We start from the raw sequence: 141,274 nt of genomic DNA, 5'->3' as shown, positions 1-141,274 counted from the left end.
GTATAGTGCCTTATCAACCTATGTATCTATTATATAGTACATTTCATATCTATCTGTCTGTTTATCTATTATATAGTGCCTTATCAACCTATCTATATATCTATACTAATAAAAGGCAAAGCCCTCACTCACTCACTCACTCATCACTAATTCTCCAACTTCCCGTGTAGGTAGAAGGCTGAAATTTGGCAGGCTCATTCGTTACAGCCTACTTACAAAAGTTGGGCAGGTTTCATTTCGAAATTCTACGCGTAAAGGTCATAACATTGTAATGGATTTGAGCTCGATGGCCGTGGGAGGCGGAGTTTCGTGTGACATCATCACGCCTCCCACGTAATCACGTGAACTGACTGTCAACGCAGTACGTAGAAAACAAGGAAGAGCTCCAAAAAGCGCTGAAGAAAACATGCATTATACAATTGAGAAGGCAGCGAAACAATAAGCGTCCAAGTGCGCTTCTGCCTTAAGTCAAAGTGAGCACTTTTAATTTTTTTCATCCTCCCCCTGCGCTATAGCCCAGACAAGTGCAAACACGGGACCCCTTTTCTACACCATGGCAAAATAATATTAAGGCGATTCACACTTTCTTTTGCACGTATACGATTATGAGGTCCTCAGCTCAGATTATGAAGACACGCACACGAGTGGAGGACTGACAGTGCCATCACAGCCGATTAATGGCGGGGACGTCTCACCAGTCTACACAAGACCCACCGCGACTGTCCCCAAAAGGCGTTCATATCGTCAGCGAAGACATCTCTACATATACTACATAAAAGAAAAAGGCAACTTTCCTTTCTTTACACCTATTTTCCTTTTATCCCAAACCAAAGCCTTTCTCTCTTAACAGTGCAGAGGACACAAAACTAGTTTTCTTTAATTGCCGGTAAGGCACATTACCAGAGGCACAAATTTGGACGTTCACATAGAAAATGTAATTTCTATACCACAGCCGTCGTGTAGCGTCTTTCAAAAGGGATCAACTACCGACAGATGATCCATATACATTTTAGCTGCTGTTAGTTACTTACCTGTTGTGTTACACCGTCTTTAAAATGTAATTTACCCGCAACCACTCCAGTAGTGCTCAATGTACCTGTACTTCTTAAAACGTTAATGTTTTACTGTTTAATAACTTGTAGACTACATTTTATTCTTTTTCCCTTGCACTCAGTGACCAAAGCTATACACACACATATAGACACATACTGTACATATATATATATACACATATATATACCTGTTTGTATGTTTGTACATATGTGTATATATATATATATATATATATATATATATATATATATATATATATATATATATATATATATATATATATATATATATATAAGGTGTGTGTGTGTGTATATAATATATATATATATATATATATATATATATATATATATATATATATATATATATATATATATATATATATATATATATATATATATATACACACACACATATATATGTAGACTCAAACCGATTATGACAGCAGCAATCCAAGCTGTGAGAAAACAGTAAAAAGGATGCGTGTCAGACGTCGTGGTACATTTTCTGATGCAGCTAGACGAAAATAACTTTGTGACGCTGCCGCCAAATACACAAAACAATTACTTTGACAATCATGTTACGTTATTTTTAAAATGTTTCCTTTTCTTTTCATAACTTCTTTAACACACGACTTTGCTGCGAAGCGCGGGTATTTTGCTATATATACAGTATATATATATATATATATATCTATATCTATCAGCAACACTCATAACAGTGACAAAACAATTACATTGACAATCATGTTACGTTATTTTCAAAATGTTTCCTTTTCTTTTTCTTTACTTCTTTAACACACTACTTCTCCGCTGCCAAGCGCAGGTATTTTGCAAGTCTATCATATGGTATCTATCTATCTATCTATCTATCTATCTATCTATCTATCTATCTATCTATCTATCTATCTATCTATCTATCTATCTATCTATCTATCTATCTATCTATCTATCTATCTATCTATCTATCTATCTATCTATCTATCTATCTATCTATCTATCTATCTATCTATCTATCTATCTATCTATCTATCTATCTATCTCCCTCCACCCTGCCATAAACAGGACTGCTCCCACCTTGCACGCTATGTTTGCTCCGATAGGCACCAGCCCAGCTTCTGAGCTATCTCCGGATTTACTGGGCTTTGAAAGCAGTATGTTGTGTTCGTGGAGGAAGTTCATAGAGGTTCTTACTGAATGGGACTCAATACTGTTGTTTCTGAATTATTGACAGGATTCTTCACCAATGGATAAAGGGGACTGGCAAATCTTCAAGAATAGTTTATTCAATTCAAAAGCACAGCTTTCCAGAAGAATTCATTAAAAAATGTAAAATTTATTTTTTGCTAAAATATTTAGTGTACAAATGGATAACGGATATGTGAATTATGCAATATAAGAATTTTTTTCTTCAAAAGGACATTTTTCACATTGTTTGCCATGGTACATACAGTGTTAGTCACAATTGGGTTCCATTCTGTTACTGTACTTTCTTCACAAAAACATAAACTTTTTCTCAGCTGGCATTACAAATCACAGGGGATAAATAACATTAGAATATATCATTTTTTGGTGGAGTATTCCTTTAATCCAATGCAAGGGCACATGGGGATGTAGCCTACCCCAGTGGTATCAGGTTTAAAGACAGGAAGTGAACTCCGAGAGGATGCCAGTACCTCACGGGGTGCACACACATGCCCAATGAGCCAGCCAGTTGTAATCTTTGAGAATGTGAGAGGAAGACCCACACAAGTAAAATGCTTGCATGGAGTTTACATAAAAAGTGGCCATGGGCTTTGAACCCAGGACACTGGATCCATAAAGCAGCAGCAGTAACCACTGAGGTAGATTGCCACCCTGCCGTGTAATTGTGTTCCTAAAGACTTTCTCTTGGCACACAGAAGCTTTTATGTTCTTCAGCTGTATAGAACCCTTCAAAAAGTTTGGGACAAAGACACACTTTTCCTTGATCTGCCCCTGTGCTCCACAATTTAAATGTAATTTCATGTGGAAATGTTCAATTATAAAAGTGTGCATTCTCACATATTATTAAAGAGTATTTTGGTTTCACCATGTAGAAATTACAAAACTTTTTATACAGCTCCCCATGTACGCCACCCATCCATCCATTTCAGGAGGCCATAATGTTTGCGAGGTTTGGCTTCACACGTGTTTGTGGTTCCTCAGGTGTGTTTAATTGCTTCATGAGAGCTTTTGATACCTCATCTTGCTTCTAAGCTTCAGAAAGCATTTGATGAGGTGCCACATGAGAAGGTGGACATCAAATTAAAAGAAGTGGGAGTTCAGGGTGTGGTGTGTAGAATTGGCTCAGGCGGAGGAAGCAGAGGGTGATGGTGTGAGGAACCTCATCTGAATTGGCCAATGTTAAGAGTGGTGACCAGCAGGGGTAAGTGCTGGGGCCACTGCTGTTTTTTAATAAATAGAAATGATTTTGATAGGAATATAAGTAACAAGCTGGTTAAGTTTGCAGATGATACCAAGGTAGGTGGACTAGCAGATAATTTGGAATCCATTATATCATCACAGAAGGACTTGGACAGCATACAGGCTTGGGCAGATGAAATATAATGTCAGTCAATGTAAAGAATTACACATAGGAAGTTAAAATGTTAGGTTTGAATACACAATGGGCGATCGGAAAATCGAGAGTCCACCTTATGAGAAGGATTTAGGAGTCATAGTGGACTCTTAAGTTATCGACTTCCAGAGAGTGTTCAGAAGCCATTAAGAAGGCTCACAGAATGTTAGGTTATATAGCGCCTTGATATGTGGAGTACAAGTCACAGGAGGTTCTGTTCAAGCTTTATAACAAACTGGTGAGGCCTCATCTGGAGTCCTGTGTGCAGTTTGGGTCTCCAGGCTACAAAAAGGACATAACAGCACTTGAGAAGGTCCAGATGAGAGCGACTAGGCTGATTCAGGGGATAAGTTAGGAGGAAAGATTAAAAGAGCTGACAGTTTACAGTTTATAAGAGGAGACCTGACTGAAGTGTTTAAAATTATAAAGGGAATTAGTCCAGTGGATTGAGACTATAACTTTAAAATCAGTTCATCAAGAATGCGGGGACACAGTTGGAAACTTGTGAAGGGGAAATTTCACACCAAAATTAGGAAGTTTTTCTTCACACAAAGAACATTAGACACGACCAAGCAGTGTGGTAGACAGTAAGACGTTAGGGGCTTTCAAAACTCGAGTTGATGTTTTTTTGGAAGAAATAAGTGGACAGGACTGGCGAGCTTTGTTGGGCTGAATGGCCTGTTCTCGTCTCCTGATGGGTTCCCTGAATGTTAACAGTGGATCAAAAAGCACATTCTCCGGAATTCAGTCACAAGAATGTCAGTCATCTTAAAAGGAAATCTCATTGACTTTATCCTTGTGGATGTTTTTGTTTTTTGCTTTTTTTTTTTTTTTAAACTGGGGTTAAAACGTGGGTTCTCCACTATGACCCTGAAACTAAACACGAGTCCATTCGGTGGGAGTATAAAGAGTCTCTGACACCAAAGAAATTTTGTGTGCAGCAGTTGGCCGGAAACCTAAGCTTCCACAATGAAGTCATTACAGGAAACATTGTTGGAAACAATCAGCAGGCTTGTCGCTATTTCACAGTGCCACACTGTCCTGCAAATCTCAAAAAATTGATGGCTTCTATTAGAGAATGTGGCTTCTTGGAGCTTTACCACCTACCTACCATATGGTCTGGACCTGACACCTCGTGATTGTTTTTTCTGTAAAAATCGGGAGTGCTCTCGCCTCGTATACTCAGACATAGGGATGGATAGTTGAGGAGTAAACCGCAAGACAATGATTATATTTTCATATTATGCATATTAAATAACCATCAACGACAAATTAATAATATATTGAACAATTATTATAAAAGTAAAGTTGAATAGATCGGACTCTGCAGCTGGTTAGCGGAAATAGCCCAAAAGCTGATAGAAATCTGCATTTTGTACCTGAATACTCGTATGTAAAATTTGGTTGACCTAAGTGAAAGCGAGCTCAAGTTATCGTGTTTACACACACACAATTCCAAAAATGGTATTTTCTGATTCCGAGAGGTCTAAAACATTGAGATTCATCAAAATCTTGAAATGCAATTTTTGGAGGTTTACAATACTTTTCCCACACTTCGTAAACGAGAAGGTCAGGGAAGTCTAAAATGTCAAAATTCATCAAAATCTTGACATTGAGTCTTTGGACGATTCCAGTACTTTCCCTACACTTGGTAAACGAGAAAGTAAAAATCTCAAGAAATTCCTACGTGGACAGAGATCTCCTGTTAATGACCTCAAGGAGGCAGTGCTGAGGTGGCTGGAGCGCAAGACGAATCCTTCTGCTCTGAAGCGAGCAAGAGCGCCGAAGTCGAGGTGGATTACAGTCCAAGGTAATGAGTGGAGTTTGAACCTGAGATCTCTGCATATGAAAGGCAAAGCCCTCACCGACTCGGCACTAATTCTCCTACTTTCCATAGAGGTGGGAAGCTGAAATTTCGCGTGCTCATTCCTTGCAGCGTACTTATAAAAGTTAGGTATGTTTCATGTCCTATTGCAACACCTAAGGGGGAGAAATGGGTGTACCCCCTAAACTGTATATATAGATAGGGGAACCCCCTGCTCACTATTTGTGCGACTTCCAATATACGGTGGAAGCCCACATTTTCCCGTGCTCATCCTTTACACTGTACTGTAATGTTAAGTATGTTTCATTTCGCGTCGTCCCCCGTAACGAACTTTCGAAAATAACGTCGTCTTTTCGGTGGTTCTCACCATTCCGCCGTAAGGAACTTTCGGAACTGACCCCTCCTTTTGGTGGTTTCATTCCTTATTTCCATTAACAGACGATTTATTTCATGGCAGACACGCACTATGGCCGCCCCCGGTCCACCTTCCTTTTTCCGCACGGCCGCTGTCCGCGCACCTACCACGTGGTTGGCTGGCTCCCTGCCTAAAAACGTGCATTTCTCATACACAACATTTCACTATAGTCATAAATGAAACTCTTTACAATCATCAATTTTTCATTTTATTTCGCCTTATACAATTTCTTGTATTAGGAATTTGTTAGTTTTTGTGAATTTCCCCTTGGGATTAATAAAGTATCTATCTATCTACCCCTTGGGTCAGTCATTGTACAGCGAGCGCCCCTGGAGCAATTGAACGTTAAGGGCCTCGCTCAAGGGCCCAGCAGAGTAGGATCTGTTTTGGCAGTGACAGGATTCGGGATTCAAACCGGCAACCTTCGGGATACCAGCGCAGATCCTTAGCCCATTCACATTCACTCACATTACTAAAATAAGCCTACGACAATTACATTGATAATCACGTTACATTATTTATTTTTAAAATGTTTCCTTTTCTTTTTCATAGCTTCTGTAACACACTACTGCTCGGCTGTGTATTTTGCTAATTTTTTTTCTTATATAATACGTTACTGTGGCTGTCCGTTTGTCTGTCCATGATTTTAAATCACCTGTAGCTCGCAAACCGTTTCACCCATTGACCTGAAATTTGGTACACGTGTACTACATGACGTCCACTATCTGCTTTCGAGGTGATGACTGGCCTCCAAGGTTATTCCTCTTTTTATTTTCATTTTATTGTAGAATCAACTCTCGGCAGCGGCCAGCAGGGCAGCCATGTAAACCGTGCGTATGGGCGCCGTTCTCATCCCTATCACCTTCGCCATCACTTCCCCTACCTCTTCATATCTTAAATCATTATTGAGACAGATTGAAGCTTAAGTGAAAAATTAAGAAAAACGTACTAAGTAATGGCAACACAAACACCGACTTAATCAGTTTTAACGTGCAAAGATGTCAATGAAAGAAGAGAAGAAGCGGGCCGCTAGGGTGGAGAAAAGAGCAGCTGCTCAGGAAGCAGTAAACGCATCAACCTTTGAGCAAACAAATGCTAAACGTACAGAGAAAGAGGAGGAAAAGTATAAGTCAAGTGTATAATGTGCAGTGCGCCGTTACTGCTTTCAATAATAATACATTTTATTTTAATGTTTAGGTAGGTAAACTATGGAACATTTGAAAAAGTTCCCGTGAAGAGATGAGACAAAGATGAACAGAGTGATGGCAAGAAACACGACGCTGGGGGGGGGGTTTATGGCTGCCAGAGGTACCGCCTCGCTTATCTTTATTGAAGATGTAACTGCTTATGGTGGTAGAAAATTCTGAAGTGTACAGGAACATCTTCATCTAAATCTACTCGCGTTCAAGCAAATGTCTCCTTACTCATTGGATGCTTCGGTGCCTCGTGGTACAAGAAGATAATGATTCCAAACGTACTGCTTAGATAAACTGTAAAATTCATAAGTCGGTTACCTGTGGCAAAGCGCAACAAATCCAATTGAGCACGTCTTCTGTTTGGTGAAGAGAAAACTTAAAAAGAACAAGATCAGCCGGGGATGGCCACGGTATTCGCCCGGCAGAACGTCCTCTGCGAAGACACGTCACACCTGATGATGTCTATGAATCGCAGACTTCAAGCAGTCATTGCATGTTAGGGATATGCGACAAAAGTCCCAAACATTACTACTTTAATATATTTAATATACACTGCTCAAAAAAATGAAGGGAACACTTAAATCATCCCAGTCTAACACCACAGCGGTGGAGCTGCGGGAATATCATCTGTCTAGTTAGGAAGTGCAAGTGATTGTGAATCAACTTCAGCTGCTTTGGTGCAAATGAAAGTGACAACAGGTGACCTGGAGGGGCAACAGCGAGAGACCACCCCCACCAAAAGGGATGGTGGCCACAGACAATTGCTCTTTCCTTATCCTTTCTGATTCTTGTCTGTTTTTACATTTTTCTGGTGTCCTCGTCACTATTGGTAGCATGAGGTGATACCTGCAGCTGCTTCAGGTTGCACAGGTAGTCCAGCTCCTCCACGATGGCACATCGGCAGAAGGTGTGCTGTGTCTCTCAACATTGTCTCGGGAGCATGGAGGAGATACCAGGCGATGGGCTGTTACATGAGGAGGGCTGCACAGGGCCGTAGAAGGGCATCAGCACAGCAGGAACAAAGAGGAATAGGAGGCGTACTGCCAGAGCCTTACAAAATGACCTCAGGCTGGCTACTGGTGTGCATGTTTGTGATGAAACTGTCACAGACTCCATGAGGGCGGCATGAGGGCCTGACCTCCTCTAGTGGGACCTGTGCTCAGCCCATCACCATGCAGCTTGCACCACTCCTCAAAGAATACCACGATTGGCAGTTCTGCCATTTGCACCCCGTTCTCTTTGCAGATGACAGCAGGTTCACACTGAGCACATGTGACAGATGTGAGAGAGCCTGGAGACGCTGTGATTAACATTATGCAGCCTGCAACATCCAGCAGGGGCCAGCTTGGCAGTGGGTCAGTGATGGACTAAGGAGGGTCGCACAGACCCCCACCTGCTAGGCCACAGTGCGCTGACTGCTGAAGATATTAATGCCACTGACAGACCCGAATCCAGTTGAGAACCGCTGGGACGTTCTGTATTAGTGCACCTAGATAGATAATAATAATAATAATTCATTACATTTATATAGATATTTTATTAATCCCAAGAGGAAATTCACACACTCCAGCAGCAGCATACTGATAAAAAACAATATTAAAGAGTGATAACAATGAAGGTAAAACAGACAATAACTTTGTATAATGTTAACGTTTACCCCTCCGGGTAGAATTAAAGAGTCGCATAGTGTGGGGTCTCCTCAAACTGACGCTGAAGCTGCTCCTCTGTCTGGAGATGATCCTGCTCAGTGGAGTCTCCATGATTGACAGGACTCTGCTCAGCGCCCGTCGCTCTGCCACAGATGTCAAACTGTCCAGCTCCATGCCTACAACAGAGCCTGCCTTTCTCACCAGTTTGTTCAGGCATGAGGCGTCCTTCTTCTTTATGCTGCCTCCACAGCACACCACCGCGTAGAAGAGGGCGCTCACCACAACCATCTGGTAGACATCTTATTGCAGATGTTGAAGGACGCCAGCCTTCTAAGGAAGTACAGTCGGCTCTGTCCTTTCTTACACAGAGCATCAGTATTGGCAGTCCAGTCCAGTTTATCATCCAGCTGCACTCCCAGGTATTTATAGGTCTGCACTAATGCCACAAAGCAGCCCCACAAACTGCCCAGGAGCTCACCGATGCCTTGATGCAGGTCTGGGAGGAGATCCCCCCTGGATACCATTCACCATCTCAGCAGGAGCATGCCCAGACATTGTCAGGAGTGCAATCAGACACGTGGGGGCCGCACACACTACTGAGTCATGCTAGGAGTTGGCGTGATGAAATTCATGCAAGTTGGACCAGCCTGGAATTTCAATTTTTGACTTTGATTTTTGGTGTGATGTTGAATCGGCCCTCGTTGGATTGCCGATTTTGATTTCCATTGACCACTGTTATATAATTTTGTTTTCAGTGAATTACAGTACTATTCAGAAAAGATTTTACACTTGAATACTACATTCATCGAGATCCAATGTTTGATTTGTGTTATCTTTATCATTTTTTTGGACAGCGTACATATATACCAGAACTGTGCCCTAAAATGGTGGGTGGGATCTATGAATAAAATGTGTTGTAATTTCTACAGGGTCAAGCCAAACTAAAATTAATAAAAATGCCCTTAAACAGAATTTGCACTTTAATCACATGGGAGTTGATCAATCACAAGTATGAAACTGTGGAGGCAAATAAAGAAAAACATGTTTTTGTTCCAAGCATGGAGGGTACCGTATACATTATCTACCTATATACAGTGGTACCGCTGGTCACGACCGCAATTCATTCCAAAGCTCTGGATGCAACCCAAACGTAATTTCCCCATAATTAACACGTTCCAGACCATACGAACTGTATGTAAATAGATTTTAAGTACAAAAATAGTTAATTATACCATAGAATACACAGTTTAATAGTAAACTAAATGTAAAAACCGCATAACACTGAGAAACCCTTGAAGAACAGAGAAAACTTAACATTGTAAGAGTTTGTGCTAGACGCTTACGAACCTCTTGCTGTAAACACTTTTTTTCAGCACAGGAAAAAAAATTAAATGCCACTTCTCTTGCGAAACTTTTCAAACCATCCTCTACTGGCTTTAAATACCTCACCTTTGCCACTCGAAGAAGGATTTTTTTTTCAGCAAATCACCATGAATCTTCCTTGCTTTCTCGCATAACATCGCCTCGCTAACCACGCTAGCAACAGTTTTTCCACCTCTTCCAGCACTTGAGGCCTCTGCTTGGTTAACACTGGAACTCCTTTTGCAACATCAGCTGCTTTGTTAGGCCCTGTATACGCAGACAAAAAGAAAATGGAGAATGGGAGATCATTGGCGCTTATGAACGCGCATAGAGAAACTGGCCACCGATGTTTCTGTTCGCCACCAGAATGTGTGGTAGTGAACAGATGCAAAATTTTGGCAAACGTTTTGGTCGTAATCCAATTTGTAGGTGTTCAGAAATGTTCGTGACGAGAGGTCCATCCATTTTCTAACCCGCTGAATCCGAATACAGGGTCACGGGGGTCTGCTGGAGCCAATCCCAGCCAACACAGGGCACAAGGCAGGAACCAATCCTGGGCAGGGTGCCAACCCACCGCAGGACACACACAAACACACCCACACACCAAGCACACACTAGGGCCAATTTAGAACCGCCAATCCACCTAACCTGCATGTCTTTGGATTGTGGGAGGAAACCGGAGCACCCGGAGGAAACCCACGAGGTTTTACTGTATATTTTATTTTAAAGCAGTGCAAAGGTTTTTACTACAGCTCCATGATCATCCGGGGTCCGACTTTATGCTTACTGTCTCACTCACTGTGTTGGTTTTTCTGGCTATTTTGAGCTTCTATATCGACCCTGCATGCCCCCTGGCCAAGGCTGGTGCTTGCCTTGTGCTCCATGATACCAGGACAGGCTCTGGATTAAGTGTGGTTGTGCTACGTCTGGTTAATGAGGTTTTTATTATTTCATAGATTAAACTGGGATGGTGAGATACAAAAACACAAGATTCACGTTTTAATTTTTTTTTAGATTATGACAAAAATAAAAAAAAGTGTCCTAATCAAGGTGTCAACATATATAAGCATAACGATAACTTTGAATGAGCAGTTCAAGTAAATTATGAGCAGTATTTTTAATTTAAAGTAATCCATTTTTTCACATGATACTTGTGTTTTAATTTTTATTTTTGAAAAATGTTTTTTCTCTGGTGATACAAATCCATCACAAAGAAATCTGCTGAAAATGGCATTCCAATAAAATGTCAACTCAAGTTCAAATATGGCTTTGCAAATGAAAATGACAAGACCAACAAAATAAAAACGATTCTGCACTTTTGAACTCCTAGCCATGTTAGAACTTGCATAGTCCACTAAAAAAGAAAAACCAAACAAAATACAAGATAACGGAGAGTCCACTTTGTCCTTATTTGGTCCAGCTGACTTTTGGGATGTCGTAGTGTTCGGTAAGCGTATCCAGATGTCTGTTGAACTCCTAAATAAGATGGAGAGAGACACTTATTAATAATATAAACCAGCTACCAGGGTGATACTTATTTCAAAGCCCAGAAATCTGCAAAAACCCAAAAGGGTAAGACTTGGGAGATGACCAAAACTCCTCATAAATATGGGACTCCCCAGATATTCAGTACCAACTGACCCCTTACAGCAGCCTTTCTCAACCTTATTGCCCTTGCTGAACCCATCCATCCTCTTCCACTTATCCGAGATCAGGTCGAGGGGGCAGCAACTTGAGCAGAGATACCCAGACTTCCCTCTACCAGGCCACTTCTTCTAGCTCTTCCAGGGGAATCCCAGGTCCCTCCAATGTGTCCTGGGTCTTCCCCTGGGCCTCCTCCCGGTTAGACGTGCCCGGAACACCTCACCAGGGAGGCGTCCAGGGGGCATTGTGATCAGATGCCCGAGCCACCTCATTGGACTCCTTTTGATGCGGAGGAGCAGCGGCTCTACTCTGAGTTCCTCCCGGATGACTGAGCTTCTCACCTTAACTTTAAGGGAAAGTCCAGACACCCTGCGGAGGAAACTCATTTGAGCTGCTTGTATTCGCGATCTCGTTCTTTCGGTCACTACCCTTGTGGAACCCTTGAAATAATATTCATGTTCTAGGGAACTCCTACATAATAATCATTATTAGTAGGTTTTATTTATAAATTTAAACATCATAAGGGAAAACATAATATAACAAGTGTTATACTTAATCATCTAGTTGCAATTTGCAAAAGAATAAGATAAATCAAAGTAAAATGTCATATAAACAAATGCAAGTGCCAAAGAAATGTTACTCTTCAAAACATATCCAATTAATAAAATGTACTTTGCTAGTGTGAAACCTGTGCCACATTTTCACGGTTAGAAATTTCTATTAAACAGTAAACAAAAATGAAAAAAGAAGATGATGATAAATAAAACTTTGACTAATAAAACTAAAGACAGGCCGTGTTTTTCAAGTGCACTAGCTGTTCGAACGAAATGTACTCGAACAGAAATTAAGAATACTGTACTCAAACAATGAAATTTAAAAACTGCGTGTGCAGGACATGATGTGCGTCTAACTGCGTCCGACTTGGTCAACATAACCTCAATGTAACAAGATAATTATTAACAGTTTGGTCATTTTTCATACATCAACATAAAAATGACTACTGATTGCTATTGAATAGCTAGAACAATGTCAAAAAAAAATTGCAAAACACCACGGTCGGATAATAAACTTTCGGGGTTATGTTCAGAGAGTAAGGAATTTATCATTTATGTTTCGTATGTGCTCTGGCGGCAGCACCTCGCAATTTGGTGCATGAAAATTGTGTGTGAACGCCTGCTCGAGCACTTTTAAAACGCATGCCGATTAACTCCAACTGTATTTAAAAAAGCCTATTTTTCAGTTGGAATCTTCAAACGGCTGTTCGAGTAATTTAAAAATGCAGCCTAAATAAAAGCAAACAAAACAAATACATTGGAAAATGGAGAGAGAGGGAAAATATTAATGAGTGAATACAAACCTGCACGCTAGAAAACACATAGGATTGATGAGAGATGACTGGACTTCTCACGTTTCTTGCTTGCACTAACCAGCACCAGTTAACTCCTAAGCGTCACTAGTGCTAGGTGCTGTATGAGCTCTATAAATGCAACTTATTATTTTTATTATAATAATGATACGTGAGCCACAGATGGCATTGCATCACATCCTAGTGGCTGTTAATACAACTAACGAGAACTTCGAATTTATTCCTTTTAGAGAATGTTTATTATTTTCTTCCACTGTTCAATTTTATTTATTTGCCACTGCTATTCAGTAACATGTCTCACAGAACCCCATTTGAGAAAAGTTGCCTTAACAGTGTATGAATCAAATCTGTCCCAGTTTTCAGTAAAAGCACCCTAAATTTGAATACACATGGGATGAAACAATGAGTTTTTGTGCCGCTTGTTGATTGGGAAAAAAATTAATTTGTACAGCTTCTAATAATATGTACCTTGTGTCATTTTCGATGCACCATTGACTTTAATTAAGAGAGCCCATTTGCTCACAATGCATAGAAACATCCCGACTCATCTTTTCCGCTCAGAAATATGCAGTCTTTTATTAACGTTGCCCTACTTTAACAAAAGAAAAAGATTCTTTTGGGTCAATTTTCACCCACCATACACTTTAGTGACTTTATCTTACCATATCATGTCATTTCAGGTCTGTTCCTAAGAAAGAGAGATTAGATAATCGTGGATCTCAACATCTCTCAATTTCATCTTGCTATAGTGCAAATTTGCTTCAGGGGGATTAGCTGGCTCCAGAGCACACCACAGTTCAATTGGCTCACTCAGTTCTGGATAGGTTGATCCGGATTATCGTGCAATCACGGCAAAATTTACAAGCCCTTATGAGTCGAGAGTGTTGAGCAGCCTATGAGAAACAGAGGGAACAACCTTCCATGCCACAAGAGCAAAAGGTGCTGATGGTAGTGGATCAGGATAAATCGGCATATTCTCCAAATGCAGGCCAATACGGCAACGAGACACCACAAAGAAAAGAGTGTCGACAGAGTGAATGTGTAGAAGAGTTAATCAGTGAAATGCATGTAAACTTTGTGCGGTAAATTATTGTTCTGAGCAAAATGTACGCTAGACAACAATTACTCTACTAGAAATGTTACATTCATTTCAAGCAACCATTGTATTTAGTTTTTGCACTTTTAATACCAACACAAAAGTGTAAGCCCCATGACAAAGCGTTCAGCATACATGGTTTTTCGGTCGTTACTGTGAGAGATGCTGAACATTAGAGAAGACTCACAGGACCCACTCTTTGAGTGGTTACCTTGTTCAGTCAGGAGAGCCTGGATATTTAGCCTCAACATTTGGACAATAATTATGATGCCACAAGAAAGAATATGAAGACACATTGACATTTGTAATGAGAATATGTTATATACACTTGGGCTTCATTTGTAAAAGCCATCAGCCAAATGAGCTACACTACAAGGCAGAAGAAACACGGCTGCCTTATTCTATTACAGAACCCCAAATCGTAACTGCATGAATAAGCATATTGGGTGTAGGTACCCACTGAAGAGGGCAGTTATCAGAAGCATCGCTTTAAAAAATGAAGGACTCCATAAAGGATTCAAGGTGGGTAGCTTGTTCTAAAATCGAGTCAAAACAAGACCCTCCAGGCACACTTGATCACGTTGTTAGGGATAAAAGAAAAAACACTGTTTGTTCGTGGCCTGGAATAAAAATAGGATTAACTGACAATCATAAAACAGTATTTAAATCAGCTCTTAGTATAATGAAATCTATGTTCTAAAAACAAATGGGACAATACCTCAACTCTTCTTTTGTGAGTTTTAGATGCTTTGTTCAATATTCTCTCCATTTGCTGTAAAATAAAAACACAAAAGATGTCCTTAAGATGTGTACACTCAAAAAATGCATCTGTTCATCTCTGTAATGAATGTGACACATTGATGTTCTTCAAGATATATTTGCAATGTGTGAGGTGGTGCCCAGCCCAGATGACGTTGCCAGAAGCAAGAGCACCACAACGTTGTGGATGTAAGTCTCCAGACACCCTCTGAGATGCAGAGAGGACATCAGCAAAAATTGTCCTAAATATGTCAGTGTGGGCGAGTCAGCCCAACAGATCAATAACATCCAGGAGCCACGATTAAGACTTAGAAATGTGGCAGGAATTATTTGATGTTCATTTCGTACCTGATTTTCTGCCCCTTTTGTGGTTTTGTAGCTTTTGCCTCTTGTGTTCTGTGTGTGTAGGTTTGACACAAGGCATGCACTCCTATCATAAAAGTGTAGAATTATGATATTTGAAACAGGTATTGGTATTGGATGACTGTGAAACTGGCCTGAAGAGACTTACTGGGCCTTGTACCACTATAGGACTGAAACTGAGAAACTGCAACCCTGCTCAAGTTCTCTTTATGTTTTCACTGTGGTATAACCAATCTAAATCTATAACCTATTATGTTTTTACTGTTTTCTACTTGTGCTTTGTATACAAGGGGAGACACAAAAATAACAGAACTGGTAAATATCTATTATATATATATATATATATATATATATATATATATATATATATATATATATATATATATATATATATATATATATATATATATATATATATATATATATATATATATATATAGATGACTTACAGCATTCTAAACATTGTCACCTTTTATATACTCCCCCTCCCGATCTCTACACCGCTCCATATGTATCTTCCATTGATTGAAACAGTGCAGGAAGTCTTCACTTTATCCATTGAAGAAAAATGTGTCCCCTTCAGGTCTCTCTTGATTTTTGGGAACAAGTAAAAATCACAGGGAGCTAAATCGAGCAAATAGGATGATTGAGGACAGGAATGTTTTTGTCAGTCAAATTTGTGAGAAATTTGATGTTGATTCTCTGTTCGATTAATTTCACCCGACATTATAGTGGCAACTCGTGTAGCGATTGTTGTGCAAATACTGACTGGGCTCTTCACAGGATATACCTAGCCACTTGGCGGTTTGTGAAGGCGTGTAAGGTATAGTTCTATGATTCATGTCCGGCCGACCTCCAGGCGGCTTTTCAGGAAAGCCCCAAGCCCAGTCTGGTTATTTTTGTGTCTCACCTCGTAGTCAATTTTCAAGATGATACCCCAAATAAGAATTAATGTTCCAAATGACATAAACAGTCCAGTACAAGTCTCTGGCAGCCTTGGCCATTTGTTACCTGCTTTCAGATGGATCCAAGCCTGACCCTATGAACGTTAGTGGAAAATTCATCCAATTTTGCAACTATGCAAAAAAGAAATGTAGTGTGATAATTGTCTAAGGAGATTCTTTGGACCCTTGGATGCACGGTTTGCTACCAACATGGCTACAGAGTGTCATAATTCACTACTTCTGTTAATGCAGATGGAGACATGAGATAGACAACTTAATTCACACAAATGACTGAAAGGCTGGGCCTCACTCACCCGCTTCTCCTGCATCTTATCATATGCGATCTGTGCCGGAGTCCTTTTACTCATGTAGGTTTTCTTTGTTTCCTCTTCTTTGTTAGGGTTGGTCATAATCTGCTCCAGGTGCTTCTTGCTTTCCTTTTTTTTATTCTTTTTCCTATTAAAAAATAGATATAAACAATGAAAAATCAATCATTTGTGCTGCAAGAATTAACTTTCAAAAATGGGACATGGTTGGCATAACTTATTGTTGGTATCAATCCAGGAATTTCATTACTTAATTACATGACTTAAATGCAAATTTTCTTAGTTTCCTGCCTTGTGCCCAGTGCTACCAGGATAACCACTGGACACCCTGAACCTAATTAAGCAGGTTTCAAAAATGATGCAATATTACTTTCTTATCACCTAAACGTTTAGGATGGGATAACATGTATAGAGGCTGGCATGTGTCAAAAGATTATGGTGAACTGTAGGGAGCGCATGGATGGTGGATGATAAAATTCAGCATGCAAGATGTTTTATGTAATGAAATATTTAAGCAGGACCGGACTGACAACATGTCTTTCACCCATTCACGCGTTTAAAATATTCCAGCTAATGGTCATAAGGTAATCGTTTAGAACATTCTATGCAGGAAAGCAGAAGCTGGCAGCGTTAGTACAAAGTTACTTACCACTCACCCACTGCCTGATCTCAGAGCATGGCATTGCTCACGTTACAGGAATATGCCTCCAATAATTGTTAAGTCTGCTTAATGCCGTTCAGGGTCACATACAGTTGCATGTAAATGTTGATACAGCCCTTGCCAAATTACATTATTTGCAGACATTTTAAGTAAAAAAAATAAAAATGACAACTTCAACAGCAAACAAACTAAAAACAATAAAAATTTTACTCATTTTTTTTTTTTTTATGTACAATTATGTTTTACCTTAATTAAGAAAATAAATAAAACAGCACAAGCCGCCCTAATTTGGCATAATCCATAAGAAATGTAATGGTTTACTTCATGATGTTTAAAGTCTAAATCAGAGGTAGCCAACACAGTGCCCGCCCGCAGGGACCATGTGCGTTGCCCACAGGGCATGTTCTAAAAATAGCACCAGACACCATGGAGCTCTGCCTAAAAATTGTATTTAAATTGTGTTGCTGTTCTTTTTGAATCAATAACAGTTTTGGTTTGGTGGTAGCCTGCGGTCAAAGTTCAATATCAAGCGCAAAACAAACTTCCATCTCACTCTTTGCTGAGACAAGCAAACAGGCGCAGCTACGAATGGGAGTTAAGGCTCAGTTTTTACCTCCTAAAAATTAAAAAAAAAAAACACAAAACATGGCAGAAAAGCTAAGGAAAATTTCCATTACATTAAAGGTGAACTGAGCAACTTTAATTCAGGAAGTTTGTATCAAATAAGTAGCCCTTCGTATTACTCAGTACCCTTGAAGTAGCTTTCAGTTTCAAAAAGGTTGGTGACCCCTGGTCTAAATATTCTCAGTTATAACAGAAATATGTCATTTTTCATCCTATGAAATGCTAAATTCCTAATAAAGGATTAAAAAAAAAAAAAATCAGTAACATCATATTCACAATCGCTGACCTTGAAATAATTTAAAACAATACCCCATGTGCTTATGTTTGAAATTGATCATTTTTAACCTTCTGGAAGTGCCTCTTTGAGGGTTAAGACCACTGGTAAAGAATCAAATATCCAAAAATATGATATTTGTGATGACTCACTTTGAAATAGTATAAAACCTCAGACCTTAATCCCACTGACAACTTGTGGTTAATCCTCAAGAGCTGGGTAGACAAACAAAAATCCACCAATTCTGACAAACTCCAAGCATTGATGAAGCAAGAATGGGCTGCCATCACTAAGGGTTGGCCCAGAAGTTGATGGACAGCCTGCCAGGGTGAATTGCAGAGGTCTTGAAAAAGAAAGAAGGGCCAACACTGCAAATATTGACTCTTTGCATGAACTTAATGTAATTGAACTTATGAAATGCTTGTAATTCTACTTCAGTATACCATAGAAACATCTGACAAAAAGATCTAAAAACACAAAGGCAGCAAACTTTATGAAAACCAATACTTGTATCATTCTCAAAACTTTTGCCCACGACGGTACTAGTATCCACTTGTGTGCTCGTTAGAAAAGAACAGCTTAAATAACAAGAATATTTAAAAGACAGATTCATTCTTACCGATCTAACATCAACTCTTACTTCATTCAATAAATATTTAGCATAACCAGTTTGTAATTTCTGTATTGATTAAAAAAAAAATAAACATACCTAAAAACAAGCTGGTAGTTAACAGCTTGCTAAATTAAAGTACAAGTCCATTTAAAAGCAGAAGCAGACTGGGATGAAAACCTGCACTCCCAGGAAGTCTCACAGGTCTAAACTTGCTGCTCACTGGACAGTTAGCATAACGTAGATTTATAAAGTAAGACCACCACTAGACATTTGAGCTCATTGGTAAAACGTACTGTATATTATGTTAAGAAAACTGACCAGTGCCAAATAACAACAGATCTCCTCCTGCAATGATTGCCAGAACAGTAAGAGGTTGCCCGGGTCAAAGGCACAACAAATTTGGTAAAAGTAACAGAGAAAGTGCATATAAAGTCTCCAAAGGAGAAACAGCTTCAGTCGAGATTACAGGACACGGTCACACATGGTGGGGTTTGAAACATTCCTTTGAGTGTCTGGTCCATGTTGACATGAATGTATCACGCGATTTTTGCAGACCTGTCATCTGCACTTTCATGCTGTGAATCTCCAGTTCTGCTATATCTCAAATGGGATTTGTTGGGTTCAGATCCAGCGACTGGGCAGGTCACTTAAGAACGCTAAACTCACTGTGATGTTCATGAAACCAGTTTGAAATATGGCTGCTTACATCATTATGCACCATTAGAAGACTGGTAAAAAATTGAGGCCATGAAGGGATACACATTTTCACCAACAATACTCAAATAGTATTATTCAAGCAATGACTGATAGATAGCTAGATAGATACTTTATTAACCCCAAGGGGAAATTCACACTGGTATTTACAGGACCAAAGTGTGCCGAGACACATCACTGCACCACCACCACCACTCTGCACTTTTGACATAAAGCTGGTTGGGTACATGGATTCATGATGATGGTATCAAATTCTGACCCTACAATCTGTGTTTCACAGCAGAAATGGTGATTCATCAGACTTGACACTTTTCTGCACCTACCCCTTGCTGTAAGTGTCTGCCCTCATTTTTCTCCCATAGTGATGTTTAGTGTGTACATTACCTGACGCTCCTGACCTGCATCTGAATGATTTTCTGCACCGCTCTGCTGACATTTCATTGGCCGATTAGATCACTGCCTGGGTAAGCAAGCGTATATGACAGGTATATTAGCCAGCCAGACCATTCTGGGAGGCGTTAGTACTAAATCAACTTTTTCATACTTAAAACGTAAGATGTGTCTTTTTGTTAATTTTGCTGCTAATTTAGTGCACCTACTGAACTTCTACATGCCACTGTGGCTACAGAAGTGTGTCGTGTGATGGCGTCTAACGTACCGAACAGGACGAATTCCAGCTTTGTGCCGAGAGATTTCCGTTATTTATGTATTTATTTTAAGGACCGGATTGACTCTGCTCAGTGTTAAGGAAGAATTATTTAAATGCAGACCAATTAAATCCCCTGGATTCAGGAGTAGATGCCCACAATTTTTAAACGCATAGTCACTTAATCCACTTACTCCTCCGATTTTACAAGAATGTTTTGGGAAGTAGTCTAACTCAAAGCTAAACAGACTAACATGAAATAAACATCTCAATAAAACAAATATGAGCTAAATTCTGAAATACCAAAACCATCTTTAAGCAGAGGTTCACTGCCGTACACCAACTTTTCGTTGTCCGAGACGCTGGAACGAAGTCCTGAAGCCACAGCTGCCCATCCCGACTGAACTCCCCCCACTATTCATAACTAAATAAAAAAACATCAAGTTTCCAAAGACAACCCCTGTGTAAAAGCACACTTACTTCTTTCCTAATGATAGGTCACCGGCTCCTTTCAACTTTAACGTGCCCTTCTGCACATTACTGTACTCTGCCATTCTGACGACTCTTTCTCGTTGTAACAATTTAACTTGTAAGCAGCAGCAATGGCAATAATAACAAAAGCACTGTTGCTGTGACCACTTCCTGTTCACTAATTGGTATCAAAATAAAAGTCGCCAATCAAGCAGTATGCGTTCCGGACTGTTATTATCAATTTATTAATCCAAAATCCTTTTGTTGCGCTATTCTTTCAGTAATGTGATGCTTTTAAATGCTCAAACGCCAAATGACTTTCGAGAATATTCTCTGGGTGCCTACCCGAGAGGCCGGAAATGCGTCATTAATACAAAAACCTCGCGGTAACTGGCGGAGGAAATGATGTTCAGTGAAAGGCACGACGGTGGGTGATTTGAAACAAGCTGTCAAAGTTTTTTTTATTTCCATTTATACATTATTTTATAACAATACATATAACATATAATGCAAAATATTCAAAGAATAACGTAATGCCAGGGGACTGTTGTCATATATTTAAATTGTATACGTACATATTAAATACATTTATGTTTGGATAACAAATGTAATGCTTTGCCTTACTATTTTTAATATTTTTGATAGAGTATATAAAAGAATTAAAAGAATTAAGGTCATCAATAAATAAATCGTAGTTTGGAAGTCTGATACTAAATAAAGTGATTTGCAAGTAATATGCAGAGCTTTATTATATAGTTACATTCTTTGTTACTTTGTGTATAACAGAATAGGATATCCCCATTCACCATTCAGCAAATCAAAACTTCTCAAATGTACACAGTTACAGAAAACATGTTCAAAACATTCATTATTTTCACCACAAAAGCTGCATACATTTAACACATCTGGAATAAATTCACATGTAAAACTATTGCATGGAAAATATTTATGAATGATCTTAGCAAGCTGTCAAAGTATCCACTGCAGAGATACATCCTGTGCAGTAGTCTTCTACTTCTTCTTTCGGCTGCCGCCGTTAGGGGTCGCCACAGCGGATCATCTTCTTCCATATCTTTCTGTCCTCGTCATCTTGTTCTGTTATCTCCATCACCTGCATGTCTTCTCTCACCACATCCATAAACCTTCTCTTAGGCCTTCCTCTCTTCCCCTTGCCTGGCAGCTTTATCCTTAGCCTTCTTCTCCCAATATACTCAGCATCTCTCCTCTGCACATGTTCAAACCAACGCAATCTCACCTCTAAGGATATTAAATTCCAGAACAAATCTGTATTAAAAAAGATTTTTTATTTGTGAAACAGCTTATTAACAAAGAAGGGAAACTGTTGAGCCATGAAAAATGTATTAATAAGTACAGTGTTACAATCTCAGTTTATGAGTTTGGTATTATAAGAAGTTGTATTTCGCAAAAGGTTATTCAAATGGTTGGATATTATCAAATCTCAGCTGTAGATATCACAATTTTCAGCCTATCACTTCTGTTAAATGGAACTGATTTTTTTTATTTTCTTTTAAATAATTGAATGCTTAGTATATTCAAAAAATATTTAACGTACATTCTTACATTTGTTTATACACAGAGTAAAGAAAGAAAATAAGAAAATAATCAGTACCAAAAATATTTATTAAATGAAGCTGAAAAGCCTTAACAGATGAAAAGCTTTATTTAACTTTTTGTTTTGTTGACATTACAAGCTTATTAATGTTGATGTATAGACACGATACGTCAGCACGTCCACCATATTGCGAGTGGCAAAAGTGCCATTTAAACTAATACGGGTAGACGTGGAAACTGCCTCTAATTGGCTAACTAATCTCTCACGTCTTCACCACCTAATAGCTAATGTGTGGTGAAGTACTGGTGCAAGAATGGCTGCCATTGCTTCATCCAGGTGGGCACTACACATTTGAGGTGGTTCAAGTGGCTCCCCTCTGTCTAAGCACATTGAGTAGTGAGGTTTTGTTTTACCGATGTGCTCGTCCCCCTTGTCTCTCTGCGGCTAAGCAAGTTTCTCTGTCCTCTGAGGTTTTGTTTTGTCGATGTGCTCACCTCGTTTTTATAGTAGCGGCTAAGCTAGTTTGTCTTTCATCGGCGGTTTCACTTTGGTGACAGAGTTGCTTTCTTTCAGCTTCATGCTGTAGCCTCGTACTTCTCTCTTCTACCAACTCGTTCACTTGGGGCCACCTTGCTGACTCTTTGATTTTCATGATGTAGCCTTGTACTTCCGGGCCAGGCGGACAGACAGACACACACTTCCACATGTAGACGTTTATATATAAGACAATGCTCCGGTGCAAATTAAAACAGATCTACTACTACAACTACATCTTCTACTACCATTACTACTACTACTACTACTACATCTACTCTAAATCAACAGTACCGGGATGTATAATGAATATAAACTGTTAATTTTTATCTGACCCTCACAGAAACCCTGAAACCCATCCATGGACCCTCCTAGGGGTCCACGGACCTCAGGTTAAGAACATGAATATTGCTTGTGTTTATTACTTGTATTATCGTTTTTCATTTTCTCTATATGTCAATGCCTTAGTTATGATTCATGTATTTAGTGGGTGGTAGATAGATAGATAGATAGATAGATAGATAGATAGATAGATAGATATGAAAGGCACTATATAACAGATAGATAGATAGATATGAAAGGCACTATATAATAGCTAGATAGATAGATAGATAGATATGAAAGGCACTATATAATAGATAGATAGATATGAAAGGCACTATATAACAGATAGATAGATATGAAAGGCACTATATAATAGATGGATAGATATGAAAGGCACTATATAATAGATAGATAGATATGAAAGGCACTATATAACAGATAGATAGATATGAAAGGCACTATATAATAGATGGATAGATATGAAAGGCATTATATAACAGATAGATAGATAGATAGATAGATAGATAGATAGATAGATAGATAGATAGATATGAAAGGCACTATATAATAGATAGATAGATAGATAGATATGAAAGGCACTATATAACAGATAGATAGATAGATAGATATGAAAGGCACTATATAATTAATATATAGATAGATAGATAGATATGAAAGGCACTATATAATAGCTAGATAGATAGATAGATAGATAGATAGATAGATAGATAGATAGATAGGCACTATATAATAGATAGACAGATATATAGATAGATAGATAGATATGAAAGGCACTATATAATAGATAGATAGGTAGATAGATATGAAAGGCACTATATAATAGATAGATATGTAAGGCACTATATGATAGATAGATAGATAGATAGATATGAAAGGCACTATATAATTGATAGATAGATAGATATGAAAGCCACTATATAATAGATAGATAGACAGATGATATTTTATTAATCCCAAGGGGAAATTCACATACTCCAGCAGCAACATACTGATAAAAAACAATATTAAATTAAAGAGTAATAAAAATGCAGGTATAACAGACAATAACTTTGTATAATGTTAACATTTACCTTCCCCACCAGGGAGTCGCACAGTGTGGGGTCTCCTCAGTCTGTCAGTGGAGCAGGACGGTGACAGCAGTGTGTCGCTGAAGCTGCTCCTCTGTCTGGAGATGATCCAGAGGGTCTCCCATAGTTCCTGGCAGTTCATTTCAAGTGCGCTAGGGAGTGGAGTGTTTACTCCTGTTTTTCCTCGCTTGGTACCTTTTGTGATTACTGGATTTTTGAATCTGCGCTCTGTTTTTGACTTTTGGATTCTGTTTTGGGACTGCGTCTGCCTTACCTTCTCAGGAAATTCCTTTTTTTGTGCTCCACAGAGCTTCTTCTGCTTGTGATAAGCGTCTGTGGCATTGTGCCGGTTTTAAATAAATAATCATGTCCTGAGAACAGGTGCAGATGTGTGCATGATGGAGCTGCTCCAAGTGTTGCCTGCGGTACTTGGCTGACTGTGTACTCACGTAAAAAGGCAAGAGGATCGGTCAGGTACCACATTCACACCTCGGAGTGGGTCTAGAGGGTCACGTCTGCACCCGATCAGGCCGTGTAAAGAGAGCCTGCATGGCAGTGGGATAGGGGAGAGAGATCAGAAGAAAAAGGCAAAGGAGAGAATGGAAGTTAAAGAAGAAAGAAGGAGTGAGGGGCAGGAGTAGGAGAGCCCGTGTTAAAGAGGGACGGGGGCAGGTGGTCTGACAGAAGAGAAGAGCCAATAGCTGAAGAAGGGGCAGGAGTAGAAGCGGCCTATTATGTAGTGTCTCCCACGGGCACCGAGGGGCTGGCGGTGGGGAGACAGACATGCGGCAGCCCTGACAAAAGTGATCCGAGTCAGGAATTGAAGGTTGACTGCACCTGTCGGCAGGCAGGCAGGTTTTAGAGGGAAGCATTGAGGCTTGTGTTTTCAAAGAAAAAAGGACTGTCTCTGGATTTTTAACTTCATTTTATGGATTATTTACTTGGACTGTTTTAGCCTCTACAGATTACATTGATTTTATGGATTATTTACTGTATTTAGTGCTGAGAATAAAAAGAACTTTGTTGCGATGCACTTTAATTTTTACACTGTTTGGATCTGATTAATAAATGCAATTGACACTTTTCTGCACCTACCCCTTGCTGTAAGTGTCTGCCCTCATTTGCCCGGCTCATCTCAGTCTGTGACTATCAATGGTTTTGGGTTGAAAAGGAGCAACAGCAGGGGCGGCCTTAGGCATGTGCAAACTGTGCACCTGCACAGGGCCGCCAAATCCCAGGGGTCGCCATGCCAATATATATTGAATATAAAACAGAAAGAGAAAATAACGACACAGCTGACAGCTGAAGCGAAGTTAGTGCAAGTGGGCGAGTCGTCTTACAAATTAATGTTTCTCCTAGTTTTAATAAAGAATTAGTGTTAGCACAATAGTCATAGTGAATATCTGGTCGGAACTCGGATAGGGGACACAAGACATTTGCATACCCATTCTAAGCAAAATGAAGAGATTTCGAGTACACGAATCTGGTTATTTGAAACGAAAGAGAAAGGCGGCTCAGGAGGCTTTCATTGTGTCACAGGAAGGAGCAAATCCTGAACTTTATCATAAGTGAAACACTTGTGTCATGAGCATGAGGCGGCTATGCAGTGTTCGCAACGAACGTGACCATCCGCCTTGCTTAAGATACCATATTGACATTGGCGGGCGAAGGGGCCACCAATTTTTTCTCTGCCCAGGGCCGCCCCTGGCAACAAGGGAAGGTGGAGCTGACTCAGACAGTCACATTGCTGCAGACCATTTTTGTTAAAAACAAATCTTTCATTTTATAAGGCTTTTCTGTTTTCCCATTTATCTAGCAAATGTTGGCTGGTATAACCCCCTCTAGTGGCCATTATTAGAAGTGCTTTTGCATCATTTTGAGACTTGGGTGTCTTGAGACTCCTTGACATAAAACGGTGTGCTACAGTTTGCACAGCAGTGCCACCTGCTGGCTCAGAGCGAGTGAAACATCTGAACAGCACACAAAATGACCAGAGCTTAACATTACTTACCCAGACCTGGAGAATGCCACATGCTGCTTTGATCTGCTGCATGAACTTTGAGAATGTTTACCAACATTTAACACATGAGTTTAAAGTACTTCTTTGTTGTTTTCTCCCCAGCATCCAAGTCAAAAAATCACAGACTGTTGATAGCAGCGTTGTCAAAAATCAATATTGTAAGCACCAGGGGGCATTGTAGTTCCCCACACCTCAGGCACAACCTCACAGACACAAGTCCCAATATTAATAAAAAGTTTATCAAGAATAATAGGCTTCAAAAATGGCATAAAGCAAACTACAATTGTTCTTCTCTCTTTTTTCTTCACTGCCACACCTCCCAGGCAAAATTTGCGCGTCCTCCACTCCCAACTCCAGCTTGCCTAGATAAGTGGCTCCTTTTATCTTGGACCCAGGAGTACTTTGGGTGCCAGGGCATAGCCCGATGGAAGTACTTCTGGGTCGATCAGACTTCCTTTAAAGTAGGGAGCGTAACTCCCTGGAGCACCTACTGGTGGCACCCACGGACCCCAGCAGGACTGTCTCACTGCCATCTAGCAGGTCAGGGGAGCATATAGCTTTGTAGAGGAGCCTCCTCTAATCTCTCCGATCCCAGCCAGGATGCCAGTCCATGCATGCTGTCCTTTTCTATATACAGTCAAAGTAAAAAGTATGTGAACCCTTTGGAATGATCTGGTTTACAGCATGAATTGGTCATAAAAAGTGATCTGATCTTCATCTAAGTCACAAGTCCTGATTTACACAATGAGCTTCAGCCAATGACACACAAAAAATTCTACTCTTTCATGTCTTTATTTTACAAACGCATTCAACGTTCACAGTGGTAGTGGAAAAAGTAAGTGAACCTTGGGATTTAAGAACTGGTTGACCCTCCTTTGGCAGCAATGACCTCAACCAGGCACTTCCTGTAACTGCAGATCAGACCTGCACATCGTTCAAGGGAAATATGAGCCCATTCTTCCCTGCAGAACTGCCTTAACTCTTCCATATTCTTTGGTTGTCTTCTGTGTGTGGCTCTCTCTCTTCAAGTCATTCAATAGGATTGAGGTCTGGGCTTTGACTGGCCACTCCAAAAGGCAGAGTTTGTTCTTCTGAAGCCATTGTGCTGTGGATTTGCTGCGATGTTTGGGGTCATTGTCCTGTTGCATCACCCAGCCTCTTCTGAGCTTAAGTTGACAGACAGACACCCTCACATTATCCTGGAGAATTTGTTGATAAACTTGTGAATTCATTTTCCCATCAATGATGGCAAGCTTTCCAGGCTCTGATACAGCAAAACAGGCCCAAATCGTGATGTTCCCTTCACCATACTTTAATGTAGGGATGATGTTTTGATGTTGATATGCAGTGCCCTTTTTACACCAAATGAAGTTCTGCTTGTACCTCCCAAATAGTTCAATTTTGGTTTCATCACTCCACATAACATTTTCCCAGTACTATTGTGGATTGTCCAATTGCTCCTTCGCAAACTTCAGGCATTCAGTGATGTTCTTGTTTGATACCAGTGGCTTCCTACTTGGTGTCCTGCCATGGACTCCTTTCTTGTTCAATGTTTTGCGTATAGTGATCAGAGATGTCAGCCAGTTCTAATGACTTCTTCAAGTCCTTTGCTGTCACTCTAGGTTTCTTCTTTACCTCATTGCTGACTTTGCGTTGTGCTCTTGGGGTCATCTTGGCAGGGCGCCCACTTCTGGGCAGAGTAGCCACAATACCAAATTGTCTCCATTTATAGACAGCTTGCCTAACAGTAGACTGATGAATATCTCAAATCTTTGAGATGACTTTGTAAACCTTTCCAGCCTTAATGTAGATGAACAGTTCTCCATCGTAGCTCTTCAACAACAACAACATTTATTTATATAGCACATTTTCATACAAGAAAAAATGTAGCTCAAAGTGCTTTACAAAATGAAGAATAGAAAAATAGAAGACACAATAAAAAATAAAAATAAGTCAACATTAATTAACATAGAATAAGTAAGGTCCGATGGCCAGGGTGGACAGAAAAAAAAACTCCAGACGGCTGGAGAAAAAAAAAAATAAAATCTGCAGGGATTCCAGACCACGAGACGGCCCAGTCCCCTCTGGGCAATCTACCTAACATAAATCAAACAGTCCTCTTTGTATTTAGGGTTCTCATGGAAGGACTTGATGATGATGGTCACGTAGACTTCTGGCTTTCAGTCCATCAATGTTGGAGCATCATGATGCTATGAGTAGGTGGAGGTGGCGCAGGCCGCCACCGCAAAGAAACCGAAAAACGAAACAGAAGAGAGAGTTGGGGTCAGTACGGATTTTAGAGCCACCATGAATAGTTATTATGATGAATTGAACATACAGAGTATCAGGATTAAGTTAAAGTGAAGTTAGGAGAAGGCCATGTTAAAGTAATGTGTTTTCAGCAGTGTTTTAAAGTGCTCTACTGTATCAGCCTGGTGAATTCCTATTGGCAGGCTATTCAAGATTTTAGGTGCATAACAGCAGAAGGCCGCCCACCTCACCACTTCTTCTAAGTTTTGCTTTTGGAATTCTAAGGAGACACTCATTTGAGGATCTAAGGTTACGATTTGGAATATAAGGTGTCAGACATTCCGATATATAAGATGGAGCGAGATTATTTAAGGCTTTATAAACCATAAGCAGTATTTTAAAGTCAATCCTGAATGACACAGGTAACCAGTGTAGTGACATCAAAACTGGAGAAATGTGTTCGGATTTTCTTATCCTAGTTAGGATTCTAGCAGCTCCATTCTGCACTCGTTGCAAACGATTTATGTCTTTTTTGGGTGGTCCTAAGAGGAGTGCGTTACAGTAATCTAGTCGACTGAAAACAAAAGCGTGAATTCATTTCTCCGCATCTTTCAATGATATAAGAGGTCTAACTTTTGCTATGTTTCTTAAGTGAAAAAATGCTGTCCTAGTGGTCTGATGAATATGCGATTTAAAATTCAGATTACAGTCAACAGTTACCCCTAAGTTTTTTACTTCCGTCTTAGTCTTTACTTCCGTCTTAGTCAGACAGCTCTTTTGTGCGAGGCATGATTCCCATCTTGATATCCTTCTTGTCAAAAGCTCCAACTCAAACTTTATACTGTTTTTGATCAATCAAAGTCATTCAAGGCCACACCTTTGAACTTGGACTCCAGGTGTGCTAAATTCGGACTGCAATGAGCTTTTTAAAAAGTCATTAGCTTAGGGTTCACTTACTTTATCCAACCTTCAGTTTCACAGTTTGAATGATTTATTCAATATGGTCAAAAATTCTCTGAAAATCTGTGTATCTTTAGTTATAGGAGGCTGTGTTTGTTCATTATTGTGACGGACATGAAGATGCAACCATGTTTTATATGGGAATTAGACATAAATAGAGATCATTCCTAGAGGTTCACATACTTTTTACTTTGACTGTGTGTGTATATATATTACATAGTTAACTGTCAAATAATGCGACACATGTTTCACCCTAATTTGGGCTCATCAGGCGTACACCCTCCACTGCACCCCTCACCGGGGATCGAAACTTGGACATCAGCGTTAGCGGCAAAGGCTCTTTACGCTGCACCACGGTGTGTGGTTTGTTTACTTGACAGCCTGGCGATCGGGGTAATTACATACATAGCATTCAAAGTCTGAATCACAATCTGATACCACACGTGTCGCATACTCTTTGCATTATTTGACAGTTAACTATGTAACATTCTATGATCTGCTTCTCACAACTGAGAGGGCACCCGTGGCGGATGGTTGCAGACTGGCAGACCAACCTCACCCGTTACCTGGTAGGTAACTACCCATACAATCAGATTGTGATTCAGACTTCTAATGCTATGAGTCTGACGTAAATGTCATGAAATCAAAGTTCAGAACAAGACAGACAGACGAACATTTAAATGACTCCATAAGAGTCAACCTAAGTGGCTCCACTCCACCATACACCTTAGTGCCAGTCATCTGACTAACTAAAAAACACATCACACATGCAACTGGACGTGTAAATAAAGTGACACAGTGACATGGAACAAAATGACAAATGAAGAAGTCACATCTGTGTATTTGGAATTGCATTGTTTTGTTTTAATTCAATAGTGTGAGATTATTTCCTTTAAGGGGCGATATTGCTCCCTAATTGGAATAAGTTCTTTTATAATTGCGGCATTTTAAGTAACCGAAAAATATAGAGATATGATATTAAAAGGCGATATCCCTCCCATAGTGATATGGCAGTACAAATCACATAAGAGAAAATAACTAAGCTTTCTTTACTAACCATTTACGCGGCATTACAGACGGGAAGCCATAATAGCATGACAATATCAAGGTGGGATCTTGATCTTTACAGTTTGCCATTTTTCGTCGCTGCGCTGGAAGGCTTTTCGGGACAAATGACGATACAGTAATCCCTCGCTACTTTGTGGTTCACTTTTCGCGGATTCACGACTTCGTGAGTTTTTAAATATAGTAGTAGTATTTCTTAGTCTAAGAACAACAAAACAAGTTCGGTGACTAAGTGCATTGTAACACGGGCTGTGATTGGTACATGGGAGGGAGACAACGAATCACAGCTTCCCGCTTTCTAATCGGGCCCGTGATTGGTGCTTTGACTGATGCCCAGATCCCACAGCACCTCCCCTTGTCTCTCTGTCGCAGCCATTTCGCTTCAAGCTTTCTCTCCGAGCGGTTTACTTTACATTGTATTGTGTTGAATTTCGCTTCAATTTTCACCCCCTGCAATGGCTCCCAAATGTGCTCCTTCTTCCAAGCCTGGTGCTGAGCCTAAACGCCAATGAAGAATGATGATGAACGCTGAGAAGGTGAAACTTCTGGATATGCTGAAGGAAGGGAGAACGTTCGCGGCTGTGGTTGCAGACTGACTAAGGATCTGCAAGAGCGGTCACAGGAATGGGATGACGATATGGTTCGATCGGTCCAATTTTGCAACAAGGTCGACGACGTCATGACCGCCTACAAGCTGCTCTTCGACCGGAAAAAGAAGCAGCGGCAGCAGCTGCCGATCACAATGTTTTTGCAGCCTCGCAAAAAAGAGCCAGTCCCTACTACTACTGCGGATACACCTTCGGAAACCGTGAAAGAGATGCCCCAGGAAATGGCACCGCCGTCTGAAGAGACGTAAAATACAGTCATCGGCTGTGCAGTAAAAGTCATCATTACCTTCATCGTCATCATTTTTACTGCACAGCATATTCATCACCATCATCACGTCATATATAGGTACGTGTACTTCGCTATACAGTAACTGTAAACTTATCTACGATTTCATATTGCTTAACAGTTGTCCCTGTTATTAATAGAGTAAAGGGTGGGTTGTAAACAGTACAGGGAGGGTTTAAAAACGTCCAAATACACGTTAACTTATTAAATAAATATGGTGTCCCTACTTCGCGGAAATTCAGTTATTGCGGCCAGCCTTGGAACCTATCTCCCGCGATAAACGAGGGATTACTGTATCACCCATTCATCCGTCCATTGGCTTCAAAGTGTTTGACTGCTTGTCCACATATTTATACTGTCTGCTTTCACGTTAGAAAACATGACTAGCTCTCGGCCATTTTCATTTTGTAAAAGTAGCTCTCGGGGGGGGGAGAAAAGGTTGGAGACCCCTGACTTAGGCTTTGCAGTTTTTGTAAGCATATCATTCCCTTAACCATGGCGTCCCTCCTCACTATGCCAGGTTAGTCAGAGATTTCCTGAACATCAAGTTTCCTGACCGATGGATCGGTCGAAGGGGGTCCCCTTGAATGGGCTCCACACTCCCTTGACCTTACACCTCATGACTTTTTATTTGTGGGGCTGGCTATATCAAAAGCAAGGTGTATGCCACTAAGCCCCGTAACCTGTCACAGCTTGAGGAAAGAATTGACCCGGCCTGCAGCGGGATCAGGGAAGAGATGCTGGAAAACATCAGAGAGGCTTGTGTCCGAAAGTGACTGAAATTTGTCGAAAATGGAGGCGCTCATGTGGAGGTTGTTGTGATGTGAAATTTTGCATACAAGTTGATAAATATTAGTCTTTATTTGTAACTTAGACAAAGCAATGTAATACTAGTGTTACATTATTGATGATAACAGCAATGGTTTGATGTTTAAGGACCCCTTCTCCCTTTTAGGACTGACTCTCTTTGTAATTTTATGACAGGGTTGAGTGAAGTGCCTCAAACAAGTTTGGCTAATATTTCTCTGCTGAAGTCTCCCAGTCAACCCCAACAGTAAAGCCAAGCTGCCTTTCTGCCAAACTTTACCTTAACACATGGTGTGGAGGGCAGGTGTGAAGGTTTTCTGTCGCCCCATTGGTCTGAAGTATGGCTGTTTGGAATTGGCTTGTATCAGAAAGCTTTAAGCACCGTGATGCCCTATTGGCTCTAGGGGTTGGACAGAAAACCTATACATTTTCTTGCTTTACCTCACTCTCTCTCTCTCTGACCAAATGATGAAGGAGCATCTCACCCCATGAACTGAAAAGGACAACACAATGAAGAGCACAGCTCGGCAGCCATATTGAGACAGGCATGCGGCCTGTACTAAAGAAAGCTGACCACAACTGATGCCTTAACTAGAGACATTTTAATTAACTAACAAGTCTGTGTGCCGCCTGAAACTACACATCACAATTTATCAGGTTGTATGGTTGCCAGTATTCACTTGTACTTTGCTTATTGTTATTATTTATGAATATTATCAATAATTTAACCCAGCCACAGGGGATGCAAACCCAGCCGCAGGGGATGCACAAACCAGTGTGTTTCTTCGTGCTGGTCCGAAGCCCGGATAAATGGGGAAGGTTACATCAGGAAGGGCATCTGGTGTAAAATTTTGCCAAATCAATATGCGGAGAACAATACAAATTTCCATACCAGATCGGTCGAACCCCGGGTTAACTACGACCACCACCAGTACTGTTAGCCAACAGGGTGCTGGTGGAAATTGGGCTACTGTTGGCCGAAGAAGGAGAAGAAAAGGGGGGAGACGTGTCTGGAGGCAGGAGGAGAGGAGGAAAGTAAAGAGAGTGGAACTGAGGGTAGGATCTTTGAATGTTGGCAGTATGACTGGTAAGGGGAGAGAGTTAGAAGATATGATGGAGAGAAGGAAGGTGGATATATTGTGCGTGCAAGAGACTAAATGGAAGGGGAGTAAGGGCAGGTGGATCGGAGGTGGATTCAAATTGTTCTATCATGGTGTGGATAGGAGAGAAATGGGTAGGGTTATTCTGAAGGAACAGTATGGACAGAGTGTTTTGGAGGTGAAAAGAGTGTCAGGCAGAGTAATGATTATGAAGATGGAAATTGGAGGTGTGATGATGAATGTTGTTAGTGCATATGCACCGCAAGTTGGGTGTGCAATGGTTGAGAGAAGATTTTTGGAGTGAGTTGGATGAAGTGATGAACAGTGTACCCAAGGGACAGAAAGTGGTGATTGGAGCGGATTTCAATGGGCATGTTGGTGAAGGAAACAGTGGAGACGAGGAGGTGATGGGTAGGTATGGTGTCAAGGAGAGGAATGAAGAAGGTCAGAGGATAGTGGATTTTGCCAAAAGGATGGACATGGCTGTGGTGAATACGTATTTTAAGAAGAGGGAGGAACATAGGGTTACATACAAGAGTGGAGGAAGATGCACACAGGTAGATTACATCCTATGCAGAAGAGTCAATCTGAAGGAGATTGAAGACTGCAAAGTGGTGGCAGGGGAAAGTGTAGTTAAGCAGCATAGGATGGTGGTCTGTAGGATGATGTTGGCGATCAAGAAGAGGAAGAGAGGAGGGCAGAGCCAAGGATCAAATGGTGGAAGTTGAAAAGGAAGACTGCAAGGTTGAGTTTAGGGAGGAGGTGAGACAGGCACTGGGTGGCAGTGAAGAGTTACCAGACAGCTGGGAAACTACAGCAGATGTAGTAAGGGTGACAGCAAGAAGGGTGCTTGGCGTGACATCTGGAAAGAGGAAGGAGGAAAAGGAAACCTGGTGGTGGAATGAAGAAATACAGGAGAGTATACAGAGGAAGAGGATGGCAAAGAAGAAGTGGGATAGTCAGAGAGATGCAGAAAGTAGACAAGAGTACAAGGAGATAAGGCGCAAGGTGAAGAGAGAGGTGGTGAAGGCTAAAGAAAAGGCATATGATGAGTTGTATGAGAGGTTGGACACTGAAGAGGGATAAAAGAACTGATGGGCTACACAGAGGGGCCGAGCTGGGAAAAATGTGCAGCAGGTTAGGGTGATAAAGGATAAAGATGGAAACGTACTCACAAGTGAGGAGAGTGTGTTGAGCAGGTGAAAAGAGTACTTTGAGAGGCTGATGAATGAAGAGAACGAGAAAAGAAGAGGTTGGATGATGTGGAGATAGTGAATCAGGAAGTGCAACGGATTAGCAAGGAGGAAGTAAGGACAGCTATGAAGAGGATGAAAATGGAAAGGCTGTTGGTCCAGATGACATACCTATGGAAGCATGGAGGTGTTTAGAGAGATGGCAGTGGAGTTTCTAACCAGATTGTTTAATGGAGTCTTGGAAAGTGAGAGGATGCCTGAGGAGTGGAGAAGAAGTGTACTGGTGCTGATATTTAAGAATAAGGGGGATGTGCAGGACTGTAGTAACTACAGGGGAATAAAATTGATGAGCCACAGCATGAAGTTATGGGAAAGAGTAGTGGAAGCTAGGTTAAGAAGTGAGGTGATGATTAGTGAGCAGCAGTATGGTTTCATGCCAAGAAAGAGCACCACAGATGTGATGTTTGCTCTGAGGATGTTGATGGAGAAGTTTAGAGAAGGCCAGAAGGAGTTGCATTGAGTCTTTGTGGACCTGGAGAAAGCATATGACAGGGTGCCTCCAGAGGAGCTGTGGTATTGTATGAGGAAGTCGGGAGTGGCAGAGAAGTACATAAGAGTTGTACAGGATATGTACAAGGGAAGTGTGACAGTGGTGAGGTCTGCGGTAGGAGTGACGGGTGCATTCAAGTTGGAGGTGGGATTACATCAGGGATCGGCTCTGAGCCCTTTTTTATTTGCTTGGTGATAGACAGGTTGACAGATGAGATTAGACAGGAGTCCCCGTGGACTGTGATGTTTGCTGATGACATTGTGATCTGTAGCGATAGTAGGGAGCAGGTTGAGGAGACCCTGGAGAGGTGGAGATCTGCTCTAGAGAGGAGAGGAATGAAGGTCAGTAGGAACAAGACAGAATACATGTGTGTAAATGAGAGGGAGGTCAATGGAATGGTGAGGATGCAGGGAACAGAGTTGGCAAAAGTGGAGGAGTTTAAATACTTGGGATCAACAGTACAGAGTAATGGGGAGTGTGGAGGAGAGATGAAGAAGAGAGTGCAGGAAGGGTGGAGTGGGTGGAAGTGTCAGGAGTGATTTGTGACAGACAGGTATCAGCAAGAGTGATAGATAGATAGATAGATAGATAGATAGATAGATAGATAGATAGATAGATAGATAGATAGATAGATAGATAGATAGATAGATAGTGAGGCAAGATTGCATTGGTTTGGACATGTGCAGAGGAGAGATGCTGGGTATATTGGGAGAAGGATGTTAAGAATAGATCTGCCAGGGAAGAGGAAGAGAGGAAGGCCTAAGAGAAGGTTTATGGATGTGGTGAGAGAGGATATGCAGGTGATGGGGGTAACAGATCAAGATGCTGAGGACAGAAAGATATGAAAGAAGATGATCCACTGTGGCGACCCCTAACGGGAGCAGCCAAAAGAAGAAGAAGAAGATCAATAATACATTATTTAAATTGTAACTTGACTCCTGCTTATCTTTTACTACACCTAATTGCCTAAGGTTATAAATGTAGAAGGGAAGGTGGGGAGAAGTTATATGGTACAACACCTGATAAACAGTGGTAAGTCTGTGAGATCTGAGGCATTCTGAAAAAGGCTACATATTAATACAAAAGGGGAAAGTAGAAAATAGTAGAAAATATTTCACTCTACCAAGACAAAACAGAGGTATACAACTAGTCTTCAAGGTGTTGGAACGTGATGGCAAGCCTAGCAAGTAAAACTATAACGACTCCTTTGTTGATTCTAGAAATATTAATAAACTCAGTTTCTTGTGTAATAGTGTAAGTGTATAGTGACTTTTGGGACACCCTGTACACTGACAGTAAGATCTGCCCTTCAAAATGACACAAGGCCTTTGGTTTTCAATAATGGATATGCATGTTATGGACCCTTATTTAAAATGGTAAAACAAAAAGCATAGAAATAAAATGTTTTTTGTACTGCTTCAAAACAGTTAAACTAGACATATTATTTGTAGATATATTATAACATTTTTTATGGGTGTTCCTCACACATTCACTGGCACTTTTAGAGTGCTATGAAGTTGATTCCAGCATGTTTAGAAATGAGAATAACATTCAAATTACATTTTTAGGTAAAAGGTGTCAAAATTCTGAAACACAAATGTCTGACCTTAATTGGTGAATCTTGAGTGAAGCAGGATGAAGTTATGGTCAGTTAAATGAAAGTAACAGAAAACGGACAACAATGGGGCGGAGTTTAAAGGGTTACTACAGGTCGGCCCGCCTTTCCCCCCGAATATAGATTGTCAGATGTTCAAAAACTCAGGGCTTATGTAAATCATAAATCGAATTCCACTCACGAAGTGAACACAAGGGCTGACACAGCGGGACTGAGGGTTGGCTGGGATTGGCTACGCCGCGTCTCAGCAGCACCAGCCCGCGCATATTGTTGTGGCATCCCTAACAGGAGCAGCCAAAAGAAGAAGAAGAATAGATGCCTATATTTTTATTAGATTTTGTTCAGACAAACAAGATGAGCTTAATTGACAATTCCAGTAATCTATCACTTTAGTACATCTGTTTTTAGACGGTTTGCCTAAGGCAACATTTGTGTTGATTATCTTATCACTTGGAAACAGAACTTTGAAAGCCAGTCAATCAATGGTGTAACAGCCCAAATTACAAAGCCATATCATGAAGCTCATGTCACGAAGAACTCCATATCACATGTCACAAAGATGCAGAATTTTAATATACAGGGTGAGTCAAAATTATATTAACATTTGAACAATGGAAATAATTTATTCACAAAACATACTTAATATGTGCAAGGTGATTTAGAGGAATGTCTCAACCTGTTCGCCATCATGTTCGACACACAAAAACCATCGAGCAACACTCCCATTTAAAGCCCGGACACACATTTCGCGGGGAATATATGATACCACAGTCTGTATTCTGTCCTTCAGGTCATCGATATCACAAACTGTCCCGCTATACACACGCTCCTTCACCATACTCCATAACCTTAAATCACAGGGTGTCAAATCAGGGGAGTGTGGAGGCCATGGCAATGGTCCACCATGACCTATCCATCGACCTGGAAAGGTGTGGTCGAGATAAAAATAATCCATTAGTGTTAACATCATTTTGACTCACCCTTTATATACAGTAAATGGCTTGTCCAACAGTCCAAGAAAAAAAAGGAGGGGAGAAGGAAAGGAATCAATAATGTCAAAAAGGCAACATCTGAAGAAGAGACCAAGACGCGTGTCCCCATTTCATCCAAACGTCGGCAGGTGTAACTCATGTATTTTGTCATTTGCTGAATCAAAAAGCCGCCTAGGATATTCATCTTTGACATCTGTAATTGCTTTCAGTACACTTTTTAAGACTATATAGAGTATATCCAGACTTTGCTATCTATATTTTCTTTTATATTTTATTGTACTGGTATTATTGTTCTTTAATAAATATCATGTCACGTTTAAATTTCTTTACTTTGTCTTTGTATCTAGAGTGATTGCAGTATTAAAGTAAATATTAAGAGCAGGTGGAGCAGTCAGAAGCTGCCTTACACTCTGAACTCCGGGGTTTATCAGGCTGAAGTGGGGAACTCCATCCTATACAGTGAACAGTATGTACAGTAAGAGACATCATTGGTTGATAAATGGCCTATAGACAAAGATGTTGGGCCTTTGTATGTTTAAATATATTCTTGGAGACCAAACTAATGCTGTATTTAGGTCACAGATATATCTGTTCCTCTAACAAACGCCTCCTTATCTGCCCTCAGAGCCCTCACAGGCGTCCTTCTCAGTTCCTGGTACAGACTGGAGTTGCCAACAAGCCGTGTGCTGCGACTCCTCTCGATGATATCCAGGGTGCCCTGTGAGATGAAACACTTCCTCCTGGGAACACCCGCAACACCAACACAACCCTCAGCAACCATCAGGCTTTTGTCATAGAATGTCTCCCATGTCACATTAGGACCAGCAGTTGCACCAAAGTCTGCAAGTTCCTCACACAAACTGTATGCAAACTCATTAGAAACAGTCTGACCTTGGAGTCTGGCCTGGTCCTGCCACTTATTCTCCTAGTAGGTGGTAGCCTACTGGACCTAAGCTGGATCTTCAGAGTAGCAACAAGTCTGTGGTGAGAATTCACAAACTGGGCACTTCTGTAGACCCTGCAGTTTTGCAAGAGCCTCCAGCATCTGCCCACGAGGATGTGATCGATCTCCTTCACTGTACCGCCAGTACTGGAGTACCAAGTCCAGCGATGCAGTTTAGGGGGCTGGAACCAGGATACAGCGATCCGCAGCCCCTTTTGTAAAATTAAGGAATGTGGAGCCACTTTCACCACGGTCACCAGACCCATGGGGACCGACACAAATAGCCAGCCCTGTCAGTGCCAGTGTTCATATTGAATTCACCCATGGCCAAAGGAGCATCACCTCGTGAGCACCCATCAACCACCGAGCACAGCTGCAAATAAAATGTCTACCTCATTGAGACATCACTCACCGCGGTCAGTCGCATACACCGAGACAGCAGACGAGGTTCCCAGAGAGTGTCTTAATCCGAGTCTCATAATACGCTTATTGAAAGGAGTGACATCGGACACCATCGGAAGAAGCTGATCCGCTACAGCAACAGCTACTCCCTGAGTATGACACCCATCTGAGCGACCAGACCAATAAAAGGTGTACCCACCAACAGAGGTCTGGCGGGTCCCAGGTCTACGTACCACAGAGAGTGCCGCCACTGTAATGTAGAGTTTACAAAGCTCCTCCGACAGCAGAGGAAGATGATCATCATGCCGGAGAGACAAGACGTTCCATGTGCCTACATGGATGGGCCGCCTCAAATTGGGACCTGAGTGCTGCGGTGCAGCGGGCAACACCTCAGCACCACACCAGTTCCAATCCACAACAGGCCTGACCTCACTGGCTCTCCGGTGCTTTCGACTCTTCCAGGGTTGAGGCTCCTGAGGACTTTCCCCCATCCCCTTCATAATGCGAGCAGCCTTCCTATGAGCAGCTGCAGCAGAGTTACTCCCATGGAGAGCAGAAAGGAGACTGCGCTTTGGAACTGCGCAAAGTTTTTACGGTGACTAGAGAGCCAATCAGGCCACCAACTTCCAGGTTCTCCCCTGCAAGCTAGAAAACGGATGCAGTTTAATGTCATAGAGAGGAACTGAAGCATTATGCACATCTGAATCTGTTCCTCAGAGAGTTGTTGTCAGGGCTGGTGATGGAACGGTCCTTACAGATGACATGGCAGTTGTGACCCGCTGGGCTGGCTACTTTGAGCAGCTGTTTGAAAGTTTACCTGCGTTGTGAGGTAGCATCAGTTACAGCACAACAGGTATGTTGGGGCAATTCCCCAAGGGAGATCCAGCTTGCAGGGTCCTCATCGCTGAGGACCCGAGTGGCTGGACCAGACCAAGGGGATGCCCATGTAACACCTGGCAGCGACAAACAGATAGTCATTTCTGGAGGGTGAGACTGGACCACATGTCTGCCTGGAGGGGTTGCCAACTGGGATTCCAAGCTGTTTTGTCATGTGATGGGTGCGGCAACGCGCTGTACCAGTGCAGGCTCCCCAACCTAACCTAACCTGATATACAGTGGGATGCAAAAGTTTGGGCAACCTTGTTAATAGTCATTATTTTCCTGTATAAATCGTTGGTTGTTACGATAAAAAATGTCAGTTAAATATATCATATAGGAGACACACACAGTGATATTTCAGAAGTGAAATGAAGTTTATTGGATTTATAGAAAGTGTGCAATAATTGTTCAAACAAAATCAGGCAGGTGCATAAATTTGGGCACCACAAAAAATAAATGAAATCAATATTTAGTAGATCCGCCTTTTGCAGAAATTACAGCCTCTAAACGCTTCCTGTAGGTTCCAATGAGAGTCTGGATTGTGGTTGAAGGTATTTTGGACCATTCCTCTTTACAAAACATCTCTAGTTCATTCAGGTTTGATGGCTTCCGAGCATGGACAGCTCTCTTTAACTCACACCACAGATTTTCAATTCTATTCAGGTCTGGGGACTGAGATGGCCATTCCAGAACGTTGTACTTGTTCCTCTGCATGAATGCCTTAGTGGATTTTGAGCAGTGTTTCGGGTTGTTGTCTTGTTGAAAGATCCAGCCCCGGCGCAGCTTCAGCTTTGTCACTGATTCCTGGACATTGGTCTCCAGAATCTGCTGATACTGAGTGGAATCCATGCATCCCTCAACTTTGACAAGATTCCCAGTCCCTGCACTGGCCACACAGCCCACAGCATGATGGAACCACCACCATATTTTACTGTAGGTAGCAGGTGTTTTTCTTGGAATGCTGTGTTCTTTTTCCTCCATGCATAACGCCCTTGTTATGCCCAAATAACTCCATTTTAGTTTCATCAGTCCACAGCACCTTATTCCAAAATGAAGCTGGCTTGTCCAAATGTGCTTGAGCAGACCTCAAGCGGCTCTGTTTGTGCTTCCTCTGCATCACTCTGCATACAGCATCTCCTTGTGTAAAGTGCGCCGAATGGTTGAACGATGCACAGTGACTCCATCTGCTGCAAGATGATGTTGTAGGTCTTTGGTGCTGGTCTGTGGGTTGACTCTGACTGTTCTCACCATTCGTCGCTTCTGTCTATCCGAAATCTTTCTTGGTCTGCCACTTCGAGCCTTAACTTGAACTGAGCCTGTGGTCTTCCATTTCCTCAATATGTTCCTAACTGTGGAAACAGACAGCTTCAATCTCTGGGACAGCTTTCTGTATCCTTCCCCTAAACCATGATGGTGAACAATCTTTGTCTTCAGGTCATTTGAGAGTTGTTTTGTGACCCCCATGTTGCTACTCTTCAGAGAAAATTAAAGGAGGAGGGAAACTTACAATTGACCCCCTTAAATACTCGGATTCACCTGTGTATGTAGGTCAGGGGTCACTGAGCTTACCAAGCCAATTGGAGTTCCAATAATTAGTTCTAAAAGTTTGGGAATCAATAAAATGACAACGGTGCCCAAATTTATGCACCTGCCTGATTTTGTTTGAACAATTATTACACACTTTCTGTAAATCCAATAAACTTCATTTCACTTCTCAAATATCACTGTGTGTGTCTCCTATATGATATATTTAACTGACATTTTTTTATCGTAACAACCAACGATTTACACAGGAAAATAATGACTATTAACAAGGTTGCCCAAACTTTTGCATCCCACTGTATCTAAGACATTGTACATTGTCAAAGTCAAAGTGAACTTTATTGTCATCTCAACCATATACAAGTATACAGATAGACGAAATTGCGAAGCTCAGGGTCCACAGTATAACAACATGACATGCAAATAATTAAAAATAGAATTAAAATTTAAATTTAAAATTAAAACACAAACAAGACATTGTGCAAAGACAGCACAGTAGTTAGCAACATGAACATTGATGCAATGTATGGTATTTGCAATCTAGATACATAAATATAGTCAATAGATCCATCCATTTTCCAACCCGCTGAATCCAAACACAGGGGGTCTGCTGGAGCCAATCCCAGCCAACAAGGCAGGAATCCAATCCCAGACAGGGTGCCAAACCACCGCAGGACACACACAAACACACACCAAGGCCAATTTAGAATCGCCAATCCACCTAACCTGCATGTCTTTGGACTGTGTTAGGAAACCGGAGGAAACCCACACAGACACAGGGAGGACCCGGGAAGCGAACCTGGGTCTCCTAACTGCGAGGCAGCAGCGCTACCCACTGCGCCACCGTGCTGCACTAGTCAATAGATATGTAATATAATAAATAATAGATATAGATAATGCATAAATTATTAGTGTATAATAATAGCTGTTTAAAACGTGTAAACAATGACAGGTCAGAATGTTTCACAGCAGAAGGATATCAAGAATGTCAAAATACTTAAAGGTCAGTATGAGATTTTCAGTTCTTTTCGACATGCACGCCCGTCTTTGCCAATGCCAATGATAGGGAGTGGCGGGCTGTGTATGTGTCATTTATACGGCACTTATGTGGTTAGGGTCTGTGTGTATATTGTGAAGGTTAGGGGGCACCAGAGAGCTCCAAACCCCAAACGCGAAGGCACAATACAGTCTTGGGTTCAAATCAAATGGTGTTTATTATAGAAATACCTCATAAATGAGGCACAGAAACCATAAGCACAAGTTATCTCTCCTTCCCCTCTCTCTTTCTCTTACACCACTACACTGCTCTTCTCCAGTCAAGTGTTGCCTTTCTTCCCCCCAGCTCCGACTCGCCTGGACAAAGCAGTGCAGTCCCTTTAATTAAGGACCCGGGAGTGCTTCCAGTGCCAGGGCTGTTGCCTGTTGGAAACACTTCCGGGTCACATGGAAGTCCCACATAACAGGGAGTACTACTCCCTGCAGCCCCCTCTTGTGGCACCCACAGACCCCAGCAAGGCTGCACTGCCGGACTACAATTCCCTGCTAGTTTCCCAATGGGCGCCGATATCCAGGGCTGCTGCCATCTAGCGAATGGGGGGAATAAACATTCCTCAGATGAACATGCCCCATCCTTTCTTCCTTTTCTTTCTGGCCTGTGAAGGTCCTAGAAATACATCTGGTTGGAACACCTGTGCATCTGCCTGGGGCTTTCTGCCCTGGCAAGGAATCCTTTTTCCTGGTCAGGATGTCAGTTCATCCTCCAGAGAAATCATTTTTGGGTCAAGTTCCTTTCTCTCCTTTTTACCGGGATGTCTGTCTGTTCTCTAGGAACCTCCTGTCCTAGATGCCCGTCCATTCCGTGTGGCACTTACAATGTGTATATCAATGTACGTGTGTGTTAATCTTCAGGTGCAAGAGTAGACCAAACCAGTAACAAACGCGAGTAAGTGGAGGGTAATACCACGATAATACAGAATTGTAAAAAATAATTGTTTGTTGCTCACCATGTGCATCCCTTCATGGCCACAATATACCCAGCTCTTAATGGCTACTTCTAGCATGATAATGTACCATGTCACAAAGCTGGTTTCATGAACATAACAATGATTTCCGCATTCTGCAGTGGCCTCCTCAGTACTGAACATACATTTAGTATGTGGTAGAACGGGATATTCACAGCATAAAGGGAGTGAGGTAATCATGTCAACATGGATCAGAATCTCAATGTCATGTTTCCACATCTTGTGGAATTCACACCATGACGAACTGAGGCTGTTTTGAAAGCAAAAAGGAGAAACTACCCAGTATCAGTATAGCGTAGGCTGACCAGATTGTCATGGTTCCAAAACAGGACACATCTCATGAATCTAGGGAGTGTGCTAGAGGCAAATAAAATTGAAAACCCCAGTGGGGAATTCCCCCATGGAGTACATTAAATTGGGGTCTCTTGGGTCCCCCTCTGCATTTCTGCCACCTAAGAACAGGACAAATTGGAACAAACAGGACATTTAGTTCAATTCCAGGATGCTAGATGTTAAAATGGGACTGTCTGGTCATCCGAAGCGGGACGCATACCCTGACATCAGGACGTCTGGCCAGCCTAGTATAGTGCTGCCGTGGGCCATCGTAACGTATATGGACAAGGGGGCCCAAGGAGCATAGGGGACCACAATGTTTCTGATGCCTATGTACATTACTGTTTTACTATTGAAACAGGGGCCCCAGCGCACTACTTTGCCCAGGGGCCTAGGATGTTGGTGAGATGGCCCTGCAGCGCCCACTGCTGTTAGCAATTTGATCAGTAAGCGATTCCGTAGACGGACGTTTAGACTTTGTTCCATGATTAGATGTAATGCTGGAGAGATTCGTCTGAAACAACAGGCAGGCAGTGTGGGAGGAGGCCTTTGGAAAGATTTAAGATATGAATCAAGAGCTAGTCGTGACATCCGTGGAAGCTTACACAGCTTGAAAACTACCAGGATGTGCGATTCCATTGCTGATTATCCTTCACTGAAATCATCCTCTTTATAGATAACACTGACATTTTTACATTAAATACACTGTTACAGGAAATTTAAGAATTTTAAAATTTGCAGCGTATACACGTAAGCACTTTCTATAATATGTCTGTTCTACGCACCTTCCTATCCAGTCAGCTGAAAAAGAAAAAAAAAGAAAAGACAGAAACCATTACGTAGAATACGAACAAAACTCGCCCCTTTAACTGCTCCCTTTTAGGAGGCGGTAACTTCTTTAAGTACACCCTCAGGTCATTTTCATTCGCCACAATCCCGTTACCTGCTTCGTGATTGGTTTATTTTCCCCATCATTCAAATCAGCTTTCTTGTCTGATAGGCCGTTTATGCTGTCATTTATCTCACGTGCCTTTCTCCTTGTCAGAAGCCCGTTGGTTACCTGCCGGTTAGAAGGCGTACGGCGACAGTGTCTGTATTAGAAAAATTAAAACCAGCTCTATTTATTTGTAATAAAACAATAGAAACATGGGAACTCGGGATGACGAATACGATTATCTGTTTAAAGGTAAGTTGTGCCAACCTGTGTCTTCGACGTTATAATCGACTGTTCTCTGTGGAGCTGTTGGGCAGGACCCTGGCTTGCGGGTTTCTCCCGTAGGAGGGGACGGAGGCCATCAGAAAGCCTCGGGTTTTCCTTTTGGATTACGTCGGGAAGAGACGTATTGACAGACGGTGTAAGGTTTAGCTTCCCAAAGCTTTGATGATAAAACCGAGATCACCATTTCTAACGTACCTCCTACCAATCTGTCAGACTAAATAGCGAGGAAAAATCAATTCATATCCATGGCCTGTAATGTTTCTAAGGTGTTGGTGTGTGTGTGTGTACATTTGAGTGGCTACAGACGCGCACACGTCGTTTTTGATTAATGTTAGGAAAAATAATACATGAAAATGATGTGTGGGAGGAAATGTGGAATTTGTATGACGAGATCTATGTAAACGATTACATATTCATAGTGCAATACGTCTTATTTTAGAAGAGCATTCTTATTGATTTTTAACATTAATGCGTTTGCGCGATGTGTGTATACTAGTCTTATAAGCACTGAGCGATTAATTGTGAGTTTATATGAAATCTCCGGAAGAGCTACTCGAACGGGTTTATGTTTTTTGACTTCTGTCACAATACAAGTGGGTTTCCCCATAACATGGCAAGCTCATGATTGTTTTAAATGTAATTAATAATAGTATATTGACGAGTTCTGCGATTTAGGGTACTTGCTTATAAAACTCCGAAAACATTATTATATTCCATCCATCCATTGACGGTATTCATTTAAACTGTAATGTGTAATTTCTTATTATAGCTTGTAATGAAGTGGAACCAGACGGTTTGCGCAGTAGCATTTAATTCAAGTTGTGTATGAATACATTTAGATTTATATGTGTTTAGTAGACTGGATGACACACTGGAAAGGGCCGCTACCTCAAAGCTTCAGAGTCCCATCCATCCATCCATCCATAGGCCTTCTCATTCTGAGCGGGGTTGTCCTGGGTTCAAATCGCAACCCATTCTTAGTTCTCCTGCAGTTTGCACTCCAATTCTTGTTCTCATGGATTCTGTTCTGGTACTTGTGTCTTTGTGATGTGGAAGGAAGGTCATTGTGTTAGGTTCATTGGTGACTCTAAACTGACCTTGTGTGTTTGTGTCCTGTAATGAATGCCGTGTTTCAGTGACCCACCAAACATGGCACTTCGGCTCTCCATCTGGACAATGAAAGTTTTACCATTGAGACAAGTGTGGCTTTGTTAGACTCAAGATTTTGGGCCACCAGCTTCTAAATCTCATACTTTCTGATTACTCACATCTGTTGAGTGTAAATTAAGTGTGTCGGATATGGTGTTGTCAAACTCAAAAAGAGGAACAATAAAGGTGGGTACAATTGTTGCGGGTACCTTTATAAAGGTGAGACCAGGTGAAATGCTATCTATCTATCTATCTATCTATCTTAAATTTCTTTTCATTGGGCTAATGTTAATCTCCCCATTAGCCCAATGAAATGGGACACAAAGTTTAATCTGTCTATCGAAAAAGTGTTTGGTAAGGATTGGTAAGGAAGCAAAAAAAAAAAAAATCTGTCCGTAAAACCTACACACGTAAAAATAAAAGTTAATTCTTCAGAGCGATGCCATAGGAGAACCATTTTGACTCCCAAAAGAACCATACAAGTTAAGGTTTCAGAAAGAACTTTCCTTTATTTAGCTCCGTAACAGTTTTAATAAATAACTATGATAAATAGATAGTTAGAACTTGTTTTTCCCCGGGGGATAAGGCTTTTTATAGAAGCTCAATAATAAATACTATTATGACAAACAGCAAACCCCTCTCCGGTACGCACCAGAATGACTAAAAAGAGCGAAAACAGTCCTAGTGGCCCGTTATACAGGCAGATTGTCATCGGTGTAAAGGAGCCCCCCATAGTGTTTCCTGACACACTTCTGCTCAGTCATTTGTTGGCTGAAATCCCTCGGTGTCGGTGTTGCAGCGTTGTTCACTTGACGTCAGTTTTGTCTTCATTCTCTCTTTCACTGTGACCTCCAGGTGACCTAAGTGACCATCCCATAACTGAGTTTGCCTTTTTATTCAGCTTGTTGATTCAGTGGACGACTCTTAAAGTGATGTTAATGGCCCAGCACTCCACAGTGTAGAAAATCACACTGGCCATCACAGAGTTATAGAAGACTAGTGACTGGGAGCCCAATCGAATTGGGCTACAAATTCTACGTTTGTGAGATTCATACTTTCTCTGCAAAGAATTATTTGTTTTTTTAAGTCCTTGAAATGATTTTGTTATCATGGCATTGATTTGTGCTTAAAATAGACCTTTTCGGCCGATGTAATGAAGAGCTTCCTGTATAAACGGGACTGCGAGACGTGAACTCAGCTCTTGGCGCACCTCACTTGATTTTTTTCCGGCAAACAAATTTCCAAAACAAACCGTATTTTACGACTGTAATCGGAGTCGGAGTAATAGTTATGTTGGCGTGGTCACTTCAGATCTGAGATCGGCCAAAATTTAAACAATGACCGTTGTTAATACCCAGCCATCATTACTCAGTTTGCCAATAGATGTCAGGACGGATGGATGCCAAAACCGAACTGCCCAAAGATAGATTTTGACGTACCAAGCAAATGACGATACGTTCTAAATTACTTACGGTTCTGGAGCTGTCGAAGGGTTTAAGTCAGTCGACGATGTTAGTCCTGGAAAGTACGCGCCGACAGACCAACGTTCCAAAGACCAACCGAACTTACTGTAATCTGCTCGAACCAACACCGACTTACTATACTCGGCCGTCCAGCGGTGTCACTGAAGCATTCGAACATTCTTAGCCAATCATGCAATACTGCGCCTCCGCGCTTGCCAATGCGTGATGTTCTAACTACAGAGGCAGAGTCCCATTGCGTGGTTCAAACTTGTATTGAGTCGAGGTATTGACGCCAACGCCATACGCACGGGTATTGACGCCAACGCCATACCATTGCGTGGTTCTAACTTGTATTTAGTCGGGGTATTGACGCGAACGCCATACGTACGGGGTATTGACGCGAACGCCATACGTACGGGTATTGACGCGAACGCCATAATGACGCCGACGGCATACGCGGGTATTGACGCCAACGCATACGCAGTGCGGGGTATTGACGCGAACACCATACATACAGATAGTATCAAATTATATATAAGGATATGTGAAGGATGTTACTTCCCACATTAAAAGAGCACAGTCTGCTCTTTCCCTTTGTCTCTGTGTTACGAGGCCAGTCATTGATATGGACCCCCAAATGCTTGTAGGAATGCACCAATTCCACATCCACTCCCTGAATGGTGACCGGACACTGAGGCTCTTTTGTGTGGCGCATGTCATTCAACAGTTCCTTGGTTTTCCTGATGTTAAGTTGCAGACAAATATCTTTGCACCAAGATGCCCAGTTTTCCCCCTTACTCCTCTCCTCTGTCTCATCCTTTCTTCTTCAAACACCCAGAAGTGCAGAAACATCTAAGCATTTTTACAGTTGACATGCCCTGGTCTTCTGTTTATAGTCTGAGGTGAACAGAGGGTAACAGATTTATGAAACACCATTGGGTTCCTAATTTTAAAAGGACACTTGTGACCTACCATAACACAGGCTAAGTTCCGGTTTTCTTGACCTGTTGTTTCCTTCTCAGTAGAGCTGGGCCGATGGTGGTTGATATCATTGATTGCCAATTGGCTCCAAACATTTGCAGAGATTTCCTCAAAGTGCCAAACTGCAAGCGTCACTTTTTTATTTTCCCCACACACGGCACACAAGAACGTTTCATGTACTCGTATTCACAGCGTGAGGGTCCCATGTCTTTCTAGTTTAGCTGGAGTGCGCTGTAGTTGAGGGATGGCAGCCTGATCAGCGCGTCACGTACAAACTTTGAATGGGAAGAGCGCAGGTACTTGTATGAGGTGGAATTCAGTTGTCGGACAAGAAAAAGTGGCAGCTTGGTGGTCCATGATTCGTCTTGAGGGGCAGTGCTTGAAGCTTCAAGGGGACCTGATTTGATATCATATACTGATATACTTGAGGCTCCAACCTCCAAAGGGAACGCCCCTCCGCCCACATCATGTAAACGTAATAATGACCTGGGTGGAGGAACAAGACGCTAACTAAACCGAATATTGCCAGTCATTTGGCTCCACTTCAAGCACTGCTTTCGGGCAAATCAGAACACAATTGTACTGTATGCACAAGATCATACATTTGAAATAAGCTGATTGCACTTTATATCGAAGCAGTGTTTTACATTATTTTTTTTAAAAAGCCCGTGCCATTGTCCTCCTGCATGCCCAGTGCATTGCGCACGTTGGAACCTGCAGTACCAATCAACACTCGGCTTTATGCATTTTGTGCAGCATTTCATTTGCAGGCATCATAAGAAAAGGAAAAACATGCGTGATAGCCAAGCCGCTGTCAAACGCGACAGATTACAAATTTTTTTTCTTCTTCTATAATTCGCTACCGTGGCTGTCCGTTTGTCCATCCAGGATTTGAAATCACCTGGAGCTCTCAAACCGTGAACTATTGACCTGAAATTTGGTATACACATGCCACGTGACCTCTACTGTCCACTTATGGGGTGATGATTTTTATTACTCTTCTTATTTTTATTGTATCTTCTTCTATAATACGCTACCGTGGCTGTCCGTTTGTCCAGGATTTTAAATTGCCTGTAGCTCGCAAACCATTTGACCTATTGACCTGAAATTTGGTATACACATACCACGTGACCTCTACTGTCCGCTTATGGGGTGATGATTTTTATTACTCTTCTTATTTTTATTTTATTTTATTATAGAATCAATTCTCGGCAGTGACCGTGTGGTGCATGCGTACAGGCGCCATTCTCATCGCTACCACCTTCGCCGTCACTTCCCCTACCTCTTCATATCTTAAATCATTCTTGACGCAGATTGAAGACTTAAGTGCCACCTTAAGTGATAAATGAAGGCAGTTTTTGTGTTGCAATTATGTACGTTTTTCTTAATCAGTTTTAACGTGAAAAGATGCCGACCGAAGAAGCGGGCCGCTAGGGTGGAGAAAACAAGAGCTGCTCAGGAAGCAACAAGCGTGTCCACCTCTGAGCAGACGAATGACGGAAACGTACAGAGAAAGAGGAGGACAACTAGGAATGTTCAAGTCAAGTGTATTCAGTGCACGTTATCGTACAGTACGCCATTACTGGTTTTCTATAATGCATGGTGTGTTGTTTTGTTTATTCAGAAGATGGTAAAAGGACAACAACTGAGGATGCCGCATTTGAGTGAGTAAAAATAATTAGTAACTTCCAGTTTACAAAAACAAAACTAATTTCCTGTGGGTAGACATTTATTCATGTCTGTTGATGATGATGATGATGATGATTCAAATTTATTGTTATTGTACAGGTACAACGAAATATAGTTATCCCATACCCCTTGGGGTCAGAGCGCAGGGTCGGCTGTTGTACATCACCTTTGGTACAATTGGAGGTTAGCCTAGTGGGGGCTGGGTGGTCTGTGGCCTCGGAACCCCTGCAGATTTTGTTTTTTATTTTTTTTTGATTTTTTTTTGTTTTTTCTGTCCTCCCTGACCGACCTTCCTTTATTCTTTGTTAATTAGTATTACCATATTTTATTTTCCTGTTTTTTCTTTCTTCATCTTGTAAAGTACTTTTGAGCTGCGTCATTTGAATGAAAACGTGCTACACAAATTAACAATGCTAAGGTTATGATGAGGTAGTTCTAATTTTAGAGTTTCGTGCCAGTACAAAATTGTGAGTGGTAGCAATTTTAAATGAATTTGAAACGAATCACCTTTTTGAATGATCGTAACGACATTACCCAGTAGTGCTACGTGTGCTGAGTTTCTGCATTCTGTGAGACAACGGACTACCTCGTCCCAAGCTAAAACAACGTGCACCATCCCTCCACCACCAGTGCGGTACATGGGTAGAACAACTAACTATTCATAATTCACAAGCATCTCTCTACCCATGGACCCCTGCCCTGAACCCCCTGCTGGTATCTTAAATGGTCAGTGTTTTGAAATGTCGATGTGAACTTGTAAGACCTCGCACAGCTCTACTGCTGGGTAGCCTGTCTTCAAGATAGATAGATAGATACTTTATTAATCCCAAGGGGAAATTCACATAATCCAGCAGCAGTATACTGATACATTCAGGATTTCAGTTTTGTCCACATATTAGCAACCTTTTCAAAATCCATCGAATGCGTTTCATATGCAAAGAATCCATCTCCTAATGAAATGGTTCTTTATCATGCAATGGTTCAGCGAGGAACCACACAACCCAGTAAAGTGCCATTTTAGAAGCAGTACTTTTAGGAGAGTGGGGGAAGTAGAGAGCGTATCTGAATGTACAAGATGGAGGCTCATTTTAGATGTTCTTCAGTGCATTCATGCAGTGTGTGGGTAAGGTCAATGCAGTGTCCTCTAAATGTATTACCACTGGCCCTTTTGATATAAAATATAGATTTATTTGTTTGAGGGAGGCACAATGCTTAACATTACTGTCACTGTATTAGAGCTCCACAGTCCCCGATTTGAATCCTGGACAGGGCCCTGTGGAGTTTGCATTTTCTTCATACATCACTGCAGGATTTTCAGCCCACAGGCTATAGCAGTTCATGTCAGGTTAATTTGGAAATTGATGCACTGCCTCAAGGGTTGATTCTTTTCCTTGTGCCCGGCTTGCATAATCGTCAGTTCCCTGTTATTCCAAAGTGATTACGTAGGTTCGAAAATGAATGGATGTATAAATATATATAAAGTAACCTAATAAGGTTTACATGAGCTGAGCAGGATCCCTCTGGGGCTCTGAAACCTTGTGCTATAATGGCTCTTACTCTTGAACAGAATACCCACTGTTTATTTCTGTGTTATTCATGGTGATAACTAAATCATGTTAAAGGGACAAAAGTAATAATGATGGAAAAAAAAAAAAAAGAAGACAAATGCTGAATGAAGCAATTCATCTCTTACTTGGACTCTTGTCAGTTTCAAAACACTTAGCTAAGCAGTGAGGAAATGTTTGAGCTGTTAAAGGAAATTCTCGATGTTCTTTTAAGTTTAGGAGGTGGGGTTGAAGTCTTCTAAGAAGTGGAAATTAGTAAGACAGTTCCTATATGTTCCCACACAAATTTAAATTAGTGTATGTGGCGTTTGTAAAAGTCAAGTACAAGCTACCAAGTTTTGAATATGTGCTTCAGTGCAGTGAGTTGTCCACAGTCAGAAAACTATTAAAATTCGCTAATCTCCCATACCTTCAGTAGTTCCCAAGGTGAAAGCGCTTTAAGAAAAAAGATAGTCTCTGCAGAGTTTACTAATGTTTAAGTAAATGTTTAAGTTAAATGTTAGATTAAATTCTTCGCTCCTGATAAGTATTCCAGCAGTGCTTCTGAGCCAGTTTCTGTTGTTTCTCTCCTGTTTTTAGACATTTGGCCAAACATACTTGTAGTAAATTATGCTTTCTCAAATGACCGCCACCAGTACTGTTAGCCAGCACCGTGCTGGCAGAAGTTGGGCTACTGTTGGCCGAAGAAGGAGAAGAAGAGGGGGGAGACGTGTCCGGAGGCAGGGGGAGAGGAGGAACATAGAGAGTGGAACTGAGGGTAGGAACTTGGAATGTTGGCAGTATGACTGGTAAGGGGAGAGAGTTAGCAGATATGAAGAGAGGGAAGGTGGATATATTGTTCGTGCAAGAGACTAAATGGAAGGGGAGTAATGCCAGGTGGATTCAAATTGTTCTATCATGGTGTTGATGGGAGGAGAAATGGAGTATGGGTTATTCTAAAGGAACAGTATGGACAGAGTGTTTGGAGGTGAAAAGAGTGTCAGACAGAGTAATGATTATGAAGCTGGACATTGGAGGTGTGATGATGAATGTTGTTGGTGCACATGCACCGCAAGTTAGGTGTGCAATGGGCGAGAAAGACGGTTTTGAAATGAGTTGAAGGAAGTGATGAACAGTGTACCCAAGGGACAGAGCGGACTTCAATGGGCATGTTGGTGGAGGGAACAGTGGAGACGAGAAGGTGATGGGCAGGTATGGTGTCAAGGAAAGGAATGAAGAAGGTCAGAGGATAGTGGATTTTGCCAAAAGCATGGACATGGCTGTGGTGAATACATATTTTAAAAAGAGGGAGGAACATAGGGTGACGTACAAGAGTGGAGGAAGATGCACAGGTAGATAATATCCTATGAAGAAGAGTGAATCTGAAGGAGATTGAAGACTGCAAAGTTGTAGCAGGGGAAAGTGTAGTTCAGTGCATAGGATGGTGGTCTGTAGGATGATGTTGGAGATCAAGAAGAGGAAGAGAGGGAGGGCAGAGCCAAGGATCAAATGGTGGAAGGTGAAAAAGAAAGACTGCAAGGTTGAGTTTAAGGAGGAGGTGAGACTGGCACTGGGTGGCAGTGAAGAGTTACCTGACAGCTGGGAAACTACAGCAGATGTAGTAAGGGTGACAGCAAGAAGGGTGCTTGGCGTGACATCTGGAAAGAGGAAGGAGGAAAAGGAAACCTGGTGGTGGAATGAGGAAATGCAGGAGAGTATACAGAGGAAGAGGATGGTGAAGAAGAAGTGGGATAGTCGGAGAGATGCAGAAAATAGACAAGAGTACAAGGAGCTAAGGCGCAAGGTGAAGAGAGAGGTGGCGAAGGCTACAGAAAAGGCGTATGATGAGTTGTATGAGAGGTTGGACACTATGGAGGGAGAAAAGGACCGGTGGGCTACACAGAGGGGCCGAGCTGGGAAAGATGTGCAGCAGGTTAGGTTAATAAAGGATAAAGATGGAAACGTACTCACAAGTGAGGAGAGTGTGTTGAGCAGACAGAAAGAGTACTTTGAGAGGCTTATGAATGAAGAGAATGAGAGAGAGAAGAGGTTGAAAGATGTGGAGATAGTGAATCAGGAAGTGCAAAGGATTGGCAAGGAGGAAGTAAGGACAGCAATGAAGAGGATGAAGAATGGAAAGGCCGTTGGTCCAGATGACATACCTGTGGAAGCATGGAGGTGTTTAGGAGAGATGGCAGTGGAGTTTTTAACCAGGTTGTTTAATGGAATCTTGGAAAGTGAGAGGATGTCTGAGGAGTGGAGAAGAAGTGTACTGGTGCCCATATTTAAGAATAAGGGGGATGTGCAGTACTGTAGTAACTACAGGGGGATAAAATTGATGAGCCACAGCATGAAGTTATGGGAAAGAGTAGTGGAAGCTCAGTTAAGAAGTGAAGTGATGATTAGTGAGCAGCAATGTGGTTTCATGCCAAGAAAGAGCATCACAGATGTGATGTTTGCTTTGAGGATGTTGATGGAGAAGTTTAGAGAAGGCCAGAAGGAGTTGCATTGTGTCTTTGTGGACTTGGAGAAAGCATATGACAGGGTGACTGAGAGGAGCTATGGTATTGTATGAGGACGTCCGGAGTGGCAGAGAAGTACGTAAGAGTTGTACTGGATATATACGAGGGAAGTGTGACTGTGGTGAGATCTCCGGTAGGAGTGACGGGTGCATTCAAGTTGGTGGTGGGATTACATCAGGGATCGGCTCTGAGTCCTTTCTTATTTGCAATGGTGATGTACAGGTTGACAGATGAGATTAGACAGGAGTCCCCGTGGACTATGATGTTTGCTGATGACATTGTGATCTGTAGTGATAGTAGGGAGCAGGTTGAGTAGATGTGGTAAGAGAGGACATGCAGGTGATGGGTGTAACAGAACAAGATGCAGAGGACAGAAAGGTATGGAAGAAGATGATCCGCTGTGGCAACCCCTAACGGGAGCAGCCAAAAGAAGAAGATGATTTATATAAACAACTTTCCCTTAGTGCAACTTTATCACTTGTTGAGCATCAAGGTTGAATCTTGAAAATTTCTGTGAAAGGCTAGAAGGGTCATCCATCTACTTTGAATTAAAAAGGAAAAAAAGTCCATATTTTTGAACACCTGAAATGTAGCTCACGTTTAAACGACATGCTCTCTAGAATATATACAAAGCTGGGTTTTTTTTCCAAAAAAAAAAAAAATGTAAATCAGGTCTTCCTTTCTAACTGGGTCATTTAGTTCTTCAGTTGGCCAATTACTAAATGAGTCAAGCATTAGCAGTCCACGGAGGAAAAGCCCCCCTGCAGCATGCTGCCTTTCATGAAATATCTATCTTATCTATCTATCTATCTATCTATCTATCTATCTATCTATCTATCTATCTATCTATCTATCTATCTATCTATCTATCTATCTGTCTGTCTTATATAGTGCCTTTCTAATCTATCTATCTATCTATCTGTCTGTCTTATATAGTGCATTTCATATCTATCTATCTATCTGTCTGTCTTATATAGTGCCTTTCTTATCTATCTATCTATCTATCTATCTATCATATAGTGCCTTTCATATTTATCTGTATACTTGTAGGTATTTGTACATGTATGTGTATAGATATCATCATATACAGTATATATCTCTGCCTAGAGAGAGAGACATGCATATATATTTTTATATGTACTCATATATTGAACTGTAAACCGCAGGTTTGTCAGTTTGGTCCTCTCCATTGACTATCTGACCCCATTCAAGTCACTTTACAGGCTGTTGTTTATGATGTAGAAATTTAGAAACACTTTTACTGTGCACCCTTGATTGGCACCTCATCTGCAGTTGGTTCTTCCTTTGTGCCCCCAGCTTCTGAGATGAAACTTAATTCCTTCCAACATTAGAAACAGAAAAGTGAGTGGGGGAAAAAAAATTTGGATGGTCAGTGTTAGCATTTGATAGTCTTTTTGTAAATCAAAATAAGAATTGCACACATCGTTTAGGTATGGAACTTGAGGGGTTCTCTTAATTTAAGCAGTCTCTTTTTTTTTTTGCCCTGCTTTTTTGTCTTAACAATAATAGGATCGTCTGGTGTTTCTTTACACATGTATTGTGTTAGGAATTTAAAAGTATAACCATAGACCAATTTGTAAATATGTAATGGTAAAAATAATTTTATAACGGAAACTATGTATGTCTTAAAGTGACAGCAAAAGGGGGCAGCCATTCCTGTCTGCGTCAGCAATACAGTATGTGTACCGTATATATTCACGTTTAAGTTCTCCCCCGGATGAGTCAGGGTTTGATTTTCCCGTATAATTTCCGGTATTTTATAATGTCAGTCGTATAAATCAAATGCGGAAAGCTCCCTCTTAACTGGTCCAAGAGATTATGATCTGCTAACACCCACCTGAGAGAGTAACAGCGGAGCACACGGCCTTTTTATTTCTATGTATTGTGCCTACACGGTAATACCTGAACTATTCTGAAGCGACGTTCGCACTGTTTTGTGTTTTTTGTATCTCACACCCTCATACACCTTTATCGTAAGAGCATCCCTTATCTACGATGGAGCGTTCGATCAGAAGAAAATATGAAGCTGGTTTGAAATTAAAAGTCATTGAAGTGGCGAAAAAAATTGATAACTGCAACAAAATTCAATGTGTTTGAGAAACTGATGCGAGATGAGAGGAGGCAAGAAGATGTTCAAAAAAAAAAAATGCAAGTACTGAATTTTTGAATGGACAAATAAATTGGGGTCTGATTTTTATTTTTTTTTTTTTTGGGCTTCAAGACCCGACTTATACGCAACTATAATGGTATTTTTCTTTGTATGAATTTGTATATGGTTATACAAATTTAATTTGGGCTAAATGTTTTGGTTGTGTTTAAATAAAAGCACAGTCCCATCTTAGCAGATCAGGATTTTGTGTCGCCATTGGTGTGCTTTGTGTAAGTCAATTTGCTTACTAGAATGAAGGAAGTTAGAAGGTGGTCTTCTCTTATTTTAGTTGTAGAGCTGGTATGTTAAAAACAATTGTCCTTAATTTCAAGGCATAGGGATGCCATTCCTTTTCTTCCTGACCCAGTTTATCTCCTTTGTGCGTGTATGTGTGTGTTATCTACTTTAGTCAGGTCATGAGTAATGCTTATGCGTTGATTTATTTAATTTTAACAGGTACTGTTAACCATTCTGAAATGTCCAGGCAGTGTGTTGCAGTGGCTAAAGCATTGAATTTTAAACCCCAAGGTTTACTTTTAATGTATTCTGATCTTGTAAATTGCCATATATAAAGGTGTCAACCAAATATGTGTGTGTTTGGGAAATTTTTATATGCATTTTTTAAATCTTTTTTTGTATGTTTTTTTTTTTAAATTTAGCACTCCATGTAAGTTTGTAAAATGGTTACAGGAATACACCACCCAGAAAGTGATTATTTTTTTTAATGTTACTAACCTCATGTAGTTTGTTGTAATGGCTAAGAATCTTTTTTTAATTTCATCTTTTCATGCAGAACAGAGATTAAATAAAAGGTTAATGATATAATAAGAGGCAGTAGCGACCAATGCAGTACAACAGCGAATGACTTATAAAGCATCCATGGAGAAAAGAATAAAAAAATCTCATGTCCCATAGTCCAAATATCATTTATCCAGTTGTATGATCAAAATGTATAAAACACATGCATTCTTTGCTAAAATATTGTTAAATAGATACTTAAAGAAAAAAGTTGAGTTATTTGGAATTGTTTATATGTGTAATTTGTTTTTTTGTTATTTTTCAAAAAAGGATGGACGAACACTGTATAATTTTATAGATCTCTGTAAATAGTGTCATTAAACTTGGTGTACACTTTAATTCTAAATACTAAACATGGCTGCATATACTGTGTTTTGAAATGCGTCAACTTTATACTTAACTCCTACCAGGCAGTTTTTTCGGTGCTTTCTGCAAAGGTTCTTCGTGCAGAAAAATATTGAAAGAGCAAGTGTACTAAACCACCAATAATACCCACTTACCAGTTCATTTCCCCTTGCCAAGTACATTTGAAAACCACTGGCCATGGCCTGGGTGCCACAGTGACGCTGCTGTAACACTGCTGCCTCATAATAAGGAGATCAGTATTCACGTCCTGGGTGCTCCCAAAATGGACACCGCATGTTCTCCCAGTGTCTACATGAGTTTCGTTTGGGTGCTGTGGTGTCCTTGCACAGGTTGAATTGGTGATGACAAATTGACCCGAAGTGTCTGCTTGAGGGTGTGTGTGTGTGTGTGTTCCTGACATTCTGTACAGGTGTTGCTCCTGCCTGCTGCCCAAAGAGTGCTGGGATAGGCTCCACATGCCCTGTGGCCCAGCCCTTGATTAACGACTTGTTAAATTGGATGATTGTTTGGAAGGCTATGGCTGCTTTCTTACTGTAGGTTGTTGTCGGGGTTCCTACACACAATCCCATTCTAACAGAGTGAGTGATCATTTCAGTCTATCAGTTTACTATTAGTGGTTCACATCAGCTCGTGTATAAGTTGTCCGTCTAACTCTTCCTTACCCGGTGTTTAACTTCTCGCTTGTTTCCATACTCCTGCCTTTCTTACTTCAGTATATTTTTATGACCTCTGAAGAAATTTAGGATGCCCTAAGCAAGGAGAAACGTCCAATTAATCTGTCTCTGCTTAATCCACTGAGCCCTGCTGTGATTTTAAGTCAGTCAAGATGTGTTAAGAATTTGTGCTGGTTATTGTTAGACAGTTGAAGGGTATGCTAGTTCAAAGAACAGAAACCCGAGAACCCCAAGGTGTGCAGTATACAGTATACAGACTGTCTAATAAGTCAATGGCAATTTATCTATATAGCACATTTAAAACAACATAGGAATGCTGTGGCCAAAGTACTTCACAATAAAAGAAGAAAAAACATACAATTAACACAAATAACATAAATAGAAATAAAATCAATGAAACATAAATAATAAATAGAAGTAAGCTTACAAAGGCAAAGAATCTGCGCTGGTATCTGGAAGGTTGCTGGTTCAAACCCCATTAATGGCCGAAGGTCAGCTGACCCTGCTCTCTGACACCCTTCATGGTTATGCAAAAAGACAATTTCCTCACGGGATTAATAAAGGATATTATTAATAGTAATGTACAATAAACTGTATTTCACTATATTTTACTAGACGAGACGCATAACCTAGGAGTTTGATGCTTGAGGCTTCAGGGTCACAGGTTTAAACCTCAGTGATGCCCTACTGTGTGAACATTATTTAAGTCGCTTAATTTAACCGTACTCCAGGTTAAAAAAAATAAAAAATGGGACACTGTAGTTGTTTTTACTATGATAAAAACTAGGAAAAATAAAAATGAATCGATTGTTTTACAGGAAGGGGGTCCGATAGGCTTGGGTGAAATAATTAACTTTTGTACTTTGGGGCTAATGCGGTTCACTGTAAATAGACACTGAGATGTAAGCATTGGGGCTTTAACAATGAAGTGCTTTGTAGTTTTTTTCCCCACCTTCAAAAAAAAAAAAAAAGGTCCTTCTGTTTCTTATCCTTCATGTCTTTACTCCCTTACAGCCGGGGAGGACTCTGCCTCCCTCAGTTTAAAAATGCTGAAATAACAAGCAATAAACTGCTGAGTGGAACTCAAAGGTCAGGCCAGCAAATGCTGGAGGCTGCAAGTCTTTCTTTTGGCTGCTGCAGCTGTACTGCTTTCTGTTTCTACATTAAAGCCGTAGCGGCTCTCATAGTTGGTTCTTACCTTTTTAAAAATTGAACATTTAACTGATCCTTTCACCTCCCATTTCCTCTTCCCTCTGCTTAAATAATTCTGCTTAGACAGCCCCGTCAGTCTTATTTTAACCCTACTCAGGTTTTTAAATGTCAGATTATATAAATGTCTTAATGTTGTATGTCTTTTAGCCATACTGTTTTTGATATTATTATAGCGCATACTGAGCTCTTAAATGGAAGTGTCTTTAACAACTGGAAATTGAAATTGAAGTGGGTAGAACATGGCAGATGTCTACTTAAAGAGCCTCAATTCCAATGGTACATTCAGATTTGAGCTCAGCCGCTGAGACTGTGTCCCAGATTCACAACTACAGCTCAATTCTGACATTTTGTTTTCTCCTCCATGGATTATTAACCTAGATTTTCATCATGTAAAGTGGGTCAGCTGGGGTGATTATCTTTGCTGAGTTCAGGTCAGAGTGAGAAATGCTTCAATGAGAAGGACTGCTTTCGGGTTATATGGCTTGAGGTATCATAGATGAACTTAGGGTTTGCTTTAATATTACAGTTTACTGTCAAAAATCACCAGTGTTTAAATAATACAGTTAAGGCTCTGGAGGATGATGCTCCGCTTACTTTTTAAACTGAATTTAAGTAATAAACCAAGACATGGTGTCAGTATTCAAATGAACAAAATGACAATATCTATCTATCTATCTATATAATAGTGCCTTTCATATCATTCTATCTATCTATCTATCTATCTATCTATCTATCTATCTATCTATCTATCTATCTATCTATCTATCTATCTATCTATATAATAGTGCCTTTCATATCTATCTATCTATCTATCTATCTATCTATCTATCTATCATATAGTGCCTTTTATATCTCTCTATCTATCTATCTATCTCTCTATCTATCTATCTATCTATCTATTAGTGCCTTTCATATCTCTCTATCTATCTATCTCTCTATCTCAATCGATCGATCAGTAGTCTTGTGGAGCCACACGTGATTCGTAAATGAGAATACATGTCTCGGGACATCCTGTTAAAAAGTGTGTAGTGAACAACAAGATGATCCTGCATTGCAAAGGGTCTGCCCACAGGACATCTTTCTATAAAACACAGACCCACTCCCCCCAAATTCTCTAGTCCATGCATTTTAAACCACCACTGGGTTTCTGGGAGAGAGCAAAAGACTTAGAATGATAAGAGAAAATAAAATGCTAAAATTGACATTATCTATTCAGGAGCTCAGTAGCAGAAGGTACCTGAAGCTTAATAATGAATTTACAGTAATGCTGTGATAGTGGACGCACACACACGTACGCACATATTCATATACACACTCATACCCATAGATCACGGCAACTATATGGCTCCATACTTTTTGAGAAGTGCCTCTGTCTTCTATGATATCTTTCTGTCATTTTAACTTTTGCGTCACCATATGACGTAATGCCATCAAACAGGGTTTAGATAAGCATTGTGGTCTTTGGATATCTTCTCTTTTTTTCTTTTGGCTGCTCCCGTTAGGGGTGGCCATAGTGGATCATCTTCTTCCATATCTTTCTGTCCTCTCCATCTTGTTCTGTCACATCCATCACCTGCATGTCCTCTCTCACCACATTTATAAACCTTCTCTTAGGCCTTCCACTTTTCCTCTTCCCTGGCAGCGCTATCCTTAACATCCTTCTCCCAATATACCCAGCATCTCTCCTCTGCACATGTCCAAACCAACACAATCTCGCCTCTCTGACTTTGTCTCCCAACCGTCCAACTTGAGCTGACCCTCTAATGTCCTCATTTCTAATCCTGTCCATCCTCGTCACACCCAATGCAAATCTTAGCATCTTTAACTCTGCCACCTCCAGCTCTGTCTCCTGATGTCTGGTCAGTGCCACCGTCTCCAATGTGTTAAAATGCTGTGGCTATTCTGGCATGACATGTTTGCATTTCCAATTAAACAGTAATGTTAAAATGTATTTACTTATTCCTTTAGACTTGCAGTTAGAAGGTGGATGTCATGCAGTCTCATCTCTGCTTGTACTGGTGATGTTTGGTAGATTTGTTGATGTGGGTGTTTTGAGTACTGAAATCTGTGTCTCCCGTGGCTGTTCGTTATCTGCTCTCTTAACTGCAGTCATTTTGACACAAACCTCTGCTATCTGTCAGACATGGGTAATGAGAGCACCTCTGATCTTTGCAGTTCAAAATCTTCATGAGGTGTTGGATTTGTTTAGAAATGTGACAGTTATTTATTGGTAGTTATTGCTACCCAGTTTTAAGCAAAATTTATTTACGGTTGTCTCCAGATGTTTGTTATATGTCTGGCTTCAGCTATACTAAGTTGGAGGAGGTGCTGTTACGTTGACCTCATGACTGTTAAAAGTCACCTAAATAGTCAGTTAAAATAACAAAATTCAATATGGTTTTGATTAAATGTAACCATATTCTTGTTTGTTTGACTAACAATAAAGAGGCTGTATACTTTTTGAAAAGATTGTTACATTTATGTGGCATTTTTCCAGACGTTCAAACTGCTTTACACTCACTTTTTAACCACCACCAATGTCCAGCATCCATCCATTATCCAGCCCGCTATATCCTAACTACAGGGACATGGGTTTCTGCTGGAGCCAATCCCAGCCAACACAGGGTGCAAGGCAGGAAACAAACCCCGGGCAGGGTGCCAGCACACCGCAGGGCACACACACACACACCCACGCCCCAAGAACATTTTAGAATCGCCAATGCACCTAACCTGCTTGTCTTTGGACTGTGGGAGGAAACCCATGCAGACACGGGGAGAACATGCAAACTCCATGCAGGGAGAACTCGGGAAGTGAACCCGGGTCCTCTAACTGCGAGGCAGCTGTGCTACCCATTGCGCCATTGTGCCGCCCCCAATGTCCAGCATCCTCCTAAATAATGCAACAGCAGCCATTTTTGTTCTTGTATACTCCCCACACGTTAGCTGTTAGGTGGTGTCATGAAATCAAAGAAGCCACAGAAAGGTTTGGGTGTAGCCACCCATGTATTATTCCCTGGCTGCAGAATTGTTAAAGGTTTGTACTGATGTGTGCAGACTGGAGTCCGGAATAGAACTGGGGGGGATAGGAGAACAGTGGCAGCTTTTAAAGGCCAGTATAGGAAATGTCATCAGGGGGAGGGTCGGAACCGGAAGGGTCTTCATTCATAGGCTCGGACCCAGAAGTATTGTCAAAGAGGTTGGAAGTAGACTTGATGCCATCAGGACCAGGCGGAATTTCCCATGAACGGTCTGTTGAAAAAGAGTCTGTGCACCACCACTACATCCCGGTCTGGCTCGGAATTACCCTCATTCAAGCCCTTTAGCTGCCTCCCATGTGCATGTATGTGATAAGGCCCCCCCTCAGCCTGACCGAGAGGTCGTGAACCCAAGAGAGAGCATCATCATTGGCATGAAGAGAACCTCGACGGTAAATGAGCGAGAACTTGTACGGCTACAGGTCAAGAAACCACCTGGCGACCCGTGGATTCGACTCCTTGTGCAGGGCCATCCACTGGAAAAGGGGCATGGTTTGTGACAAGGGTGAATTCTCAGCTCAAGGGGTAGTACCTCAGCTGTGTAATCGCCCATTTGATCTCCAAAGCCTCGCTCTCCACCACCGTATACCTGGTCTCACGCTCCAACAGTTTCCAACTCGGGAACATGATGGGGCAACACCATCGACGCTTTGGCTCCGCACAACACCCAGGCCTGTGTCCGAAGTGTCTGTCTGGAGAATGAAAGGTAAAGGTGGTGAGAGGGACAGTTAGCCAGTTAGAGACAGGGGGTAATTAGGGGTGAAAATGGACAAGGCCACGATGGTCAATTCAGCCTGGACATTGAGGTACGCCCTTTTTTTCGAAGGATTTCCAGAGATCTTAAATGACTAGAGAGTGACAGTTTTCCATCTTATCTGAAGGTCAGCACCATTTTTACAGCACAGTGTCCCTGTCACTGGGCTGTATTGGTTTTCCACATACAGAAACCTCAGGGTAGGGGCACCCTGCTGGCGTCATCAACACCTCTTCCAGTAGCAACCCATGCTTTTCTTGTATGGTCTCCCATCCATGTACTGGCTGGTCCCAAACATGCTTGGCACTGTTATCGTTTTATTAGAAACAATTAACACAATATAAAACATGTATGAGCATTTTAAATAAAGAAGCTAAACATTTTCATCTGTATATAATTTGTTTGCCTTACTTTATTAGCATAGCAGTAATTCAATCTGTAGTCTTAATGAACTGAAAGGTGATCAAGCTGAGATCCAAAGCCAATTTGAATATTAATTTAATTAGTTACGTCAATGTTTCTCAGTCTGGGAGGGATGTAAGTAACTGTTTTAGTTCTCCTTGGCTTATGGCTCAAAAATGCTTCAGATTGGTCATGAAAACATCCATCTGTAACAGTGTGTCCTCTTTTGGAAGAGATACTGAGTTGTATCGTATGATGATGTAGTTGAAATGACACTCTCACGGTAAAGTGAAAACCGTCTAAGCGGCCGCTGTCCTCTCCATCTCGCGGTCTAGTGACTTTGAAGCTGGTGAGTACTCCTGTGTGTTTCTCTCACTCAGTTCCACACTCCCACTCTCTCTTTAGTCATCCTCCCTGAGATGGCAGAGGTGAGTTGTGAACCCAGGATGATGGGCTCTGTGTCTGTTTCTTAGCTAAAGAAGGTTTAGCTGCAAGTCTAACTCTCTTAACTTGTCACATGGCTTTTCTGTGGAGCTGCTCTCTCTCATCCTTGGCTGCATGTGCTACTGGTTAGATTTTCTAAAGTTGTAAAGACATATAAGCCCACATTGAATTGAACATTGCCATGGAGATAACCTTTCCTTGGCACCTGATGTAGATGACAAAAAGAAGGCGACAGTGGGAAGAAAGCTGTGTTGGTTCTCCCTCCATAGCATATGTAGGAACATAATAAAACTTGCAATTCCTCTTGTCCGCTTTTTATGATGGTGTGAAGATTTCACATTACCTTCTACTGTGTTGAAATGTTGAAATGCCCAGTTGGATAGACATATCCTCAGCAACTTTAGGAGCGTAGGAATTTCCCAATTTTTATCATGCCAGTCAACAAAAAGAAATAGATGACATTATTACATTTTGTTATTTAGTTTTTTTTTTTTTTCCTCTAAAGCACGTAGTTGTTCCCATAATTCTCTAAATGGACCGAGGTCCTGGTTGTCAGCTGTAAAAAGGTGCAGTACCCTTTCTGGGTTGGGGATGAAATGCTGCCTCAAGCAGAGGAGGATAAGTGCTCCGGTATCATGTCCGCCAGTGAGAGAAGAAGGGAGCAGGAGATCAACAGGTGGATCGGAGCGACATCAGAAGTTCTTTGGACATTGTACCGTTCAGTCGTGATGAACTTTACTGGTCAATCTACATTGCTGCCATCACCTAAGGTCACAAGCTTTGGGTAGTGACCTAATATAAATGGCGGAAATCAGCTTACTTTGTAGGATGTCTCTGGGTGGAGGAGCTCAAAGGTAAAGCTGCTGCTCCTCCTCCACATAAAAAAGGAGCCAGTTGAGGTGGTTTGGGCAATTCATTAGGATGCCTCCCTGGCGAGGTGTTTTAGCCATGTCCAAAGAGAAGGAGACTTTGGTGCAGACCCACGGCACACTGGAGAGATTGTATGTCCCGGCTGGCGTGGGAACACCTTGATATCCTGATCCCCAACACTCCAACTGGAGGAGGTGTTTAGGGGAAAAGGGATGTCTGGTGTGACAGATAAGGGGCGCTGTCGTCCCCTTGAACCCTCAGATCAGACGCCAGACACCAGGTAAAAGTCCAATAGTTGACTTTATTATAAATATATAGTGCACAAAACACCCTCCTCTCCACAATACTCAAAAACCAATCAATGATCACAATACCAATAATTCCTCCACTCCCAGATGCATTGCCACCCTGCCTCCCAGCTCAACGACTGGGATCTCACAGTCCTTTTATATTCCCTGACCCGGAAGTGTTTCCGATCCTTCAGTCCACGTGACTTCCTATCACTTCCGGGTCAGATTAAAAGTCCTCTTCTTCATCCCGGAAGTACGTCATTTCCCCTGTCGCTGTGACTAAGACGTACTTCGGGGTTATAGGGCACGTAAGAGTCTCTGGGCCTCCCTGCAGCGTCCTCTGTTGGCCCCCAAAGTATCCAACAGGGCTGTAAAGGAAAACTCCACTGTCCATGATTCCCTGCTGGCACTCGGGGCACCTCCATGCTGCAGGGAGGGCTCCACCTGGCGGCCTGGGGGTATTGGCCGGGATGACTGGCTGGCCATATTCCACACTGGGCATCTTTGCTTTGACTCCTGCCCGCTCCACCCGGAGATGCATAAATGGCAGAAAATGGGTAGATGGGTCATCTGTATATAGAAATTCTGTGGTATCGTTTGAAGTTTCAGCCTTCTCCCTTAAGTCCAAGGTGTAAGGCTCTAAAGCAGGGTTTGTTAAACTATGGGCCGCAGAGTGCTGCTGTTGTTTCACAAGTCATTGTTGTATTTATTGTGAACGGGTCACATATGGTTTGAGATTGGCCTATGATTCTTCAAGAAGAATCCCCACATAATGAAGATGGTCTCCCAGGGAGATCACTCCCAACACAAACCCCATAGTTCTGAAGATAGACACTTAAGGATGGCAAGATTGGGTCGTGACAAAAAAAGTAGAAACACTGCCCTAAAGTAATGGCATATTACGTCTAAAAAGCACAGTGTCTTCCTCTCATGTCTCATTCTCTTCAGTCCCTGCCTGCATGTACAGATCTAAATGAAAGCTTATATACACTGTGTGCACAATTATTAGGCAAGTGAGTATTTTGACCATATCATCATTTTTATGCGTATATTCCAACTCCAAGCTGTATTAACTTGAATGCTTATTGGATTTAAGCACGTCAGGTGATGTGTATTTGTGTAATGAGGGAGGGTGTGGCCTAAGGAGATCAACACCCTATATCAAGGTGTGCAGAATTATTAGGCAGCTAGTTTTCCTCAGGCAAAATGGGCCAAAAAAGAGATTTAACTGACTCTGAAAAGTCAAAAATTGTAAAAAGTCTTTCAGAGGGATGCAGCACTTTTGGAATTGCTAAGATATTGGTGTGTGATCACAGAACCATCAAACATTTTGTTGCAAATAGTCAACAGGGTCGCAAGAAACGTGTTGAGAACAAAAGACGCAAATTAGCTGCCAAAGATTTGAGAAGAATCAAACGTGAAGCTACCAGGAACCCATTATCCTCCAGTACTTTCATATTCCAGAGCTGCAACCTACCTGGAGTGCCCAGAAGTACAAGGTGTTCAGTGCTCAAAGACATGGCCAAGGTAAGGAGGGCTGAAACCCAACCACCACTGAACAAGAAACATAAGTTGAAACATCAAAACTGGGCCAAGAAATATCTGAAGACAGATTTTTTTCAAAGGTTTTATGGACCGATGAGATGAGAGTGACTCTTGATGGACCAGATGGATGGACCTGTGGATCAGTAATGGGCACAGAGCTCCACTCCAACGTGGAGGTGGGGTACTGGTATGAGCTGGTATTTTTAAAGATGAGCTAGTTGGACCTTTTGCATTGAAGATGAACTCAAAATCAACTCCCAAACCTACTGCCAGTTTTTGAAGACACTTTCTTCAAACAGTGATACAGGAAGAAGACCATGATTTTTATGCAGGCCAATGCTCCATCACTTGCATCGAAGTTCTCCACTGCGTGGCCAGCCAGTAAAGGCCTTAAAGATGAAGGAATAATGACATGGCCCCCCTTCCTCATCTGACCTAAACCCTATCGAGAACTTGTGGGCACTTCTTAAACGCTAGATTTACGGGGGAGAAAAACAATACACCTCTCTGAAGAGTGTCTGGGAGGCTGTAGTCACTGCTCCACAAAAGCTGATCGTCAACAGATCAAGAAACTGACAGACTCCATGAATGGAAAGGCTTGTGACTGTTATTGGAAAGAAGGGTGGCTATATTGGTCATTGATTGATTGATTTATTTTTTTTGAAATGTCAGAGATGTTTATTTGTAAATTTTGAGGTGTTTGTTTATTATTCTCACTATAACAGATGAAAATAAACAAGTGAGATGGGAAAATTTTCATTTTTCCTTTAGTTGCATAATAAATCTGCACACTAATAGTTGCCTAATAATTGTGCACACATATGTATTCCCCTGATGATGTTCACACTCACATTTCCGTTGTGAAACATTCAGGTTTCAGGTTTATTAACATTTTGGATTGACTGATAGCACTGTGTTTGTTCCATATTAAAATTAATCCTCAAAAATACAACTTGCCTAATAATTGTGCACACAGTGTATAGCAACACTGAAGGCTTAGTCCAAAACAATTTTGCCACTTTCATGACATCATTTTTCTCAACTGTATTATAGCTGAGAAATGCTGTTTGTACTTGAAAATGTCAATGGCAAATGTGCCAGGTTAAAAATGAATTGAACGTTTGATCCTGAGGTTGAAGATACTGATATTTAGAGAGTTAATTTGGTCTTTTAAACAAGTAACCATTATTCTCCTTTGCTTTTCAGTATCCTAAAATGGAATCGACGTTTGAAATTGTAAAATCAGAAAAGTAACACCGGCAACACTACTTTCAATTTCTACTGGCAGCCTGAGATTCTCATTAATAGATATACATATTGGATATTAGAGCTACATATGATACTAAGATTTATTCTCTGATCCATGGCTTTGAGTTCAGGTTTTCTGTGCTTTGTCATAATGAGCTTTGTAAAACTAATTTTGCCATATATATGTATTTATTGATAAAAGTATGCTTACTGCATGTCAGTTTTAACCCCTCTTGATACATAATGCACTTAAAAGGTTGGTGATGCAGTTTCTCGGTCTCAGTGATTTGTTTTGCTAAAAGTGAACATCTCTTTTGAATAATTATCATTTCCTGTTTGCCTTTCTGCTTCAGACGACTCCGTGTTATCTTTTTTTCTCGATTGGTGGTACATATTTAGATGCTAATCTTACTGCTCCACAGAACAGAACAGCTGCCGGTTCTGTTTCCTTCTCGCTTCTTCACAATCACTACTCTCTTCTTCCAAAAACACACAACCAATTCATACCCAGCAGGAGGCAAAAAAAAGTCTCCTGGCCTGTTTCCAGAATATTCTATAGGTCACGTGCCGAACAGCCTGCTGTGCCTAATAATTGTGGATGGCACATAATAACCTGTATGAAGAAGTTTTACATTTTTAAAAAAAGAGATGGAGGCAAAAATAGAAGAAATGCGGAATTTGCTTAAAATCTCTGCACTCCTCTGCAGTGGTTAATAAACTTGTAATTAATTAATTTACACCAATGTGTATTGAAGTTGCATTCACAGGTAACTGAGATCTTTAGAGGAATACTCCACTTTATATACAGTGGTGTGAAAAACTATTTGCCCCCTTCCTGATTTCTTATTCTTTTGCATGTTTGTCACACAAAATGTTTCTGATCATCAAACAAATTTAACCTTTCGTCAAATATAACACAAGTAAACACAAAATGCAGTTTTTAAATGATGGTTTTTATTATTTAGGGAGAAAAAATCCAAACCTACATGGCCCTGTGTGAAAAAGTAATTGCCCCCTGAACCTAATAACTGGTTGGGCCACCCTTAGCAGCAATAACTGCAATCAAGCGTTTGCGATAACTTGCAATGAGTCTTTTACAGCGCTCTGGAGGAATTTTGGCCCACTCATCTTTGCAGAATTGTTGTAATTCAGCTTTATTTGAGGGTTTTCTAGCATGAACCGCCTTTTTAAGGTCATGCCATAGCATCTCAATTGGATTCAGGTCAGGACTTTGACTAGGCCACTCCAAAGTCTTCATTTTGTTTTTCTTCAGCCATTCAGAGGTGGATTTGCTGGTGTTTTTGGGTCATTGTCCTGTTGCAGCACCCAAGATCGCTTCAGCTTGAGTTGACGAACAGATGGCCAGACATTCTCCTTCAGGATTTTTTGGTAGACAGTAGAATTAATGTTTCCATCTATCACAGCAAGCCTTCCAGGTCCTGAAGCAGCAAAACAACCCCAGACCATCACACTACCACCACCATATTTTACTGTCTTTTTCTGAAATGCTGTGTTCCTTTTACGCCAGATGTAACGGGACATTTGCCTTCCAAAAAGTTCAACTTTTGTCTCATCAGTCCACAAGGTATTTTCCCAAAAGTCTTGGCAATCATTGAGATGTTTCTTAGCAAAATTGAGACGAGCCCTAATGTTCTTTTGCTTAACAGTGGTTTGCGTCTTGGAAATCTGCCATGCAGGCCGTTTTTGCCCAGTCTCTTTCTTATGGTGGAGTCGTGAACACTGACCTTAATTGAGGCAAGTGAGGCCTGCAGTTCTTTAGACATTGTCCTGGGGTCTTTGTGACCTCTCGGATGAGTCGTCTCTGCGCTCTTGGGGTAATTTTGGTCGGCCGGCCACTCCTGGGAAGGTTCACCACTGTTCCATGTTTTTGCCATTTGTGGATAATGGCTCTCACTGTGGTTCGCTGGAGTCCCAAAGCTTTAGAAATGGCTTTATAACCTTTACCAGACTGATAGATCTCAATTACTTCTGTTCTCATTTGTTCCTGAATTTCTTTGGATCTTGGCATGATGTCTAGCTTTTGAGGTGCTTTTGGTCTACTTCTCTGTGTCAGGCAGCTCCTATTGAAGTGATTTCTTGATTGAAACAGGTGTGGCAGTAATCAGGCCTGGGGGTGGCTACGGAAATTGAACTCAGGTGTGATACACCACAGTTAGGTTATTTTTAACAAGGGGCAATTACTTTTTCACACAGGGCCATGTAGGTTTGGATTTTTTCTCCCTAAATAATAAAACCATCATTTAAAAACTGCATTTTGTGTTTACTTGTGTTATATTTGACTAATGGTTAAATGTGTTTGATGATCAGAAACATTTTGTGTGACAAACATGCAAAAGAATAAGAAATCAGGAAGGGGGCAAATAGTTTTTCACAGCACTGTATAAAGATATATACTGTATCTTTATATATAATATGCTACCATGGCTGTTTGTACAACCTCACATTTTTGTAAATATTTTATTATATCTTTTCATGGGACAACACTTAAGATATGACACTTTAATACAATGTCAAGTAGTCAGTGTACAGCTTGTATAATAGTGTAAATTTGCTGTCCCCTCAAAATAACTCAACACACAGCCATTAATTTCTAAACCACTGGCAACAAAAGTGAGTACACCCCTAAGTGTAAATTGTCCAAATTGTGCCAAGTGTCAATATTTTGTGTGGCCACCATTATTGTCCAGCACTGCCTTAACTCTCTTGGCCATGGAGTTCACTAGAGCTTCACAGGTTGCCAGTCCAGCACCTTTACCCTCAGTTTCTTTAGCAAGGCAGTGGTCGTCTCAGAGGTGTGTTTGGGGTCGTTATCATGTTGGAATACTACCCTGCGGCCCAGTTTCTGAAGGGAGGGGATCACACTCTGCTTCATTATGTCACAGTACATGTTGACATTCATGGTTCTCTCAATGAACTGTAGCTCCCCAGTGCCAGAACTCCTGTATCCCCAAACCATGACACTCTCACCACCATGCTTGACTGTAGGCAAGACACACTTGTCTTTGTGCTCCTCACTTGGTTGCCGCCACACATGCTTGACACCATCTGAATCAAATAAGTTTATCTTGGTCTCATCAGACCACAGGACATGGTCCCAGTAATCCATGTCCTTAGTCTGCTTCTCTTCGGCAAACTGTTTGTGGGCTTTCTTGTGCATCAACTTTAGAAGAGGCTTACTTCTGGGACGACAGCCATGCAGACCAATTTGATGCATTGTGCGGCGTATGGTCTGAGCACTGACAGGCTGACCCCCCTCCCCTTCAACCTTTGGATATGACGCTGAGCACGTGCACTCAACTCCTGTTCCGAGTGGAACCTGTCCTGTTAAACCGCTGTATGGTCTTGACCACCGTGCTGCAGCTCAGTTTCAGGGTGTTAGCAGTCTTCTTGTAGCCTCGGCCATCTCTTTTTTCAGATCCTCAGAGAGTTCTTTGCCATGATGTGTCATGTTGAACTTCCAGTGACCAGTATGAGACAGAGAGTGTGAGAGCGATAACACCAAATTTAACACACCTGCTCCACATTCACACCTGAGACCTTGTAAAACTAACGAGTCACATGACACCGTGGAGGGAAAATGGCTAATTGGGCACAATTTGGACATTTTTCACTTTTGTTGCCAGCGGTTTAGACATTAATGGCCGTGTGTTGAGTTATTTTGAGGACAGGAAATTAACACTGTTATACAAGCTGTACACTGACTACTTGACATGGCATCAAAGTGTCACATCTTCAGTGTTGTCCATGGAAAAGTATAATAAATATACACACGCACACACTAGCTGTCCTCCGCAGCACTACCCACATAGTAGTGAAACAGGGCAAACTTTAAAAATCGATAAACAGACTGGTATCGCTAGCTAAGCGGAGGCAAGGTACTCTCCAAAATGTGGCAGCAGGTAGACCGACTCAAATGGAAGCTGGCGCGTGAGTGAGGAAGGCCCTGCCCAGCTCCCCACTCCTGACATCACGCTTCCCCTCAGCCCGCAGCCTCCGTCTCGACTCAGCGCGGATAAATCACTCTTGCAAGCAAACTCTAATACTTTACCGTGATGAAAGAAGTCAGAAAATCAACCAGAACATTCAAGCAAATTCTAGAAAAAAACCTGACCTAAATCCGTTATATATATATATATATATATATATATATATATATATATATATATATATATATATATATATATATTTTATATATATATATATATATATATATATATATATATTTTATATATATATATATATATATATATATATATATATATATATATATATATATTTTTATATTTATATATATATATATATTTTTATATATATATATATATATATATATATATATATATATATATATATATATATATATTTTATATATATATATATATATATATATATATATATATATATTTATATATATATATATATTTTATATATATTATATATATATATATATATATATATATATATATATATATATATATATATATATATATAGGGGCTTCATGTTTCAAGATTTTTCTCAGCCAGTCTCCTGCTTTTATGGAGAACAGAGATAACATTTCTAATAGAATGGAAGTCTGTGATAATCAATGCTGGACAACCGCAAAGAACAAAAACATCGGTGAAAAAAAATACCACATTACGGGTGTTGCGTAATCCATTCATCAACATTCAAAAGGCTTGAATTTTTTGCTCTAATATTGTTAACCCTTAGACTGCCACATACTTGAAGGTTATTGCACCCCTGGGCACCAAATAGTTTTTTGCTACACTTTTTAAAGAAACGTCACAATTCAGCAAGAGAAAGCAAAATTTTAATGGAACATGGAACTGTAAAAAAAAAAAAAACTACTGCAACAATCTATTATTATACATACAAGGTGCAACTGATACAATCGATGAAATTCAGTAAATCACCAAGCTAACTGCGCTGGTTGCACGCAAGCACACAGTGATGCTGCAGGGGGCAGCAGTGGTCATGAGCTGGCTGCTCAACGAATGTATGGCACGGATTGATAACTCCGGCATTCTGGCAAATTGCACTGGGAGCCAAATATAGCCGTTGGCGGCGTTCCATGAATGTACGTTGCCGAATATACTCGGCTCCTTTGTGCTGGCAAATTGCACTGGAAACCGACTATAGCTGGTTCCAGCGGTTTAGGGGTTAGATAAATAACATCAGAAAATGAACGTAGTTCACAAATAGGAAACCTCTTCACACAAGAAAAAGTTTTTGAATTGAAGACAGGAGTCTTCACCTTTGAATGAGGGGGACACTTACTTATTTACCAATATTTTAGCAAAAAATTCTTGTGTTTTGCATGTTGTGAACATATATGACTGGATGGCTTGGCATGTAGATTATGCAACACTGGGAATGTGAGATGTTTTTCATTGATATTAAATTCATTTTCATTGTGCAGCTGGATGATAAATTGGACTGGACTGCCAATACTGATGCTCTGTGCAAGAAAGGTCAGAGCCGACTATACTTCCATAGAAGGCTGGCGTCCTTCAACATCTGCAATAAGATGCTGCAGATGTTCTATTAGATGGTTGTGGCGAGCACCCTCTTCTACGCGGTGATGTGCTGGGGAGGCAGCATAAATAAGAGGGACGTCTCACACCTGGACAAACTGGTGAGGAAGGCAGGCTCTATTGTAGGCATGGAGCTGGACAGTTTGACATCCGTGGCAGAGCGACGGGCGCTGAGCAGACTCCTGTCAATCATGGAGAATCCACTGCATTCATTGAACAGGATCATCTCCAGACAGGAGCAGCTTCAGAGACAGACTGCTGTCACCGTCCTGCTCCACTGACAGACTGAGGAGACCCCACACTATGCGACTCTTCAATTCCACCCGGGGGGGTAAACGTTAATATTATACAAAGTTATTGTCTGTTATACCTGCATTGTTATCACTCTTTAATTTAATATTGTTCTTTATCAGTATGCTGCTGCTGGAGTATGTGAATTTCCCCTTGGGATTAATAAAGTGTCTGTCTGTCTGTCTTTCTTTTGCTGTTGTCCTGTGTTGGTCACCAAAAGATCCCATTCTAGCATAAACCTTGTTATCTCAGTTCTCCGTGAAGACATTAGGTACAATTGTTTTCTTCTTAGCCATCACTACAAACTAAAACTAAAAAATATTTTTGGGTGATGTTTCCTATAAATGCAACTTCATTTTAAACCTTAGGTAAACTTTAAAATCTCTACAGACGTGTCCTGTAAATAACCCTTGTTTACTGTGTTACTTGAAGAATGTTTCCAGCAGTCTACAATGGCAGAACAGGATGACTGTTTGCAAATGATAAAACAGGAAAATGTCCCCCTGGGTTATAGTAAAATATCTATTGGGAACGAGATGTGATGACATTGTTGAAGGCATAGCAGCTGTGTTTGTTTCTGTGGTCCGGGTTGCAAAAGAAAGTGCCTGAAGCGCAAGGCGAGTCTGTATTACGGTGTTGTCCATTTTCTGTGGACATTGTTGCTCCTGTTTCACTAGTGACAAGGAAGCATACAGTTGTTTTCAAATTGGTTTATCAAACACGGCTGTGTGTTTATTGCAGTGGCTGGTTCTTGTTCTGTATGTGGAGCCTGTTCAGGTTTGGTAGATCCTCATTGAGGCCATGGTGACATTGGCTACAGCCTATGCCCTCAGACATGTGACAAGTGTGTTTCATGCACTTGCTTACATTTTGTGGATTTTTTGTGCAATATTTGCTTTTATGGAAAGACTAGGGGGCTTTGCTCGCCAAGTGCTACGCTCCATTGTGGGGGCTGAACACACCCCAAGGAGACGCAGCCGCTCCTCTGAAACCCCTTCTTAAACATTGAGACGATGGGAAGCAAATTCCTCCCACCAAGTTTGCTCAATCAACTGCTGGCTTGCTGCTGCCATGCCACGTGATCTGCACTTCACTCGCTTTACCACCAGCACTACACACCGTTGTGAAAAGGGGGGCTGAAAGCAACCCCAGGAGATGCGGTGGCTCCTCCGAAACCCCTCTTTAATGGTGATAAAGTGGGAATCAAATAACAGTTTTTTTTTTTTTTTAACCACCTCTTTGCTGCTGTGCCTATGTGGCATGATCTGCATTTTGTGCCACGCTTCGAACGTTTCAAAGTCACTGCCTTGTCTCTCTTCTACCCCAGACGTCCTCGAGCACTATTCAGTCTCTTTTTGCTGTTCTGTTATTTCACCGAGTAATATTTTACATTTGTGATAAAGCGATCTTTGCTCTACGGCTACGCGCCATTGTGAAGAGGGGGGCTGAACGCATGAAGAGAATAGGAAACAAATAACAGTTGTTTTTTTACCTCCTCTTTGCTCGATCAGCTGCTGGCTTGCTGCTGCTCCCGTGCCATGTGATTTGCATCTCGTGCGGCGCTTCAAATGTTTTAAAGCACGGGTGTCGAAGTCCAGGCCTGGAGGGCCGCAGCGGCTACAGGTTTTCATTCTAACTAACCCTTTTCCTAATCAGTGACCTGTTTTCACTGCTAATTCACATTTTAATAGCTCTGTTAGAAGGATTCAGTCCTCTGAATTGATTCGTTTCCTCATTAAAATGCAGCCAAACAGAAAAGAGACCTGAAACGAACCAACGGATGACCAGCTAAACTGGGGCTTCAAACTCCAACCAGTTTCTTAATGGGAAGCCAATCCCTGTTGTTAATTAATCTTGTTATTTAATTTCATGGCTTGTTGTTGCTCTCGTTCTGCCACAGCGATTTCCAAAACTGTTGATTTTCTGTTTTTCATAAGAACATCGTCAAAGTGTTTTGGCAAGTTGAGAGATCAACCTTACTGAGACCTTCACTTTTCTTTTATTTTCAGATATTGTGTGATGTGGTGGCTTGTTTTGTGTCTCGATTATTGTTTGGCTGCTAATGAAGGAAAAAGAAACAACTAAAGGGCCTGAGTCAAGTTAACTAATAGAAGTAATCAGCAGCAAAAAACTGGTCACTAATTAAGAAGATGGTTAGAATGAAAACCTGCAGCCACTGCGGCCCTCCAGGACTGGAGTTTGACACCCCTGCTTTAAAGTCACTGCCTTGTGTCTCTTCTCTCCCAGGCATCCTCAAGCACTATTCGATCTCGCTGTTATTTCATTATTTTCCATTTGTTTGTGCTAATTGTGATCTTTACTCTCATTTTTTTAAGACTTTCGAATTTACCTACTTCCCTTATCTCGAACCTGCTCTGCATGTGTATCACAGGACTTTCCTGTCTCACAGGACGTGAAAGTGTCTCTGTCTCTCAAAAGATCACGTCTCGTCGCAAGTTTTTTTTTTTTTTTTATAATCAAGAGATAGTAGTACTGGGCTGCAAGATGAAGTGCGGGGACTTTGTGACAGTTTCCAGTGCTACAAGGAGACTTTGATCTGTTTTGAAGCAAAGAATGTCAAAAGAAACTGGAAGGACTGGGCATCCCTAACTGTGTAAAACATTGCCAATAAAGAAAAGTGATGCAAAAAGAACAATTAACACTGCAGATATTTACACCTTTGGGTTAAGTGCACAAATTGCGGTTGCTTATGTACAGTACAGGCCAAAAGTTTGGACACACCTCGTCATTCAATGTGTTTTCTTTATTTTCATGACCATTTACATTGGTAGATTCTCACTGAAGGCATCAAAACTACGAAGGAACACATGTGGAGTTATGTACTTAACAAAAAAAGAAAAATAAAACCATTTCAGGTGACTACCTGTTGAAGCTCATCGAGAGAATGCCAAGAGTGTGCAAAGCAGTAATCGGAGCAAAGGATGGCTATTTTGACGAAACTAGAATATAAAGCATGTTTTCAGTTATTTCACCTTTTTTTGTGAAGTACATAACTCCACATGTGTTCATTCATAGTTTTGATGCCTTCAGTGAGAATCTACCAATGGTCATGAAAATAAAGAAAACACATTGAATGAGGAGGTTTGTCCAAACTTTCGGCCTGTACTGTATGTTGTGATCAACAACTTTCCATTAAAGCCCTTGCTTATAAAGGGAAAGGCCCTGGAACCAAGCTGCTGGCATTAGTGTCAAGTTGCTTGTAGATCTGAGTAGCTGTGGGGAGGCGAGGTGTCACCAGTTGGATGAAATGGGTGGGTACTGAAACCTGAATCATAAAATTGAAGGATAAAATAGAAAAACTACTTTTAATGTCATCAATTGGTGAAAATTTGTGGGTATAGAAAACTGAATCGCAGAATTGATATATAAAACAGAAAAACTGCTTTTAATGACACAAGTAAGAGATAAGGTGATATGGCATTAATCTCCATTTCTTTGTATACTTTTTTTTTTTTTTTTTGGTTTAGTTGTGCGTGTGTGGTCAATACTTTAAGGGTGTTCTCAGGTTTGCAGGATCCCCTCGAGGTTGCTGGATATCATGGCTAGCCTGTACACTGGTACTGTCAGTGCTGTGCAGCGTGGAGGCCGGACCTCTGCGTTTTTTTTTCAGTTGATTCTGGGGTTCGTCAGTGGTCTTTTTTTGCTCCTACTCTGTTCAGTGCTGGTATGGACTGGCTGTTGGGCAAGGTCGTGGGGTCCAGCGGCTGTGGGGCATCTGTTGGTGAAGAAAGATTCACGGATCTTGACTTTGCTGACAATGCTGTGATCTTCGTGGAGTCAGTGGAGGCTCTGACCGGGGCTCTGAGTGAAGAGTCTGAGTGTCTGGGCTTGCGAGTATCCTGATAAAAACCAAGATCCAGGCCTTTAATGACCTCTTGGGCACGGCCATCAGCAGTGTGTCTGAGAGTGTTGAACTCGTCGTGAGGTTTACTTGGCAGTGACATTCATGTCTCTGGTGACTCTTCCTATGAAGTCAGTAGACGGATTGGGAGAGCATAGGGGGTCATGAGGTCACTGATATCTATGCAAAAGGACGAAGGTCCAAGTCTTTAGAGTCCTGATGCTTCCTGTCTTGTTATATGGTTGCGAGACATGGACGCTATCCAGTGACCTGGACTCCTTTGGTACTGTGTCTCTCCGGAAAATCCTTGGGTACCGTTGGTTTGTCTTTGTGTTGAATGAGCAGTTGCTCATGGAGTCCTGAATTGACTCTCCCTCACAATGCAGGTAGTTACGGCACTACGGCCATGTGGCTCGATTACCCGAGAGTGATCCAGCTCATAAGATCCTCATTGTTGGGCACCCAAGTGGCTGGACCAGGCCAAGGTGTCGCCCATGTAACACCTGGCTGCGGCAGATAGAGGGTCATTTCCAGAGGGTAGGACTGGATTGCGTGTCTGCCTGGGGGGTTGCCAACCGGGATCCCAAGCTGTTTCGACGTGTAGTGGGTGCGGCAACGTGTTGTACCAGTGCATGCTCCCCAACTTGACATGACTTGTTCTCAGCTGATTTAAAAAAACAATAGACCTCTCCAAGCCCACTGTGGTACATGTACTCTATAGTCTTCCAAGAAGTGAAACCTGATGTGTTTTTGGACAACTGGTGCTCCTCTGTATTGGAAGTGAGCCAGACAAGGAATGACATTAAAGGGAAGACCCAAGACATCCCAGATAGATTATAGGTCTCCTGTGGCCTGCAAACCAAAAAAAAGAAGAACGAAAGAACATTTATTTATATAGCACATTTTCATACAAATGATGTAGCTCAAAGTGCTTTACAGGATGAAGAAAGAGAAAAACAAGACAGAATATATAAGAAAATTAAAATTAAGCAATACTAATTAACATAAAATAAATGGCCTGGGAGGACAGAAAAAAACAAAACAAAAACTCCAAAAAATAAAATCTGCAGAGGTTCAGAGGCCACGAGACCACCCAGCTCCCCTCAAGGCGTTCTACCTAACATCAGTGACCTCAATCAGTCCTCATGGTATTCTGGGTTCACATGGAAGAACTTGATGATGACTGTCATGTGGACTTCTGGCCTTTAATCCATCAATGGAGGGACATCCCGGTGCTTTGATCAGGTGGTGGTGGCGGCGGCACAGATCGCCACCACAGAAAACCAGAAAAAGAACAGCTGAGAGTGATATGGATAATTAATTGAATATACAGAGTATCACGATTAAAGTAAAATGAAGTTATGAGAAAGCCATGTTAAAGTAAGGAGGTTTTATCAGTTTTTTTAAAGTGCTCCACTGTATTAGCCTGGCGAATTCCTATTAGCAAGTTATTCCAAATTTTAGGCCAAATTGGTGTATAAACTCTGATCTTGAGTCTCCCAGTAAGCGACTAATTGTTTATCCTTTTTATCTTTTCACACTTTGCTAATCCGTGCTAATCATCTCAGGTTGGCTTGTATCCCTTTCTCATCTGTATCTATCATCGGCTTGGCTCCCTATGACATATGTGATGGAGGTTCAACAGTTGAGATGTTTTTAGAGCTTTGCTTTTGTTTTGTTAAGGTCAAATTCACCTTCAGTTCCTAATATTTTGTATATACTTAGCTACTTTAAGGGTTGTGTAAACATATACTGATATATGTATGTAAAAATATTGAATTCTCAATTCCGTCATGTGTGAGGGCTTAGTAGCATACCCTTGTCATGCCCTTCACTGCCCAGGATTGTTCAGATTTGAGAAGGCCATGAAGTATTGATGATGCTGGTGTCAAACCATCTTGCTACAGAATGTGTGTGTTTAAATAGGGGTATTGTGTTGGTGAAAAGCGCTGGGGGAGAGTGGTAAAACAAGGAGTTAGGATAATGACTTGGTGCACTTGAGCACCAGATCTGTTATTGCTGTTCTAGCAAAGTCTGCTTTGAAAGCCGACATTCCGAGAGGTTAACCGATGTCGCATTACGCAACTACTAGTGTCTAGGTCTGTCGGATAGCTGCTGATCTCTTCGCCAGACCTTGTCAGTTTACGCGGCTAGAAATCACTGGGCATGTTCAATTTAGCATTGATCTTTTAGCACAGCCATGTATTACCCTTTTTGATACCGCCAGTAATGTGCTGCCTGACAGAGCCAGTGCTGTACGAAGGGTTAACTTCGGTTTTTCTCCCCCATTATGTTGTGGCACATAAAACACGAGACATCAGACAGACAAGCTTCTCTTTAGTTTGCAAGGTCCTAAACATCCGTCTTCCTTTTTCCCCATCGCTGCATTATATGCATTGTTTTTCCAGCTGAGCGTTAACTAGTTGTCGGCTGTCACGCGCACACACAGCCTCAAGTTAAAACTAAAAACAAAATCAACCGGTTTAATTGATTTAGGCAACTCGCAGGCTGTAGTCACCCTAGGGCTCTGTGTGTGTGTCACCCTAGGGCTCTGTGTGTGTGTCACCCTAGGGCTGTGTGTGTGTCACCCTAGGGCTGTGTGTGTGTCACCCTAGGGCTGTGTGTGTGTCACCCTAGGGCTGTGTGTGTGTCACCCTAGGTGACTGACCTTCACCAGAGCGCATCACGGACTCCTTCAGATTACGTACCTGTATATAAAAGCTGTAAGCTGTGACTGAAAATCACTGGAAGAGTTGTCTCTATTGTGACATGGCCTTCACAGTTACACAAGAACGTTATCCCATTATAAAGGGCATGTTGACCATCTTGTATTTGTTCTTTCTTTTAGTCTTTTTTTTTTCTGTATTGGGAATGTGTCATGTATTGCGTTGTTTCTTAAGCTGTCCGTGTTCCCATAGCCTTACTGCGATATTTCACCTGGAGGCATTCGTGTCAAAGTACAATTCTCATATCATAGTTTAAAATGTTTTTATTCAAACCATGGAGGAAACCAATATCTTAGTAGTGGAATTCAATATTTAAATCCTGTGTCTGTCGGTGTTGTGTTTTCCTTTGTGTCTCACATTCACAACACTCTAAAGCATGCATCACATGCTGCTGCTGCTTTCTGAGTCGCGTAGGGTCGTAACTCGCCATTTCATTTAATGGGAAAGGTTTGAATATGGTTAGCGAATTGTCTCACGATGGGTCACAGTCAATCGATATTGTGCCACTATGAATGTCGATTGTGATTCTCCAAGGGGGAAACTGCTATGACCGTCTGCGGCGATTCTCTTCACCTGATTCAGATGGTCGTCATGGGCTGGATCTCAAAGACACCAAGAAGGGCAAGATTAATTAAAAAAACAAAAAAAACAAAACGTGGTGCTCTAGGGAAGTTAATTTGTGAAACATTAATAAGTTGAGCTGCCTTTGGCTGACCCTTTGTAGCAGAAATTTGTAGTCACCAATGTATTCTCCATGTGGACTTGCCATCATAAGTTGCTGGACTTGAACAGCAAGTATTATTATTATTTTTCTACTTCTCTGGTGGCCTCCTTTGGTTTGAGTGTACTCTAATATTTTAAATCTTTGGCCCATTATCTGTAGTTTGTTGCGTTATACCTGCAGTAGACGTCTACTGGATTCCTCATCCTGGTGGATGTGCCGCTGTTAAAGTTATTTTGAGGTCCTTTCCCCCCTGGTACCATTACTCTTGGATCTTGTGAGATTTCTCCAAATGTAAATAACCTGCTGACTTGTGCCCACATACATTTGTGTTGCCTGCTGAGATGTTATTTCCGTCTGGCTCTGTTAATGATGCTTCTCTGATTAGAGAAAGGCCCTGGCTGCCATACGACTATTTTAGTCTAAATGCTTTGTCTTGAAACTGTCAGACCAACGATACTGTTTTCTCCCCCACAAAAAATAAAATGTTATTAGAAGCAGGACTTGGCTCACACTTACTTGCCCTAGCATGAACAAATACGTTGTTAACGTCATTTCCCGTTTTAGAGAAGTCATACTTCCAGGCAGCTAGAAGGAAGCTGTACCATGAGGCTCCTAGCAGCATTAGACTCAAGGTCAGTGTGGCTATTAGCAGCAAGTGTTTTGATTAGATAAGCTGAAAATACAGCATTATGAAATGTGAAGGCATTTTCTTTTCTTAGGCAAAGAAGGCGGGGTAAAATAAAATGCATTTTGGTGTCGTATTTTCACGTTATTAGCTGGGTTGTATCAAATGTGTGTGAAAATGAACAATTCAGTAAAACATTACGCAGAAGTTAAAATACGCAACACATGCACATACCAGAGTATAAGCCACGAATACACCCGCTCCAGCATGACACACATCCGGGAGGAATTCTCCCATAGGCCTTCAATCCTTTATATACTGTATAAAGAAATTCACTTAGCCCTAGTCATCAAGTCATCCAGGCCCTCGGGCAGCCTTTTGACTATCCTGGCAAGTGTCAGAATGAGTTAGTGACCTGTACAGCGCCTAAATGGCTCCATCTGGCATCTGAGTTTAATGATGTCACCTCTGCTTCATATTGTGATGCCGCATTCCATAGCTTTAAGAGGTTAAGTGGTCTTACGGTGAGGTGGGCCAAAGAGGCTAATCAAAGGAAGAGAATAAATCTATGCCAATAGACCTGATATGGGAAAAGAGCAATTTGCAGAATATATAAATAGATAATGTTATACTTCAAGAGAAGAAAAATAATATTAATGCACATCTTAGTACATAAGAAAACGGGCAGGTTATTGTGAACTTCCTATGAAGGGAAAAAAAAATATGAATGTGAAAAAAATATATTGTAATGAGCTGTGTAAAATTCAATGCACTTTTATCAAAGAATGCATTAATAAGGTATTGTTTTATTTAATACAAAATTTAATATAATATTTTGGGAATACAGTGCATCCGGAATTCACAGCACATCACTTTTTCCACATTTTATGTTACAGCCTTATTCCAAAATGGATTAAATTCATTTGTTTCCTCAGAATTCTACACACAACACCCCATAATGACAACGTGAAAAAAGTTTACTTGAGGTTTTTGCAAATTTATTAAAAATAAAAAAACAGAAATCCCATGTACATAAGTATTCAAAGCCTTTGCTCAATACTTTGTCGATGCACCTTTGGCAGCAATTACAGCCTCAAGTCTTTTTGAATATGATGCCACAAGCTTGGCACACCTATCCTTGGCCAGTTTCGCCCACTTCTCTTTGCAGCACCTCTCAAGCTCCATCAGGTTGAATGGTAAGCGTCGGTGCACAGCCATTTTAAGATCTCCAGAGATGTTCAATCAGATTCAAGTCTGGACTCTGGCTGGGCCACTCAAGGACATTCACAGAGTTGTCCTGAAGTCACTCCTTTGATATCTTAGCTGTGTGCTTAGGGTCGTTGTCCTGCTGAAAGATGAACCGTCGTCCCAGTCTGAGGTCAAGAGCGCTCTGGAGCAGGTTTTCATCCAGGATGTCTCTGTACATTGCTGCAGTCATCTTTCCCTTTATCCTGACTAGTCTCCCAGTTCCTGCCACTGAAAAGCATCCCCACAGCATGATGCTGCCACCACCATGCTTCACTGTAGGGATGGTATTGGCCTGGTGATGAGCGGTGCCTGGTTTCCTCCAAACATGACGCCTGGCATTCACACCAAAGAGTTCAATCTTTGTCTCATCAGACCAGAGAATTTTGTTTCTCATGGTCTGAGAGTCCTTCAGGTGCCTTTTGGGAAACTCCAGGCGGGCTGCCATGTGCCTTTTACTAAGGAGTGGCCTCCGTCTGGCCACTCTACCATACAGGCCTGATTGGTGGATTGCTGCAGAGATGGTTGTCCTTCTGGAAGGTTCTCCTCTCTCCACAGAGGACCTCTGGAGCTCTGACAGAGTGACCATTGGGTTCTTGGTCACCTCCCTGACTAAGGCCCTTCTCCCCCGATTGCTCAGTTTAGATGGCTGGCCAGCTCTAGGAAGAGTCCTGGTGGTTTTGAACTTCTTCCACTTACGGATGATGGAGGCCACTGTGCTCATTGGGACCTACAAAGCAGCATAAATTTTTCTGTAACCTTCCCCAGATTTGTGCCTCGAGACAATCCTGTCTCGGAGGTCTACAGACAATTCCTTTGACTTCATGCTTGGTTTGTGCTCTGACATGAACTGTCAACTGTGGGACCTTCTATAGACAGGTGTGTGCCTTTCCAAATCAGGTCCAATCAACTGAATTTACCACAGGTGGACTCCAATGAAGCTGCAGAAACATCTCAAGGATGATCAGGGGAAACAGGATGCACCTGAGCTCAATTTGGAGCTTCATGGCAAAGGCTGTGAATACTTATGTACATGTGCTTTCTCAGTTTTTTTATTTTTAATAAATTTGCAAAAATCTCAAGTAAACTTTTTTGACATTGTCATAATGGGATGTTGTGTGTAGAATTCTGAGGAAAAAAATGAATTTAATCGCTTTAGGAATAAGGCTGTGACATAACAAAATGTGGAAAAAGCGATGTGCTGTGAATACTTTCCGGATTCACTGTATATGTAAATCTTAAAGCATATATTAAAGTACTACTCCACCCAAAAATGATATTTCTTTATGTGTTACTTACTCCATGTTAATGGGTAGTGGTTCCTGTGAAAAATGTGTAATCTTGTGTCGTTTTGCAGTTTAAGATGCAGTGGAACCTAATGGTGACCTGTTCTGTCCAAAGGTAAACAATGCAAAAAATGCCCATGGGGGGGAAAAAGAAACAATTCTTGTATAACTTGTCACATAATCCACATTTCCTTTATCCATTCGTATACTTAAAATATGTAGAATTTGTGCATTTTCTCCTAAAGTATTATTATTTCCTTGAAAATATGTAGAATGATATTGTGCGTTTGAATTGAAGAAAGGACGCTTGACCAATGAATGAACTGAGTATGCCAATTTTTTTTGGGTGGAGTGTTTCTTTAATTTTTTGTAAACAGCTGCATGGCTTGGATGCTCATGGTATCTGTTACAGTAATGATAACCTTTCATCCATCCATTTTCAGACCCACTTCATCCAATTCAGAATAGCTGAGATGGGGTGATTGAGTGTATCCCAGCAGCACTGGGCTAAAAGGGAGGAACCAGCTGTGGATGGTGTGCCAGTCCAACACAGGGCATACCAGCAGACTATGTTACCATGTCCCCATTGGTAAATCCAATCCCATGGTGCTAACTACTACATCATCGTGTCACCAGTGATGAACGTGATGGATTAATGGATGGATGGATAGATAGATATTTACTCTCGATTTTATTAAAAAAATGTTTGTGCAGCAAAGAAACTAGCACTGAAAAACGCACCTCGTATAATAAACAGGAAATTAAAATGCATCTGAAGATGACAAACAGATTAAAAAAATTCCCACCAGATTGTCAAAAAAAATGATGGGAAGGTTCAAACCAAAAAAAGTTTAAATTAACATGACAGTATTTCTTGGTGTTCACTCCAGGTTCAGTAGGCTGGCAGTTGTAACACCAAAGTCATCTTTATGGATAGATTTCCTTCAAGTTTGCAGATGACGATGGAGCAACATATGCCCTTTGCCAGTTCAAACTGGTCTGTGTCAAGTAGGTGGGGAAATAGGGATGTAGTGAAATTGTGAGAACTTGCCAAGGATTTCTCAAAGAATTGCGATCATGACTAACTAGGTCGTCCAAGAACATCTGCAGTCTTAATTTCAAGTAACTGTATTGTTGCACTGGGAGTCAGTTTTGTCTCCAAGAGGAAATTAATGTTATACAGAAACTCAAGAAAAATATAACAATTAGAAAAAAGTAAGAACTTCTGGTTTGGATAATAGTAGAGCTGCTGCTTGTAAGTGGGAGCAAGATGTAAGCAGGTCTGCCCAGTTGTGGCACAGGTTTATATTTAAAGGCATTAATATTTGCATAGAGCGGGTCCACCTTGTTGTGTTCACCTGCTGATAGAAGTTTATTCCTTCCATAGCTCCCCTGCATGAAGTCCACCAGCACTCTAGGGTCAGAATGATTCATTATCAGAGTGTTGGTAACAGAATGAATCACTTCTGTTGCCGAGTTAATAAAGTTTACCAAAGACAATGTAACTTCTCTCCCTAGGTAGGAACATGGACGCCTTCAGTCAGTATTTCAATGTCTGGAGGACACATTTTCATTCTTTTTGTAATGTGTTTGCTTTTGTTTTTTTTGTTTGTTTGTTCATTTAAACCACTGCTCGTTCACATAAATTTCTACTTTCCCTCCTGTCTTTTCCACTCTGGCAGATTGTATCAGATGAAACCCATCCATTTTTAAAATATCGTCTGAGATAAGAGGTTTATGTCATTTCTCCACCGTACCCAAAATGCCACAGTACCTGAACTCAGCATGACTCACCCTGACAGTTTATCCAATCAGACATTACTCATTATATGGAGACAGGGCAGATCTAAAACCTTTTCACCTTACCTTTATCCTTGTTCCAGATCTTTGCCTTCACCATCCTCTGATGAGTTTACAAGTCCAGTGCCATTTGGGCGCCTCTGTTTGTTTTGTGTAGGATGATTGTGGATGTACTAAACTAATCACTCTTAAGCCATTGTTTTAGATCCTGAAAAATGTGAGCCACTTGTTACATTGGCCTGTAGGTAATTCCAAGTGTTAGCACCTTCTGTGATGAAAGACTCCACCACTGTAAGCAACTTTGCTGATGTTGTTGGTAAATAGCTCTCCATTTTTATTTTTTTTTTTTTGTGCTAGGTGAACATGCTGCGGCATAAACATTGATAAATTCAAAAAGGTGAATGAGAGTTCACTAGTTTTGAAGTTCACTGGAAAATAATAAAGAGCCCTAAAAACTCCAAGTACTAGTCTCTGCAGAACAACATGGGCGTTCCCCAAGCAGTATGGGTGGGTTTCAAGCATCCAATCGTCGTCAAACCTTTTTTTTTCGGTGACAAAAAGCACAGAAACTGGAACGCAACCTGCAAAATACAACTGTAACGGCTTGGTTCCGCCACTAACTTTCAATATTTAAAATGCGATGAGCTGGGATGTGTAATGTGCCTGCTTTGCTCTGCATTAAGCGGTACCATTCCAGTTTATAACCACACACATCCACACGCGATCTCCTGCTGAGCACGCTTTTTTTTAAATCAACCTACCATTCTTCCGGATGTCAATGTCAGATACGCTGCACATTACATTTATTCTCGTCATTGTGTTATGTGTACGTTCTGTCTACCTCCCCATCCCCTTAGCATATTATTTTTTATTATTTTTTCTTCAGCCGTCTGGAGTTTTTTTGTTTTTTTCTGTCCCCCCTGGCCATTGAACCTTACTCTTATTCGATGTTAATTAATGTTGATTTATTTTGTTTTATAATTGTGTCTTTCATTTTTCTATTCTTTAATATGTAAAGCACTTTCAGCTACTGTTTGTATGAAAATGTGCTATATAAATAAATGTTGTTGTTGTTGTAGCACAGTAACATGACTGTACAATACCAATATTTCTTTTGTCCAATATATATTTATATTCTGCTACAATATTCAAATTAATGTGTATTTAGCTCCTATATAATATTCTGTCTCTGTGCAATGCTCATGCACTTTACCTTTTATACGATTATTCATGTGTAGCTATTCCACAAACCTAGCACCAGCTTTTAAAGCAAATGGCTCCCTCACTCGAGGACATTTCCAACACCCGGTACCATAGCAGAGCAAAGAACATCATCAAGGACACGTCTCATCCCGGTCTTCAACACTTCGAACCTCTGCCCTCAGGAAAACGTAACGTCAATCAACTTACGCACTAACAGACTGCCGAACAGCTCATTTCAAAAAGAATTCCAGTCGTTCAATAATAACTTTGAACGTCTTTAATATCCATACTCGTAAATCTGCTGTAATCTGGCACTCATTACACCTTACACTTTTAAGCACTTTATATTTTTATCTTTTACACGATTGTCAATTTTACTAACTTTTACCTGCCTTGGTTGTGGTTTATACATTGTTTTTCATGCCAGGTCTTGTGCTGTGTGATTTCAATGTTTAAGTCTTTCAGGGCTGATGTCGACTTTTGTCAAAATTCAGGAGTAGAGGACGGTTATCAGCTGCAAACTGCAACAAAACTGGCCGTTATGCTTTAGTTTGACTCTCTTTGCTAGAAGGAAAGTTACATAGCTTTGTTAGTTTGACCTCAATTCCCTACGCATGCATGAGTAGTGAAGAGAAAACAACCTCTACAATGGCACCGACATCTGTTGAGAGACCTAAGTGAATGTGCATAACAAAATACTCCGCGGACGTTTTACATAATTTCGTTGAATAGGACTCTGACTTGTCGGACTCCAAGTTTGATGCAAGTGATCTGGATCACTTTCGAAAATGAAAGTAAGGTACCAGCATCGTCTGATCGGTCCCCAGCTGATTGTGGTGCCGAACACTTTTGTGTAGCTGATGCTCCTACAGCAGCGTTCGCTTGGGAGGACCACTACCAATGATGACAAGTGGTACAAACCAGATTGCGTCACCGTCACCCACCTGCTGTGCGAAGAAAGCCAGGCAGCTGGCCCACCATGCATTCCTGCTGACCATCATGGAGCCCTCACACCGACTCTGCCGCCAGAGATGCCGAAAATGCGCCAACAGTACCCAATGCATGTAGCTACAGATGTTTTATGTTGATTTATGTGTGAAATCATTGCTTTGTGGGCTTTTAAGAAAACTGTACTTTTTGGAAAAAATATTCAGCCCTCAAAGAGTTAATTCAACTGAGATGGGGACTTGCAGTGTCATTGTATACAGTGCAGTAAAAGGGGTCCAACCCGCTACTAGCAAGGTGCACCTAATTAAGTGGCCGTTGAGTGTATAGATTCATGTGTGTCATTTTTTTTTCTATCTTGTTCATAGTTATACTTAAACATTTTTATACTTTTTAATCTATACTTTTAATTTGTATTAAAACAAAAACTAATTTTGAATTTCCATCTTATTCACAGTAAACGGTAAGTTACATCTGATCCGCCACCATTGTTTCTGCACGCATCCAGACTAAGATTCTTTTTCCGGTATGATAAGAAGGCCCGTCACACAACCAATCAGATACTTAACTTGAAATCTGCCCAGTTGTCGTTTTAGCCAATCAGAAACTCCAGTGGAACCCGCCTACTCCGCTTGAAATCCACCCAGTGTTTGTTTTAGCCAATCGGAACAATGCTTTGAAACCGCCCACTGTAATACACTTCCAGTACTTGAAATGTGCCCACTCGGGTCAGTGTTCTGCAGAGACACCTTCCTCAAAAACTCAAGTAATAAGATGATACTGATTTTTGTTCTTGGGATTCTTGCTGTGATGCTTTGAATTTAATCGTAGTGTTCCGAATGTAAATGCAGCAGTTCATGTCTTTGTACTGATCCTATTAGTTCAAGTCTTAGCTACATGAGTCACCGTTAGTATTATAATAATACGTTCACCAATATTTTCCTGCAATATTGTTGTTGCAAATATATTCAAATATTCTTCAAAACCATACGTCATATAGTATACATCTATATTTCATTTTTTTGTCTTCATTAGGAGAAGATAACAATAATATTCTCATGTCAGTACAACCAATTTAACCGGCATACGTCAAAGAAAGTACCGTGTATACATCCGCACCGTTAAGAACAGAAGTATTTGAGTTGTGTGTTAGCAGTCGACAAATAAGTCCTATGTAATGGTACACACTTAAAAATTGTAAAACTGCTTAAACATTCAATTCCTGGAAAAATTGTGACTGGTGGTCATGGAGGTAAAGTCGTATTCCTTCCACGTATTAAGTTAGATACTGCTGATACGTCGGCAAGTAGATTCTCATTTGTCCTGCATAGACAATAATTTCCAATACTTTTAGCATTTTCTATAACTGTTAATAAATCTGAGGGCCGCAGTTTTGACCTTGTTGGAATGTACCAATGAACCGATAGGAAGTGAAGTGAGCTATCAAGGGGGGGTTGGACCACCATAGTCGGCCGGGGGTCCACCCCCCTGGTTTTTGTTATAAAATAATACATTAATTATTTCAACTTGCTTATTACTATACAGGCTTGTAGAGGGCTTTAGCCTGTCCTGACATCCTCAGATGTAAGGGGTCAGGACAGATTCTGTTATAAACAGCCAAGTCAGGAGTTTTCATTCAAGTTAACATCCATGCTTTTGGTATGTGAGAGTAACCCCTCGGTACCAAAAGTAAACTCTCTACACCAGGGGTTTTGAAACGTTTTAATCTTCCTCTTTTCCCACTTCTATGTGAGGTTGATGTGCTTGGTCAACCTTCTCCTTAGAGCTCAGTCCTGCACCACCTTGCCAGTCAATCCCTTTTCCTTCAGATCTTTTTTTACTTTATCTATCCACCTCCTCTTTGGCCTCCCTTGCTTTCTCTACACTGGCACTTTCATCTTCATCACTCTTTTGCCCACATATTCCTTGTCTCTCCTCATCATTGGCGGAGTGGTGGCTCTAAGGCTAGGGATCTGCACTGGCAATCGGAAGGTTGCTGGTTTGAATCCCGTGAATGCCAAAAGGGACTCTGCTCTGTTGGGCCCTTAACCTGCAATTGCTGAGCGCTTTGAGTAGTGAGAAAAGCGCTATATAAATGCAAAGAATTATTATTATCATCACATGTCCATACCACTTGAACCTACTTTCCTGCACTTTCTTAGCTATCCTTCCCATTTTTGTTGTACGTCTAATTGTCATTTCTTATTCTGTCCTTTTCTTGTAACTCCACACATCCATCTCAACATTCTCATTTCTGCCACATCCAACTTCCAACTCCTTGTATTCCCTTTATTGTCCGTTTCTCAGCTCCATACATCATTGGTGATCTTACCACTGCCTGAAAATCCTTCCCTTTAACCTTCGCTGTAATTCTTCAATCACACAATACTCCTGATATCTTCTTTCAGTTGTTCCATCCTCACTGCACTCTATGGGTTATCTCTGTATCTAATTTAACATCTTGGGCTACCAGTGATCTTGGATATTTAAATTTAAACACTCTTTTCACTAGTTCTCCCGGCAGGCTAACCTCTGAATCCTGATCATCATTAAAACTCATATTGTCATCTTCCTGTTTATCTTTATTCCTCTATCTTCTCAAGCCCTTCTCCATTCTTTTAACTTCCTCTCCACTTCCTCTTTTCTGGTGCTACATAACACTGTGTCATCAGCACAAACCAGGGGGGGGCTGTTCTTTTATCCCACTAGTCAACACATCCATAACCAGATCAAAGAAGTATGGACTTGAGGAAGATCTCTGGTACAGACCTTCTTGAACTGGGATCTTGTCTGTTACCCCAAAACTGCTTGTAACCTGAGTCATCGCTCCCTCATACATATCCTGAACAATCTTCTGATACTTCTGTGGTCCTCCTTTCTCTCTCATGTACCTCCAGACCTCTTAACATGGCACTCTGGCATGACTCCACCAGATCGATAAATGCCATATGCTGACCTTTCTGTTGTTCTCAATGCTTCTCTATCAGCTTTCTCAATTCCTCTCCCAGGCATAAACCCAAACTGCTCTTCCTCTGTAGTGGTCTCTTCCCTAAGGTTTCTCTCTATAACCTTTTCCAAAATTTTTATGGTGTGTGACATCAGCTTTATCCAGCTCTAGTTTCCACAATTCTTTATCCTTATAAATGGGTGCAATCCTACTGCTCCACCACTCCTCTGCTATTCTCTCCTGTTCTAAGATCTTCTGCATCCGATCCCACAACACATCTACCCCCTCTTCTCCTAAACTCTTCCACACTTCTGCTGGTACAGTATTTTATCCAGTCTTGTTTCATCTGAAACTTTTTAATCTGAGGACCTTAAAAGGCAAATCCGCACACTACTGAGGCACAAGAAGAGGATTATTAGCATAACAACAGCAGAGCCATTCATTGACAAATAAAAATGGGCACAAAATAAAAATAGTGAATGGTTTTGTTTCCAGTTAAGCATTATTCTTTCATTAATAGTTCTAAAAGACAAAACTGTAAAGCAAACATTGATAATCAAAGAGTTATAATTAAAAACAGAGAAGTATCTTTGTGTATATGTCTGCCAATGTAAATACTTAGATAGATAGATAGATACTTTATTAATCCCAAGGGGAAATTCACATAATCCAGCAGCAGTATACTGATACAAAGAAACAATATTAAATTAAATAGTAATAAAAATGAAAAAAATTAAAATAAAATTAATGTTCGCATTTACTCCCCCGGGTGGAATTGAAGAGTCGCATAGTGTGGGGGAGGAACGATCTCCTCAGTCTGTCACTGAAGCTACTCCTCTGTCTGGAGATGACACTGTTAAGTGGATGCAGTGGATTCTCCATGACTGACAGGAGTTTGCTTAATGCCCGTCGCTCTGCCACAGATGTTAAACTGTCCAACTTTACTCCTACAATAGAGCCTGCCTTCTTAACAAGTTTGTCCAGGCGTGAGGCGTCTTTCATCTTTATGCTGCCACCCCAGCACACCACCGCGTAGAAGAGGGCACTCGCCACAACCGTCTGGTAGAACATCTGCAGCATCTTACTGCAGATGTTGAAGGATGCCAACCTTCTCAGAAAGTATAGTCTGCTCTGACCTTTCTTACATAGAGCATCAGTATTGGCAGTCCAGTCCAATTTGTCATCCAGCTGCACTCCCAGATATTTAAAGGTCTGCACCCTCTGCACACAGTCACCTCTGATGATCACAGGGTCCATGAGGGGCCTGGGCCTCCTAAAATCCACCACCAGCTCCTTGGTCTTGCTGGTGTTAAGGTGTAAGTGGTTTGAGTCGCACCATTTAACAAAGTCTTTGATTAACTTTCTGTACTCCTCCTCCTGCCCACTCCTGATGCAGCCCACAATAGCAGTGTCATCAGCGAACTTTTGCACGTGGCAGGACTCCGAGTCATATTGGAAGTCTGATGTATATAGATTGAACAGGACCGGAGAAAGTACAGTTCCCTGCGGCGCCCCTGTATTGCTGCACACAATGTCAGACCTACATTTCCCAAGACGCACATATTGAGGTCTGTCTGTCTTAGTGTAGTCATTAGTAAAATGGAGAGAAATAAATTCTTTCTAATGGGTATGATGTGAATGTTTGATCATTTTTGAAAGGATACTATGAATAGTCACTTGACGCATTGCGCTGGATAAGGAATGAAGCAGTCACAAATGATTACTTGATGCAGTTTATTTACCTTGCATGTAATAGCACTGTTTTTTTAATAACATTTTTCAAGTAAGCTCCATCGCTAACAATCGGTGATGAATGAGCCCCACTGAACTCGCTACGCCTCAAGCTTGGTGAAAACACAGACTTGTTTTGGAATTTCTGGAAGCTCGGTGGAATGCATTGAATTCAGTGAGGAGAAACTGAATTAGTTGAGTGGATTATAATGGTGCATTGATCTTTTAAGCATCCTTGAGGGCTAGAGAAGCATCTGCCAACTATACTGGACTGATTATCGTGGCCAGAAATGTGACCTGAGCCGTGAGGCTGCAGTGCCAGCTAATGTGCCTCTCTGAGGTACAGCTATACTCTCTTTCATCTCTCTGTGTCTCCCCAGCTCCTATCACTATGAATATCCAACACACACATAGCCTGTGATGCAAGGGGTCAGCATTGTATACTTAGGGGTACCCTCTCTAAACTACATAGTGAGAAGCATAGCATACTTATTCTCACAGTAAACACACAACATTCAATGAAGCTGTGCAAACTAATGAAGTATTTAGATGCTATTCTCCTCTTGTTATAGTCAGCAAATGTACCCCCAAATGAAAGTAACATTTTGTTTGGTGTTTTTTTTTTATGCAAGCATGGTGTAAATCATGCTGAAGTACCTATTGAATAGCGACATCACACATGCATGTATGTCATAAACTAGTTCCACATGCACAAAGCAGATCAGGTAGCACCATAAAATGTATGGTGGAGTACGCTTGTGTGAAAGTTCTGAGCATGTGTGACACAAATCAGACAAGTGTCACAGATAAGGTAGTGACATCCCCATCCAACACTGACACTGTGCGACCATGAGCAAGTCCATTCACCTGCGTGTCCTCCAATTTTAAGAACAAAAGAAATGTAAGCAGTTGTGTCTTTTAAGTGTTGTAAGTTGCTTTGGATAAAGGGATCAGGCAAAATAATATATGATTTGACTATGTATGAGCTATTTTTTATCTAAATTGGAGGTTTGCATCATGTTCCATTGACCCAATTCAGTAAACTCCCAGTAATGTTAAAGAAAAGACGTAAAGATTCTGTCTAATTATATGTCTGACAAGAGGCACTAGTGATCACAGTGTTAACAGCTGAGCGTGGGAATAGTTAATATTTGCCACTTGACATTCCTTCGGAGTCTCTTACATTCTCAGGTATTGTACACTTAAGTGGCCTTCATATCCTTTCTGCTTTCCTTGTGACATCTTTCAAGTTCTCAGCACATCCAAAAGGCAGTTGAAGTGGACTTGGCTTTACGATGACAGCAGCAGATCTTCAATCTAAAACACCCATTTAACATGCCAGAGGCCAAATCTTAACAGTAAAAGTTAATATTTGTAAAAAAAAAATACAGTAATAACTGCTTTAACGTAAAAAGTATAGTAATAACTGTCAAACTGGTTAGTTAACTTGAAGCTTTATCAGAATTTAGAACCACAATTTTTAGCCCAGGGGTGTCAAACTCCGATCCTGGAGGATCACATTGGCTTCAGGTATTCATTCTAAACCTTTACTTAATTAGTGACGAGTTTTTATTGCTTGATTGGTTTTCTATTTACGACTCAGATCCTTTAAATCAGGAGTGAGCCGTGTCAGTCCAGGAGGGCCGCAGTGGCTGCAGGTTTTCATTGTAACCCTTTTCTTAATTAGTGACCAGTTTTTATAACTGATTAACTTCATTGAATTGATTTTTTATTTACGACTCCGATCCTTTAAATCGGGAGTGAGCAGTGTCGGTCCTGGAGGGCCGCAGTGGCTGCAGGTTTTTATTCCGACCAAACTGCTTCGTGAAAAGGTACTTATTGCTGATGAAGCACTTATTGCTCAAGTGACATTTTACCGATTCATTTTAGTTGACTTACTGGTTAAGATTTTGAACCCTTAATTGCTTTTTTAGTCTTAAACAGCTGTATTCCCTGTTTTTAATGGCTCCTTATTAGCAACTAGAGAGAGATGACTGGCAGTTCTCCATCTACCTTGTTTCCATTCACATCCGTGTGTATTCATCATGATTCGGATTAATAAAATACACAGATGAAAACTGCAGAGAAGGGGACAAACTGAAAATTATTCATCCGGTTTAGGCTGCAAGTCATTTAGATGATACCATTAGAAAGGAAAACAAATCTACAATTTAAGGATGACCTGATGTTGTAGAGTTTCAAGTCGTGATAAGGATTGTGTAGAAATTGAGCAACTGAGTTGGAACAAAAACCTGCAGCCACTGCAGCCCTCCAGGACCAACATTGATCTCTCGTGGTTTAGCCTGGTTACCATCAACGCCATTACCTACCAGATATATCAAGGTTTAATAATTTATTCTAAAAATGGCATTTTGGGGGTCTCCTTGTTGGTGTACTGGCACCTCCTATGGGAATGTGTAATTGTCCTTTGAAATCTTTAACCCGCTGTGACCCCCTGGGTCAGCTCCACATTCTTTGGTTACTTCCAGGAGCCACTTGAACCCAGAACTGTCAATAGCATATCTGATTATGAGCCATGCAAATAAGAACACACAAAGTTGGCAAGGGCTGATGCAAAGTATTAAAATGCTTTTATTCACGAAAAAGACAAAGTGCCCTAAGGTCAAACGTGCAGTGCTCCAACAATAAATTACCCATTAAAAAAAGAAAAAAGGTGCTAAAAAGTGGAAGTTAAAATGTCAAAAAACAATAATCAGTCTGTTCAAATGAGGTTAAAATCCCAGGCAGAACCTGTCCTTTAAAAGCAACCCCGAGACACAGTGCCTCCTTTCTAAAAACGGACATTTCCACTGCTTACACCAGGTGCAGTCAGCCATAACAGAGCTTGGATCCCTGTTGGCAGTCCCTTGGCATTCAGTGGGATGGCATGCCATGCCTTGCTCCATCTCTAGCCCACTGCCACAGCAGCCATACCGGATGCACTTCAGAACAGGTAATCCATGTTTGGTCCCGGTCAGTACTTGAATGGGAGACCAACCAGGAAAAGTGTGGGTTTCTGCTGAAAGAGGTGTTGGGAAGGCCAGCAGGGGGCACTTAGCCTGTGTTCTGAATGTGGATAGCAGTGTCGGGGGACCCAGTGCTGTAAACATGGCGCTGTCCTTTGGTTGAGATGTCCTAACTCTCTGTGGTCATTAGAGATCCCTGGGCATCCTTTCTTAAAGAGTAGGGTGCATCACGATGTCCAGGCTAAATTGCCCACTACAGCCTAGTCATTCTGACTCCTAATAATCCCCCCCTCTCACCTTTGCAGCACCTAACAGCTAATGTGTGGTGAGCGTACTGACACAGAATGGCTGCCATCACATCATCCAGCAGGATGCCGCACATTGGAAGTGGTTGACTGTCTACTGTCTATGTAAAGTGCTTTGTGTAGTGAGAAAAGTGCTATATAAATGTAAAGAATTATTACTATTAAGGCAGGAGTCCATACTGAACAGTGGATCGCCCCTGGTGCTCCCGCCGTGTGCTTGTCTTCCTCACCACCTGCTTCCTTTCCACTCGCACAGGCTCCTCTTCTATCCTTTTACTTCTGATGTTTCTTCAACCTCCGATTCTCCTCCTTCCTGATTTCGATTGTGTGCAGGTGCTGCCCTCCACCGGCTCCGGGGTATGAATGATGCACTTGACCGACCCGACGAGTGCACAATCAGCCAAGCATACCAGTCAGCTTCGGGGCAACGTGTGCACCTGCCTAGAGCCTTCATACTTCAGCACTCCTGATTATTTAAAATTGCGCTTTGCCACGGATCTCTGTTATCCCACCCACTTCTGGTTAGGTTTCAATTAATACACATTTCTCGTGTAAAACATTGAAATCTTAAGTATTGGTTCAGCTGACTTCAGTAATGCAGGATAAGCGCTGTTGGTCCAGCAAGTGTACAGAAACCTGGCGGGGATGTTGTAGTTGTCCTTGCTTCCTTGTATGACTACAACCTGAAATTCATTATTGGCTCACTTAATGACCCTTTTGATAAGCGTCTATTTTTCTGATTATGTAAGATTGGAAATAAGGAGTGTAAATGATTCTGCGATTAATCATCATTGAGAGTCCATGTCAGCAGTAAAAGCAAATAACAAAAAAGTACCAAACGGTTATCATACAGTAAATGAAGAATGCAAAACTATGGGACCTGTCCAGGAAGCTGAAGTAATGACATAGTAGTCAAGCTCTCCAGGCCGCAGGTATCCATAATGTGACAAAGTTATGTTGCTTCAGATTTTAATACGTATTTACTTGAATGTAACTGGAAAGGAATAAATGACCACAGTATGACCCAGACTGATTGTTGTAGTAAGCAGCAGATAAAAAAAGATAGATAGATAGATAGATACTTTATTAATCCCAAGGGGAAATTCACATAATCCAGCAGCAGTTTACTGATGCAAAGAAACAATATTAAATTAAATAGTAATAAAAATGAAAAAAATTAAAATAAAATAAATGTTCGCATTTACTCCCCCGGGTGGAATTGAAGAGTCGCATAGTGTGGGGGAGGAACGATCTCTTTAGTCTGTCAGTGGAACAGGATGGTGATAGCAGTCTGTCACTGAAGCTACTCCTCTGCCTGGAGATGATCCTGTTCAGTGGATGCAGTGGATTCTTCATGATTGACAGGAGTTTGCTTAATGCCCGTCGCTCTGCCACAGATGTTAAACTGTCCAACTTTACTCCTACAATAGAGCCTGCCTTCTTAACAAGTTTGTCCAGGCGTGAGGCGTCTTTCATCTTTATGCTGCCACCCCAGCACACCACCGCGTAGAAGAGGGCACTCGCCACAACCGTCTGGTAGAACATCTGCAGCATCTTACTGCAGATGTTGAAGGATGCCAACCTTCTCAGAAAGTATATTCTGCTCTGAGCTTTCTTACATAGAGCATCAGTATTGGCAGTCCAGTCCAATTTGTCATCCAGCTGCACTACCAGATATTTAAAGGTCTGCACCCTCTGCACACAGTCACCTCTGATGATCACATGGTCCATGAGGGGCCTAGGCCTCCTAAAATCCACCACCAGCTCCTTGGTCTTGCTGGTGTTAAGGTGTAAGTGGTTTGAGTCGCACCATTTAACAAAGTCTTTGATTAACTTTCTGTGCTAATCCTCCTGCCCACTCCTGATGCAGCCCACAATAGCAGTGTCATCAGCGAACTTCTGCATGTGGCAGGACTCCGAGTCATATTGGAAGTCTGATGTATATAGATTGAACAGGACCGGAGAAAGTACAGTCCCTCGGCGCCCTGTATTGCTGCACACAATGTCAGACCTGCAGTTCCCAAGACGCACATATTGAGGTCTGTCTGTAAGATAGTCCACAATCCATGCCACAAGGTGTGAATCTACTGCCATCTCAGTCAGCTTATCCCTAAGGAGCAGAGGTTGGATGGTGTTGAAGGCGCTAGAGAAGTCCAAAAACATAATTCTTACAGCACCACTGCCTCTGTCCAGGTGGGAGAGGGATCGATGAAGCATATAGATGATGGCATCCTCCGCTCCCACCTTCTCCTGGTATGCGAACTGCAGAGGGTCGAGGGCGTGGCGAACCTGTGGCCTCAGGTGGTGAAGCAGCAACCGCTCCATGGTCTTCATCAGATGTGACGTCAGAGCAACAGGCCGGAAGTCATTCAGCTCACTAGGACGTGATACCTTTGGGACAGGAGTGATACAAGATGTTTTCCAAAACCTTGGTACTCTCCCCTGTTCCAGGCTCAGGTTGAAGATGCGCTGTAGAGGACTCCCCAGTTCCAACGCACAAGCCTTCAGGACGAAAACACTCCTGTAGGTTGTGATGCTGTAGGAGTTTATGTATAGTGTTACCTCAACCAAAAGATTTATGTGCCTGTGCTTTATATTAAACCAGTTCAAAAGCAAACAAAGTAAATTTCTTTTGTAATCCTCCCATTAATGTTTGATTTATAAGGCATCGCTTGCAGTGGTGACATTCAAAACCATTGTGTGCTTATCTTGGAGAGTCTGTTTCCAGCAAAACTAAATAAGTCGCCCACCTGCTTCTCCCTGTCCACTGTCTTGTCCAGATTCACTTTATGGACCTCAAAGTGAAATTTGAGATCTGTACCTTGGTTAAAGGTTAATGGAGCACTTAATGATGGTGATAGAGAGAGTAATAGATGATAGATTAAGGGAACTTGTGAGGATAGATGATAGGCAGTATGGTTTCATTAACAGTAAAGGAATGGTTGATGCAGTTTGTACTGTGCAATTACAAGGGAGTGAAAAACTGTATCATGTGTGTATAAAGCTAGGTACGTTCCAAGAGATGCATTGTTTTAGGGTGTGAGGAAGAGAAAAGTTCCAGAAAAAGGGGTAAGACTGGCAGAAGTGAAATATGAGGGATCAGTAACGGTGGTGAGAACTGTACTTGAATGTGGAGACACAAATGTTCAACGTGCAAGTAGATCGACATCTGGGTTCACCCCTTGGCCCTTTGCCTTTTTTTCCTTGTTGAGGAGGTGTGGAGTGGCAAATTCTGAGAATAGTTATGTGCTGATGAGCTTGTGATCATGGCAGGGTCAGAGGAGGGTAATTGATGGGAAGCCCTAGAACACTGAGGACTAAAAAGTGCTAAAAGATCTGAGGTTATGGTAAGTAACCGGAGAAGAAGAGAGAGATGGAGAAAAGGAGAAACTTGAAAGAGCTGAAATGAGAATGCTGAGGTAGACTTTGAGCCTCTCACTGAGGAAGAAACAGAGGAATGAGAAGATTAAGGTTGTATTCACACTCGTAGTCCATTTGCTTTGTACCTGATCGGGAGATGATTTGTTACTTTGTTTCCATCTCCATTTGGTTTGATGGCCTTTCACGCAGCAAGCTATCAAGCAAACCAAAAGTAGCAATAAAAACTGCATCGGCATGTTGTGGACTTCTTTCATTGGGTAGAAGCAATTTTAGACAGTAAACGTAATCGGGTGATTTTTATTGCAGTGTATGAGGTTGTGTATTTACTCCAGTAGCCTACTGTAAGACCACCACTTTTCTTTTTTATCTGAAATCTCGTCTGCCATCTTTAAGAATGTAAATATGCGTTAATAATGTTCCAGAATGTTTAATGTTTTCTTTATAGAGTCGAAGTTAATGCGTCTCCAGTGTCCACATCATGCCTGAAGTGCAATTGCATTGAGATGAAGCCCACCTGCCTGCTTCACCCTAATTTTTCAGATTAGGGTTTTAATCATCGGTCACATGGGAATTACTTTGTGGACACGTGTCTGTATATGGTTTGATCTACCTTATCATAAGTGAATTGGTTTTACATAATCAACTGCTGAGTGATGAAGATGCTCTGACACTGAACCGAGTGCCAGGATTTATCTGATTAAATGGTAGTTGTGCATGGTGTTGTGTATGTAGATCATTTCCGTCATACCTTACGTGAACTACTCCGGGATTTACTTGGTATCACACCAAGGCCATCTTTTCTAAATACCCTGTTCCATTGTTTTGGTCCTCACCAGAATGTGATTGGCTTGTTTTCATCTACAAGACTTTTTGTTGTGGGCCATGTCATAGTTGCAGATTGCAGTAGCTGCACCATGTCAAATTACACAACTGCAAATCGCAGCCATATCGGATTTAATAATTCTTTGCATTTATTTTTTTTTCTTACTACTCAAAGCGCTCAGCAATTGGGGGCTTGCTCAAGGGCCCAACAGAGCAGAGTCCCTATTGGCATTTATGGGATTCGAACCGGCAACCTTCCGATTGCCAGTGCAGATGCCTAGCCTCAGAGCCACCACTCCACCTTTGCCAACCAAGCTCTGATCTGTTTTCTCTGACAGCCAATAGCGTGTTGTCCGGCAGAGCAGCACATTACAAGGAGTTAAGAACTGTGGAGAGTTCAGCAACAATCTCTGCCCATTAACTGTTTTTCAGTTCAGTTATGTAATGTAAAATATGAGGTCTCGCACAGACCAGGTTCAAAACACATGTTCTTTATTCCTCGTTGCTACATTTTATGCATTGTACTGCTGGTTAAATGTTCATTGCTCTCAATTCTTGCATGTAAAGAGTCCAACCCTCCTACCAAGGAGAAAATCAATTCTGTTTGATTGTATCCTGGCCAGTCGCAGACTAGTTGGTCTCAGTCATTGGGTATGTCGCATTAGACAGTTGTCTTCACGGGAGTGTCTCACTGACTGCCTCTGACTGGCTAAGATTATGTAAAAAGACAATTTAAGAGAAGGTTGTAACAATCAGTGAGGACATTAGAGAAGCTATCTTGAGATAATATGGAAAAGTGATATCTAGGGATGATTGGGAGAGTCTGGAGAAGGTCAGTCGCAGAGAGAATGTACGAGTTGGACAGGGAAAGAGGGAATGTGTGGGCAGGGATGTGCAGTGGAAAGGCCTGAGGGAGGAATGTGTGCAAGCAAGATGGACAAATACAGAGAAGATTCAGCAAGGCTGCTGACCCCGAGTAAAGGGATATGACTATGGTGAACAAAAACCTCACTTACAAGTTATATACCCTTTTCACAGTTTTTGAAAAAGATTCTTTCATTGTCCAGTCTTTCCAGAGGGAGATATGAGAGAATTCCACTATGATTATGTATTAAAAATATTTCTCATATTTATTTTGTGAAAGAAGTCAGACACAGACAGACAGTGAGACAGCCAGAAGTCTCCTTTTTAGCACACAATACAGTGCCCCCAAACACCCACAATTATTCAGTCCTTTCTTTTGCCTTTCATTCTCTGTCTCCTCTTCTCTATTCTTCTGCCACCTCTACTCCTCTCCTCGCAAGCTCCGTCCTCTATCCCCAACTGGAGTGAGGCTGTGTACGTTTTATAACGCACCCGGATGTGCTCCGTGATGACCTTCGTGCAGCTCTTCTTGGTGTGGTGGAAGTGCCGCATGGGCACCCAGAAGCAGACCCCCACCTTACCCCAAATACACCCCCCACCCCCCGGTGTACCTGCTTCCTGTGCAGGCAGCACTTCCTGTTATGGTGGAAGTGCTGCAGTCCATGTAAACCAGGGCGGCTACCCTTTTGTGTCCCGGTGGGGGTATTGTCTCTCTCCCAGTCCTTCCATCTTATTATATTTATTATTTTATTTATTATATAGTGTGTGTGTGTGTGTATATTGCATTTGTTCTCTGTCTTTGAACCTCATTGTAACCACCAATTAAACACCCTTCCTCCCAAAGCAGCACTCAAAGAATCGATGGGACTTCTCTTCCTCTGCCCAACCCCTCTCCCAGTACTACAATAACATCAGCCATCAATTAGTCAACAGTGTGAAGTATGTTATTGATATGTCTATTGTCTCAGAACTAAAGCTTTTAGAAGTTCACTTTTAACTTGATCTAAAAATAAAATCCCCAGATTTTATTTCAATAGATTTTTTGTATATTTTGGAAACAATTTTATAAATAGTTGGAAATGACCTGAAAGAGTAGCTAGCCATTCCCCAGTCTCCACATTAAAACCTAGCAAAATATTCTGAGACTTGCCTAATCTGTATGGTTGGTTCAAAGATCGAGAGCCTATCCCAGCAGCAAATTAGGAATCAATGCTGGATACCAGTTCATTGCAGGGTCCTATGTTACGGCAATTATCAATAAGACCGCAGTGTTAGCTTATGAGAAGGAAATTGAATGTACAGGGCCCTCCAAAGTGTTTAGGGTCATCACAAATTTTTCCTCAATTTACTCCTCTGCTCCACAGTTTAAAATCACAAATCAAAAAATTCAGATAACAACATTTATTTCTATAGCACATTTTCATACAAACAGTAGCTCAAAGTGCTTTACATAATATCCACCCATCTTCCAACCCGCTGAATCCGAACACAGGGTCACAGGGATCTGCTGGAGCCAATCCCAGCCAACACAGGGCACAAGGCAGGAACCAATCCTGGGCAGGGTGCCAACCCACCGCAGGACACACACCCACACGCCAAGCACACACCAGGGCCAATTTAGAATCGCCAACCCACCTAACCAGTATGTCTTTGGACTGTGGGAGGAAACCGGAGCACCCGGAGGAAACCCACGCAGACACGGGGAGAACATGCAAACTCCACGCAGGGAGAACCCGGGAAGCGAACCCGGGTCTCCTAACTGCGAGGCAGCAGCGCTACCACTGCGCCACCGTGCCGCCCTTGCTTTACATAATAAAGAATAGAAAAATAAAAGACACAATAAGAAAACAAAATAAGTCAACAATAATTAACATAGAATAAGAGTAAGGACCAATGGCCAGGGGGGGACAGAAAAAACAAAAAAAAAAAAACTCCAGACGGCTAGAAAAATAAAATCTGTATGGATTCCAGACCATGAGACCGCCCAGTCCCCTCTTTGTGATTAAAGTGCACATTGCAGACTATCATTTAAGGGGATTTGCATACATTTTGATGATACCATGTCGTAATGCCAACACTGTTTCTACATGGTCCTCCTATTTCAAGGCACCGTAATGTTTGGGAACACAGCAGGTCTATGAAGGCCATCATATTTAGTACTTTGTCGCATGGTGGTGATCCGCCTTGCATCTGATGCAACCATCTTCAACTCCTGCTTGTCCGCTTAAGTTTTCTCTTCAGCATATAGAAGCCTTGTTCCATTGCATTTAAACTGGGGACTGGCATGGCCATTCAAGAATTTTTCATGTTGTAGCTTTGGAAAACTCCTGATTTGCCTCAGCAGGATGCTTGGATTATTATCTTTTGTAGGATGAATCCAATACGTTTGGAGGCATTTACTGGAACTTGAGCAGGTAAGGTGTTTCTACACACCTCAGAATTCATTGTGCCGCGGATGTCTGCAGTCACATCATTAATGAAGAGAAGTGTGCCTGGACCTGTAGCAGCCATACATGCCTAAGCCATACCACTCCCAAGCATCATGTTTAACAGATGAGGTGGTCCTTTTTGTCTCCACACTTTGCTCTTGCCATCACTCTGATCAGATTCGTCTTTGTCTTGTTTGTCTTCAAGACCTTTTTCTAGAATTCCTCAGGCTCTTTGAAGTCCTTTTTCACAAACTGTAATCTGGCCTTCTGTTTTAATGGCTTACTAGTCATTTGCATCCAGCAGTGTGGCTTCTGTATTACTGTTTATTAAGTCTTCTGCAGATAGTCATCTCTGACACACACTTTTGTCTCCTGAAGGCTTCTTCTGATCTGTCAGACAAGCATTTGGGGCTTTATCTTTACCATGGTGAGGATTTTTCTGTCACCAGCAGCCGAGATCCTTCTTGGCCTACCAGTCCCTTTATGATTTCTTAATTATATTGCAGACAGTTGGTTGGTAATGTTTAATGTTTTCCTGATGTCTCTAATGGTTGTGTTCTTGTTTTTCATTCTCATAATGGCTTTTTGACTTTCATTGGCACTGCTCTTGTCCTCGAGTTGAACAGTGGCTCCAAAGGGTAGAAGCAGGCTGAGGTATCTTATTCCTGCACTAATGAAATACCGAAACCCACCTGAGGAATGACAAACACCTGTGACACCAATTGTCCCAAACATTATGGTGCCCTGAAATCTGGAACCATGTGGAAAAAGAGAATTGTGCCTTTGTTTCTTACATTATGGAGGACACTGTATATACAGGGTGAAAATATGCGTACTAGAAATGTGAGATCCATCCATCCATCCATCCATATTCCAACCCGCTGAATCCGAACACAGGGTCATGGGGGTCTGCTGGAGCCAATCCCAGCCAACATAGGGCACAAGGCAGGAACCAATCCCGGGCAGGGTGCCAACCCACCGCAGGAAATGTGAGATATCTGTGTTAATCAGTGTGCCATATCTCCACCACTGTTAAACCACATGATCCGTTTGTATCAAAAGCTGCATTTAACCCTTAACTTTAGATGTTCTATTGTTACCAGGATGAAACCCAATTTCAAGTTTTCAAATAAACTAATACTAGCCGAGTGTAAGAATAGGAACGGAAAACGGTGAGAAAGGAATTCAGAAATCAAGAAGAAAGGAATACTTCTTGAAAGACCCAGTTGTGAATGAGTGTTTTGCTGGAGACGACAGATAATGAGTCAAAAGTTCTAACCGTAGAAAAAGCCACGTACAACAATAGTTTTGTTGCATGTATCATGGACTTCCTGGAAATGTGGACGGTAATATGATCATTTTATGTGGACAGTAATATGATCATTTTGCCTACACGTACGTTGTTATTTTCAGCGTTTGCTTGCAGTGCGTTTGACAGTCCTTTGTATTATTCCACGCGCAAATCTTGTTAATGTAATCTGAGATAGTTGAGACGCACACCTTCTGTTTTAACATACGCATCTACGACGTACTGTTGGAATAGTGTGCCGCTGGAGTGCAAAATACTAAATATATTCCTCATTGATAATCTGTATGCGTAAAACTGGCATTGAGTAAGCCTGATTCTGTTGTCGGTTCTTTTTATCGGGAACATGTTTGAAAACTTTGTGCCGGCCAATGTCTCCGTAAGGGAATATAAGTGGGTATACCATAGGATCGCAATTCATACTGAGCGTGGAAATCTGTTTACAGGAGTTGCCTTTGGGATAGATGCAAATGCCATCTTCTCCGACGAAAATCGCTGCAACGTCGGTGTGACATGTCAGGGCATTGCATTGTCGTAAATCCTGCCCAGGATTTTCCTTGAAAGCCATTCGTACAGATGCTGTTGGATTGGACTGAGCGATTTCATGCATGTGTTTGTATGATTTAGTAAAGGGGTTGATGGTTCTGAGCATGGAATCTAGCTGGAGAAGTACATTTTCGTTGCATGCAGAGTTTGCTTTATTTTGTAAGCGTACTTCAGTAGCTTGTGTCAAAAACATACAACTGTCTATGTCCTGGAGAGGTAGAAGTGTTAGCGTATAGTGGAGAGATTTGGTGATAAATTTTGCCTGTGTATTTTAAAACAGTATGGTCTGTGGACAGGAGGTTGAGTTATCTGTGGAAGAGGACGAATAGGAATCGAGAAATGCCGTGTCGGCTGTGTGTGGGCAGGACTGGTTTTGAAGTGGAAGCAGGATGAACCAGAAGAGAAATATATATAAGAGAGAGTTTAAAACGGTCTGGGTAGTGATAAGTAAGTTCTTTTGTAAAAAAAAATTTGGAAAGACCATTAATATTAATTGGTAATATTCCTTGAGTAGATCGCATTCTTGTGCTGTGGGAGTTTTACTGCACTGTATAAAGAGCAGTGTATTTTAACATCCCTTTGATGATTTTTCCTCTTTTAATTTCAGTGGTGCTGATTGGTGACTCCGGAGTTGGGAAGAGTAACCTGCTCTCTCGATTCACACGCAACGAGTTCAACTTGGAAAGCAAGAGCACCATTGGAGTCGAGTTTGCCACTCGTAGCATCCAGGTGGACGGCAAGACGATAAAGGCTCAGATCTGGGACACGGCAGGACAAGAACGCTATAGGGCCATCACCTCCGCGTAAGTATGGGGTGGTCTTTGGAGGGGGGGGGAAGGGCATAGTCTTAAGCATACAGTGGTGTGAAAAACTATTCACCCCCTTCCTGATTTCTTATTCTTTTGCATGTTTGTCACACAAAATGTTTCTGATCATCAAACACATTTAACCATTAGTCAAATATAACACAAGTAAACACAAAATGCAGTTTTTAAATGATGGTTTTTATTATTTAGGGAGAAAAAAAAATCCAAACCTACATGGCCCTGTGTGAAAAGTAATTGCCCCTTGTTCAAAAATAACCTAACTGTGGTGTATCACACCTGAGTTCAATTTCGTAGCCACCCCAGGCCTGATTATTGCCACACCTGTTTCAATCAAGAAATCCCTTAAATAGGAGCTGCCTGACACAGAGAAGTAGACCAAAAGCACCTCAAAAGCTAGACATCATGCCAAGATCCAAAGAAATTCAGGAACAAATGAGAACAGAAGTAATTGAGATTATCAGTCTGGTAAAGGTTATAAAGCCATTTCTAAAGCTTTGGGACTCCAGCGAACCACAGTGAGAGCCATTATCCACAAATGGCAAAAACATGGAACAGTGGTGAACCTTCCAGGAGTGGCGGCCGACCAAAATTACCCCAAGAGCAGAGAGCGACTCATCCGAGAGGTCACAAAGACCCCAGGACAACGTCTAAAGAACTGCAGGCCTCACTTGCCTCAATTAAGGTCAGTGTTCACGACTCCACCATAAGAAAGAGACTGGGCAAAAACGGCCTGCATGGCAGATTTCCAAGACACAAACCACTGTTAAGCTAAAAGAACATTAGGGCTCGTCTCAATTTTGCTAAGAAACATCTCAATGATTGCCAAGACTTTTGGGAAAATACCTTGTGGACTGATGAGACAAAAGTTGAACTTTTGGAAGGCAAATGTCCTGTTACATCTGGCGTAAAAGGAACACAGCATTTCAGAAAAGAACATCATACCAACAGTAAAATATGGTGGTGGTAGTGTGATGGTCTGGGGTTGTTTTGCTGCTTCAGGACCTGGAAGGCTTGCTGTGATAGATGGAACCATGAATTCTACTGTCTACCAAAAAATCCTGAAGGAGAATGTCCGACCATCTGTTCGTCAACTCAAGCTGAAGCGATCTTGGGTGCTGCAACAGGACAATGACCCAAAACACACCAGCAAATCCACCTCTGAATGGCTGAAGAAAAACAAAATGAAGACTTTGGAGTGGCCTAGTCAAAGTCCTGACCTGAATCCAATTGAGATGCTATGGCATGACCTTAAAAAGGCGGTTCATGCTAGAAAACCCTCAAATAAAGCTGAATTACAACAATTCTGCAAAGATGAGTGGGCCAAAATTCCTCCAGAGCTGTAAAGACTCATTGCAAGTTATCGCAAACGCTTGATTGCAGTTATTGCTGCTAAGGGTGGCCCAACCAGTTATTAGGTTCAGGGGGCAATTACTTTTTCACACAGGGCCATGTAGGTTTGGATTTTTTTCCTCCCTAAATAATAAAAACCATCATTTAAAAACTGCATTTTGTGTTTACTTGTGTTATATTTGACTAATGGTTAAATGTGTTTGATGATCAGAAACATTTTGTGTGACAAACATGCAAAAGAATAAGAAATCAGGAAGGGGGCAAATAGTTTTTCACACCACTGTAATTGTGTGCTTGTGAGATCAGTGCAGTGACTAACAGGTTTTTAATCAGAACATCCATGTAAAAGGGTTGATTTGCTCTTCTGTTACCTTAATATGGAAAAATAGGCACATTACTCCTCTTTGGTCTGAATCCTTTTGCTTGCTGTGCCAACTTCTCATTGTCTTCAAGACAGACAAATGCACCAGTGTGTGACCATGGTAAGAAGAGAATTCAGACATGTCCAATTTAGATTACATGCTGTCTCCAAGCATGAGGGTTCTCTGTTGTATAGATTTGCCCTTCATTTATTTTTTAAATACATTGTTTTTAAAGGTACTATCGGGGTGCTGTGGGTGCATTATTAGTGTATGACATCGCCAAACACCTCACGTACGAGAATGTGGAGCGCTGGCTGAAGGAACTGCGGGACCATGCTGACAACAACATTGTCATAATGCTAGTGGGAAACAAGAGTGACCTGCGACATTTAAGGGCCGTGCCCACTGATGAAGCCCGTGCCTTTGCAGGTAAATTTGTGTTGCTGAGAAAAAAAAAGATTGATAAATTTAAAATGTATTTAAAGTATCATTATTTCTTTATTGATGTTAGGTTAATGGGGATTAATACTTTTGTCTTCCTCCTTGCAGAAAAGAACAATTTGTCATTTATTGAAACATCAGCCCTGGACTCCACTAATGTAGAAGAGGCATTTAAAAATATATTGACAGGTAAAAAATAAAAAATAGAGGGATATAATGGTGCACATTTTTCATGTGCTGAAAATTATAATCTCACTTACACTGCTTTAGAAATGGCTGTTAGCTAGAATGAGAACTGTCTTGTATATAAATCAGGCATATAGTGATGCTTAACTGCACTGACGTTTCAAAGGTGTGTTTGGCGAGTACATATCTTCTTCAGTGGGAGAAATAAATATGGAACGTGTCGATTATTTTTTTTCAGTGTATAAGTATATTTCCAATGAGACTATTAACATGAAATACTCAGAAGATGTTGGTATTAACTGAAGAAAACCACAAATATAGAATTCACAACATTAAACGTCATAAATAAAGGTATGTGTAATAAAGTGGAATGACACAGAGAAAAAGAATTGAATGTAACACTTAGGGCTTGTTTATACTTCACACTCAATGTGTACGTGTACGTATCATGGCTGCCACACGTTACCAGCATTCATTTGATGCGTCCTCTGGGCAGGTCCTCAGAAATTAATGTGATGCGTGCGCGAGTTGCAGTACCAGCAAAAAGTTGGGGGGCGCAGTGTGCTAAAACTCGGAATGTGCCGTCAGAGTTTCTGTTCACCATCTACATGTGACAGACAGAAAGCCGCTTTGCGGATCCTACAGGATCAATGTGCCTGCTTCGATATTTGATGAATGATTCGATGTGGTGAAGCAAAATGCCGACATACTAATAATGCATTCGCGGTGCTTTTATATTCAAGTGTCGCATGTTCCCCGCACGTAATGACACGATACATTTTAAAAGTCTCACATACCATCTTCTGTGCCGTCTTTTTTTTTTTTCTGGGCACTTTAACAACGGCATCAGAATGTATGGCAGCGTGTTTGAGACACAGTGGAAAAAGTCTATTTTGTAATTAAAATTTGAAATTTTGGCTTTAATTTTGAATTATCAATTTTAATCTGGTAGATTATTTTATCATTAAAGCAGACCGTCGTAAACATCATTTTAAAACCGACCCAGTTGTTAATCGTTATGTGCTTCTGGGGCTTCCACCTGAACTGAAAGCAGCGGCAAGCCACACAGAACACTGATATTCCAGCTCTCTGCACATTTAGAATCTTTAGATTTATACTTGAAATCTTGAAATGCATTAAAAGTTTGTACTGTATATTACATTTTACAAGTAAGTCGTTAACTTCATGTAAGTAATGAATACTGTTAATAATTACACGTGTGGGGTGGTGCTGGGCGATATGACGATATATATCGTGGGGACGATAGAAAAGTGTTGTATCGTCCTATTTCTCTTCTATCGTTTCTATCCTAATTTTATCAATTACTAAAGAAAATATTGCATTAAATAGGCTATGACAAATGAATGATAATGTCTTGTCGCTATGCAATGCATCCTCTACCCTTTATATAAGTGATAATCAAGAATAAAAATGAACTTTTTCGCAAAGAAACTCCATCTTGTGGTTTTGTGACAGTTCAGTTAAATGTCACTTCAAAATAAAGTTGCAAAAAAAAGTATGCAATGATATTTTTGTCAAACTTTTCAGAGAATAACTGGAAACGTACTTTATTGTGGGTGGTATATCGTGATATATATCGTTATTGTGATATAAAATAATCCATATCGTGATATATGATTTTTCCATATCGCCCAGCACTAGTGTGGGGGCAGCACGGTGGCAGAGTGGTAGCGCTGCTGATTCACAGGGAGTCACATCCCTGGTGTTCCCTGCCTGGTGTTTGCATGTTTTCCTGGTGGGTTTCCACAGTGTTCTATGGTGTCCTTCCAAAGACAAGAAGGTTTGGGTATTTGGTGATGATAGCGTGACGCTAGTGTATGTGTGTGCTTCTGTTCACCTTACAATGAGCTGATGCCCAGTCCAGGGATTTTGTTTCTGTCTTGCGCCCGATGCTTGCTGGAATGGGCCCATCCCTGGACTGATGGATGTAATCATTAAACATCCCTTTCAGAGATATTGTGGCAAGCTGTCCTCTGAATTTAATGGATACTTCATGCAATTCACAACACCGCGAAGTGGAACGTTTTCTCACCATGATGATATCTCACACTGCCACCTGGTGGAATCTTCCATATTTACAGTGTGCGCACAAGTATAAACAGTACACTGCTTTTGTAGCAGTAATGTCCACTGGCCCATGAATTGCATCACGTGAAGTGTAAAGCTGGCCTAAGTGGAGAAACCTTTATTTGTAATGACAGTTTCAAGTCACTTCCTATATGAAGAAACCAATCGCCCGCCGTGCTCCGCTGGGATTTTGGCCCATTCTTCTGAAGCTTTTGCCTTTAAATATTGAAGATTCCGGGCGGCCCTCTTGTGAACCCCTGATCTTTTAGTTCCTTCCACAAATGTTCTATTGGATTTAAGTCAGGTGATTGACCGGGCCTAATAACTCGAGTTTCTTTCTCTGAAACCAATTGAAAGTTTCCTTTGCTGTATGTTTTGGATTGTTGTCCTTCTAGAAGGTCCCCCCACTTCTCATCCGCATCAATCTGGTGGATGGCAGCAGATTTCATTTCAAGTATCTCTCTGTACATGGCCGCATTCATCATTCCTTCAATTGCATGAAGTCTGCCATCGCTATGAGATGAGAAACGGCCCCACATGATGCTTCCACCTTCAATCTTCACTGTTGGTGTATGGTGTGTTTTGCCATTTCTCCCCCAAACATGATGTGGAATGTGAAAACCAAAAAGTTCAACTTTGGTCTCGTCTGACCAGACCCTATTCTCCCAGTATTTCATAGGCTTCTCCAAATGTTGTGTAGCAAACTTTAAACGAGCTTCAACATGCCTTTTCTTCAGTAATGGAGTCTTGCGGGGTGAGTGTGCATAAAGGCCATGCCGGTAGAGTGCATAGCCGATTGTTTTCTCTGTAACAATTACACCTGCTGCCTCCTGAGACTTTCTGGAGCTCTCTCCGAGTGATCCTTGGCTCTTGGGCTACTCTTCTGACTATCCTCCAACTCCCTGGTCAGAAATCGTATTAGGAACTCCTGTGTGTGGCCGGTTGATGGTGGACTGGTGTTCCTTCCACTTGCAGATAATGGGCCCAATGGTGCTTACTGGAAGATTCAGAAGTTTTGAAATACGCCTGTAACCAGTTCCACTGATGTGGTTTGCAACAATATAGTTGGCTAAGGTCTTGGGAAAGCTCTTTGCTTTTACTCATCATGAGATGTTTCTTGTGTGACACCTTGGTAGCAAAACCCCTTTTATGGCCCATCAATATGTGTTAACCCAGCTGATATCAATTTGCACAGATACGAGGTGGAATTACTTTCTAACTGCTTTCGGATTTCAGTTGCTTCCTTGCCTTGGTGTACTGCTTTTTCTTAGCATGTTCAAAATTTTTCCCTGTGTCATTCCACTTGCTTACACATTACCTTTATTTATAGCTTTTAATGTTGTGAATTCTTTATATTTGTGGATTTCCTGAGTTAATACCAATGTCAGGTGAGAATTTTATGTGAATAACCTCATTGGAAATATACTGCTCAAAAGAATTAAAGGAACACTTTTTAATCAGAGTATAGCATAAAGTCAATGAAACTTATGGGATATTAATCTGGTCAGTTAAGTAGCAGAGGGGGTTGTTAATCAGTTTCAGCTGCTGTGGTGTTAATGAAATTAACAACAGATGCACTCGAGGGGCAACAATGAGATGACCCCCAAAACAGGAATGGTTTAACAGGTGGAGGCCACTGACATTTTTCCCTCCTCATCTTTTCTGACTGTTTCTTCACTAGTTTTGCATTTGGCTACAGTCAGTGTCACTACTGGTAGCATGAGGCGATACCTGGACCCTACAGAGGTTGCACAGGTAGTCCAACTTCTCCAGGATGGCACATCAATACGTGTCATTGCCAGAAGGTTTGCTGTGTCTCCCTGCACAGTCTCAAGGGCATGGAGGAGATTCTAGGAGACAAGCAGTTACTCTAGGAGAGCTGGAGAGGGCCATAGAAGGTCCATGACCCATCAGCAGGACCAGTATCTGCTCCTTTGGGCAAGGAGGAACAGGATGAGCACTGCCAGAGCCCTACAAAATGACCTCCAGCAGGCCACTGGTGTGAATGTCTCTGACCAAACAACCAGAAAGACTTCATGAGGGTGACCCAAGGGCCCCATGTCCTCTAATGGGCCCTGAGCTCACTGCCCAGCAGCATGCAGCTCGATTGGCATTCGCCATAGAATACCAGAATTGGCAGATGCACCACTGGTGCCCTGTGCTTTTACAGATGAGAGCAGGTTCACCCTGAGCACATGACAGAAGTGAAAGGGTCTGGAGAAGCCATGGAGAACATTATGCTGCCTGTAACATCATTCAGCATGAGCAGTTTGGTGGTGGGTTAATGATTGTCTGGGGAGGCATATCCATGGAGGGTCACACAGACTGCTACAGGCTTGACAAAGGCACCTTGGCTGCCATTAGGTATCAGGATGAAATCCTTGGACCCATTGTCAGACCCTGTGCTGGTACAGTGGCTCCTGGTGCACGACAATTCCTGGCCTCATGTGGTGAGAGTATGCAGGCAGTTCCTGGAGGATGAAGGAATTGATACCATTGACTGGCCACCACACTTTCCTGACCTAAATCCAATAGAACACCTCTGGGACATTATGTTTTGGTCCATCCAATGCCACCAGGTTGCACCTCAGACTGTCCAGGAGCTCAGTGATGCCCTGGTCCAGATCTGGGAGGAGATCCCCCACAACACCATCTGTCATCTCATTAGAAGCATGCACCGATGTTGTCAGGCATGTATACAAGAACACAGGGGCTATACAAAGTGCTGCGTACAATTTTGAGTTGCTGCAATTAAATTTTGGCAAAATGGACTAGCCTGCCACATAATTTTTTCACTCTGATTTCTGGGGCGTCTTTGAATTCAGGGCTCTGTAGGTTGATCATTTTCATTTCCATCAAACGATGTGGCATCCTTTCGTTCCTACCACATTACCCAGTCTATATCAGTATAGATATCCAGGAGGATTTCTTTTTCCCATTGAGATCTGATGTGTTTTCAAAGTGTTTCTTTAATTCTTTTGAGCAGTTTATATTAAATAAGCAAAAAAGTTGACAGGTTCAATACTTGCTTCTCCCACTGTATATATTTGTGTGGCAACAGATGGTAGGCCACCTTTGCTGACCTGTTATAATTATGAAAGGTAATTCTCCTGAACAGCAGAGCACAACATTTTTTGTGCTGTATCAGGTTGATTTCCATCTGATTGAGCTGATGTGTGTCATCATCATGTATTGGTTATTGAAGAAATACTAAAAAAAAAAAAAGAACATAATAGCAAGTGGGAAAAAAATCGTTAAGCTGCTTTGTTAAGAAAATTTTGAACAGAGAGTTGAACGGTTTTTGATATTCAGAGCTTGTGGGTCAGGACCATCCTCAGTGAGGAGAGTTGCTCCTGAAGACGAGGCTTATTTAGTCATCATTGTGAAAAAGAATTTCCTTACAAATATTTCTGAACTGTTCTTTTTTTATTATTTTTTTTACTTGTGTTTATTTGTATTTAAATTTTATATTAGCTGAAATACCCAGCATTGCCCAGGTGGAAAATAAAGTTTTTTTTTTTTTTTTTTTATTGTTTGAGAAAAAACACAACTTATACAACAAAATAAAATAACAAACAATGAAGCCTCGCTAATGTGCTTGTCTTGCAGTCTTGTATGCTTGTTACCATCCAGTTGAAGCTCAGAACTGGCCAACTCCTTTTAATTTCAAACGCAACAAACATGGTGCTCAAACATAAAGAATGCTGGCAGTCACTTCCAGTGCACCCTCTGGTGGTCGTTCTGAGTGTCAACTGGATGGTAACAAGCATACAAGACTGCAAGATCACCCCCCACCCTACCAGGAAGGGGGTGGGTTAGGATTGATTTCACCCTACAGTATTTTGAGTCGACCAATGAGAAACGTGTACCAAGTTTCATAAAAATCGCTCCATCCATTCAGAAGTGATTCTGGAACATACTTAGACACACACACACATTGACATTGCATATACAGGTGCCAGTCATAAAATTAGAATATCATGACAAAGTTGATTTATTTCAGTAATTCCATTCAAAAAGTGAAACTTGGATATTAGATTCATTCATTACACACAGACGGATGTTATATTTCTTTTCATTTTGATGATTATAACTGACAACTAATGAAACACCCAAATTCAGTATCTCGGAAAATTAGAATATTGTGAAAAGGTTCAATATTGAAGACACCTGGTGCCACACTCTAATCAGCTAATTAACTCAAAAGCCTTTAAATGGTCTCTCAGTCGAGTTCTGTAGGCTACACAATCATGGGGAAGACTGCTGACTTGACAGTTGTCCTAAAGATGACCATTGACACCTTGCACAAGGAGGGCAAGACACAAAAGGTCATTGCTAAAGAGGCTGGCTGTTCACAGAGCTCTGTGTCCAAGCACATTAATAGAGAGGCAAAGGGAAGGACAAGATGTGGTAGAAAAAGTGTACAAGCAATAGGGATAACCGCACCCTGGAGAGGATTGTGAAACAAAACCCATTCAAAACTGTGGGGGAGATTCACAAAGAGTGGACTGCAGCTGGAGTCAGTGCTTCAAGAACCACCACACACAGACGTATGCAAGACATGGGTTTCAGCTGTCACATTCCTTGTGTCAAGCCACTCGAACAAGAGACCGCGTCAGAAGCGTCTCGCCTGGGCTAAAGACCAAAAGGACTGGACTGCTGCTGAGTGGTCCAAAGTTATGTTCTCTGATGAAAGTAAATGTTTCATTTCCTTTGGAAATCAAGGTCCCAGAGTCTGGAGGAAGAGGAGAGGCACAGAATCCATGTTGCTTGAGGTCCAGTGTAAAGTTTCCACAGTCAGTGATGGTTTGAGGTGCCATGTCATCTGCTGGTGTTGGTCCATTGTGTTTTCTGAGGTCCAAGGTCAACACAGCCGTCTACCAGGAAGTTTTAGAGCACTTCATGCTTCCTGCTGCTGACGAACTTTATGGAGATGCAGATTTCATTTTCCAACAGGACCTGGCACCTGCACACAGTGCCAAAACTACCAGTACCTGGTTTAAGGACCATGGTATCCCTGTTCTTGATTGGCCAGCAAACTCGCCTGACCTTAACCCCATAGAAAATCTATGGGGTATTGTGAAGAGGAAGATGCAATACGCCAGACCCAACAATTCAGAAGAGCTGAAGGCCACTATCAGAGCAACATGGGCTCTCATAACACCTGAGCAGTGCCACAGACTGATCGACTCCATGCCACTCCACATTGCTGCAGTAATCCTGGCCAAAGGAGCCCCAACTAAATATTGAGTGCTGTACATGCTCATACTTTTCATGTTCATACCTTTCAGTTGGCCAACATTTCTAAAAATCCTTTTTGCATTGGTCTTAATTGATATTCTAATTTTCCGAGATACTGGATTTGGGACTTTCATTAGTTGTCAGTTATAATCATCAAAATTAAAAGAAATAAACATTTGAAATACATCAGTCTGTGTGTAATGAATGAATCTAATATACAAGTTTCACTTTTTGAATGGAATTACTGAAATAAATCAACTTTTTTATGATATTCTAATTTTATGACCGGCACCTGTATACACATACACTAGCTAAAATACCCAGCATTGTCCGGGAGGAAAATTTTTTTTTTTTGTTTCAGAAAAACATAATTAATAAAGCACAACTTTAAAAATAAATTAACAAACAATAAAGCCTCACTAATGTCCTTGTCTTGTATTTATGTTATCATCCAGTTGACGCTCTGAACCGCCCAACTGTATTTAATTTGAAAAACAACAGGGGCACGGTGTGGCTTAAACATAAAGAGTGCTGGCACTCACCTGCTATACAGTATACTAACTGTGCAAGCAGCATGTGATCCTAGAAAGTATTGAATCGTCAGAACTACTGTGGGCATCTCTCTGCTATCAGGATTCATATTGCCTACGTGCTCTCATCGTTAGTACATTAGCAGCTAAGCGACTGCCTTTCTTAGGAGGTTTCCTTTTGCCGGTTTGCTGGCCTCGCTTGCGTACCCTCCGAGCTGGAGCCCTCACTCTGACTCTGCATCTCACTTCTGGGCCGCACAGTCACACACACACACACTTGCACGCATAGAACTCTATTTAATTTGAAAAGAAACAGGGACGTGGTGGAACTCAAACATAAAGAATTCTGGTGGTCGTTCCGAGTACCCAGAAGGGGGTGGGTTAGGGCTGATTTCACCCTACAGTATTTTTAGTCAACCAATGAGAAACGTGTACCAAGTTTCACGAATACCGCTCCAGCCGTTCCGACGTGATGCTGAACACACACACACACACACACACACACACGTACGTTGACTTTTAATATACGAGGTATATCTATTAAATAACGAGACTGTGATTCCACCTAGTAAATAAAGCAGTCAGAACCGGTTATAACTGCATGCATGGTGACCTTGAACATAACTGAACCTGCATGACAAGTAGCAACACTCTGTGACGTTCACTTGATTGCGAGTCGCCATTTTGTGTGGTTGTGTTTTCTGTAGTGTGCCAAAAAATCATTTGTCCTCTTTGTAGCAGTTATGATAAGCTAATTGCTCATCCATTGGTGCTACTGATCGACCCATGACCAGTGACTAGTAGCAGTTTTAGTAGTAGTATTAACATGTGCTTTTTGGCTCCATTCTAATTTTTTATTAAATTAGATCAGATAAACTTTAGATAAAGTGTATTAATCCCATGGGGAAATTCAGATGCATAGCTTCATTTTAATTAACAGAAAATCATCTTCTTGAGGAGCTCCTTACCTCTGTCTCTGTGCTCCCAGTTCATGGCACTTTTGTGTGTAATACTATAAAAGTTAATTTGTCATAAAGTAATTGTGAGAATAGCATTGAGAACCTTGTAGCAGTGCTGGAAAGTGCCCGGCCCAGTTACACATGGTGGGCCAGTGTGTGTGTGTGTGTTTTTTTTTTTTTTAAACTAGCTGTGCTACCCACCTTAAGACGGATTGAAATCTAAGTAGTCAATGCAGAAACGTCAGCGAGTCTAGGGGTAGCCTGATCTGGGCATGGTGGCACTTGTTTGAAATCTCCTCCTCTTGTAGGTAGTTGATTTCCAGTTGTTTGGAGATCTTTTCCCGGACTCATTGGCATCTATAACCCTCTTTCTGAATGACAGATAGTTCTTTCGATCTCAGCATGATGATAACACAAGGGCAAACCAAATGAGTTATCTGAGGTTTAAATAAGAATGGATCAGACAAGATCCTCCCTAATGATGGTTCTAATTATTTACATCTGATCTGGAACACCCAGTTCTAATTTCAGTTACTGTATTTGGAGTAGTGATTAATGGTAGGGATGCACTGACTTTTTCCACATGCAAAATTTACATTTATGTTTATTTAAATTATACAGTGAATTACAAAATATGCTTGTTATATTATCTTTATCTATAGATGTTCTTTAACCCTTCCATTTCATTTCCCTCTTATCCTGAGCAGGGCCACAGGAATGTTAGCGTCTTTCCCAGCAAAGGCAGAGACAATCCCAGGACAGAGTGCCAGTCCGTCACACTGCAAACACACACAAGGGCCAATTTAGCAATGCCAGCTCCCCTAACCTGCATATCTTTAGACTGTGGGAGGGCACGGCAGCACCCAGAGGAAACTCCTGCAGGCACAGGAAGAACATGCAAACGCCAAGCTGGTTTCCTTATTACGAGGCACTGTGCCACCATGATGCCCAATACTGTTTAAATGAAGATCAAATCTTGATGGCCACATATGTTAAAGAAGAAAAAAACATTTCATGGCATGCATATGTTTCCTTTTTTGCTTCTGGAGGGATCCATGTTACATTCTGAATCCTAAATCTTACCTTATCTTGCAAGTACAAGCAGTGAAGTTTGTAGAATTTAGCGAGTTTTTTTAAAATCTGGATAGTCAGTAATGTTCCACACCTTGTCCTAATCTAGACTAAAGAGTATTACTCAAGATTTGTGTTGTTAAAATATTTACATGTCTTCTCTATATGCTAGGTCACCTCATACCCAAAAACAGGTTAATGCAGGTGGCAGTTTAATGGAAATTTGTAATATGGCACTATCTTTCTCTTTTAAGGTTAGCTTTGTATTGTGAACATGTACCAAGGCACTGAATGTTTGTTTTTTTATTTCTTCTTCTTTGCAGAAATATATCGTATTGTATCACAGAAACAGATAGCTGATCGGTCAGCGCACGACGAATCTCCTGGCAACAATGTGGTAGACATCAGTGTGCCGCCCACCACGGACGGGCAGAGAGCCAACAAACTGCAGTGCTGTCAGAATCTGTGACCTCCGAATCCTTTCCTTCCCTCCTCCAGGATCCTTCCTACCCAGTGCTCTCCGCTTTTGATCTTGTGTGTTGTGCGTGCTGCTGTCCGGTATACCCTGTGATTTCTATGCTCTTCCTTCCTTCCTTCCTTTTTTTTTTCCAAAGCTACAAGTCTAATTCTGACATTCCCTGTATAATTTATCCTACTCCTTCTATTCAATCCAGCCTTTTTTTTTCCCCTCTCATTATTGATTTTTTTGACAATTTCCTCTTTCAACGAGACAAGTTCTTCAGGGCTGGAAAAATTCTGCACTGATCATGTGATCCACACCTGGAAAAGGATGCTGGTGAGAGATCAGTTGTTGGAACGGCTAAGTAACCTGGCTAGCTACCCCAGTCCAAGCAACATTCTGAAGGGCTGCTGGTCAGATCAGGACAGCCCTTGGGTTTGCACACTGTGTGAAATATGGTTGTCTGTGCTAATAAATAAAACAAAAGGAAGATGGCTAATTGATCCTGACTATGTTAGCATGCTGCTTGATGATTGCAAAAGCAGCAGTGTGAAACTGAGCAGGTCCACAGTGAAGGAATCAGCAATCATTACCAAAAAGGAAAAAAACTTTTGCATTAGCTTGAGGCTCACACTTTTTTTTTGTTCTTGTTTTTTAAGGTCCAGCATCTCTTTGTAATCTATTATGGACTGACCTTTCCCCTCCGCTATTTAAATATATTCGGAATAGAATGCTACCAAATCGTGCATATGTTAGACAGTTTAAAACTTGAGGAAATATTAAAAAAAAAAGTGGCTTAGACTGATTGAAGGATTGCAAACTGAGCACCCCCCAAATCCCCCAGACATCACATAAGGCGTCACATAGCACTCGCCATTATTTGTACTCTGTAGATGTCCTTTTCCCTACCTGTGCTTGACTGGATATCAGACAAAGTCTTCCAGAACTTGTATGGTGTTGCACTGAATGGTAAACTAGATTTTTTTTTCCCTCCTCTTTTTAATGTGAGGAGGGAATTTATGGTGGGAGGTGTGGGGGGGGACGGGGTGTGGGCGTTAAACACTAAACTGTGTGTGATGTACCCACGCAGTGATAAGGCAAAATCTTCACACCCTGCAATGCTTGTCCAGTTGAGGTCTGAAGACTGCACCGCCTAAGTAATGCATTCTGGTTAATATATATATATATATCTCCATACATACATACACATGCATATTATATATATATATATATATATATATAAATCGTATGATGGGATCATCTAACCTTGGTCACCTTTGCACGTGACTCCTCATTTTTTTTTTTTTTCCTTGTAAAATAATGCGGTATATCCTTAGCCATTATTTCAAATATTAGCGCGCAACGCCTGTCACGGTAACGCGTATAACGCAGCTTGCGTACGGCTCTTGGTAGTGTTCTTGACAGAAATGCATACACTTCCTTTTTTTTTTTTTTTCCTGTGAGGGTCTGTCTGCTTTGGTGCCTGAAGGGAACAAATCGGGCTGCTCCTCCTCTTCCTCCTCCTCGTCTGTCCTGTCTTGTTTTTGGCTGTACAGCCCAAGGACATGCAACTTAGTGGCCTTTAGATGACCACTTGTGTCCTGGAATCGTAGACCTTCCAGCTAGGCACTTGGTCCACTCGAAATCCAAATGAAGTCTGTGAGATCTGACAGGTCAGGACATCCTGTTAATGAATTTGTTTCTCCACATCCCAAAGGTTAGCACCTGGTCTAATGCATTTCTGGGAAGCTTTATTAGAATAAAGAAGAAAAAAAAAAAACGTACTTGGTTCAGCTGAATGTCATTGTCATTTTTTTTTTTTTTTAGGAAACTTAACTTCCCCCTTTCCTTCTTCCTGCTTGTCTCCACTTTGAGAATTGCCTTTGAAACAGTACAGGTTGTACTTACCATTCATGCGGTCGACTTAAGAACACTTTGAATTTATTGAATTTTGACAGTTAGCTCCCAGGAGCAAAGCTTTACTTATTTTTGTAAGCATTTTTTTTTTACTGTTTTGATTGTTTAAGTGCATCACCTTTTTTTTTTTTTTTTTTTTTTTTTTTCCTCACCTCCTCCCTGCCATCTTTCTCACCTTTTTTCTGCAGGTGTACCTGTATTTCTGTTAAGTGCAATCCACTATGTAAATATATATACGCCTCACTCAGTTTGTGCATGGTAACATATGGTGGATGAATACATTGCCAAACCTAAGAATTGGTTTGTGTTGTGGTGTGGTTTTTTGTTTTGTTTTTTTAAATCTGAGGACAGTTTTTTCTGTTGCATTCTGACAAGTTTTTATTTCATTAGCACTTTCTTTTCCAATAAAATAATCACTTGTTCAATACATCTGTTCAATAACACCTTTTATAGTGAACAGTATATTGTGCTTTCATAAAAGTCTAGATTCAATAATAATACATTTTATTTATATAGCGTCTTTCCCATGCTCAAGGCGCTTATAGTTTTTGGGAGTCGTAGTGGACTCGACACCATCAACTGCCAGACGGTGTTCAGAAGCCATTAAGAAGGCTAACAGAATGTTAGGTTATATAGCGCCTTGACGTGTGGAGTACAAGTCACAGGAGGTTCTGCTCAGCTTTATAACTCACTGGTGAGGCCTCATCTGGAGTCCTGTGTGCAGTTTGGGTCTCCAGGTAACAAAAAGGACATAACAGAGCTAGAAAAGGTCCAGAGAAGAGCAACAGGGCTGATTCCAGGGCTACAGGGGATGAGTTAGGAGGAAAGATTAAAAGAGCTGAGCCTTTACAGTTTATAAGTGGAAACCTGAGTGAAGGCTTTAAAATTATGAAGGGAATTAGTCCAGTGGATCAATATGGTGACTTTAAAATGAGTTCACCAAGAACACGGGGACACAGCTGGAAACTTGTGAAGGGGAAATTTCACACAATCACTCAACTGTCAGACAGTGTTCAGAAACCATTAAGAAGGCTAACAGAATGTCAGGTTATATAGCGCCTTGACGTGTGGAGGACAAGTCACAGGAGGTTCTGCTCAACCTTTATAACTCACTGGTGAGGCCTCATCTGGAGTCCTGTGTGCAGTTTGGGTCTCCAGGCTACAAAAAGGACATAGCAGCACTAGAAAAGGTCCAGAGAAGAGCGACAGGGCTGAGTTCAGGGCTACAGGGGATGAGTTAGGAGGAAAGATTAAAAGAGCTGAGCCTTTACAGTTTATAAGTGGAAACCTGAGTGAAGGCTTTAAAATTATGAAGGGAATTAGTCCAGTGGATCGAGATGGTGACTTTAAAATGAGTTCACCAAGAACACGGGGACACAGCTGGAAACTTGTGAAGGGGAAATTTCACACAATCACTCAACTGTCAGACATTGTTCAGAGGCCATTAAGAAGGCTAACAGAATGTCACGATTTTATAGGAACCCTGAGGTGAAGAGTAAAAGTCCAAGGAGGTTCTGCTCACGCTTTATAACACACTGGTGAGGCCTCATCTGGAGTACTGGGGGCAGTTTGGGTCTTCAGACTACAAAAAGGACATAACAGCACAAGAAAAAGGTCCAGAGAAGAGCAACAGGGCTGAGTCCAGGACTACAGGGGATGAGTTATGAGGAAAGATTAAAAGAGTTAAGAGTTTATAAGTGAAGACCTGACTGACGTTTTTAAAATTATGAAGGAAATTAGTCCAGTGGGTCAAGATGGTGACTTTAAAATGAGTTCATCAAGAACAGAGCTGGAAACTTGTGAAGGGTAAACTTCACACAAACATTAGAAAGTTTTTCTTACACAGAGGACCACAGACACCAAGTATTGTGGTAGACAGTAGGACTTCGTGGAGCTTCAAACCTTGACTTCAACTAAAAGGAGAGGACTGGTGAGCATTGTTGGGTTCATTGGCCTGTTCTCGTCTGGATTGTTCTAATAGTAGAAGTGGCACAAATTCTAACCATCTAGTGTAGTGTTTCTCAACTAGTGGGTCGTAACCCAAATGTGGGTCACCAGCTTATGTTTAAAAAGATAAAAAACAGCCATTGCTTTACTAGTTTAGAGGGCTGCTAATTACAGATTTCAGTTCTGCACCCAGTCAAAGGGCTGTTTTACCCATACAGGAATTAAAATGACTGAAATACATTTGAGGCCATAAGTTTACAGACACCTCGGCTAATGACGTTCAAAATTCTCCAACCTCACGCAAGAGACACTACCAAATGATTCACAGGTTAAGTCCATTGGAAACGCGTCTTGATTTCCATAAGAGGTTTTTTTTCCCCCTTTTTCCAAAAGAATCATTAGTTTCTAGGGTGTTGTGCCATGTTAGCCATTGTCAATGTGGCGAGAAGTCAAGTAAAATGTCACCTTTTATTGGCTAACTAGAAAGATTACAATATGCAAGCTTTCACAGCAACTCGGGCCCCTTCTTCAGGCGAGATCTTGAGTATAGACCCTGAGTTGCCTCGAAAGCTTGCATATTGTAATCTTTCTAGTTGGCCATTAAAAGAGGTTTTGGATTTTGCTTGACATCTCAAAAGAATCATTAAATGACGGATTGGTTGAAGTTTTTAGAACATTAGAACGATCCAGATGAGAACAGACCATTCAGCCCAACAAAGCTCACCGGTCCTATCCAGCAAATCCTTCCAAAATATCATCAAGTCGAGTAACCACTAAGGACCACTCTGTCAGACTTTACAAGAGTTAAAAGTTTACATACACCAAGTTAGTATTATGGGGTGCTGTCTTTAGCTGATGCTTTTAATATCCTTCCTCAACTTCTTCACAATATCTTACAGACCTCTGGCCCATTCCTCCTGACAGAACTTGTGTAACCGAGTCAAGTTTGTTGGTTTCCTTGATTGATTGTGTTATTTCACTCCAGTCCAGATTTTCTATGGGATTCGGGGCAGGGTTCTATGATACGATACAATTTGTGTGTCTAGCCCAAAATCACACAAGAAGTGCCGCAATGGGCTTTAACAGGCCCTGCCTTTTGACAGACCCCCAGCCTTGACTCTCTAAGAAGACAAGAAAAAACTCCCAAAAAAACCTTAGTAGGGGGAAAAAAAATAGAAGAAACCTTGGGAAAGGGAATTCAAAGAGAGAGAGAGAGAGAGAAACCCATTTCCAGGTAGGTTGGGCATGCAATGGGTCTCAAAAAGAAGGGGTCAATGCAATACAATACACAGAACAGAACACAAGTAATCCTCAATACAATAATAATATTACAAGTACATAGCAGAATTCAACAGTAGATGATATCCCATAATACAATTTGGATTTGTTTAGAGTCCTGGGGCCTCACGTATTAACGGTGCGTACGCACAGAATGTTACGTAAGAACTTTTCCACGTTCAAATCGCGATGTATAAAACCTACACTTGGCGTAAAGCCACGCACTTTTCCACGGTACCTCATGCCTTGTCGTACGCAAGTTCTCCACTCGGTTTTGCAAACTGGCGGCACCCAGCGTCAAAGCAGTGCTACTGTTCTTGTGCGATTACTCCTTATTTTCATGACGCGGCTTTATAAATACATAGAAACTAACCGCATATTGTTTATTAGTGTAATGCATCTGATTGTAATTAACTCGTAACAATATAATGGTCGGTATACAGTTTCATGGACACGCTACCTCAGCCACGGCAAAACGTTTTAAAGCCCTTCCTGTACGGACCTCGCGGTTCAGAAACAGTTTCATCCCAAGAACTTTAAATGCACTCAATCAATTGCTCCTTGTAGAACTGTTAGGACTTATAAGTACAATCACCTCACTGTAAACTTGCACTACAGTTATAATATCTCACAACCTGAGCCACTTTATAAAGCTCGTATTTACATATGATGACGAGATCATTTTAAGGTGAAATGCAGCAAAATATGTTTATTAAATTATACAGATAAAACTTTAACTTCGTTTAAATAATCTATATTCTTCACTGGGAGTGTCTTTAAGGATAGAATAATTAAACATGTACTACGAAGATATTTCAATGTTCTTTAAACCTTTTGAAGAATCGGCACTAAGCTTACAGATGGCTTAACGTCTATTACAGAGCTGATTGTGTGGCGATCGGTTACTTGGAGAAAGAAAAGCACTGACTGCAGTGGCGGCTACGCCAAAATATATTGAATATAAAACAGAAAGAGAAAATAACAACACAGCTAAAAACGCAGCGACAAATTTCAGCAAAAGTTAAACTCTTGTGTCATGAGCACGAGGCGGCTATGCATTATCCGCAACGGACGTGGCCATCCACCGTGATAAGCTACCTTACTGACGGGCGGGCAAAGGAGCCACCGATTCTTCCTCTGCCCAGGGCCACCACAAGCCTAGAGCCGCCCCTGAGTACTGCTGCAATAAATTATTTAATCGAAGTGAAACCCACGTTTAATAACGAGCTTTAACTCCTATCATCATGAAAATGACATCATGTATACATCTCAGTATTTTAGTTATTCAGAGAGCTGTAATATCACAAATGTAATGGACTCTGTGTTCAGTTGGAGGAAGAGAGCCAGTTTAAGAAGCAAGTAGTGATTCACACACATAGAGCACATAGAAGATCAAATACAAAACAAAGCATTTAACGTGCTACTTTAATTACGATGTGATTTGAGAAACTGGTTAATTAAACGATTTTAAGATGAAGTTTATGATGTTCTACTAAATGACAAAATAAACTACGTGATTAAAGTGGAAATGTCGAGATTGAAGTTGACATTTCGTGCTTTTTCCCCACCGTGTGCCTTTTTTCTCTGTACCCTAATAAACCTTCATATGACACTCAGACAGTGGGCTTACAACTCTTCTTTTCACGGCGACTTTGATATGTGACTTCTTTTTTTATTTCCGGCACTGTGCGATTTTGTGAACGTGAGCTTTCAAGTTTCTCCAACACGCTATGTCACTCGATCAACTTCATTTTGTTGATTATACCACGGTTTATTTGAACAAATAGTATGTTTTTCCTTTGCCTCCACTTGGTATTCGCTGAAATTCTTATATTTTCCCCGTGCTTTTCCCATCGTCTTTTCACAGAAGGCTGCGCTTAAGGGCGATTTATATTGATTTGCATATTCAAAGAGGCGTGATTCTGGGAGGATTTGGGGCGTTACATAATGCGCATGCACGAGCGTTAGTTTTCACGCTGATCGGGATTTATGTAGCGGAAGAACGTGAAAGTTGGAGTACGCACAGATTCCTGCATCTGGATTTTTCTGTGCGTAAACACATTTCGGCTTTTGTGCTTACGCCATGTTATAGTGCGAGTTCTACACACGGCGTTATACATGAGGCCTCTGGAGACCTCGGCCATCAAGCTGCCTCCCTCAATTGGCCATTCCACAGCTGAAACAGTGCTGGGCCGGCCAATCCGATCAAAGGACGCCTCTACCTGACGATTCCTGTGATCCTCCATCAGGGATGACTTTACTTTAGGGAGGCAAACAACTTGACAGGTGGGCCGTGGCACCAAGTGCCACATTTGAGTACTGAGAAGAGAAACAGAATAGGTGAGGGTGAGTAACAAATTAGAACTATCATGTCACTTATGTTTTAGTGCTAATGACTAATATCTGAGTCTGTACAGGTCATCAGCAGCTCTAGTCAGGGTGTGCTAAACTGAAGTTGTGAGTCTTCAGCCGGGATTTGAAAGCTGAGACTGAGGGGGCATGTCTTATAGTAGCAGGCAGACAGACCACTCCACAGTTTAGGGGCCCTGTAACTAAAAGCTCGACCTCCCACTGTTATTTTATTAATCCTTAGAATCATAAGCAGACCGGCATCTTGAGATCTTAATGTGCGCTCTGGTTTGTAAGTCATGATAAGTTCAGACAAGTAAGCCGGACCTCGGCCATTTAATACTTTATATGTTAAAAGGAGGATTTTGAAATCTGCCCTAAACTTAACTGGGAGCCAGTGTAAAGATTTAAGAACTGGGGTTATGTGTTAATATTTTCTTGTTCTTCTAATAATTCTTGCAGCCACATTTTGGATTAACTGTCCGCTGTATAAAGAACAGTTTGAACATCCAGTGAACACCGCATTGCAGTAGTCAGTCCTACTAGAAATAAGTATATGAATTTCTCAGAATCTTGCTTATTTAGAAAGCACCGTAATTTCCCATCATTTTTAAGATGGAAGTAACATAATTTACACAACTTTGTACTTTGAATGACATACTAGAGTCAAGGATAACTCCTAGATTGTGTGCTGATTCAGTAAAATTAATGGAGATTCCAACTGAGTTAAATGGTGACAGAATATTGTTGTCATCAGCGTCATTCCCTCCGACAATTCACATCTCTGTTTTATTGGTGTTTAAAGACAAGTAGTTCTCATCCATCCACTCCTTTACTTCAGTAACACAACTAATTAAAGATAACATCACAGAAACTTCATTTGATCTAAATAAAAGGTATAACTGGGTGTCATCTGCATACGAGTGAAAATTAACATTATGTTTCCTAATGAGAGATCCCAGTGGAAACAAGTAAAGTGAAAGCAGTGAAGGTGCGAGTACTGAGCCCTGCGGGACACCATATTGAACTTCTGTGTATAATGATGGAGTCGCTTCTGTATATGTTGGAATCGATTTGATAAATAAGAACTAAACCAAGTGAGCACGGGGCCTGTGAGTCCAACGTCATTTTCTAGCCTGTGCAGTAAAATCGAATGGTCAATGGTGTCAAATGCTAAACTAACAACATAATTACAGTGGAGTTTCCTTCATCGGAGGATTTCAGAATGTCGTTTACAACCCGCGTTAGTGCCATTCTGTACTATGACCAGAGCAGAAACCAGACTGGAATTTCTCAAATAAATTTAAAAGCGTAAGGTGTGACTGAAGCGGATTGGCCACTCCAATACTTTTACTGTCTATTGTTTGTAAGCCCCTGTAGATGTATACTTGGGGTCGCTGTGATTTTGGAAGACCCACTTGTCACCAAGCTTTAGTTTACTGGCTGCTTCAGAATTTCCAGATAAGGCCATCTAATTCATGATGTGCTCCAGGCCCTTTCCCAGCAAAACTCGACCCTCACGACTTGATGTCGCCTCTCCTGTGATTCACCGTTTAACTGGTGTTCTTCGATTTGGAAACTTCACCCTTCAGACTCCACAGATATCGCCGATCATTATGGCCAAAGAGTTCAGGTTTTGCTTTGTCTGACCAAAGACCACTTCTCCGAAAGATTTACAGACGTATTTCTTAGTGCTGTGTTCGTAACGGTTTCTCGGACAGCTTTTCAGGCCATGGTGATGAAGAGCTCTCGTGTTGTTTCTGATGTTTCCTTAGTTGTTACCTTGGGGTTATTTTGAAACAGAACAACAGCAGCAATATTTACTTCTATAGCACATTTTCATACAAATGATGGAGCTCAAAGTGCTTTACAGGATGAAGACAGAAAAAAGACAAAATATAAAACATAAAATTAGGCAACACTAACATAGAATAAAAGTAAGGTCTGATGGCCAGGTAGGACAGAAAAAAACCCAACAAAAAACGCCAGACGGCTGGAGGAAAAAAAAAAAATAAAAATCTGCAGGGGTTCCCAGGCTAGGGGACCCCCCCAGCCACCCACTGGGCATTCAACCTAACATAATCAGTCCTCATGGTCGTCAGGCTTCACATGGAAGAACTTGATGATGATGGTCGTGTGGACCTCTGGCCTTCAATCCATCAATGTGGGGACTGCACGGTGCCCTGATCAGGTGTTGGGGGCGCAGATCAGCACCATAGAAAACTGGAAAGAGAACAGCAGAGAAAGTAGGGGTTAATACAGACTTGAGAAAAAAATGATAATTCAGTGCATATACAGAATATCGGGGTTACACTAAAATGAAGCTATGAGACCGCCATGTTCACATAAGGGGTTTTTAGCGGTTTTTTAAAGTGTTCCACCGTATCAGCCTGCTGAATTTCTATCGGTCAGCTATTCCAGATTTCAGGCGCACAACAGCAGAAGGCCGCCCGCCTCACCACTTCTTTCAAGTTTTGCTCTTGGAATTCTAAGCAGACTTTGTTCGTCCCTGGGAGTCAAATTATGTTTTCTTCCTGAACGATGTAAAGTCTGTGTGGTCCTGGTACCTTGAACCCTTTGGAGATGGTTTTGTGAAGATTCACTGTTCCTCCTAAGGTCTTGACTTAACTAGAAGGTGGCACTGGCTTTACAGGTAGGCCCTTACATATCACACTAAGTGACTCAGATAGATAGATAGATAAACAGATGGGAAAGGCGCATTATGATAGATTGGTCTTTATTTGTCCTTTTTACAAAAACCTTTTAAAGTAAATATAAACAGTATTTACACGTAAAAAATGTGACAAACAAGAGGAGACCATCCAGTCCATCAAGCCCATCTGTTTAGCCAATGGCTAAGCTGTCCCAACATCTCCTCCACATTCTTCTTAAAGGCTGTCCAGGTTTCTGCATCAACTCCGTGTCTCAGTAGTTTGATCCCGAGTCCCACAAATCTTTGCGTATAGAAGAACTTCCTGGCTTCAGTCCTAAATGAACTTCCCCTTAATTTCCACTGAAGTCCTCGATTAAGCGATTCACCGTTAAGCTGAAAGAATGTTGCTGGCAGGAGCGGCGTTTGGAGGTGCCAAGTGAGGCGACAGCCCCCATGCCTCGCTTTTGAGGTCCGCGTGTCCTGTCCGAGTGGATTTGTCAAGTTATATTCTCCAGTTATATTTTGATAAACTCCGTGTGTTATCTAGCAAAAATTTAGCTGAATACTGTAATGAGAAAATTCCGTGTATGTTAACAATATTTTTGTTAAATTCGCGCGCAAGTTTGTACAGTCCATACATACCGCGAACCATAGACATATATAGATAGACGCCGCATTCACTGTGTTGCCCAGTCGACACGATACGTCAGCGCGTCCGTCCGCAAAAGTGCCATTTAAACTAATACAGGTAGACGTGGAAACTGGGATTTCTGATGAAAAAAACAAACAACATATTTGGCAAATCGTTTACATGCAATTATTTATATCCATTTATACACTAATAATGGCAATTATTAAATAATAATTATTAAATAATTCCTCCCATATAAGTAACATTTCTCGGACTGCCTTCCTCCATCTCCGAAACATTTCTAGACGTCTTGTTCTTACACAACACAGTACTGAAGTATCAGTTAATGCCCGAGTCACGTCACGTATTACTTGTAATGCTATTCTATCTGGCATCCCACAAAAACTTATTTACAACTTCTTCAAAATTCTGCTGCCAGGATAATAAGCTGCTGTTCTAAATCCACTGAACATATCACACCGATTCTCTCTCAACGCCACTGGCTCCCTGTTAACTACTAAATATTAGTTGGAGCTGCTTTGGGCATTCCATGTCAAAGTACCTAAACTAATACAGCCGTTGCAGCTTACCGTATATCAAACTGGCTCATTCGCCTTGTGATCGTCTTCTCTGATACATCATACAGATCTGCAATCTGTTGTACTTTTAAACCGCATAACAGAAGGTGTTCTATTGACTCAGCTGGAATGTCAAAGGATGGACGTCCAGAGCAGGGAACTGAGTCACCTGAACTGGAGTGTAGTAGAGTCCGTTCCACTTGTTCTTTGATAATTTCAAAAACAGTTTCATCTACATCGGAGTCTAAAAGGGCCGCCAACATTGTCATTTCTTCCGATAAATCTTCAACTCTCTCTCTGAAATACGTAATATCTTCGGCAGAATCCATTTCATCGGCAGTAGTAAGCATTTTTCTAATTCATTCTTGTGCTGTCGATTCACCAATCAGAAACTAGATGGCGTGTTAGAGCCCACCCTCTCAACTTTGACGAGTGAAGGTGACAGTTTTATTTCAAGCCGTATTTCATGACGGTTTGCAGGAATGTTACGGACAAAATGAAATAAATAAATAAGCAACGAAAAACATATTTCGTGACACATTTATTTATTTATGCTCTCATTTCATGACACATTTATTTATTTATGCTCTCATTTCACAGTACTTTTATTTATTTATTTCATTTTGTCCGAAATATTCCTCCATACTGACCCACTGAAAATCCAACATTCTTCTATATAAAAGCGGTCGGGATTGTCCGTCCGTCCCGTGAGTGCTACGCAGGCGCGGAGTTTCACACACGCCCCGTCCATTTTGCAATGCACGATGGGATTTGTAGTTTCGTTTTTCCAGGTAAAAGATGATTTTCTACTCCAGACTGTGCGATATCTTCTTCTTTCTTACTATATAAAAGCGGTCGGGATTGTCCTTCCGTCCTGTGAGTGGAAAGCGTAGCGGTATTCTGCTTATCACAGACTTACTACTTGCAGCTTGCGGTACGAAGCGACATGATGTGAGCAGAGTTCTGGTGCTCCCATCGTTCCCTTGCTTTTGTGTGCGATGCGCTGGAAAAATAGACAAAATTATGTCTCTGGAAATAATTAATGTTGATGGAGTACAAATGCCTCACCGCGTAGTAAATATCAGGGGGGTTCAAAGGGGTGACCTCAATATAGAAAAAGTTTAAATTTCATCACAAAAATAACAAACTACGAGTATTAAAGTAATACCGCTCAAATGCAATATAACCAAATTAATGAGTTTGTATAAAATATCAAATTGATCTACATATTGAATTGCCTTAAGAAGTGGTCAACTTAAAAGTCGGTCGCCTTAAAATGATGGTCAGCCTAGTTGTGATTAAAAGCTGAAATAAATGAGCCTGCTGATGAATGTTTTGGAGAAACAATCTTATGGAAATTAAGTAGACGCACTAATTAATTTTACACATCAATCGTTTGGTAACGTGGTGTGTGTGTGTGTGTGTGTGAAGTTCGGGGATTTTGAGTCTGAAAGTTTTTAGCCAAGGTGTACAGCATGGGAACTTACGGCCTCGAGTGTAAATCCTGTTACGAGCAGATGAGACCCCGTTACCCACCGCACACTTCATTAAGAAAGCCAACGAATGCCCCGCAGAATCGCCTACTCCGAACACTTCCAATTCCGTATCAGCCTCATAAAAGTAACCCGAAACACCCGAACTAAACAGAAATGTTGAAAGAAAACAGAACCCACATTTCCACTATTTATGTATTTATTTGCTTGTTTATTTTTACTTTCTCGTATACGAACCGTACTGATCTCCCGAATGTGCTACTGAGTTTATCCCACGTTCAGCTCTTGAACATCAATTAAGTGATTTCTGAAACATGAAGACTGATTATTTCAGCCGGGAGAAGGAATAACGCGATCGCCTGCAGAATTGCCTCAGGACATTTATCTTGTAGCCGCTTCTGACGGTGGGTACCCAAAAATAACCTCACATCGGTGCGCTGTTAATGCTCGTGCAATGCCCGTGTTCGCTTAACCTTGGCTTCAACTAAACTAACCGCAGAGCGCTGCACTCTGCGAGTTTGAGCTACCCATAAGCCTTTGCGAGCATGCTGTACCGCGTCAGCTTCTTGTTAGTTGTGGTTATCGCGTAATTTTCAGATTGCCTTTACTTTTTTGATTTACGCTTCTATATTACAATTAACTCAACAGCTAGAGCAGGGTGGTCAGCTCGGGTCTGGAGGGCTGCAGGGTTTTTTTTTTTCCAGCAGTCAAACCTCCCCAATAACGGATCTTATTTAATTTCATTGATCGTTAATGTTTTAACTCTTAACACGCCAGTTCATTCTTACATTAAAAAAACTATTGATTTATCATCCAAGTGATTTGAAGCCTGAAACGGATGAGTAATTTTCAGTTCTTCGCTTTCTTTTCCATTTTCTTCTGAGTACGTAATTAAACCAAATAGTGAATGATGAATACACACGGGTGGAAATGGAGACAACCTACGTGTTGGTTCCTTTGTCATTTATATCTTATTGATAATAAAGAGCAGTTAACACAATGAATACAGCTGTTTAAGACTAAAAGAAGCAATTGAGACTTCAAAATGTTAACAAGCGAGACCACCAAAATGTCACTGGAGCTATAAGTGCTTTATCAGCAACGAATGACTTCTCATGAAGCAATTGGGTTGAAATGAAAACTTTAAGCTGCTACGGCCCTCCAGGACCACCAACATTGCTCAGCCCTGCTTTAAAGGGTCTGAGCCATAAATAGAAAATACATTAATTGAAGTTAAATAGTAGCAAAAAAAAAACGGGGCACTACTTAAGAAAAGGGTTAGAATGAAAACCTGCAGCCACTGCAGCCCTCCAGGATCGTAGTTGACCCCTCTGGCCTAGAGTTTATGGAGTTTCATCACAAAAAGGGCTTCAAGTAAAGCAGGGGTCCCCTACTCCAGTCCTGGAGGGTCGCAGTGGCTGTAGGTTTTCATTCTAACCCTTTTCTTAATTAGTGACCTGTTTTTGCTGCTAATTAACTTCTTTTGAATTTGTTCCTCTAAATTGCTTCATTTCTTTCCTTAAACAGAAATGAAATGTGACGTGAGTGAGCCAACAGAAGGCCACCTAAGTCAGGGCCTCAAATTCCAACCAGTTGCTTAATCAGGCGTTGATTCTTGTTGTTAATTAAACCCGTTCTTTAATAAAAGGGCTCATTGCTGTTCTCATTGTGCAATAGCAGACATTTCCAAAATTGTTTTTTTTTTATCTAAGAGCTCTGTTAAAATGTCTTGTGGACCTGAGCAGATCAACATTCCTGAGACCTTCACCTTTCTTTATATTCAGATATTGTATGGAGGACAGCAGTTATTTTGGCTCATTTTGTATCACAAACATTTGTAGTAATAAAATGCATTACTGTATTACAAATATTTTTGATGCGCCATCTGTTGGAATGACAAGTGCAGTGCATTGTATTATTACAAATATTTTTGTTGCGCCATCTGTTGGAATGACAAGTGCAGTAAATTGTATTATTACAAATATTTTTGATGCGCCATCTGTTGGAATGACAAGTGCAGTTCATTGTATTATTACAAATATTTTTGTTGCGCCATCTGTTGGAATGACAAGTGCAGTGCATTGTATTACTACAAATTTTTTTGATGCGCCATCTGTTGGAATGACAAGTGCAGTGCATTATATTACTACAAATATTTTTGATGCGCCTTCCGTTGGAATGATGCATTATATTGCTACACATGCCTGTGATACACCATCTGTTGGAATGACACAGCCATAGATGTACTCACAGACACTTGTCCTTTTGTTAAGGTGGATAACTGGGCAACAACTTTGGGCTAGTCCCCAATAAACCTATATATCAATAATCAAACCTTAGACAACCAAGGCAGACAACAGAGTAGAACATTCAAAATCATTTATCAATATTCCAGTAGGCCCTGAAGAGTCTGTGGTGGTCTTTGGTTTCCCTCCAGTGGGTGGCTAAAGCACAATGAGTTTTACACCCCAGGGCTGCCAAGTCAGTTGCCACCTCTGATGTCCTGTCTGACTCCGAGCAAATCTCTTAGTGCACCTGAACTCCAGCTTGCGAGTGTGGGACAGTAACGGGGTGCTTGTTCATTTGGATGGCTGGCTGCGGCCTGTCTCAGGGTGCTAAGAGGATGGGCCGGCTGTGCACATGAGAGAGTTGGGAAGTCGAGATGTAAATATTCTGGGAGCTGCCTTCCCTAAGGCTGAAATATGACGTTAGTGGATTGTGGGACTTTCTGTTCGTAGGTACAAATGTGCGCCTTTCTAAATGATGTCCAACCAATTCAGTGTGCCTCAGATGAACCCCTGCTCAGGTCCTAGAAACATCTGAAGGAGAATTAAAGCAAACAGGAGGCACCTGAACACAACGTGGAGGGGCACATTAAAGGCTCTGAATAAGTCCAGGAAGGAGACATTTCAATTTTCTATTTTTAATCAATTTGTAAACCTTTCTAAAGCCACATGTTCACTTTGTCAAAATGGATTACTGAGCGTGGATTGATGGGCAAAAATGGCAGATAACACATTTAAAATTAAATCTACGACACAATGGAGTGTGCAGAAAGCAAAGTAAGTCATCCACAGTAAGTCATTTCTCATGGATTTCAGACCACCATCTTTAAAAGGCTGCTTGGTCAGCCACTCTGGAATAAATGGAATCTGGATGGGGCGGGTGGCTGGCCGCCCTTATCCTGTGGTGGGCAGTGAGCGGATTTCCATATTGGACCACTGGGTTCAAGTCATTATGCATCCCATGCTCTGTAGCCCCACACAGTGGTTAATGATGGCGCCTGCACCTGGGCGCCCCTCAAAAGCCCACCGCATGGCACAAGTGTATTTATTTGGCCAACACTATCAATTTGCAACATTTGAGATACAATCGGTTCCATTTCTTTTGTTTTTCAAGTTGGAGCCCAGGCAGGTGAAGTGACTTGCTCAGGGTGACAATGTGTCAGGGGTGGGATTTGAACCCAAAACCTCAGGGTTTGAAGTCCAAAACCTTAAGCACTGCGCTGTACTACCTGCCTGTTCACGTATGCACCCCTGCTGCACATCCCAAATGTAAATCTAAAACAATTGTACTCAATCATGGAACTTGTAAATCACCTTGGGATGAAGTACCGTTTGAAAAGGCACTACAGTATATAAAAAAATAAAATAATCAACGCAGACCTCAGTGTTAACATTTGCAGAACGCCATCTACTGGAGTGTATTTTGTAATGCATGTCATAATAAAATGCATCACTGAAAATGTTTGTGATGCACCATCTGTTGGAATGGCAAATGCAATGCATTTTATTACTACACAAGGGGGCTTTGCCCCCTACTCGCTTTGCTTACCCACACACCAGCCACTTCGCGTCTGTGCTGCTCGCGTTGTGAAGAGGGGCTGAACGTACCCAAGGAGATGTGGTCACTCCTCTGAAACCCCCTCTTAAAAGGTAATACAATGGGAAACAAATACAATTTTTTTTTTTTTTTTACCTCCTCTTTGCTCAATCACGTGCTGGATTGCTGCTGCTGCTGCTGTCGTGCTGCATGATCTGCATCTCGAGCGTCGCACTTCTATCATATCACCTATGTCCATATATTTAATCTTATTTCACTTTTACCTTTTCATCAACATCGGATTGAATTTTGATTCCATGTTTGGACTTACATCGTGACAACACAATGTATAACTGCCCACGACTGAAAATTGTTTCCTTCTCTCTACAAGAAATGTGTCTGACATAACCATGCAGGACTTTCCAAATCTCTTTGCATAAGCTCTTGTCTCGAGGGGCTTCTGGACCCGGGCGTGGTTACATCACTTGGCATGACTTGTCTCGTGAGATGTGAAAGTGTCTCTGAGGCAATCACGTCTTGTCACACCCAAGATTTTTTTTTATAATAGAGAGAAATGTTTGTGATACACCATCTGTTGGAATGACAAATGCAATGCATTTTATTACTACAAGTGTTTGTGACAACAAATGCAATTTATTTTATTACTACAAGCGTTTGTGATGCGCCATCTGTTGGAATGACAAATTCAATGTATTTTTTACTACAAGTGTTTGTGCTGTGCCATCTGTTGGAATGCCAAATGCAATGCATTTTTAAAAAATTTTATACCTACTAATGTTTGTAATGCACCATCTGTTGGAACGACAAAGACATAGCAACTGGATGGACACACAGATGCACAGACACTTATCCCTTTATGAAAGTGGAACATTTTTTTTTGTTGTTGTTATTGTTGAACCTTAAGTAAAGAATGTGCTTCTGATGCAATATGTGATATGAAAATTAGTGGCAAGAGCGCCGTGTCTAAGGCGCACTTCATTAAACAGGACAATAAAGCACCTCCAGGTAACAATTTTACTTTGTATAAGCAGAGAATTTTATAGTCATTATGGCAAAAAATAGGCACATAGACATAAAATTAAATGAAAAGTAGGAACCTGTTTTCCATGATGGTTGTTCGGTCAGTCAGGGTCCACCATATCCCACCTCAGCCACCTCAGCTACATAACTTGGCGCCGTCCTCCTGATTTCCACAGCACTTTCTAGCTTCCATCTCCCATACGCTTCGCCTTCCTTTCCAGAAGAGGACATTTTTCACCCTGCCAGCAGCCTCGGAACACCTTTCCGTTTCCCCAGATTATTGTCTCTCAGAGAACTGGGTCTTTGTTCTAAATATTATAGAGGGCACAACAGAGACAGATGCATTGCATTTGTTAATCCAACAGACGGTGCATCTCAAACAGTGGTAGTAAAGCATTTATTACTACAAACGTTGGAATGACACACGCAATTCATTTTATTACTACATGCATTACAAAATTCACTCCAATTGATGGCGCACTACAAATATAAACACTGAACACATCGAGGTCTACTCTGATAGATGCCAGTCCGTCTTAGATTGGTAGCACAGCTAGTCTTCTTCTATAATACGCTACCGTGACTGTCCGTTTGTCTGTCCAGGAGTTTAAATCCCCTGCAGCTCGCAGACCGTTTGTACGATTGACCTGAAATTTGGTACACATATACTAGGCTACGTGACGTCTGCTATCCGCTTTCTGGGTGGTGATTGACCTCCAAGGTTATTCCACTTTTTAATTTAATTTTATTTTATTGTAGAATCAACTCTCGGCAGCGGCCAGCAAGGTGGCCATGTGTACGGGTGCCGTTCTCATTCCCTACCACCTTCGCCATCACTTCCCCTACCTCTTCATATCTTAAATCATTCTTGAGGCAGTTTGAAGACTTAAGTGCCAGCTTAAGTGAAAAATGAAAGAAAACGTACTAAGTAATGGCAACACAAACACTGACCTAATCAGTTTTAATAGAAAAGATGCCGACGAAAGAAGAGAAGAAGTGGGCTGCTAGGGTGGAGAAAAGAAGCAGCAAGCGTATCGACCTCTGAGCAGACGAATGATAAACGTACAAAGAAAGAGTTTGAAAACTATAAGACAAGTGCATTCACTGCACGTTATTGTTCAGTGCACCATTACTGGTATTTTATATTTCCAGAAAAACAATCTGACTGGACCAGCAATCTTTCGACTTTTTTTCAACATTTTGATAAAAAGGAACTTAAAAACTATCACTCAGGGGTCACTCAAACAGCAGTGTCAGTGAAGATTATATGTTTGAGAATTTGTCGATTTCAACAAAAACTAAGAAAGGTCTACAGAAGGAGAAGGGGGGTTAAGGGTGTCAAATTATTCAAAAAAAATAAAAAATTGTTATAACAGCAGAGGAAGAAGCAGTACTGCCAAGAGTACGGTGATATTCTTAAAACCTTCATTATTAAAAACTAGCCGTCCCCCGCGGCTCCGCCCACGCAGCAGTGAAACAGGACAGCGAGGAGGGTCCCGCCCAGCTCCTCGCTCCTGACGTCACGCTTCCCCCTCCCCTCTGCACACGGCCTGTTTCACCTCAGCGCGAATATGTCGCTCCCGTAAGCGAACTCTGATTCTTAGCGTGATGTGTGCTACTTATGCTTTTGGATTTAACAGCTGCCTTTGACACGATGGGACAGACCATGAGATCCTCATCTCCAGGCTGGAGCAGTGGGTGGGAATCACAGGTTCGGTTCTCCAATGGTTTAGGTCAGATCTCTCAGAAAGAAGTTTTTGCGTCAGCATTGATGATTTTACTTCCACCTCTGTTGCCCTCCCCTGTGGGGTACCACAAGGCTCCATCCTCGGACCTCTTCTGCTGCCACTCGGCGCTATTTTTCGGAAACAAGGTATTTCCTTTCATCTTTATGCAGATGACTGTCAGGTTTATTTACCTCTGATGCGCCAAAGTCCATGTTCTGTCCAGCCCCTGCTTGACCGCCTTATTGATATAAGGAGTTGGATGGCATTACATTTGCTAAATTATAATGAGAACAAGACAGAAGTCATGCTATTTAGACCCAATAGCACCAGCGGGACCCCCTGCATCGACCTTTCTACTGTGGCTAAATTTGAGAAATCCATGATCACAAATTTAGGTGTGAAAATGGATTCCACTTTAAAACTTGACAGCCATGTGAACGCAGTGGTAAATTCCTGCTTTTTCCAGTTGAGGCGGCTGTCAATAATCAAGCCTGTTTTGTCTAAGCGCAACCTTGAAATAGCGATACATGCTTTTATAACATCTCCTCTCGATTACTGCAATGCGCTTCTTTTTGGAATGAGCCAGCCTTCCATTGCTCGCCTGCAGCTGGTACAAAATGCTGCTGCTCGATTTTTAACTGGCGCAAGAAAGCATGAGCATGTTACCCCGATTTTGGCTTCCCTTCATGGGCTTCCAGTTTGTTTTTGAATCCATTTGAAGATCCTTGTATTTGTTTTTAAATGTTTTAATGGTCGTGCCCCACTTTATTTGTCTGAGCTGTTGCACCCTTACGTACGTCTGTCTCGCTCTCTCAGGTCAGCAGACCAGACGCTTTTACGTGTTCCCAAGACATGATGCAAATCCGTGGTGGATCCGAGGTGATCGAGCCTTTTCAGTTGCAGCCCCAAAACTCTGGAACGATTTGCCGTTGCACGTTAGGCCGGCTCCTTCGCTAGCTGCCTTTAAATCCTATTTACTCTCTGGCTTTTAACTCAGTATGATATGTTGGCTATCTGTATACTTTTTATTAAGAATCGTTTTAGTTCTTATATGTTTATGTGTTTCTGTTTCATTTACCCTTTGGTTTTGTGTGTCTGATATGTTGGGTATTCTTTTTTTTTATTGTACAGCACTTTGGTCAGCCTTGATGTTGCTTTTAAATAAATAAATAAATGTGAGAAGTCGCAAAATCAACCAGAATGTTCAAGCAAATTCTAGAAAAAAACCTGATCTAACCCCGTTAAGTAGTTCTCTCGTTTGCTAGCTAAGCGGACGTAAGATACGCCCCGAGGCTGGCGCGTGAGTGAGGAGGGTCCCACCTCCCCTGCCCTCGGCCCGCTGCATGTCTCTCAGATTCACGCTTTTAAATCGGAACCGCAAGTGAACTATGATACTACAGGCAGTCCCCGGGTTACGTACGAGATAGGGACTCTAGGTTTGTTCTTAAGTTGAATTTGTATGTAAGTCACAACAGGTACATTATTTGAATAAATGCTATTGTTGAGCGACTGTAATCAAGTGCTCTGCCAATGAATGATGGAGTTTCACCTCTCTCTGACCGTTTTATTATTTCTACTTTATTTTCCATTGTGATGGTTTTTCTCTTCTTTACTGTATCACCAGCACTTGCATCAGATTTGTATTTCAGAGACATTCTTGAAGGGTGAAGACAAAAGGTTAAGATGAGCTCTTCTGCACAGCACTGTCCACGCTATCACAGCAGGAAGGCACCCGTCGTCAACACGTCTGGTGTACTGACGAGAGAGAACTTCCTGCTATGTGCGTAACAGTACAAGCAGGCTTGCGATTGAGAATGACTTGGAGTGGCGAGGGGGGGTTCACCACCCGCCCACCACACAGTCACCTCCACTACAGTGTGCTGCCTTCAGTGTCCGCCCACCGAGAACGAATACGGTGCGGGTAGTGAATCGCCCCCACATTCAACAGGCAGCATTTCGAGGCACACTACAATGCTACCCCCTGCCACCCCATTCACCCATAACCGGGTTACCGCTTGCAGCATCACCAGCCGCCCACCAAGAATGAACGGGGCAGCCGTGTGTGGTAGGCGGGCAGTGAAATGCCCCCCTCCACTTCATCCAGCTATGCGTCCAGTCAGGAGCAGTAGCTGCGGCGGCATAGTGGGCGGGCAGCGAACCACCTCATCAAGCCTCCGTCCTCCACACAAGTGATAGCTGTGGCCCTGGTGACTATGGACCACGGGTCACCGCTTGCTGCCAGAAGCATCCGAGGGACACTACACTGTATGAGCAGCGAAATCGTCCCCCCTTCCAGACTCCATCCAGCCACCGCTTGCAGCGTCCCCAGGCCGAAGATGACGGAGCAGCAGTTATTGAGGTGCATGCATCACACGGCCCCATTCGTAAGTCATAGGTCGGATGTCCGTAACCTGGGGACTACCTGTACATGCAAACTACAGAAAAAAAAACGTAATCTAAATCCGTGAAGTAGTTCTCTCGTGAAAAGCGGACAGACATACAGACAGACAGACGTTGGATGTTATATATACGTTATTGACCTCAGGCCTAGGGGAACCTGGGCCAGGTACAAGCCACTGTTGCTACAGGGTGTAGCCACAGTGATCTGGTGTAAAGCATAAAAGAAACAGACAGCAGTCCCAAGTCTCAGACCATACTTCTCTGTTCTCTTTATTCGCCTTTTCCCAGAAATATATATATACTTCAA

At 41.4% G+C, this 141,274-nt stretch overlaps 2 protein-coding genes and 1 long non-coding RNA gene across 3 annotated transcripts in view; 2 read left to right on the top strand and 1 right to left on the bottom strand.

The window, feature by feature from the left end:
• Positions 1-11,249: 11,249 nt before the first annotated feature.
• On the bottom strand, positions 11,250-20,976 carry fam32a (family with sequence similarity 32 member A). The gene is made up of 4 exons (XM_039766996.1): positions 20,609-20,976; positions 16,585-16,726; positions 14,923-14,976; positions 11,250-11,574 (listed from the first exon to the last, which is right to left on the bottom strand). The coding sequence occupies exons 1-4, from the start codon at positions 20,680-20,682 to the stop codon at positions 11,506-11,508; spliced, it is 339 nt and encodes a 112-aa protein (XP_039622930.1). The 5' UTR covers positions 20,683-20,976; the 3' UTR covers positions 11,250-11,505.
• A 23,744-nt stretch (positions 20,977-44,720) lies between these two features.
• On the top strand, positions 44,721-121,114 carry LOC120537794 (ras-related protein Rab-11B). Its single transcript, XM_039766994.1, has 5 exons — positions 44,721-44,870; positions 106,224-106,419; positions 108,391-108,584; positions 108,705-108,785; positions 118,995-121,114. Exons 1-5 carry the CDS (start codon positions 44,831-44,833, stop codon positions 119,138-119,140), a joined length of 657 nt encoding a protein of 218 aa, XP_039622928.1. The 5' UTR covers positions 44,721-44,830; the 3' UTR covers positions 119,141-121,114.
• Positions 121,115-138,373: 17,259 nt separating this feature from the next.
• Positions 138,374-141,274, top strand: part of LOC120537793 — a 3,375-nt gene continuing 474 nt past the window's right edge. The window contains exon 1 of the long non-coding RNA XR_005635390.1: positions 138,374-138,713. This is a non-coding gene — a long non-coding RNA (uncharacterized LOC120537793). The remainder of the gene's footprint in view (positions 138,714-141,274) is intronic.

This window comes from Polypterus senegalus, chromosome 10 (genome assembly GCF_016835505.1).
Source record: "Polypterus senegalus isolate Bchr_013 chromosome 10, ASM1683550v1, whole genome shotgun sequence".
NCBI lineage: Eukaryota > Metazoa > Chordata > Cladistia > Polypteriformes > Polypteridae > Polypterus > Polypterus senegalus.
The sequence above is the reverse complement of the archived record's forward strand: the minus strand, read 5'-3'. Positions and strand labels throughout refer to the sequence as shown.

Bases quoted from the DNA above. Each gene is read 5' to 3' on its own strand.
- LOC120537794 (XM_039766994.1), top strand. From the start codon at position 44,831: ATGGGAACTCGGGATGACGAATACGATTATCTGTTTAAAG. The intron at 106,420-108,390 runs GTAAGTATGGGG...TTGTTTTTAAAG, and splicing joins TATAGGGCCATCACCTCCGC to GTACTATCGGGGTGCTGTGG. The intron at 108,786-118,994 runs GTAAAAAATAAA...TCTTCTTTGCAG, and splicing joins ATTTAAAAATATATTGACAG to AAATATATCGTATTGTATCA.
- fam32a (XM_039766996.1), bottom strand. From the start codon at position 20,682: ATGGCAGAGTACAGTAATGTGCAGAAGGGCACGTTAAAGTTGAAAGGA. The intron at 14,977-16,584 runs GTGAGTGAGGCC...TTTATTTTACAG, and splicing joins ATAAGATGCAGGAGAAGCGG to CAAATGGAGAGAATATTGAA. The intron at 11,575-14,922 runs GTATTGTCCCAT...CATCTTATTTAG, and splicing joins CTCACAAAAGAAGAGTTGAG to GAGTTCAACAGACATCTGGA.